General features: G+C 44.6%; 5 protein-coding genes across 9 annotated transcripts; 2 read left to right on the top strand and 3 right to left on the bottom strand.

Annotated features, from left to right (window-relative positions):
* The first annotated feature begins 26,082 nt into the window (after positions 1 to 26,082).
* ier5l (immediate early response 5-like) lies at positions 26,083 to 27,315 on the top strand. The gene is given in 1 exon segment (NM_203557.1): positions 26,083 to 27,315. A coding segment is annotated over 1 exon segment (891 nt). The 5' UTR covers positions 26,083 to 26,196; the 3' UTR covers positions 27,088 to 27,315.
* A 3,120-nt stretch (positions 27,316 to 30,435) lies between these two features.
* Positions 30,436 to 75,868, bottom strand: ptpa (protein phosphatase 2 phosphatase activator). Of its 3 annotated transcripts, none has more exons than XM_012969118.3 (11): positions 75,660 to 75,868; positions 73,022 to 73,128; positions 70,411 to 70,497; positions 67,818 to 67,925; positions 66,144 to 66,269; positions 64,969 to 65,086; positions 63,669 to 63,768; positions 63,405 to 63,529; positions 62,454 to 62,554; positions 55,189 to 55,296; positions 30,436 to 30,607 (listed from the first exon to the last, which is right to left on the bottom strand). In XM_012969118.3, exons 1-11 carry the CDS (start codon positions 75,685 to 75,687, stop codon positions 30,602 to 30,604), a joined length of 1,014 nt encoding a protein of 337 aa, XP_012824572.1. In that variant the 5' UTR covers positions 75,688 to 75,868; the 3' UTR covers positions 30,436 to 30,601. The 3 variants fall into 3 exon arrangements, with proteins under 3 accessions (XP_012824572.1, XP_004916736.1, XP_002942539.2); XM_004916679.4 differs by lacking the exon at positions 30,436 to 30,607 and adding an exon at positions 45,638 to 46,303 and having other exon boundaries at positions 75,660 to 75,866; XM_002942493.5 differs by lacking the exons at positions 30,436 to 30,607; positions 67,818 to 67,925 and adding an exon at positions 45,638 to 46,303 and having other exon boundaries at positions 75,660 to 75,866.
* Positions 75,869 to 76,022: 154 nt separating this feature from the next.
* Positions 76,023 to 89,899, top strand: crata (carnitine O-acetyltransferase a). 3 transcript variants are annotated; one of them, XM_012968519.3, is made up of 14 exons: positions 76,023 to 76,247; positions 78,834 to 79,094; positions 79,433 to 79,551; positions 80,133 to 80,186; positions 80,291 to 80,456; positions 81,113 to 81,233; positions 81,884 to 82,062; positions 82,154 to 82,254; positions 83,499 to 83,618; positions 84,171 to 84,293; positions 85,354 to 85,489; positions 86,234 to 86,296; positions 86,444 to 86,581; positions 89,246 to 89,899. In XM_012968519.3, the coding sequence occupies exons 1-14, from the start codon at positions 76,221 to 76,223 to the stop codon at positions 89,459 to 89,461; spliced, it is 1,824 nt and encodes a 607-aa protein (XP_012823973.1). In that variant the 5' UTR covers positions 76,023 to 76,220; the 3' UTR covers positions 89,462 to 89,899. The 3 variants fall into 3 exon arrangements, with proteins under 3 accessions (XP_012823973.1, XP_031746356.1, NP_001027489.1); NM_001032318.1 differs by having other exon boundaries at positions 76,176 to 76,247; positions 81,059 to 81,233; positions 89,246 to 89,746; XM_031890496.1 differs by lacking the exon at positions 80,133 to 80,186 and having other exon boundaries at positions 76,025 to 76,247; positions 81,059 to 81,233.
* Positions 89,900 to 105,102: 15,203 nt separating this feature from the next.
* Positions 105,103 to 113,632, bottom strand: dolpp1 (dolichyldiphosphatase 1). Its single transcript, NM_001017014.2, is given in 8 exon segments — positions 105,103 to 105,550; positions 106,421 to 106,510; positions 108,072 to 108,200; positions 108,285 to 108,383; positions 108,978 to 109,077; positions 110,933 to 111,017; positions 111,340 to 111,440; positions 113,548 to 113,632. Coding segments are annotated over 8 exon segments (717 nt in total). The 5' UTR covers positions 113,624 to 113,632; the 3' UTR covers positions 105,103 to 105,513.
* Positions 113,633 to 114,523: 891 nt separating this feature from the next.
* Positions 114,524 to 134,244, bottom strand: miga2 (mitoguardin 2). Its single transcript, XM_018096629.2, has 16 exons — positions 134,137 to 134,244; positions 131,183 to 131,430; positions 130,407 to 130,617; positions 127,533 to 127,645; positions 125,573 to 125,690; positions 124,559 to 124,692; positions 124,334 to 124,448; positions 123,648 to 123,748; positions 123,194 to 123,309; positions 121,611 to 121,683; positions 121,426 to 121,512; positions 120,611 to 120,709; positions 119,801 to 119,935; positions 118,893 to 118,946; positions 118,653 to 118,769; positions 114,524 to 117,957 (listed from the first exon to the last, which is right to left on the bottom strand). Exons 2-16 carry the CDS (start codon positions 131,276 to 131,278, stop codon positions 117,757 to 117,759), a joined length of 1,770 nt encoding a protein of 589 aa, XP_017952118.1. The 5' UTR covers positions 131,279 to 131,430; positions 134,137 to 134,244; the 3' UTR covers positions 114,524 to 117,756.
* Between the last annotated feature and the right edge of the window lie 9,935 nt (positions 134,245 to 144,179).

The following is a 144,179-nucleotide window of genomic DNA, read 5'->3' as shown; positions in this document are numbered from 1 at the left end:
GAGGGTGCCACTTTGTAAGCTGTCTCTGTAAGCCTAACATTTAGCACCCCCCCCCCCCCCCCCCCCCCCCCAGTGACTTTTACTTTTCCTTCTCCTTTAAGGACATTCAGTACACTAAAGGAGAGTTGTGAATGTATCCTCTTTAGAGATATGTGGAGAAAATATACATATATACAATAACATAATACTTTAGGTTTAAAAAAGACATCCATCCATCACGTTCAACCATAATGCCTATATATAACCTGCGTAACTGCTAACTGGTCCAGAGGAAGGCAAAAACCCCATCTGAAGCCTCTCTCATTTGCCGCAGAGGGGAAAAAAATCCTTCCTGACTCCAAGATGGCGATTGGGCCAGTCCCTGGATCAACTTGTACTGAGAGCTATTGCCCATAACCCTGTATTCCCTCACTTGTACTGAGAGCTATCTCCCATACCCCTGTATTCCCTCACTTGTACTGAGAGCTATCCCCCCTACCCCTGTATTCCCTCACTTGTACTGAGAGCTATCCCCCCTACCCCTGTATTCCCTCACTTGTACTGAGAGCTATCCCCCATACCCCTGTATTCCCTCACTTGTACTGAGAGCTATCCCCCTACCCCTGTATTCCCTCACTTGTACTGAGAGCTATCTCCCCTACCCCTGTATTCCCTCACTTGTACTGAGAGCTATCCCCCCTACCCCTGTATTCCCTCACTTGTACTGAGAGCTATCCCCCCTACCCCTGTATTCCCTCACTTGTACTGAGAGCTATCCCCCCTACCCCTGTATTCCCTCACTTGTACTGAGAGCTATCCCCCCTACCCCTGTATTCCCTCACTTGTACTGAGAGCTATCTCCCATAACCCTGTATTCCCTCACTTGTACTGAGAGCTATCCCCCCTACCCCTGTATTCCCTCACTTGTACTGAGAGCTATCTCCCCTACCCCTGTATTCCCTCACTTGTACTGAGAGCTATCCCCCCTACCCCTGTATTCCCTCACTTGTACTGAGAGCTATCTCAAGTAGTTTTTTACTCTTTTTAAGCAAGAAAAGGATCTTTCAGCACTGCAGTTTGTTGCCAGTGCACAGTTGCACAGCAGCTGGGCCTAGGGGAGCACAAAAGGTAAATCCGGCCCTGGATACATTCACAACTCTCCTTTAGTGTACTGAATGTCCTTAAAGGAGAAGGAAAAGTAAAAGTCACTGGGGGGGGGGGGTGCTAAATGTTAGGCTTACAGAGACAGCTTACAAAGTGGCACCCTCACAATCAGCACCCATGGTCCCACACATTTACTAACAGGCAGCTGTTTAGAACATTACAGCCACTGTCCACATATGTCTAGAAGGTTTACCATTTACTGGCATAGGATTGTGCATGTTGTTCAAGTTCAGCAACAGCTTTCTATCAGCAGAACCCCCCCCTCAATTTTTTTTTTTTAATTTGTTTAAGCATTTGTTTAAAATCTGTTTGGTTCACATAATTACATTAGCAGGCAGCTCAGTAGCATTATTATTATTTTTAAAATGAATTTAACCTACCAAGTAAACTGAGGAAAAAAGTATAGAGGATTAAACTGTATCTGTGTCCCTGCTGCTGTACAGCAACTTGTGCTTTCAAATCAAAGTGCTCCTGCAGCCAGGCAGCCAGCCAGCTTCACATGAACGGGCCGGCTCTTTCTTTGTGGTGGCGCAGCTTCTCCTTTCTGTGCGCGCTGTGCACAAAAACAAGCACTGTAGGGCGCGCCCGCGCCGCGCAGAATGACGTCATGACGCGCGCGTGACGTGATGACGTCACCAACAAGGAAGTACATGCGCACAGAGGGAGTTGGGGTGGCCGGCAAGATATTTCATTATTTTATGCGCCGCAGCCGCTGCCTGCCGCCCGCCACAAGTAAGAATAGGCGCAGCGCCCAGGTGATGTTAGGAGCGCCTATTTGCCGCCCCTACCATCTTGCCGCCCTAGGCCCGGGCCTTGGGGGCCTCTCCCAAAATCCGGGCCTGCTTTTCTTACATTGTTGGACATTGCGGAGGCACACACCCACTCTGTTAACACGCTCCGCAATGTCCTTCCACACCTTGGTTTTTCTAACTGTGGGCGTTTGCTGGCATATTTGCCAATGAGTATATGGTACACTGGCACCAGACCCTCCACAAGCGCCTCGTTCTCAAATTCGGCAAATTTGAGTTGGCGAAGCCTCCCCTCCTGCTGCCTCTTCCTTTTCCCAGATGATGAGGTGGGGGGAAGCTCCTCACTCTCTATGCTCTCTCAACTTGGCTCCTGGGGTAGGTACTCGGTGCCCTCAGATAAATCAGGGCTGCCAAGATAAAGGGGCCCCTCTGTGTCACTGCCAGAGCTGGGTGACACTGCAGGTTTTTGAAGGTGCTCCAACTTCTTGGCCACCTTTGTTTTGCTCTCCATTGACCCAAAAAAATCACTATCACTACCACTTCTGTGCTCTCCCAGGGCAAATGCGCAAAATGGCGCCAGTTTTATGCAGCCGCGTGCGTCAAGTCGCGTGGCAATTGCAGCACGTGCGCTAATTAGCGTGCGCGAGAAAAGTACCGCGCTGCGCGTGCGTTAATAAGCGCACATGCAGTCATTACCGGTATGGGTGTGCGTTAATTAGCGCACATGCGGTACTTACCGCTGTGGGCATGCATTAATTAGCGTGCATACGGTAAATACCGCGAGTGCGTTAATTAGCGCGCATGCGAAAAGTAGCACACACGTTATTTAACGTGCGTAGCGGTTTCGCGATTAAAATATCGCATGCAGTATCGCGCACAAATTAGCGCAAGTGTGCGTATAGTGAATCGTTCGTTACGTCGCGAAAATTTAGACGTGATAACATTTTTACCGCACGCTATAAATAGCGCACGTTTTAACGCACTTTAGTGAATCAGCCCTAATGCCTTAATCCTCCCTTAATAAGAGCTTGCAAGGCTGCCTGTTCTCCTAAAGCTGGCACGGAGAATGAAAGTGAAAGGCTAAAACCATTCGCATAGGTAAAAAAAAAAAACAACAAAATAGTTTCACTTTCTGTTAGCAGCAGGATGCATCACATTGGGCAGTGGACAAAAGTTCAATTACAGTGTATAGATAAAGAAGTCCAGAGCAGAAAGTGAAAGTAGGCAGGGAATGCAGGCAGTTGCACTGACGCTCGTCACTCTGAGAGTTAAGTACTCCCTGCTCTCCGGCATTTAGAGATTGGCTATCTTTAGATTTTAATAGCTGGCCCAGAGGAACAGCGCAGCGCTCTGCCATTCCCATGTGACTATTGCCGGTAGCCAACCGGCGGCTCAGGAAAGGAACCTCATTCATCACTTCAGAACTGGGAGATACAGAATTCTACACCGTTCCCTTCAGAAGGGGGACAGTGACAGGGGAAATGCTAGGCAGGGAATAGATATTGGGAATATCAAGGTCTTTTTCTTTCTAAATTAAAGGGGATCTTCACCCAAAAACTTGCCTAATAATAGAAAATTCTAAGCAATGTTCCAATAGGCACATTTATTCAGTGATTTATGAGTTATCTGTAAATGTAATTGCTATTGAAAGCTGTGGCTGTTTATATTTTTCTGCATGGCTGGTTCTGACCAGTGGCATAATTACCACACAGCAGTCCCTGTGACCATAGGGGGAGCCTGAGGAAAAGTGGGGGCCTGGACTAACTGCCAAGTGGGTATACATAAACACAGGTGAGGGGGCACTTAGTAAATGTGGGAAGTGGGGGGTTGAAATTCGTTGAAGCAGGGTCGGTCGGGGCCGACCCAACCCTTGCCGTGCCCCGGCCGAACGTTCCTCCCCTGACGTGTTAAACTTATGCGCCCTCAGGGGAGGACATCAGGTGGGGGACCCTGCGGGTTTAGGGGGCCCTGCACCCCTCCAGTCCCACCCTGCTTTGAAGGATTGTTGCACCACTGGTTGTGACTTCGGAAACAATGTAGACTGCAAGGCCCATTTATCAACATTCTGATTTTAGTGTTTTTAGTGGGTTATGTAATAAAATGCACTAAGTTTGTTCACGAGCAGTAACCCATAGTAGCCAATCAGCAGGAAGCATTTACTGGTCACCTGTTTAAAAAGCAAACATCTTATTGGTTACTATGATTTACTGCTCCTGGGCAAACTTAGTGCCTTTTATTATATGTGGGGCTTTGGAATGATGAAAAAACTAATTTCCACTAAAACCCACGAATGTCTAGTCATTTATTAAAAGATCTGAAGTGGAAAAAGCACAAACTAATTAAAATGTAGAAATGTAGAAAACTCACATTTTTCATATTCAGAAAAGTTTTTGCGCACTTGAAAAAAAGAAAAAAAAACCCTGAAAACCCCTAAACCACAAATAAAATAAAGATTGTTACAATTTGCCTAGCTCCCATTGACTTCTACATGACCTCAACAGCTTTTAGATGGTGTAGTTTTGTCTTTTTTGTGGTTTTTTTCACTTAATAAATCAAAATTTTTTGTGTTGCAAATAGAATCCATGCTGAAACCACAATTCATGAAAGCAAAAATAGGAATATTTGGAAATGGGCCTCTGAGGGTGAAAACACACAGAGCTAGTAGTAGCAGCTACTTGTGGCTACATAAAACCATCGGTCGCACGAAAGATAGTCAGATCCGCCACTAACCTTCAGGGCTGAAACAGGCAGATAAGGAGGTAGAAACAATAGGATTTCTACCTCCTTCTGCCGATTCAGCGCTGAAGGCAGATTTTGGTCAGGCGCCTTCTATGGCCCGATCGGCGAGTCGACCGATATCAGCAGCTTCCTGCAATATCGGTTGACTCGCCGAATTGCCATACACGCACCGAATATCTTACGAAACGAGGTTTCGTACGATATTATCGGTGCGTGTATGGCCAGCTTTAGAGTGGTGGTGCAGCAAAGAGCATGGTGGCAGTTATTACTTCTTCCCCCAACACAATCTTGCCTTACTATGCATTCCTTTCCCTTCATTCCATGTTGCCTTACTAGACACCTTGTCCTGCAATTGCTGCACTTACCTTGAAACTACTTTAAAGGGCCACCATCAGTAAACATTGGGCCTTAAAGTACTAAGTTAGCAGAATGGGTGGTGGGCCCTGCCAATAACTAAAATGGGGTCCAGTCATGGCCAGGCTTATGCATGGCCAGTCAACGCAATACAATATGACAAGCCCCGCCCACAATCCACCCAGACCCTACTAATTTCCTGCAAACCCCACCTAATTTACAACCAGCAATACAGGTATCGGACCCCTTATCCGGAAACCCTTTATCCAGAAATCTCTGAATTACGGAAAGCCTGTCTCCCATAGACCATTCCATTTTAATCAAATAATTCAGAATTTTAAAACTGATTTCCTTTTTCTCTGTAGTAATAAAACAGTACCTTGTAATTGATCCCAACTAAGATATAAATAATCCTTATTGGATGCACAACAATACTATTGGGGTTAATGTTTTATTGATTTTTTAGCAGACTTAAGGTATAGAGATCCAAATTACAGAAAGACCCCTTATTCGGAATACCCTTGGTCCCGAGCATTCTGGATAACGGGTCCTATACCTTTATACATATTTTATTTTTTGAGGAAAGGAAAGGATACATCACTGGGGGTAGCCTAAATGTTAGGCACCCCCCAGTGAGATTAATACCTTACCTGGAACCCCTGGCTGGAAAACTGGGGTGTATGAGGGCGAGTGTTCCTTCTCTAACATTTTGCACCCCCCCCCCCCCCCCCTCCCATGGATTTAGCCTTTCCTTCTCCTTTTCATTTGGCAACATACAAGTGGAGTTTGGCCTTCAACATGGTGAGTCAAATGGGATCAGCCAATCATTGGTCCGAGGCCAGTCTGGACCATTTGGGTTTTCCAACCTGCCCAATCAATATCTAGACAATTATCACAAAGATATTTATCACTTAGGCCCCATACAGGGGCAATAAGTGACCCACTGGTCAGGAGGGGCCTATGTACACACAGCACAATCCCTCCCTATTTCTCTATCTTGCCTTTCTATACACACTATCCCACAGTTACACTCTGTACTCTGATACCATCTTGCCTTACTATACTCACTATTGCACAGTTACACTCTGTACCCCTGATACCATCTTGCCTTACTATACTCACTATCCCACAGTTACACTCTGTACCCGATACCATCTTGCCTTACTATACTCACTATCCCACAGTTACACTCTATACCCCTGATACCATCTTGCCTTACTATACTCACTATCCCACAGTTACACTCTGTACCCCTGATACCATCTTGCCTTACTATACACACTTTTCCAAAAATCTAGATCTATCTACATTTAACAGTGAGCCTTTTCCTCTTTCAGATCATCATCTTATCTCTTTTTCTATCTCGCACATGTCTCATTCTCCTTCTACTAACGCTCAGCCTAAAACCCTGATTCACCACACGCGAATGGTTTCATATAACTGCTCTCTCTAACTCTCTTAGTTCTAGCCTCTCCTCCTTCTGTGCTTCCTCTGATCCTGAGTTACTGGTAAATACCTACAACTCTATTTTATCATCCACAATTAACACCCATGCCCCCCTGCAGCTGCAACGCAGTCGTGCCCACAATCCCCGTCCCTGGCTTAACCCTCAGACGCGATTTCTGCGCTCCTGTGCACGATCTGCTGAGCGCATTTGGAGGAAATCATGCGTGAAAGCTGGCTTCCACTATAAATTTCTTTTGGTATGCCTCAATACTGCCCTATCCCAGGCCAAGCAAGCATACTATAACACACTTGTAAATAATAATAAATCAAACCAGCAGCACTTATTCTCCATATTTAACTCGCTACTTCATCCTTCACCTAATAAATCATATCTGAACATACCTTCAGATACCGGTAATCTCAAACTTCCTAAATCTCCTCTCTCTGTATTTAGCTTCTTCAGTCTCGTAACAGAGTCTGAAGTCTCTCAGCTTTTCCGATCCTCTCCACCTGCTCACTGGATCCTATGCCCTCATCCCTACTAAAACAGTGTGCCCCTGCCCTTACTCCAGCTCTTACCCACATATTCAATTCCTCTCTGGCTTCTGGTACTTTTCCCTCTCTCTTCAAACAAGCATGTGTCAAACCCATTCTTAAAAAGGCTACACTGGACCCGTCCTGCCTTTCTAACTACCGTCCCGTCTCTCTCCTGCCCTTAGCCTCTAAACTCCTGTAACGTCTTGTCTTTTCTCATGTCACTAACTTCCTCTGCACCCATAATCTGCTGGACCCAATGCAGTCTTGTTTTCGGCCTGCGCACTCCACTGAGATGGCCTTATTTAGAGTGGCAAATGATCTCCAGACTGCCAAGGCCAAAGGACGCTACTCAGTCCTCATTCTCCTAGACCTTTCCTCTGCTTTTGATACTGTCGACCATTCTATTCTTATGCAAATTCTTTATTCTCTGGGATCAGGCTGCATCCTGGTTCTCCTCCTATCTCTCTAACCGCTCCTTCTCTTTTGCTCTTGCTAACAAATCCTCTACCCCGGTTCCGCTTAGTGTGGGGGTGTCTCAGGGCTTTGTGCTTGGTCCTTTGCTGTTGCTACCTGTACACTCTCTCTCACCTTATTTCTTCTTTTGGTCTTAAATATCACTTATATGCAGATGACTTCCAGATATATTTAGACACCCCTGCACTAACTGCTGATGTTCAAACCCAGATTGGTAACTGCCTCCTGGCTATCTCCTCCTGGATGAACCAACGCCACCTCAAACTTAACCTAGCTAAAACAGAGTTCATGGTCTACCCGCCCAAACCTGGCCCTCCTCCTCCTCTCACCATTACTATTGATGGCATGACCATCAACCCTGTAAATTCTGCACGCTGCCTTGGGGTCGTCTTTGACCCGTCCCTCTCCTTCTCTAACCATATTAATAACACTGCCAAAACCTGCCGTTTTTTCCTCCGCAATATTGCCAAGATACGCCCCTTTCTTTCACACGTAACAGCTAAAACACTAATCCATGCCCTTATCCTTTCCCGCTAAAGCTGGCCATACACGCACAGATAATATCGTACGAAACTTTGTTTCCTCCTTATTGCACGAGAGATCCCAAATCGCCACGTGTGTCGCCACCTTTAGATTACTTCTTCAATCTCCTGCTAACCGGCCTCCCAGACTCCCACCTCTTTCCCCTGCAATCAATTTTAAACTCTGCTGCCAGGATCCTCCTGCTCTCTCCGAAGAGGGAACCTGTTCAGCTTCACTTGAGCATGGTTACCTGTAAAGCAAAGGATAGCTTACAAAATCCTTCTGCTAAAATTCAAAGCCCTTCACTCCTCTGCTCCTCACTACATTTCCTCACTGGTCTCCCTGAACCCCTCCGTAGGGAACACTCACCCACTCTCTTTAAGAAAAAGCTCAGCTGTTACCTTCTGGAGCACTAAAACATTATGTTGCCCAGTCCTGCGCTTAAGGGCAAATGCCCATACCTGGTGCACTCTTACCTTCCAGTTTGTGCCTGTATGTTACCCAACCACTTAGATTGTAAGCTCTATGGGGCAGGGACCTCCTTCCTACTGTGTCTCATACCACATGGCACTTATATATATATATTTATTGTATTTATTTATTATATCACTTGTCCTCCCTGTGTGTAATTTTGTACTCTGTAAGATTGTACAGCGCTGCGTACCCTTGTGGCACTTTATAAATAAAGCTATACATACATACATACATACACACTATCCCACAGTTACACTCTGTACCCCTGATACCAGCTTGCCTTCCTATACCCACTATCCCACAGTTACACTCTGTACCCCTGATACTATCTTGCCTTACTATACTCACTATCCCACAGTTACACTCTGTACCCCTGATACCATCTTGCCTTACTATACTCACTATCCCACAGTTACACTCTGTACCCCTGATACCAGCTTGCCTTCCTATACACACTATCCCACAGTTACAGCTCCTTTTCCCGATACAATTCAATTTAACTATATACACAATCACACTGTTACAGACCCTTTCATGGATACCATACTTCTTTAAGTTTCCTCACACAGTTACTTACTGCCCCTTTATGTAAAACAGAAGAAGTTCTCGGTGGGAAAACAAGTTCTATTTTCCATTTGCCATATAGCTCACCCACCAGGTGGCCCTTGCTTGGGCCTATGCAAAGCTACAGAAGAAGTTTCACACGAAAGGCACACTGATAGCGAGCACAGCCCCACTTAATTGTATACAAAGCAGTTGGCATCCTGAGAAGGGAGCAAAGGCTTGCTTTAAAAGTGTCTGACCATTTTGCCTTACTATACACATCGTCCCACAGTTACAGCCCCTTCCCCTGATACAATCTTGCCTTACTATATATAATATGCAAGATTGTTGCCCTTTTCTGAGATAAATGCATCTATGGGGGTAACTGCAGTTCATTTTGTTGATCTGTACGTGTAAGGAAGGTATGTGCCTGACCAATGGCATCACCGCACCCTAGAGCCAGCCCTACAATTTTCTGCCTGTCTTGCAGCTCCCTGTGAATTCCAAGCAGCTCAGCAGCCTTCTCTCTAACCTCTCATCAAGTCTGATCTACGGAATCCCCTGAGGAGGGTTGAAGAAAGAAAACAGAGTGCAGGTCAGGGCCTACTTGCATACTTTGCTCCAGGGCCCAACCACCTCTAGTTACATACCTATCTGCAAAGCCTCTGAATAATGGCATTAATGCCTACAGGCTTGGTTTGAGCAATGAAGTACAATGGAAATCTCATAGCCCAACTGATGCTTAGAATAGTAAGGAAACAGATATGTCATGTGATCTAAAGTAAGCCCTGCCGAGCAAGAGAGGAGGAGGAGTTTAAAACATTTTTTGTTATTCTTAAAGAGATACACTCACAGCAAAATAATTAATGCTTATTGTTGGAGCCTCCAAGACATCAGGCATCTTGCACTTTAAAGTGGCAATCTGTGGATTTAGCCAAATGTCAGAGGGGCTGCTGTAAAATGCCATAGACAGTTAAAATTAGTCATGGATAGATCTGTTATTTCGTGAGGTAAAACTACAGTTCATCTCTCTTGCAGGTCTGCTAATATCCATGGAGGGTAATTTGGTACCCTTTGGGCCCTTCCATTGACCATTGAGGGGAGATTCGTGGGTCCTTGGGTGCAGTCTGGCAGGAGAGGAACAGGGTTACCCCCCAATAGTTTCATGGTCTACTCCCCCTATTATGATGCCACTGCTGTTCCCCTATACAGATACAAGGAACTTGCAGACTAGATTCTCAGTTCAGGCAGACTAACTACAGTCTGACAAGACCTTAAGTTAACTTTTAGTATGGATGTAAAGAGTGATATTCTGACATATTTTGCAATTGGTCTTCATGTTTTATTACTTGTAATTTTTTACTTTGTTTCAGCAACTATTTGGTTGCTAGGGTCCAAGTTACCTTAGCAATCAGGCAGAGACTGGTATATGAATAGGAGAGGGTCTGAATACAAAGATAAGTAATAAAAAAGAACAATAGCAATAAAATTGTACCATTAAAGAGTAATTGTTTTTTGGCTGCTGTGGTCAGTGACCCCTGTTTGCAAGCTGAAAAGAGGGCAGCAGATAATTAAAAAAATATAACAAATAATATGAAGACCAATTGAAAAGTTGCTTAGAATTGTCCAATCTATAACATACTAAAAGTTAACTTCAAGGTGAACCACCCCCTTTAAAACAGTCGAAACTGCCATTGCCAGACAGATAGGAGGAATACTGATCACCCAAGGCATTTGCCTCTTCTGTCTGCCCCTAGTTCCCGCCCTGACCATTCCGGTCAGTGGAGTAGTAATTCCAACCGATGTTGCCCAGTCAAAATACTAGCAATCGCCCCATGTACCATTGTCCTTGAGTATGTGTTTTAGGGCTAACTAAAAATGCCCAAAAGGGCCCCAAAGCCAATGCCAAACAATAGCACAAAGTGCTATTCTGAGGGATGTGTAAGCAGCCTGTGATATGTATCTAGAGTTCTAGACAATGGGCTGTACAGCTAAATGTCACAATGGGGGACTGCCACTAAGTGGCTAAAACTGTCTGCAGTCTCCGGAATTAGCATAGGAAAGGAAGCACTTTATCAATGCGGGATTCCAATGGTGCATCTCCCCCTGTGGCCATTCCTGATTAACACATAGATGTAGCTCAAGTGCTAATCCTGGCTCCAGCCATAGTCAGACTTAGATAAAGAAGCAGCACCATAACTATTACCAAGCTTTAGGGCTCTGGCACACGGGGAGATTAGTCGCCGGCGACAAAACTCCCTGTTTGCGGGCGACTAATCTCCCAGAGTTGCCATCAGTTGCCATCCCACCGGCGAAAACTTAAGTCGCTGGTGGGATGGCAATTCGGGGAGATTAGTCGCCCGTGAACAGGGAGATTTGTCGCGGGCGACTAATCACCCCGTGTGCCAGAGCCCTTAGGGGGACAGTTATCCACCCTGCCTCTGACTTCCTGCTGTGTCTTGCACAGAGGAGTGAATATTTCTGATCAGGAAGTGGTAGGTGCAAATAAAAGAGCTTCCCTCAGTTGACTAAATAATGGCGTCTAGGTTACATAGTTACATAGGGTTGAAAAAAGACCAGTGTCCATCAAGTTCAACCCATCCAAGTAAACCCAGCACACCTAACCCACACCTACCAATCTATACACTCACATACATAAACTATAAATACAACCACTAGTACTAACTGTAGATATTAGTATCACAATAGCCTTGGATATTCTGATTGTTCAAGAACTCATCTAGGCCCCTCTTAAAGGCATTAACAGAATCTGCCATTACCACATCACTAGGAAGGGCATTCCACAACCTCACTGCCCTCACCGTGAAAAACCACCTACGCTGCTTCAAATGGAAGCTCCGTTCCTCTAATCTAAAGGGGTGACCTCTGGTGCGTTGATTGTTTTTATGGGAAAAAAGAACATCCCCCATCTGCCTATAATCCCCTCTAATGTACTTGTACAGAGTAATCATGTCCCCTCGCAAGCGCCTCTTTTCCAGAGAAAACAACCTTATATGTATATACTGTATATACAGTATACAATATAGAATACAGTGGTTTTACTATAGAGAAAGGAGATACCCCAGTCATGATAGGGCCCGGACTATGGGGTCGCTTCCTCTACAGTTGTTAGAAATCCCCCCTCCCCAGTTGCTCTATTACCTACCTCAGGCGGGCAAGCAGGCAAAGGGAGGGCTGGATCCAAATATTTTTTATGGGGGGCTGCCCATTGTTGTTACAATGTTGATAAATACATCTGTTGATAAATATGTTGTTATATTAACATTAGGGGATTCATTTACAAAAGTAGTAACTAATGCTGCTGTAGTGATGCCATTCATTAGGTACCCTTTTCTGAACCATTGCATCCATCATCAGGGTCAGACTGGGCAGACGGGACACTGGGAAGAAACCCAGTGGGCCCCCCCGTCCCAGCTGCCCTCCCCCCCAGGGTCGGACTGGGGGGTGAAGGGCCCACCATAGGCCGCCCATATGGCCCGCGCCCATAGCCTCCCCCCCAGGGGCCCCCCTAACCCCCCTCCCGACGTCCTTCCCCGAGCATGTAAATTTAACGCGTCGGGGGGGCAGGAGTGGTCGGGCAGGGGGAGCGTCGCAAGGGTCGGGTCTGGGCCGCCAGGGCCCACCGGGATTTTTCCAGTCTGAACCTGCCTCCCCCGATCCTGTCTACTTATATGGCTCGGGGGATGGACGGGGGCCTATGCTGGGGCGGGCATGTGCAGGTAGTGGCGTTATGAGTTACTGTTCTAGGGCAAATTTAGGGTCTTTTATTACAAAAACCCCATAAAGTCAGCACCAGGCAACAGGCACATAGGGGGTATGCTGTGAGCCAAAGTGCAATAGGTCTTCATTTTTTGAGGGTTTTCAAACAATTTTACTTTTTGGCTCCAGTTTAAAATTTCAGAGGCTACCTGGTTGCTAGGGTCCAATTTACCCTAGCAACCAGGCATTGGTCTGGAAGATGAACAAGAAAGGGCCCACACACCCCCAGTCCAACCCTGCCCATCATGCCTCTTCTGCTGAATTGTGCACCAGATTGCCTGCTGACGTTGTGGGACCCTGGTGCTGATGTTCGCTGTTTCTATGGTTCTTACAGCGGGTTGGGGCCATAGGTGCAGCAGACTTGCAGCAAAAGAATCAGACGCAAACATCATTGTGACACGATTAAAGCGTTTGCAAAACTTGCATTCATAAATCCCTGCGTGGCTGCAATTTTGCTGGAATTATGGTGAGGCAAATGCTGCATTGTGGATGAAAAACACGGCGCTGTGCATTTGTGCTCATAAATAACCCCACAGAAACTTCTGAAATCATCATTATAAAGCAGAGGGGTATGGGACTACATGTCCCATAATTCTAGGCTAACTGCTGGCAGAAGATGAAAGGAATGCTAAAACATTCAGAGTGTCAGATTTCCCACCTTTATCACAGAGCATGTTAAAGAGGACCACCAGTGGAAGCAAACACAAGTTTTACCCAGCTTGACGCTTGTACAGCATTTTCCACGGCTGCTATTAAACTCAGTGTTACTGACAGTTTTCCGTGAGTACGGTCAGGGCAGTGTGAGTGGGAACAGTAGGAGCTGTCGCCCTTTCTAAAAAGGCAGGTAAATAAAAAAAGAGAAAAAAAAGTGGACAAAATTGTAGCATGACTAGATGTCGTTGGGGCAGATTTATTAAATATGGTACTGGGGAACTTTTAGGAATTTTAAAGGGGTGGTTTACCTTCAATTTAACTTTTAGTATGTTATAGAATTAACAATTCTAAGCAACATTTCAATTGGTCTTCATTATTTTTATCTTATTAAATCTATAGTTTTTGAATTATTTGCATTATTCTTCAAACTCTTTGTAGCTTTCAAATGGGGGTCACTGACCCCGGCAGCCATTAAACTATTGCGGTGAGGCTACAGTTTTATTGTTACTGTTAATTTTTATAACTTTTTTTTCTATCAGTCTCTATCCTTATTTACGTATCAGTCTCTCATTCAAACCACTCCCTGGTTGCTAAGGTAATTTGGATTCTAGCAACCAGATAGCTGGTTGCTAGGGTCCAAACTATATCTGTATGGGTCCAAACTCTCCAAACTGGAGAGCTGATGAACAATTATGAATTAATTTAAATAATTAAAAAACTACAAATGATAAAAATTAAGACCAATTGCAAATTGCCTCAGCATATCACTCTCTACTCAATACCAAAAGTTAACTTAAAGGTGAACAAACCCCTTTAACCATTTACCAATAGTCAGGAAAGTGTTTCATATACTGACACATTTGTCAATGGAGATTTTTGTAAGAATGCGTTTGGATACTTTGAACACCACTGGTGGTGTAACATGGTTCTACTGGGCCCCACTGCAAACAAATCTTCTAGGTGGCCCAGCGTGAACAGTCCCTCTTCTCCAGCCCCCTCCAGCTTCGAAAAAATGGTAAGATTGGGGTGGGGCAGGAGGGACTGAAATATAGCAGACCTCGGGGGGGGGGGGGGAGATCTACTGTATAGCTAGTTTCGCCACTGAGTACAACTCTGTTCTATGAAGTATTAGAACTCAGCACTGCCACTGTACTCATAAATATGGGACATAGGGGAGGGTATTATAAGTAATGTATCAGTGTTTGCAGATGACACAAAACTCTGCAGACCAGTCAATTCTATCCAGGATGTGGCATCTTTACAGCAGGATCTTGACCAACTGGCAATCTGGGCAGCTAAGCGGCAGATGAGATTTAATGTAGTAAGGTCATGCACCTGGGATGTAAAAATATGCAAGCCACTTATACCCTTAATGGGACTGCACTAGGCAAATCCATAATGGAGAAGGACCTTGGAGTCCTTGTAGATAATAAACTTGGCTGTAGCAAGCAATGCCAGGCAGCAGCTGCAAGGGCAAACAAGGTTTTAAGCTGTATTAAAAGGGGTATAGATTCATGGGAGGAGGGTGTTATTCTTCCCCTTTACAGAGCACTGGTAAGGCCCCATCTAGAATATGCTGTTCAGTTTTGGTCTCCAGTGCTTAAACGGGACATTATTGAATTAGAGAGGGTCCAGAGAAGGGCAACTAAGCTGGTAAAGGGTATGGAAAGTCTCAGTTATGGGGAAAGACTGGCCAAGTTGGGTCTGTTTACACTGGAGAAGAGGCGCTTAAAGGACAAGAAAAGACAAAGTCACTTGGGGGTGCCAAAATGTTAGGCACCCCTAGTGACTTTAATTGCTTACCTTGTACCCCGGGGTGGTGCCCCTGTTAGGAGAAAACAGCACCACCCCTGGGGAACCTGTAGCGAGCACTTCCTCCTTCCTGCTACGTTCTGCCGCAAATTCCCCGGACAATTGCATGCGCAATAGAGTGAAAAGCTGACTTTATAGTTTAAGTTTGTCTTTTTCACTCTACTGCGCTGCAGCTACCCCGGGCTGGTGCTTTTCTCTCCTAACAGGGGCACCAGCCCAGGGTAAAAGGTAGACGATTTAACAATTTGGCACCCCCAAGTGATGTAGCCTTTCCTTCTTTAAGAGGTGACATGATAACTATGTATAAATATATAAGGGGATCATATAATAACCTCTCTAATGCTTTATTTACCAGTAGGTCCTTCCAACAGACACGAGGGCACTCACTCCGTTTAGAAGAAGGGAGGTTCTGTTTAAATATTCGGAAAGGATTTTTTACTGTGAGAGCTGTGAAGTTGTGGAATTCCCTCCCCGAATCAGTTGTGCTGGCTGATATATTATATAGCTTTAAGAAGGGGTTGGATGGCTTTTTAGCTAGCAAGTGAGAGAATACAGGGTTATGGGAGTTGGGAGATAGCTCTTAGTACAAGTTGATCCAGGGACTGGTCCGATTGCCATCTTGGAGTCAGGAAGGAATTTTTTTCCCCCTCTGTGGCAAATTAGAGAGGCTTCAGATGGGGTTTTTTGCCTTCCTCTGGATCAACTAGAAGTTAGGCAGGTTATATATAGGCATTATGGTTGAACGTGATGGACATACGTCCTTTTTCAACCTAACTTACTATGTTACTATGTTACCCCACAAGACACCGCTTTGAAACATTAACCCCTGATTCAAAATAGGCCCTGGCATTTCAAGTACACAGAGGCCCAAACAGTCCCCCACCAGCCCAATAAATAGTGACTGTCTATGGCAGGGGTGGGCAAACTATGGCCCGCGGGCCACATCCGGCCCACTGGCCTTTTTAATCCGGCCCACCGTCACGGGCCCCTGAAAAGAAATATGGGCCCTGATTGTAGCCCTGGGCGTAACGCTGGCCTGGCCTGGCCCGGCTGTAAGTGAATGTGGCCCCTGAGCCAAAAAGTTTGCCCACCCCTGGTCTATGGCATCTTACAGCAGCCTCTCTGGCATTTGCCATAATCCACAGATTGCCAGTCCGAGCATGGTGCCAAACTCATGTATAATGCCCCCCAGAACATAGAATTACATTGTCAACTTTGTGCATAATACATGACAGGAAAATCAGTCAGGTACAGACACATAACAAGGAAAGGAAGAGAGCCATACTCCTCCAGTGTTAAAAACAATCTTTTATTGATTCATAAGAACCATGGGTGACTGCCTGACGCGTTTGTTGGAAGCACGTCAGCTTCATAGATCTCCCTCCCAGTAAAATCATGAGTGACTGCTGTTATTTAAAACGCGTTGGTTGGAAGCGTCAGGCTTTTTGAATTAGAGCAGTCACCTATGATTTCAATAAGCCAATAAAAGATTGTCACACATACAGTCTCTCACACATACAGTCAGACACATATACATACCTGTATTCTCTGACACATAAAGTCAGACACATATACATATCCATGTTTCTCTCACACATACAGTCAGACACATATACATACCCATTTTTCTCTCACATATACAGCCAGACACATATACATACCCATGTTTCTCTCACACATACAGTCAGACACATATACATACCCATGTTTCTCTCACACATACAGTCAGGCACATATACATACCCATGTTTCTCTCACACATAAAGTCAGGCACATATACATACCCATGTTTCTCTCACACATACAGTCAGGCACATATACATACCCATGTTTCTCGCACATATACAGTCAGGCACATATACACACCCATGTTTCTCTCACACAAACAGTAAGGCACATATACATACCCATGTTTCTCTCACACATACAGTCAGGCACATATACATACCCATGTTTCTCTCACACATACAGTCAGGCACATATACATACCCATGTTTCTCGCACATATACAGTCAGGCACATATACACACCCATGTTTCTCTCACACAAACAGTAAGGCACATATACATACCCATGTTTTATCTCACACATACAGTCAGACACATATATATACCCATGTTTTATCTCACACATACAGTCAGACACATATACATACCTGTATTCTCTTGCACATACAGTCAGGCACATATACATACCCATGTTTCTCTCACACATATAGTCAGACACAAATACATACCCATGTTTCCCTCACACATACAGTCAGACACATATACATACCCATGTTTTTCTCACACATAGTCAGGCACACATATACATACCCATGTTTCTCGCACATATACAGTCAGACACATATACATACCCATGTTTCTCTCACACATACAGTCAGGCACATATACACACCCATGTTTCTTTCACACATACAGTCAGGCACATATACATACCCATGTTTTCTCTCATGCATACAGTCAGGCACATATACATACCCATGTTTCTTTCACACATACAGTCAGGCACATATACATACCCATGTTTCTCTCACACATACAGTCAGGCACATATACATACCCATGTTTTCTCTCACGCATACAGTCAGGCACATATACATACCCATGTTTCTTTCACACATACAGTCAGGCACATATACATACCCATGTTTCTCTCACACATACAGTCAGGCACTGACTTTTGCCATGAAATAAATAATGCACGGCAGGCCTTCCTGTGCCAGTCTCAAATGTCTGTACTAGAAATGTGAGAGAAAGAAGGATTCACTATTGGTTGGTAGCATTCTTTTCCCTTGTGCCTGACACCCAAATCAGCTTTCAGCCAGTGCATGTTAAAGGGGACCTGTCACCCCGACATAAAAAGCTGTCTAATGAAAGTCCTTTCCCAGTTAAACATAAAACCTAATCTCTTTTTTTAATTAAAACGTTCATACCTGTTATAAATGTATTAAGCAATCCCAGCTATCAATCATATATTTCCTTCCCCGCCTCTATACCATAAGCATAAAGGTGGGGCAGGCAGTTACTTTCGCTTTACATTCAGCACTGCCTAGATTTCACTCCACTCCTCACTTTCCCCCTCTTTACCACCTATAATTGTGCAACCTGTGATTAGCAGAGGAATTACTTCTTAGGGTGACAGGTCCCCTTTTAGGACTTAAAATTAGCAAGCAAATTAGCAAGCATGAAACATAAGGTATATTTGTTTTTATTCCAGTTGTAGCCTCTATACCTCCCCCCACCCATGCACATGGCCTAGCCCAGAAATGAAAGCAGTTGTTCCAGCGGGAGCCAATCAGAAGCAAGTTACATCACACAGCATTAGAGATGGCAAATAGGGAAATAAATATACCTTATTATAAATATTTCCTTTTCAGGGATTCCTTTACCTTAGTGGGGAAATTGATCACCCCCTTTAAAAGATTAAACAAGATTCCCTTTATTCACCTAGTCTATAGGCAAAAAAAGACATGTACAGATTTTTTTAAAAATGTGACCACCCTATAAACCTTAACCCCAGCAGAGGGAGATAATCATCAGAAATAATCTGCAGTGTTACCTTGCCTGGAATATGTCACATATTTAAAAAGAATTAAAAAAATGCTTTCTCTTTCCTTTCACAAGGTGTTACAGCATCTGCGAGCCCATGCAATGCTACAAAATAAGAAGTGGTCTGGCAGCTTCCAGATATCCTTTATAAAGGCAGGAAGCTATTGTTGCATCTCTGAATGATTCCATTGAAACAGCAGATATTTGCAGCTAGGGTTGTATTCTTACCGGTAAGGATGAGACTTGGTATTAAAGGGGAAGAAAGAGAACACGTATAGGAAGGCTGATATTATTTCTACAAGGGGGGTACACCTATTGGAACTATAGAGAGTATAGAGAATAATAGGCAGAAGGGTAGGAAAGGGGCTTTTTGAGTGAAGGCTTTTTTTGCAGGGGGCCCAGTTGATCATAGTTACGGCACTGCTTGGGGTTACAGTATTGGTTCCCAAAATGTGGGAATGACACCCCCCCACACACACACCAGACTCAGAATGGCAATCTGTGGGTTCAGGCAAATGACAAAGGGGCTGCTGTAAGATGGCCTAGACAGTCAATATTGAGTTGGCTGGTGGGGGGCTGTTTGGACCTTAAATGCCTGGGCCTATTTTGAAGCCTAGTCCACACATGCCCCTCTACCCCGGGGAAGCTTACAAAAGTGGCAAGTGTTCAGACTGAATGGCAGTTAGAGAAAGATTTGACTGAATAAGAATTTGCTGTCATAGAGACCCCTGGAGCCTGATTGTGTTGGCCCAGGGTGTTAGAGTACCTAGGAGAACACTCTGCATAAAAGTACACCAGGCCTGTGCATTTTTTATATAAATAAGTGTGCTGGCCTGAGATAGAAAGCAGTGGCATAACTAGTATTAAGCAGACACCCATTGCAGAGGGACTCCACAGCCAGTAGAAAACCAGTATAGACCCATCACCGCAAGGTCATGATCTCTTTTTACTTGCCAAGTCCATTACCCCATTCTGGCCCCCAGCTGCCTGTGATCCCTGTTCTAGACTCCCCATCCACACCTTAACATTTAGCGCTGGTGCAGAGGGAAAGGGGGGCTACAGTTTTGGGTGGCAGGGGGGCCAGGGGTGTAAAGTGACATCACTGGTATAAGGTCAACAATATTAGTTAACAATGGGAGCAAAGCCTTTGGTGCCCATATAGATGAGACCATGAGAACATGGCAGGCATCACTGGATTTTTATACCTGGCATACTTTTAAAAAATCGGTACATACTGTACTGGAGCTGGCAGAAAGCAAGTAATATTTAGAATTTTAACACCGCTTTCGAAGCTTGTTAAAGATTCAGGAACCGTGTGAGTTCACCGGCCGCTACGGAATCTCTAGTGGGCCAGACCTGTCAGATGCTATTGTACTCAGCAATGCAGCACGCCATTAGCAAGAGCCTCCAGTCAGCTAACATGACAGTTCCCTGGTTATCCAAATGGTCCTGCACTGAACTTCCAAACAGTAACAGAAAACCCTGGGCTTGTATTTACATCTAAATAGGACTGTTTTTTTGCAAGTGTGAACAGCTTCTTAGATATCACAGTTTCACTTTCTCTGTAATGAGTTTAGCCTAAATCAGCATCCCCAAACAGCTCAGTCTTTAATTACATGCATTTAAAAGAATAACAGCCAAATTACTTTACATTCTATTGTATAGCTATAGGTGTGTAAAGGCTGCCATACACGGGCCTGCCCGACCAACATCTGGGAGATTGGCTCGTTGATGCGGACCCCGAACCAACCAATGCCTATACACATCATTTAAATTCCCGATATTAGCCCAATATCGCCCACCTACGGGTGGACGATATTGGGCTAATATCAGGAATATCGGGAGAAGATCCCGAGCGAGCAAATCTTAGCGTTTATGGCCACCTTAACACCGCCTTTCTGGGCCCCCCCAGAAAAGTACATTTATGGACCCCACCACAAATCTCAGAATGTACTGGGTTGCTGGGGGCCCATAGGTGCAGTTGGGCAAGGGGAAGCTGGACTCTTTTTAACAGGCCCTTACCCCACAGCAGCTCAATTTATTAGCCCACTGTCCACATAGGCCCCCAAGGCAGTGGGCCCTGCTAATTAGAATGGTTTCAACTTGACCAAGACCTCAATTATTAGAGATTACTATGTGTTTTCAAGCCACAGGGACCCTGACGGAATTCCCACCAGAGATCCCTGATACAGCCAACCACAGTTCATCTTTACCTGTGATTGGCTATCCACGTCCTACCGTGCCTTAGGGATGGACCTTTTTCAAACATGGCTACCACCGCAGAGCCTGTTTTTTTGTTTTTTTTTACTTTGAGACATATTCAAATGTAAAAGAGTTGGGGAGAAACACTAGCAGGAAAAATGTACCCCGGGATACCAAATAAGGGCTGCCATTGGATATTTGGTAGCCCCTATGTGTTTAATGGGGGGACTCCAATAAAGGTGTAATTTTATACTAATGATCATTTTTAAAAACCGTTTAATCGATCTCATTCTTCCCTGCAGTATATGTACCCTGCCAGTCCTGACCACAGAAAAAAAATAGGTCTTGATCCATCGTCTGTATGTGGCACTGATCTCCATTCTTATGGGAAGAATGGAACCAATTATCACGCTGCCATGCAAAGGAACATGCTGGAAACACATTAACAAGTGCACATGGGTAAAGGCCCCATAGGGAACCTACACAAGGCTTCATTAAATACCCATGGTATCATTTACTAACACTCGGACCAAATTGTTTCAGTGCTGTAACCTATAGCAACCAATTAGCACTTATGGGTCTAGTGCAGTTAGAATAAGAAAAGAAAATATATGGTTGCTATGGGTTACTACTCTGGAATGGGTTTACACTCTGTTCATAACCATCATAAATATAATATTTAACAACTGCTTTACTGTCTCTTTAAATATCCATCTGCCCTAGTCTTGTGTTAAGGCCTTATGGATACCGGTGTCCTTACTTCAACTGCTTGTCCCATGTTCTATGATTAACTGACATTTAAAGAAGCAGAATTACGGAAGAGATTATTACTTCTACGTTGTTTCACTGGTACATGTAGTCAGAACCAGCAGTGCAGATACAGGCTGCTTTCAGTACCAATTTATATTTACAAATTACGTTGACCATTTTTGGATATTTTCTTAGACTTTTAAGTTTGCTTTCGTGATGCAGTATATTTGAGGCTAATGCCCCCTAATGAATGGTAGAAAAAAAAGATGTTGCTCAGCACCTCTTACCTACTGTTGACCAAAAGGAATGAGCCTTTTTGGCTGGAATGAACCATGAATGAAAGGGGAGCACTGAGCAAGGATCGGATTTCAAGACATAGCAGCCATGTGACTCACGCGCAGATTTACCAAACAGTGATTCACCCAGGAGGAGAGCATGGAAAGGCTGAATTCTTGCCATTGGAAAGGCTGCACTGCTCACGTACTGTTTATGCTGAGAGGTTCCCTAGGGAAGGTGGGACTCTTCCCACGGTTATGGGGGTGACATGGGTTCCTGCCTAAAATATGCTATATTTATACAAGGGAGAGTAAGTAGAAGTCTTCCATCTTGCCCTATGTCTATACTTCTTGTGGGCTTCTACCTGTGGTACCTACAGAATCTCAACCCACTAATAACTATTTCTTTTTTTGAGGCGTGGGGCCTAGTGCAGGGGTCCCCAAACTTGCTGACCAAGGGGCAGTTCATGGCCCCTCAGACTGTTGGGGGGCCAGACCGCCACAACCACCACCACCCCCCTTTCCTTCAAACTATGGCCCACTCCTGCATTCTCTTTGAGTACCCCCCTGCATGCGCTCCATCCGTATGTCCGCCCTCCCGCTGCCTGCTGAGTCGTCCCTCTGTCCGCTGAGTCCTACCACTTTCAGCTCCCCCCAGTCTTCCATCCATCTTCCCAGAGAGAGTCCTCTCTGCCAGCGCCATCCGTCCTCCTTCTAAGCTCCGCCGTCCCACTCTCTGCTGAGTCCTCTCTCTCTCCGCTGCCAGGGGTGAGGACGCAGCAGAGGGGCAGAGTAAATTACCCTGGGCACACGGGCCATAGTTTGAACACCCCTGGCCTAGTGTAGCGTGAATATAAGACCCAATGGGCTTCATTTCAACATGCTCTTAGCAAAATCTGACTATTTAGAAGTCCAGGATTGATAAGCAACGTCTGCAGCCCAGCACTGGGGCTACAAAGCACTGGGGCATTAATTTCAGTTTATAGGCATTTAGAACTGGCAAGAGGAGGGACCAATGTCCAAACACACAGAAACACAGGGATGAGAGAATGTTGGAAACATGACAGCTTGATCTAACCTGCTTCCCATACATGGGAACCACTCCTGGTCCACTGAACTACTGAACCTCTCAGTGATCCCTTATAATACATGAGTGATACTCAGAGTTCCCTGTATAACTCAGCCTGCAGCCTTGTGCCTTTATATGGACACAGAACCCCTCCGTGACTTCTAATATCCTTATCATTTACAGTAGGGGGTACATTATACCTTATAATACATGAGTGATACTCAGAGTTCCCTCTATAACTCAGCCTGCAGCCTTGTGCCTTTATATGGTCACAGAACCCCTCGGTGACTTCTAATATCCTTATAATGTATAGTAGGGGGTACATTATGCATTACTCCCTGTAAGTGCCACAACTGGCAGTTCTCTGCCCCAAAGCAATCTAGTGCTCTGCAATGTAAATAATCTGTTAACAATGTTATTAACATTTATAAATGATAGGATGGGTTATAAAAAGATGCAAATGGGAAAAGCTAAATGGAACGTGAAAAAATTATCAGTAAAAAAAACTAAACTTATAGTGTCCCTTTAATTTCAAAGTAAACTGCCCATTTCCCTGATAAGCGTTGCGCATCACTGGCAATGGTGTGTTGCCAGGCAACTTGATTTTTCCCAAGGTGTTGAATGGAAAGGTAGAGTCTACCTTATTGGCAGCTTCCTAACCCCCTTTGCCAATAAAGTAGAATCTATGTGCTTGCCATGGGAAAGGGCTAATTGCCCTTCAGAGCCACCATACTCCCTGTCCAGTGTCACCTGGAGTTTATTTGTCCCCCTGCTGCCTTAATAACTCCCCACTAATGACAAGTAACACCCTCCTGTCTCATCATGGACAGCCTCATATAGGCAGCACTAAAGTGGGGGGCAGTTCTCTGCCAAATGAATGTTGGACACCATCATCCAAAGAGATTGACATAATAGAGTTGATTCACTAAAGTGCGATAACGCTTATCGCATGCTTTTTTGCGTTAAAAAAACACGAGATTCGCTAAAGTATTACCACATGCGTTAAGAGGCATATCGCGTGCATTAAATAGCGTGCAACCGAATGCGTTAATTTTACCGCATTGCATTAATTCTCACGTAGAAATAATACTAACGCATGATTCCCAAACACTTAGACGCATTAAATATCGCATTAGTCTATGCAAAAATTAACACCTACTTGTGGCAGGTGGTAATTATAGAAAAGTACAGTTCATGAGCTTTTGGCAACACAATATGGACTTTGCAGTGTGATTTATTCAAGTCTGTGTTGGCCCTAGAGTGATGCAGCCTCCAGTTTGCAGGGAAATGGTCATTTTCAAAAAAAGTCGTTTTACGAACGTAATCGTGTGTATGGCTAATATGGTGTGCGCGCGATAAGTAGCGCACGTGCGTTAATTAGCGTGCATTGCATAAAATACCGCACGAAAATAGTCTTTGTGACTTAAATAACGCAAACAGCATCGCGTCTAAATTAACACAAATATCCTTTTAGTGAATCATGCGTTAAGACACAAAAAATAAGACGCCATAAAATTTTTACCGCATGCTATAAATAGCATACGTTTTAACACACTTTAGTGAATCAACCCTAATGTGTTTTGTGCTACTAGAAAGAAAACTAAAGCTGGCCATACACGCACCGATAATATCGTACGAAACCTCGTTTCGTACGATATTCGGTGCGTGTATGGCAAGTTGGCGAGTCGACCGATATCGGAGGAGGCTGCTGATATCAGTCGACTCGCCGATCGGGCGGGTTAAAAGATTTTGATCAGGCGCCATAGAAGGCGCCTGAGCAAAATCTGCCTTCGGGGCTGAATCGGCAGGAGGTAGAAATCCTATTGTTTCTACCTCCTTATCTGCCGTTTCAGCCCTGAACGTTAGTGGTGGATTGAATTATCCAGAATCGCCACGTGTGTGGCCACCTTAAGGCACTTGGGGCCCCAGCAGGGCCCAAGGAGGAGCCTCCCCAGCTATGCCATAGTGACATATTTCTATACAAAAGAGAAGAAAGGGGTCTCTGTCCGGGGCCCCCAGCTTAAGTACCGCCCTGTTTGTACCCTTCTCCCAATGACCAGTCAATTGCTCAGGCGCACTGGTAACCAAATTGGCCAATACAGGCCCAGATCTCTAACAACTGGTATCGGCCCAGGCCTGGACTGGCAATCTGTGGGTTCTGGCAAATGCCAGACATAATGTGTTTTGTGCTGCTAGAAAGAAAACTAGGGCACTTGGGGCCCCAGCAGGGCTCCAGCTATGCCATAGTGACATATTTCTATACAAAATAGAAAAAAGGGGACTCTGTTGGGGCCCCCAGCTGAAGTCCCGCCTTTACCACCCTGTTTGTACCCTTCTCCCAATGACCATATATATATATATATATATTTATATATATTTAGAGATATATTTAGAGAACACTGCTGAGGGTCCCAGGATATAGATTTTTTTTTTTCATCACTGACCAATAAGCAGCTCCCATATATGATTAATATCTAGTTCTCAAGCTTTAAGAGCCCTTAATGTTTTTGCATTGGGGCCCATTCTCTCCTAGTTATGCCAATGAGGTGAGTGCTGGCCAAATGCTGGACAGCAAACGGAGAGCACCGAGCGCAAAAACAGTCCAAAAACCGAAAATAAGTAAAAGATTTCATCATGAAACTCTCAGGTGCAGAGGTCGGATAATTCAGGCGCTAAAGAACCCCTCTAATTATCCAGATGCACCGTGACCCGTTCCCCATGTGCGCTGCCGCTTTTGGATCTCCTTCTCCACTCTCCATCCCCGCAAGCAGCCGCGCACAGCAGCCTCAGATCTGTCTCCTTCCCCGGCAGCAAGGAGAAACTTTGGTATTTGAATAGCACTAAGGAACCGCCTTCCTCTCATTGGTGAATTGCTCTCCGGGTGGGCGGGGCCGAACCGTCGATCAGCGTAGTTGCGCGGAGCGGTTGGCCAAGAGCAAGAAGGGCGGGATGAGGCTTGAAATACTAATAGCTGAGCTGGCTGAGGCGCACAGGCACAAGCACTAGGCAGAGGCACAGAGCGGTAGGGACGCTACAGAGGCGCCTGAGCCTGGAGCTCCACTTCCCGGTGTAGAGCGATCACCCCCCCGGAGCAGGAGGCTGCTGGAGGCCGGTACAGCATGGAGTGCGCCCTGGACGCGCAGAGTCTGATCAGCTTATCCCTACGTAAGATCCACAGTTCCCGCACTCAGAGAGGTGGCATCAAGCTGCACAAAAACCTGCTGGTGTCCTACGTGCTGCGCAACGCCCGACAGCTCTACCTGAGTGAGCGCTACGCCGAGCTCTACCGCCGCCAGCCCTTCCCGCAGCCCATGGAAGAGTGCGGCGCCTGTGACGAGCCGGACATCCCGGAGCTGAGCCCCTTACAGATCCCGGAGGAAGGAGAGGACGAGATGCACCAACTGCCCAGGATACAGAACGGAGCCGAACTGCTGGAACCGCTAAGTTCCGAGGAACCGCTGGAGCTGCCACCCTGTGCGCACAGCCCGCACCCGGCCAAGGATCCCCACTCCGGCTTCTACTCTCCTGCCCCTTCCCGGGGCTTTTGCTCCTCCGGGGACAGCGGGGGCCTTGGGCTGCCCCAATGCAGTCACACCACCGTGTTGGACTTGGACACTCACGTTGTGACCACGGTGGAGAGTGGCTACTTGCACCAGGACTGTCCGTGCCAAGGCGCACCGCGCCCTGCGCTCCTCACCGCGCCTCCCAAGCGCAAATACGCCCCGGCGGGGTACAGCTACAGCGGCCATGGGGTGGCGGAGGAAGAGGAGGACGTGGAGCCCCACTTTGTGCCCTGCAAGCGGGGCAGATATGAGGACTTTTGCCCGCAGCCTTTGGGGGAACCCACGGACTCTAACAACATTTCCAACCTGATCTCCATCTTCGGCTCCGGCTTCTCGGGGCTCATGAGCCGGCAGAGCGAAGCGGAACAGAGCCTGAACGGACACTTGTGCGGGAAACAGGCGCTGGCGAGCCTGGGAGCCTGGACTAGAGCCATTGTGGCTTTCTAGCACCCCCTAATACCCCTCAACTGACCCTCTCCTCCGTATCAACAACACCCCCACAGGGAAAGACTTTTTTTATCAAGAAGAGGGATTGGGGGGGGGGCACTGAATTCAGGACTTGAATAGAAATCACAAAAAGACAATGTTTTATAGAGAAAAAAGTGTACAAAATTCTACAAATGTTTGGACTTTATTTTTGCAAAGAAAGAAAAAAAGCACCTATTTAATTGAAAATTATTGTTTTTTTGGTTCATTTTTTTTTTTATGTTTGACTAGTTATGCTGAAACTAATGTCACAAGGCAAATGCTGCTGAGAGAGTGCTGGGAAATAGGGGGGTAGTTTCTGTTATTTTGGGGGGTTGGTAATGTAATAGACTTAGTACAGAACCCCTTGGCTGCTGCATGGCGCTCTGTGGCTTGCTAAGGGAGTTAAAGCTGATGCTAGTGATCCAGCGAGGGATAGGTTAACCCCATGTGCACATGGAATAGTGTGTTCACTTTAGTGCATTCAGATCACTTCCTATATCCTGCCCTTTAACTGCTGCTGCACAGGTAATGCTCTGGCACAAGGGACAGGATCTGGGGGGTGTGTGTGATATATTTTCCTTTTCTCTCTCATCAGCCTTAGTCCTTTTGCTCCCCTCAAATTGTGAGACTTAAGGGGGCCAGTTAAATAATGAAGGCAGAAATAATAACATTTTAACTTTCCTTTTAATAGAGGGGGGTGGGTGGGTTAGTGTGTTGTGACTTTCACTAAATGTGAAGCTGTTAAACTAGCACTGCAGTTACAGGGGGGGCTTCATTTGTTGGGGGCTGCAATGTCACTTTTCCTTTTCACAGATCCCACCTGGCACAGCCTCCAGTCAGACCCTACCAACTAATGTAGTTCCACAGTTTGATGAAGTTCTAATAGGGTTTCAAGAACAGAAAAAAACACTACTTTTTTTAGAAACCATTTTTTAAAAGAAAAACAATGTGCAGTTTCCTTTTAAAGTTCCTATGTTCTCTTTTCAGCCTTCATGATACCAGCATCGTATGGTCATGTGATTTAAAAATCAGTCCATGTAGATTTTATTTTTTTTTATTTGGCATTTAAACCTTTTGTTGTAAAAAGGTGGTTTTTATCAGAGAACCTTCCATGCCAATACCCCCAGTACAAGCACTATGTGTAAGGAATATGTTGCCAAATTATTTTTTTTTTCATGTATTTTCTGTATATTGAACTGTATATCACCGGGTAAACTGTTCAGAAATATTTGTTTAAATTTATAATCTTAATAAAAAGTAATGCTATATGCAAAAAAAGCCCTTCAGAGTGACTTGCTCCTTAAAAAAATGTGCCTTTCATATTGTAAAGTGTAGAGTCTATTTAGATAAACTGCAATAATGGAGAATTAGTGTCCTATAAAGGGGATATACAATGTACAGGTTTTGCAAATGAACATCTACAGCTTTAAGAAAGGGAAGTTTGGGTTACAATAACTCTGGTGTCTCCTATATAAATGTAATACAATGTACAGGCATCACAAGTAGACATCTACTCTACAGCTTTAAGAAAGATGTCATTAATGAATGAAATGCAATGTACAGGCATTGCAAATGAACATCTACAGCTTTAAGAAAGGAAAGTTTGGGTAACAATAACTGGTGTCTCCTATATAAATGAAATACAATGTACAGGCATCACAAGTAGACATCTACTCTACAGCTTGAAGAAAGAGGTGTCATTAATGAATGAAATGTACAGGCATTGCAAATGCACATCTACAGCTTAAAGAAAGGGGAGTTTGGGTTACAATAACTCTGGTGTCTCCTAGATAAATGAAATACAATGTACAGGTATCACAAGTAAACATCTACTCTACAGCTTTAAGTTAGAGGTTTCGGTTAAAATAAACCTGGTATATGTCTTATTAAACATTTTTTATTATTAAATGCTTTAAGAACGGGTGGGTTCAAATAAATAAACTGTACAGGCATTGCAAGTCAATCTATAGCTTTAAGAAATAGAAGTTTGGGTTAATGTAGATCTAGTGTTTTATAAATGAACATAATACAATGTGCAGGGATTCTAAGTGCACATCTACATCTTTAATAAACTGTAGTTTGGATTAAAATAGATTTGATGGCATATAAATTGATGGAATACAATGTACAGGCATGTCAAGTCTAAATCTACAACTTTAAAAAAAGGGGAAGGTTTGGGTTAAACTAGGTCTGGTGTGCCAAATGAGTGAAATACAATGTACAGGCATTCCAAGGCTACACCTTTAAGAAAGGGAGGTTTGGGTTAATGTGATATTAATATAACAAACACAATGTACAGACAGTCATATGTGCACATCTAGAGCTTTAAGAAAGGGATATATGGGTAAAAATGACTATTTTGGAGTCCTTATGCACAATGCTTGCACTTAATACAGAAGAGCGGGGTCTATGGTGTAACTAGATATTCATGGGCCCCAAAATCTTATTAATTAAAGGGTCCCCAAAAAACTTCTATAAGCTGACCTGTTTTATATTGAATTTACTCTAAACAGTGGGTCTGTAGTGGGCACCATTGTGAGGGAGGGGTCCAATGATGAGGAGAGCAAAGTCCTTATTCACACACTTTCCATGAGTCGCACACTATCGCCTCCCCCCATTTGCTTGAATCCTACAGTCTGCTCTTCTCTAAAGTTCAGTATTTTTTTCAGTCCTGTTTGTTATCACTTCACTGGGCCACTTGGTGGTGTATGTGAATTTTTGTTTAGCCAAATGAATGAAGATAATAAGAGCCCATCTGACCATCCTATAGGATGACCTCAGAATGAGCGATTGGGAGCTGATACATTATACATCTGCAACTACAGCTCCACAGAATCAGCCTTGTAGCCTTGCAGCGCAGCACAAAGGGCTTGAGAATAACCCTAATAATTGGGGAGACAGAGAGCCCTTAAACCAGGGAGGGAGCTGGGAATCTGGAGATCTGGCAGCTGTGAATTTAAAGAACAGCTCAGTCGATTTCATTGATCCTGCACTGCAGACTATTACACCATTTTATTCTATCTATAAATTCATTCCTTGTAAAAATCGACTGCCCGCACCAGCAACTGCTTCCACAAGTTTTTTTTTTTTTTTTTAAAAAGGGTAAATTTTAGCATTAAGAAAATAAAAAGAAATCTAATCTGCCGGGCAGTTTGATGTATGTAGTTTTTATTCTGTGCAGGAGCATAAAGAAATAAGGGGGTTTAAATAGGCAGAAATTGCATGGATCAGCTATCAGCGCTTGGGCTGTAAGCAGTTGCCAGAGCTCCCCCTAGTGGCGTTCCTTAGGCATTGTAGCCCAGTTCATTGTATAGAAGGTGTGTGCTATGATCTTACCAATATTTCCAAATCTGTGTGTGTGTTTTTTTTTTTTTTTTTGCAGAACGAGCTTATCACCAGCAGTTCTCGTCCCCTGACACACCGTGGCGGGATTGCTGTGATTTTTCAAACTTCTTCAAAGCCTCCAACAAGCTAAAAGCATCAGCAGAATCACTCAGCACTGAAATAAAGGGGAAATCATTCAGCAGCCAAAAAAAAAAATATAGAGGAATATAAAAAATATGGACATGGTTTAGATTTCTTCCTTCTGAAAAGAAAAGATTAGGGCTGTCATTAAACTGGTTAATTTTGATTTCTCTAGGTAACCCTTTCCTACTAAGGGTTGCCTTGTTGTAGGAGGCATAATGGGTACTGAGTGATATTAATAGAGATTATCAGTGTTGGTTCCAGTTGATTTCTAGCCCAGAATGCTAATTCTTTAGGGTGAAGGCACGCGGAGCTACTAGTAGCAGCTACATGTCACGGCTACTAAAATAGACAATGCTGATCATTTACTTTAGCGATTTCCACAAATCGCGCCGCTGCGTATGCCATCCCACCGGCGATTTACATTTTCGCTGGTGGGATGTCATATCGGGGAGTTTAGTCGCCCGCAACAAGGGAGATTTGTCGCGGGCGACTAAACTCCCTCATGTGCCAGAGCCCTAAAAGGGAAGATGGTGTTTGTGTGTATACAGCAGCTCTGTCCCAGTACAATCAGCAAACAGTGCCAGGAACAGGGACAAGCACTCAGCCTATTCAAGGGGAGGACAGAAAACACTGGGACACACAGATGTAGGGAGATAGAGCACAAAACAAAGGAACAAGAGGGTAGTAGTTGGAAGGGGGCAGTTTAACCTAGGGGCTATGCAATGGGGCAAAATGGCTATAAAAACAGCTAGGGGTCAATGTGCAATACACATGGGGGGGAACTGGAAAGCATGGTCGATTCCCTCTAGTTAAAAGGGAGAGCTGGTGGGGGTTTATGGGAGAAGGAATGAAAGCAAAGGAGACAGGGAGAAGCATTTATTGGAGAGATTTTATGAGACACACAGAGAGAGGGAGAGGAATGGAAGGGAACGGTCGGTGCAGCAGCAGAAATGTTTTCTCATGAACTGGTTTGGCTGGCTGGGTGGCTTAAGTTTACCTAGCACTAAGGAGTGGCGCCGTGACACAGTGCTTGCAGGTCTGGCACAGACTCATTCGACACAATGATCTACGCTCTTTTGCGCTTTCACCACCGCTCTGGAAACACAAATTAAATATATATATATATATAGGGTTGTGGCTCTCGCACACATATTCCATGAAGCAGCACAACATAATGGACTACAAGTCCCACAATTCCCCACCATGCCCTTGGGCTGCTAGGAGATGCTAAAAAAAAGTGTAGTTCAGAGCTTAGCCAGTGAACCAGGGAGGAAACAATTGAAACAGCAAATCCAAAGTGCTGTTGAACTACAACTGCTGACAACATACAACCCACCCCTATATAATATATATCCTCCTAGAATGCAAAATAACCCCCTGCTAAGCAGCTTGGGGTATCTGTGCCCACCTCCACCACTCAGCCACAGACTGAGCTGGTATATAAAATCCCTACCCCAAGGACACTTCATTGCTCCTACATGATGTGTTTGCTGTACTACCCACCCACTCGGGTATGTACAGACACAAGGCATATCGCCAATGTATCATGAACAACCTGTGTACAGTTTCGCAGTGTATCAGTGCTACAGATTTCCATGCTCAGGGCCAGGTATCCTTAATCTCCCCCCTGGAAATATTCCTCTTCCAAATCTTTAATTCTGATGCCTAATATGAAATCCCAACTAAAGGCCATAGCACAATGGGAGCTTCTTTATATGTCTTCCCATCAGTAAGATCCTTTGGTACACCCCAAGATCTGCAAGTGGTACTTTCCAGGGCCCTTGTTGCTTGACAGCAGTCTTCCCATTAGCTAAATCCCTTTGCCCCTTAATCTAGGTCATATATACTTATATAGGCATATACAAATACACAGTCCAGCTGGCTGAACTCCTGTTCCAAATATATGTTAGAAGGAGAGGCAAAATAAAAGCACTTACATAATAAGGGGTGCAAATTGCCCCCTAGGTCTCCCCTACCACACATGTAACCTGCACTCCCCCCCATTTCTGCCTTCCCTCTGCACTAAATATAACCCAACACATACATACAATACTCCATGTATTGCCCATCCCCATTGCCCATTATAGAGTGGCATCACTACCATACTGCAGACTCCAGGGGGGGGCTGGGGAAGAGGGATGGGGGTAGTTATGGGGTGATCTACTAGAGGGGGGATGTCCAGTTCCACAGCCGGATATAGTCATTTTTATGGCTCTGCAGCATGCCCATTGCCCAGGGTTGGACTGTAGTGGGACTCCGGGAAAAAGTTGGCAGCTTATTGGTTCATGTATAGGGCCTGCCCAACCAATATCTGGCATAAATAGGCTGCCACACAGGTCTACATAGGGCCACAATATGATCAGATTTGTGGCCCTGGGGCCAACGTCATTTAGTCCATGCCATATATGCCCAGCTTGATGGATGTCCCCATTCTCACTAAACAGTCAGTGTGGATCCCCAATCAGATTAGAGAGCACAATGCAAGCAAACACACCAACACAATACACCCCCACACATACAAACATCCCCTCCAGGCAGAGCTCACACCACACACACAAACAATAGGCTCACAATGAAAACACCAAATGGAATAGGCTGAGCCAGTGAGCGCACACAATCCCCATATACACCACTGGGTGATCCTGTGGCCCTGCCTGTGTTCAGTGCTGAGGGATTATACTGATGGGAGCCAAATGTTGCTGCTTTCAGCAATCCTGACTGGCTCTTTAAAGAATAGCTGGGGATTTTAGAAGCAGCCTCATCTGCATATTCATAAGGCTCTGATAAATTAATCATGATGCTGGCGGTGAGGCTGGAGAGGCAAGGCTGTCAGTGCGGCTCTGCAGCGATACCAGGCCTGTCAGCTCTGCCGCCTCTAGAACTGCCTTTATATTCTCAGCGCAGCCTCCTGCTCACTGACAAACCACTCAGTCCCTGAAGGTGGATGGGAGGCTCGTATGCTCGGAATTGGAAAGGCGCTAACCTATATGGCAGTGCGGTGAAATTCCTACAGAAATGCAAGGAACAAAACCATTGTTCCTTATTTATCAAAAGGCAAAATAAGGACAGTGGGATTTATGTTAAAATCAGGCATAGATACCTGTGTGCCCAGAGCATTCCTTCTCTGTATATTTGTATTTATACATATGGGAGAGAGGTGCCATATTGTTTCCCTTAGACAGTACAGTATGAGGGTACAGCTTATAGTGTGCCCAGAACATTCCTTCTCTGTATATTTGTGTTTATACATATGGGAGGGAGGTGCCATAGTGTTTCCCTTAGACAGTACAGTATGAGGGTACAACTTATTGTGTGCCCAGAACATTCCTTCTCTGTATATTTGTTTTTATACACATAAGAGGGAGGTGCCATATTGCTTCCCTTAGATAGTACAGTATAACGGTTCTGCTTATTGTGTGCCCAGAACATTCCTTCTCTGTTCTCTGGCAGATATATTGGGGGACAATGTCTAGTGTCACAGGGGGTTGTTTACAGAAGTTTTAAACCATCAGCCACCACATCCCATTGTGATGGGAATCACTCTGCCTAGGGCACATCTTAGTGAATATCATTGAGAACACAGCAGTACAGCACTCAGTCGATGCCCACTGCAAGGCACCATAGGGAGTAGGTTTCCATTTAGTAGACTGGGAAGCAGCTGCAGGCAGTTAGGGGCATTTTGATGGCTGTATTTTTTCATAGATGCCAGGAGCCATAGAAACTGCTTGTGTGCCGTTTCCCCTTACAGACTCACAGGCACAAGAGAGTTAAATATGAATAATTCACGGTGCCTTAGGGTACATTCAGAGGGTGTTTACAGTTGTTGGTAGAAACTGCACTCATTGCATGTAGGGATGTATGTGCCTGAAAACCCACAGCATTGTATTTACTGGGGAATAAAGCAAATTCCAAAACAGCAACAAATACATAGACCAGCACATTCCCCAAATTGTCTGATAGCTGTAGTTCTGCAACAACGAAAAGCTGCAACTAAGATAACATTGAAATTAGCATTTCAGCTCAGTCTCCAGTTTGCCCTACTATACCTGCTATCCCACAGCCACAGTCCCTTCCCAGAGGCTATTATCCCCCCACTGCTACTATAGGCACCATCTCTCCCTACAATACCTGCTATCCCACAGTCACAGTCCCTTCCCAGAGGCTATTATCCCACTGCTACTATAGGCACCATCTCTCCCTACAATACCTACTATCCCACAGTCACAGTCCCTTCCCAGGGGCCATTATCGAACTGAAACTATAGACACCATCTCTCTCCCTACTATCCCACATCCCCAGTCCCTTCCCAGAGGCTATTATCCCACTGTTCCTATAGGCTCCATCTCTCCCTACTATACCTGCTATCCTACAGCCAGAGTCCCTTCCCAGAGGCTATTATACCCCCCACCACTGCTACTATAGGCACCGCCTCTCGCTACTATACCTGCTATCTCACAGCCACAGTCCCAGAGACTATTATCCCACTGTTACTAGAGGTACCATCTCTCCCTACTATACCTGCTATCCCACAGCCACAGTCCCTTCCTAGAGACTATTATCCCACTGCTACTATAGGCACCATCTCTCCCTACTATACCTGCTATCGCACAGCCACAGTCCCTTCCCAGAGGCTATTATCCCCCCACTGCTACTATTGGCACCATCTCTCCCTACAATACCTGCTATCCCACAGCCACAGTCCCTTCCCAGAGACTATTATCCCACTGCTACTACAGGCACCATCTCTCCCTACTATACCTGCTATCCCACAGCCCCAGTCCCTTCCCAGAGGCTATTATTCCCCCACTGCTACTATAGGCACTATCTCTCCCTACTATACCTGCTATCCCACAGCCCCAGTCCCTTCCCAGAGGCTATTATCCCCCCACTGCTACTATAGACACCATCTCTCCCTACAATACCTGCTATCCCACAGTCCCTTCTCAGAGGCTATTACCTCCCACTGCTACTATAGGCACCATCTCTCCCTACTATACCTGCTTTCCCACAGCCACAGTCCCTTCCCAGAGGCTATTATCCCCACTGCTACTATAGGCACATCTCTATACCTGCTATCCCACAGCCACAGTTCCTTCCCAGAGGCTATTATCCCCCCCCCCCCACTGCTACTGTAGGCACCATCTCTCCCTACTATACCTGCTATCCCACAGCCAGAGTCCCTTCCCAGAGGCTATTATACCACTGCTACTATAGGCACCGCCTCTCGCTACTATACCTGCTATCTCACAGCCACAATCCCTTCCCAGAGACTATTATCCCACTGTTACTAGAGGTACCATCTCTCCCTACTATACCTGCTATCCCACAGCCACAGTCCCTTCCTAGAGACTATTATCCCACTGCTACTATAGGCACCATCTCTCCCTACTATACCTGGTATCGCACAGCCACAGTCCCTTCCCAGAGGCTATTATCCCCCCACTGCTACTATTGGCACCATTTCTCCCTACAATACCTGCTATCCCACAGCCACAGTCCCTTCCCAGAGACTATTATCCCACTGCTACTACAGGCACCATCTCTCCCTACTATACCTGCTATCCCACAGTCCCTTCTCAGAGGCTATTACCTCCCACTGCTACTATAGGCACCATCTCTCCCTACTATACCTGCTATCCCACAGCCCCAGTCCCTTCCCAGAGGCTATTATCCCTCCACTGCTACTATAGGCACCATCTCTCCCTACTATACCTGCTATCCCACAGCCCCAGTCCCTTCCCAGAGGCTATTATCCCCCCCAGTGCTACTATAGGCACCATCTCTCCCTACTATACCTGCTATCCCACAGCCACATATATAAATGAAGCTTGGCAGTGCCAAACAAGGCAGCTCTTAGGCAGACAGTTAAGGGTAGCAAAGGGATTTCAAATATCCCAGTTTCATGGCATTTGAATAAATATTACTGGAGATAGGAATGACTTTGGAGATTCTTCTGATTCTCACTTGCCCTGCGTGATGTTGTGGGGGAAGAATGTCGGGAGTAAGAGTCGAGTTGAAGGCTAAGAAAGAGACAGGGTTCCTGGGAACAAGGCAGGCATTTAGTGCAGTGCAGTCACAGTGCTATCCCTGTCCGGAGTGTTAGTGCTTGCCGGTGACCTATGTGGAACCCTGAGGCTACAGGGCCAACGGCAGAACAGACGGGGCCTTTTTTTGTTGGGAACAAGCTCAGCCTTTCAGTAAGTGCCACTCACTAATGCCCTGTGTCATGCAGAGGGCCCTGTGCCGGAGGAATTATGAGCCTAACCCTTACAGACAAGATGAAATGCTGAGGCATAAGCCTGGCCTCAAGGATTCTTTTCCTTTTAGTGTATACTGAATATAATGCCCTCCATAGAGGAACTCACTCCTGTCTGCTCCACAGGGTGCTCTCATTGTGCTTTGCTGGCACTTTTTTTTTATAGTGAGACAACCAGGGAGTAATTCAGCAGTCCTGTCCTGCTTTATGGCTGAGATTCTAGCTCTCTCTATAACAGGATCTGTGCCACTGTGACAGAATGCTCTATTCCCCCCCCCCCCCCCCCCCCCCCCCATTGTAAGTAGCAGTCCTGCCCTGCTTTATGGCTGAGATTCTAGCTATCTGTATAACAGCATTCTGTCACAGTGGCACAGGATCCTATGTGATCCCCACCATTGTAAGCAGCAGTCCTACCCTGCTTTATGGCTGAGATTCTAGTTATCTGTATAACAGAGCATTCTGTCGCAGTGGCACAGATCCTGTATGATCCCCCTCCCCATTGTAAGCAGCAGTCCTGCCCTGCTTTATGGTTGAGATTCTAGTTATCTGTATAACATAGCATTCTGTCACAGTGGCACAGATCCTACCTGATCCCCATTGTAAGTAGCAGTCCTGCCCTGCTTTATGGCTGAGATTCTAGCTATCTGTATAACAGAGCATTCTGTCACAGTGCCACAGATCCTATCTGATCCCCCCATTGTAAGCAGCAGTCCTGCCCTGCTTTATGGCTGAGATTCTAGCTATCTGTATAACAGAGCATTCTGTCACAGTGGCACAGATCCTACCTGATCCCTATTGGAAGCAGCAATCCTGCCCTGCGTTACAGGCAAATGAAACAATTTCCCAGCTTTTCTAAAATATGTAATTTCATGAAAACTGATGGCCCTTCAACACAATCTGAAAATAATACATCTCCCAAACGTTTTTGGCCCTTTTAGTGGCCAAGGTGACATTTCCTGGCTCGCTCAAACTCCAGGCTGTGAATAGTAGCACACAGCACATTTCTGCTATGTGAGACCCAGGCACGCAGCTCTGTAATTCTCCTGATGTTACACATATACATGCAGGCCTTTGTTTATCCTCCCTGTGTCCCTATGCAAATCATACCCACACCTTCCCTCTGGCGCCCCCTTGTCCTCATTGTGTATCAGTGCCACCTTATTATCTGTTCAATATGAATCATCATTTAATGTGCAAACTCTGTTAACTTCTCCTGATTGGGTGTAATTTTTTTTTACAATATTAATGTTTATATCTAACATATATGCATTGTCATTTCACATATATGTGTGCATTTTTTTTTATTATGAATTGATGAATACTTCCAAAGCCAGATAGGCTGTATGTGTCAGCAACCCACTGATAGCGGCCTGCCTTTGAAACTGACTCACAATTTACTTTATATATAGATATATGCCCTGATACAAGGCTGATTAGTAATTAATTTAAATTCTCATTACATGGCAGCATATAAACCGGTGCAGTCTGCATCAGAATTACGTAATGATCAGCTCTACTGAAGCATCAGCTTCTATGGTAGATAAACCTGTTTTTCTGCCTGATGCTCCCTTAGCTTAGCTTCTCAGCAGCTGCCCAGAGCACACTGAGCACATGCAGTGGCACTGACACACAAATACAGCCTAACAAGATCCAAGATGGGGAGCTGCTAGGGATACATTTGAAGGCCTGGATCATTACTGTTATAAGACTGCTGAACCTCTGGGCTTGTATTCTAAGTTCAGTATATAATAAGCAGCATAATAATGTTTAGGGTTTAGCTCCCTTAAAAAAAAAACATGCATTAAAAAATATTTTCACCTAATAACTCAATAGATGCCATTTTAACAGGGAAGATGAATTATTATTATTATTAACATTTATTTATAAAGCTCCAACATATTCTGCAGCGCTGTACAATAGGTGGGTTTCAAACATTGGACATACAGGGGCCGATTCACTAAAGGTCGATAACGCTTATCGCATGCTTTTTTGCTTTAAAAAGCATGCAATAATTAATTCCCGATTCATTAGTATTTTCATAAGTAATTTTGCATGCGTTAAGACGCATGTGCAAAAAAACACACTAAAATCGCAATGCATTATTTACCTCGCATTGTGTTAATAAGTGAATAGAAATAATACTAACGCATGATTCACAGACCCATATGAAGCGTTAAACGCGCTAAATATCACATGGACTTTGCAGTGGGGTTTTTTCAAGTAAGTGATTGCCCTAGAGTGATGCATCCTCTAGTTTTCAGGGAAATGGTAATTTTTCAGAACAGTAGTTTTCCGAAAGTAATGGTTACGTGTGTAAAATCATGCACTAATATAGCACGCGCAGAAATATATCACCCGCAGCGGAAAACAGGGCACACGGCAGGAAATAAGGCAAGAAAAACGCTCATCGAGAGTTAAATAACGCAAAGAATATTGCGTCCTAATTATGACGCCTGTCCTTTTAGTGAATCGAGCGTTAAGTCGCAAAAAATAAGAAGCAATAAAATTTTTAACGCATGCTATACAAAGCGCTTGTTTTATCAACCTTTAGTGAATCGCCCCACAGAGTAACATATAAAACAATCAATAACCGATACAAGAGGTGAAGAGAGCCCTGCCCAAAAGAGCTTACAATCTACAAGGAATGGGGAGCTTGGGATAGATGTAGAGGGTCCAGCCATTATTGGGGCTATAAAATCCATACTGATAAATGAGTACTATTCATACTATCCAGCCTGACACGGGGCGCCCAAATTTTAAACCAATGTGGGTCCTTAGTAAAATAAAAATGAATAAATATAATGCAGACGGCTAAGGGTCCATGGTTCTGGGAGCCCAGTGAAACTCCACAATGTCTGCCTTGGCCAGGTCACAGAACCCTCTTGAGTCATGCATGACCATATTTAAAGGTAAGGGGGATAAAGAAAAAAAAATACTGTCTTTCCTGACGCCACTGCACCCACCTTACCAGCCGGATCTGCCACGCAGGATGTTGGGTAAGCTGAGACCTGGCCAGGAAATCATATGGCAGAGCATAAAGAAGAGTGGTTTTCCTGGGCAACGGTAAAGCCTGCCCGTAGCGTGATGCATGTAGATGATAACATACAGGCTAGGAAGTCAATGTACTCATCATGTAAACGGTTCCTGTCCCAGTCACACTAATGCAGAGCAATGACACAATGACAATTGCCTCTCAGGATGTTGTGGGTCCATCATGCTTTGGTGGTGAGGGAAAATATCATGTGTAGCAGGCAGGGTCAATTCCCCCTATAAAATCCGGCCAGATTTTGGAGAAATACCTTTTAGTGGGCCGCTAAACTGTACAACAGTATGACTGGTACTAGAGTCTAGGGTTGCCACCCAGCCGTATTTGATTGGCCTAGCTGAAAAATCGCCTTTTAGGGCCGGTATTACAAATTTACTGCATACCCACCTATAACCCCTCTCTTCCCTGACTCTTTCCATGGCAAATCACCCCCTTTTATATACGTCAAAGGGGGAGTTGCCAGGCCGGCAAGGACTTAAACAACACAGGTTGCAGGTCGGATTTTTTTTAGATGCAGATATAGATATGGGTAAGGTTGCCACCTGGCTAGTAGTTTTTGCAGGTACCCAACCCAGTGCAGAACTCTAACTGGTACCAAAAGCCTAAAGTATAAAAATAAAACAATTTATTAAACAAAAATGTCTACGCGTTTCGATCCATATAGGATCGTCATCAGGACCTGATATATAGATATATATATATATATAGGATATTTGGATACTATATATATATATATATATATATATATATATAGTATCCAAATATCGGCACTCCCCAAACCAATGCCAATATATTATATATATATATATATATATATATATATATTATATATAGATACTTGAACAGAAGGACCGCTCCACACAGGACTTATGAAGAAATGTAGTTTTATTCACGCATCAAAAATGGAGACTGACGTTTCAGCCGGACTCCCAGCCTTTCTCAAAGTAACATATTGTGTAAACTGCACACCTAAATACATTCAGTGGCGGGAAACAAGGCAATGACGTAGGAGGTGACGTGTATTCAGACGGACCGAATGTGTAAAAGTTTATTTATTATTAGTTTAATTTTTGGTGTTTGAATATTTTACACATTCGGTCCGTCTGAATACACGTCACCTCCTACGTCATTACCTTGTTTCCCGCCACTGAATGTATTTAGGTGTGCAGTTTACACAATATGTTACTTTGAGAAAGGCTGGGAGTCCGGCCGAAACGTCAGTCTCCATTTTTGATGCGTGAATAAAACTACATTTCTTCATAAGTCCTGTGTGGAGCGGTCCTTCTGTTCGAGTATCTATGCAATTTTGATTTGGACTGCACCCAGGCCACTGATCCTTTACTTTATTGTGAGTGCCCTTCCTTCTACAGCGTTAGAATATATATATATATATATATATATATATATATATATATATATATATATATATATATATAGATAGATAGATAGATATAGATATAGAGAGAGAGAGATTGGAGTGTCGGCACACACAGGATTTTCACAAAAAAGTCACTGGATCAAGAAAATTAGAAGAAATCAGAGATTTATTGAGTCCAACGTTTCAGCTCCATACTGGAGCTTTCGTCAGGGCTGAAACGTTGGACTCAATAAATCTCTGATTTCTTCTAATTTTCTTGATCCAGTGACTTTTTTGTGAAAATCCTGTGTGTGCCGTCACTCCAATCTCTATACTGCACAGGCACCGAAGTATCAGCATAATCTGATGGTGTGCAGCTTCCCTGTACCATGTATTATATATATATATATATATATATATATATATATATATATATATATATATATCAGGGGCGGGCCAAGCCGACCAGGCGCCATAGGCAGCCAACTCCACCCACCTCCGGGGGGCGGTTAGATCGGTCATTGCCTCCGCCACTAATGACAAGCAGCGGAGGCAATGACAAATTAGCCCCTAAATCGTTGAGCCCTAGGCAGCTGCCTTTTCTGCCTACCCCTAGTTCCGGCCCTGATATATATATATATATATATATATTATTTATATATATATTATTTATATATATTTTATATATATATATATATATATATATATAGACTAATAATATGATATATATATATATATATATATATATATATATATATATATATATATATAGCTCTGCGGCATATATTAGCAATATATATTATATATATATATTATATATAAAGACTAATAATATGATAGCAAAGACTAATAATATAATAGCACTAATAATATGATAGCATTGTTAGTTTATAAGGAAAAGGGGGGGGGTCACAAACTTTATCTGGGTTTGCTGGTAAATTAGGGCTGTGTTTCAGTACATACGGGGCCCTTGGGTCCCTGCATTAAAAAGCATTCATTCAGGGCTGAATACAGAGAGGAGCATTGTTAGAAGACCAAATGTGTTTGCCTTATGGCACAACGGTTTGAGCTACTCTCGGGTTGACTGGATGCAGATCACAAAAGTGGGAGCGGCACTCATACCGGCACCGGAGCAGAGCTGTGCAGGAAGGCGAGGATTCTGGTTCTTTGGCAGGAACCCAATTATTGCTCAAGCAGCCTGAAGGCACGGCTGCACTATTTAGATTTGGCTCTCGCCGGCAGAGCCCTGGTCTTCCACCTGCAGAGCAGTTTGTGAGCTGCTGTTATTGCCCCCCGTGTCATTAGTGAGATAATGATCCAGTCCTGGGTTTCAGGGACGGGCACAATAAATTTCCTTAGCCCCCATCTCAGAGGGACAAGGAAATGGTCTTTGTGTACAAATCACATTGTGCTGCCCTTTTAGCCTACAGCTGAGGCTAATGTAAGGGTTGTATTGTAATGTATTGGTTGTAATGAGAATTGTAGTTCAGCAACAAATAAAATAAGCCTATGGCCAGGGGTGTAAGGATAGAGGAAGCAGACCCCAAGACTACTAGGGTGCCCACGATAAAAATGTCTTATTACCACATTGTAGGGGCCATAAGGTAATTTTTCTATAGAGCCCAGTAACTTTTAGTTTCTTCTTTCTAATTTCTACTGGGGATTGTTAGAGCAAGATGGAATCAGAAGGGCAAGATGAGGAGGGAAGGGGAAACATGGCAACAGTAGGGCAAGGAAGGGACTGTAGGGCACGATGGAGACAGTAGCGTAAGATGACATCTGTATGGCTAAGTGGCGACTAAGACAAAATGGCAATAGTTGGGCCAGATAGAGACAGTAGTGCAAAATGAAGACAGTAGGGCAAGATGGCAATAGTTTGGCCAGGTAGCGAAAGTAGTGCAAAATGAAGACAGTAGGGCAAGATGGAGACAGTAGGGCAAGATGGCAATAGTTTGGCCAGGTAGCGAAAGTAGTGCAAAATGAAGACAGTAGGGCAAGATGGCAAAAGTTGGGCAAGATAGGGACAGTAGTGCAAAATGAAGACAGTAGGGCAAGATGGCAATATTTGGGCCAGATAGGGACAGTAGGGCAAGATAGGGACAGTTGGGCAAGATGGAGACAGTAGGGCAAGATGGAGACAGTAGGGCAAGATGGAGACAGTAGGGCAAGATGGCGACAGTTGGGCAAGATAGGGACAGTAGTGCAAGATGGATACAAGGACTGGGCCAATTGCCTTCTTGGAGTCAGGAAGGAATTTTTTCCCAGAGGCAAATTAGAGAGACTTCAGAATTTCTTTTTTTGGCTCTGGATCAACTAGCAGTTAGGCAGGTTATATATACTGTATATAGGCATATAACCCAAGTTGTAGTAGGGCAGTAGAACAAAATGCAGACAGTAGGGCAATAAGGAGACTATAGGGCAAGAATGGACAGTATGGTGTGTCTCCCAACATTTTATAATAAGAAATCGGGACAATTTAGGCTCACCCATCAGTGTTGGACTGAGACACCTTGTGTTCACTAGAGACCTTTAGTGGCCAATATATATTTACATACGCAGGGGTAGGGCTAGGGATAGAATTTGGGATAGATCTAGGCATAAGAACAATGTGCGCAGAGTGAAACTGGGTGGGGGCACTAGGGCCTTAAGGAAATGCCTCTGCTGCCTACCCATAGTTCTGGCACTGAGGACTGTGGGTAGGGGTGATAGGAGGAGCTAATTTTGGTGGCTGGTAAGTGGGTGGCTCCAGTAGACAAGCAGAGGGTCCTTGCTTGGGGCACCTGGACCTTTTGACCTGGCTTTGTGCAGTGGTCATGCATGTGCATGGAAGAGCCAACCAGGATTTTTTTTCTAGTACCCCAGAGGGCACCATGGCCATGACCATGGCTGCCATATTGATTTTCTCAAATTGGGCATATATAAACCCAGACTAACCCTGGTTCCCTGTGGATACGAGGGGCTGCAGGTTAAAGAGACACCCCTGGAGCACACGGGGAAGGAAGGAAGGCAGCTCCAGCCTGTGCCTGCGAGAGGGTTGTGCACAGCTGCTAAGTGACAGTTTGTGGGTGTCAGTCTTGGAGGGGTTGTCTGCTATCGAACATGAGGGAATGTTCCCAGGAAATAGACTTACTGGGGAGGGGGGCAATGCTGTGGCCGCATCATATTCTCTGCAGGGACTGGAGTTCGCAAGAGGCAGAAAATCCTTCCACTCAACACTCAGGGAAAAAAAAAATCTATGCAGCAAACTGGAATTTAACTCCCTCAGCCCAAGAAGCTTTGTGCAGAACCAACTTCCTGAACAGCAGCATGGGCTGGAGCTCAAGCTCAAAATTAATAGGTTTTTTTTTTTTAAAGATGATTTAGTCTTTATGTACAATTAAAAACTGAGACCCAAACAGCCCCCCCCCCCGTCAGCCCAATAAATAATGACTGTCTATGGCATCTTACAGCAGCCCCTCTGGCATTTGCCAGAATCCACAGATTATCAGACCGGGGCTGAATATTGGTCAGTGAATGGCCAGCTTTATCCATAGCAACAAATAACATTTTAACTTTCATTCCCTAACTTGTAATAGCATTAGCAGAGCGTTTAAAATGACGTGCTGGATGCTGTAGGTAACTGCACTGGTGCAATTTAGCACCTACATTAGTAAATAAGCCCTTATATGTCAGGGATCCCCAACCTTTTACACTGTGAGCCACATTTAAATGGAAAAAGTATTGGGGAGCAACACAAGCATGGAAACAGTTCCTGGGGGTGCAAATAAGAGCTATAATTCGGTACTTAATAGCCCCTATGTTGACTGGCAGCCTATAGAGGTTTGTTTGGCATTATACTTGGTATTTATGCCACAAAAAAATTGCCTCCTTACAAGAAATGCAAAAATAAGCACCTACTTTGAGACTATTGGGGTAGGGGAGCAACATGTTGCCCTTGAGCCACTGGTTGGGGGATCACTGGTCTATGTGGTCAGTGATCAGCAATAGACTGCCACTGTCTGCAACATAATAGAAAGTTAATATCTTTGCACACATATAATTATCCTATCAACCCACCCTCAAATGTTCTATGACCATATAAAGGCACAAGGCTGCAGGCTGAGTTATACAGGGATCTCTTGAGTATCACTCATGTATTTTAAGGGATAATATACCCTCTCCTATAAATTATAAGGATATCACGGAGGGGTTCTGTGACAATATAAAGGCACAAGGCTGCAGGCCTCTGAGTATCACTCATGTATTATAAGGGATAATGTACCCCCTACTGTAAATGATAAGGATATTAGAAGTCACTGAGAGGTTCTGTGACCACACAAGCCACTTGTAAGGATAGACAGTCATGAGCTGCCATTTCTAAACAAAAAATATTTATGCTTACAAAAGAGACAAAGGAAAGCAATAAGGGGTTTGGAATTTTATTAGTGCAGTCTGCCTGACATGGCCTATAGACTGCAGGAGAAACCAGAACTGTGTGTTTGGCCCTGGCCCACAGCAGAACAATATTAGAAGCTGGTTTAAAGAATTCTGTGTGCTTTTAGGAACCTGGCACAGGCAAAGTAAAAAAAAAAAACCCATGTCTGCTGGTATAGTGCAGGAGAAATGGAGCATTCTAGAACCCAAACACGATGACATAAGCAACGCAGGCTGGGCTAATAGTACAGAGAATTGGGCAAACTGGCATTGGGATGCTGCCAATCCTGCAAAGCAAAAGCAGATGTGAAGCTAAAGAAACAGACCCATTACGTACCCTCAATTCCTATAGACACATGTACTACTGCTAGAGCCGATGGATTCCTGTCCCTCACTCCTCTCCCCAAATGTGTTCCACACAGAGCCCCAAGTAGCATCCTTCCAGGCTGGAGAATATAAATACAGGGAAAGCCCCCCCCCCCCCGCTCAGCTTTGTGACTGGGGAGGAGATGAGGATGCTGGAAGATGGGGCCCGGGTGCTGGCCCTGGAGCAATGCGCTTCCCGTTTGGCGTGGATCCCTTAAGATTTGACAGGCTGGATGGGCAACAGGCTGCCGAACTTAAAGTGCTGTATCACCGGAAACTTCTCCAAACACTGCAGAGAGAAAGGGAAAGTAAAATGGCTGATTATGGCGGTACCTATTGTGGTGGGAGTGAAAGGCCTAGCAGCCCCCTAGCAACCGGGCAGTTATTAGAATAACAGACTGATGACTAAGAGAAGGCAGAAATAGTTTAAAGATCAAAGTTCAGTCAAGGACTCCGTGCTTCTGTCTGCCGTGCTTTAAACGGGTAGTTCACCTTTACATTAACTTTTTGTATGATGTAGAGTAGACCCTTATTCTGATGCAATTTGGAATTAGTTTTCAATTATTTTTATTGCTTTTTGTTCAGTACCTCTCCAGTTTGGACTTTAAATTGAAAGATCATAAAACAATAGTATTTGGCTGGACCCCAATTAGAAGACCAATTGCAACGTTGCTAGGAATAGGTAATTGTATAATATACTAAAAGTTAACTTAAAGGAGAACCACCCCTTAGAGCTAGCCATACATGGGCCAACATTGGATGGTGAGTTGGCAGTTTATTTGCCTATGTATGGAACCATAGCAACAGAATTTCTGAGCAATATCTAGTTAGGGATCAACCAGACATCGAGGGACATTGTCCTTCTGCGTTTGCTTCTGACAGTGACCAAGTCATTGTTACAATATGAAAAGGCAGGGAAGTAATCAGGCAGCTGATCCCTGCACACAGGGCTGGTCAGGCACACAATGCAGAGAAAGAGCCAGGCTAATTAGTTACTACTTTACAGACAGTAGGAAATGAAGAGCCCGTCCACTAGGGCTTTACAGTTTAGGGAGAGTTACATTTATTGCTGCTGAGCAGTCATTTGTAGCTGCCAGCCAGAGGTGCCCCCTTCAGCCAACATGGTGGCACAGAGCAAAAGAAAGGCAAATAACCAATGGGTCCCACAGCCAAATATAACATTTTGGTGGCCCCACTCACATTTCATTAGAAAGATTATTCTGTCCCCCCCCAAACCCTTATGCATCAGATGGATATAGGGGTGCTGGAAGGATGAAGGAGGTAGGGTGAAGGCGCAGGAAGGAAGAGCACAAGCAGGAGGGAAGGTGCAGATAGAACAAGCGCAGGCAGGAGGGCAGGTGCAGATAGGAGGAGGGCAGGTGCAGATAGCGGGAGGGAAGGTGCAGATAGCGGGAGGGAAGGTGCAGATAGCGGGAGGGAAGGTGCAGATAGCGGGAGGGAAGGTGCAGATAGCGGGAGGGAAGGTGCAGATAGCGGGAGGGAAGGTGCAGATAGCGGGAGGGAAGGTGCAGATAGCGGGAGGAAGGTGCAGGATAGCGGGAGGGAAGGTGCAGATAGCGGGAGGGAAGGTGCAGATAGCGGGAGGGAAGGTGCAGATAGAACAAGCTCAGGTAGGGGGGCAGGTGCAGATAGCAGGAGGGCAGGTGCAGATAGCAAGAGGGAAGGGTAGAAGGGCAGGGGCAGATAGAACAAGCACAGGCGGGGGGCAGGTGCAGATAGCAGATGGGCAGGTGCAGATAGAAGGAGGGCAGGTAGGAGGGCAGGTGCTGATAGCAGCCAGGAGGGCAGGTGCAGATAGCAAAAGGGCAGGTAGGAGGGCAGGTGCAGATAGCAGGCAGGAGGGCAGGTGCAGATAGCAAGAGGGCAGGTAGGAGGGCAGGTGCAGATAGCAAGAGGGCAGGTAGGAGGGCAGGTTCAGATAGCAGGAGGGAAGGTTGGAGGGCAGGGGCAGATAGAACAACACAGGAAGGGGGCAGGTGCAGATAGCAGGAGGGCAGGTGCAGATAGAACAAGCACAGTCAGGGGGGCAGGTAGGAGGGCAGGTGCAGATGGCAGGTAGGGCAGGTAGGAGGGCAGGTGCAGATAGCAGGAGGGTAGGTGCAGATCGAATAAGCTCAGACAGGAGGGCAGGTGCAGATAGCAGGAGGGTAGGTGCAGATCGAATAAGCTCAGGCAGGGGGGCAGGTGCAGATAGCAGGAGGGAAGGTGCAGATAGAATAAGTGCAGACAGGAGGCCAGGTACAGATAGCAGGAGGGCAGGTGCAGATAGAACAAGCTCAGGCAGGGGGGCAGGTGCAGATAGCAGGAGGGCAGGTAGGAGGGCAGGGGCAGATAGAACAAGAACAGGCAGGGGGGCAAATGCAGACAGCAGGAGGGCAAATGCAGACAGCAGGAGGGCAGGTGCAGATAGCAGGAGGGCAGGTAGGCGGGCAGGTGCAGATAGCAGGAGGGCAAGTAGGAGGGAAGGTGCAGATAGAACAAGCTCAGGCAGGGGGACAGGTGCAGATAGCAGGAGAATATAGCAGGAGGGCAGGTGCAAATAGCAGGAGGACAGGTAGGAGGGCAGGTGCAAATAGCAGGAGGGCAGGCAAGTGCAGATGGGAAGAATCTGCAGTATGTGGCAGTCAGAACTGACAAGCTGTGCTGTAGACTCTACATTGGATGGCAGGTAAGTGGTTATATGGAAAGGAGCACAGGGAGCCATGTATTTGATTGGGTAAAATGGTACAGGGCAATGAGCTCCAGCTCAGCACATTCACTACTGGGATAAACTGGGAACAGCTTGTGCCTCCTGCTCTGAGAGGAAGTGGCAGCGTATCCCCACTCCCTTGCTAGGTCTGAAAGGCAAAGTGTCACATGGATGCACCGAGCATCTCCCCACCAACAGAAATATCAGGATCAGCCAACATAACCCCAAGCGGCTGATGCATTTCTATTAACAGATCTGCTTTTCAAATGCATGGCCTGCATGGCAGAATGAGGGTATAGCTTCTTGTGTGCCCAAAATGTTCCATGTATCCACATGGGTGGGGGCCACAATATATTCTCTGTAGGCATTTGACCTATTTCTATCCAAAAGATACCACTCTGTTGAACCCCAATGCCTTATTAAAGTAGGCAATATGGCAGCACCTACTAACACTGTATACATGTATACATATATATATATATATATATATATATATATATTTATTTAGGTTTCCAGCCAGGGGACAGGACTATCTGAGCAATGAATGATCCCAGCAGCCCCAAGCAGTACCACTTAGAGGGGCACAGGATGGAGCAGGAGGGAGGAGCCTAGGGGTGGAGGCATCTGGTCCCTGCAGGAAGTTTACCACTAAGGAAGTTTCCACATGTGTTTGTTTGCTTGGGGGGGGGGGGGGGGGGGGAGACACAGGCAGAACCACAGCTGTGCTCCCAGCCACAGAGGGCAATTAGCTGTATTAACCCTCCATGGTTACAGGGCCGCTCATAATAGCTGCTTCCTGGATGTACCAAGTAGATGCCAAAGAAAAAACATCCTGTAAATAAACAATTACCCAGAGACCTTATACACAATATAACGGAACACTAATTAGTCCCTGTTAATTAATAAACACTAAAGCACCGGGTACTAATTCAGAGGCCAGCATGGTCTATCCCCACGTTGGCACAGTAAAATAAAGGGCAGATAATGAATTACATGGTACAATTGAATCAGTAAGGGCAATACATATAGAAATAAGGAACACATTATATAAACTACTTGTTCCAGGCCCCTCCCACTTACCCATCATTCTATTTGTATATGTCACATGGTGTCAGTGAAGGAAATATACACTTTAATATAAGCCCATATAGCCTACTTGTTACTCATCATTCTGTGGGATTGTGTCACATGGTATAGTTAAGCCAGTGAGGGCAAAGCACAGTTAGGTATAAGGGAACACCTCATAAAAAAACTATTAGTTACAGGCAGGGCTGCCATCAGGAAGGGTATGCAGTCAGGGGCCCTGTGGCAGGAAAGGGCCCCCGAGATAGAAAGGCTTAATTTGCGGGTCACGAAACAGGAAGGGCTTGTGGGGGTCATAGGCAGAGTTTGGGCACACTTCTTTTCCATTTCTTTGAGCCTATTTTACTTGTTGGGAGGACCTACCACCTAGGGACAAATGCGATCAATGGGCTAATAACTGATGCCACCCTGAGGGAAGGCTTTGTCAGCTTAGTAGTATGGGCCCCCATGATTACTGATGGTGGCCCTCGTCATTTTCCTCCCACTGATCCATCATTCTCTTCCTAAGTCACATGATATAGCTGAATCTAGTTATAGCTCAATGAATAACAGACTTCATGCTGCCCAGCTGTTGTAAACTACAACTCCCAGAAGGCTGTGGGGGCTGTTACAGCTGGAGGAATCTCAATAAGGTTTCTGTGCAGTTTTCTACTCAACTCTCCACCCACCAATGTCCCAGAAGTCTCAGTTGAGTCCTAAATAAACAACAGCAGGGACAAGACAATGTCTGGCCTGGGGATACAAGGCCTTATGGGAGTCACAGGGTAGCCAGCCTTGTTTTAGGCTACCCCCCCTCACATATCCTGTGGCAGGCCAGGCTTTTAGTTGGAGGCAAGCAGCTGCTGTTTCTGCTGATCTCAGGAGGGGAATGGGGGAGATTCCAGAGCGGCTGCATGGAATTCCAGTCGGGGTGAAAGTTCACACTGCTTCCCAGAGACTCTGGGCCTGGCTGAGCAAACAACAGCCCCCATATCAAACCTACAGGTCTTGTGCCGTTTTCTTGGGCTACTGGGGCCAATGTGGGCCCCAGTAGCCCAAGAAAACGGCACAAGACCTGTAGGTTTGATATGGGGGCTGTTGTTTGCTCAGCCAGGCCCAGAGTCTCTGGGAAGCAGTGTGAACTTTCACCCCGACTACAGTACATAAATTGTACAATTTAACCACATACTTCCTGCTTTGTGGAACAACTGCCCATGTGCTTTAATCGAAAATGACCTGAAAGTAGCCATGACTATGTTAAATCCGCACCCTGTCCATAAACCCAGAGAATGCTTCATGTATGTTTTTTTAGCCAAAGTGATCAAAATAGTCACTTTCTATTTAATAAAAGGGAAACGGAACATTTAAAGGAGAACTAGACGCAAATGCCATATTTTACATAATAAACTTTCTGCACTAGCCTAAAGGTTCAGCATCTCTATAGTAGTGTAGATCCAGGCCTTACAACTTGTCACAGGACCTCCCCATCTTGGATTCTGTTAGAAGTGTCAGTGGCACTGCACATATTCGGGGTCTGGGCAGCTGTTGAGAAGCTCAGCTTAGGGGGCGTCACAAATTATCAAGCAGAAAACGAGGCTGGTCTCTCATATAAGCTGATGCTACAGGGCTGATTATAAATTCTCATACTAATTTCCCTGATTCAGCTGCCATGTAATGTGAATCTGAATTACTAATCAGCCTCATATTGTGACATTTACATATAAATATATACAGTATATTGAGAGTCGGTCCCTAAGCTCAAGTGACAGCAACACAGAGCAGTACAGTGAATCAGAAGAAAAGAAGATGGGGGGCTACTGGGGGCATCTTTGAAGGCATAGATCTTCCCTGCTTTGGGCTGGTATCCAATCCAAAAACATGTGCAGCATTCCTGCCCTACTTCATTAGTTAAAGGAACAGTAACACCAAAAAATTAAATAGCTTTAAAGTAATTAAAACAAAGTATTGTTGGTCTGCACAGTTAAAGTTGTGTGTTTGCTACAGAAAGGCTACAGTCCATCTGACCTGCATATGACTAGTGCCAATACTACTTGGCTCGGCTGTGATGTCACACCTATTACATTTAGTGCTGTCTACATCTAATTCCTGTGAGATGGTTTTTCCAGCTTAAATGGCTGCCCTTATGGCTACACAGCAGCTTTGTTTATATAAACTATAGTAGTCTTTTTTTAGGCAAACACACAACTTTCACTAGTGCAGGGCAAAAATACATCGTATTCTAATTATTTTATATACTTTCATTATTTGGTGTTACTGTTGTTGAAATATAGGACATAACCTATCACATGCACAGAACATTCCTTGTATTTATACATATGGGAGGGAGGTGCCATATTGTTTCCCTTAGACAGTACAGTATAAGGGTACAGCTTATTGTGTGCCCAGAACATTCCTTCTCTGTGTATTTGTATTTATACATATGGGTAAGAGGTGCCATGTTGTGTGTGAATGTGATAGGGACCTTAGATTGTAAGCTTTACTTGGCAAAGGCTGATGGGCATGTTATAGGGACCTTAGATTGTAAGCTCCACTGGTGCAGGGGCTGAAGGGAATCTTATAGGGACCTTAGATTGTAAGGTCTATATAACCTAAGGAAAATAATGTGCAGCCCTTTTAATTATGTCGGGGGCCACATGTAAGACTGAACGCTTGCATGTTGCCTGCGCTGTATATGGATGTATTTCCCTCTCCCAGGCAGGAGAATGTTACAGCCCTGGGTATAAAAAGCTGCTCAGTCAGGCTGTGCTGTTTTCCCGGCACCTGGGCTGCGTGTGGTTACCCAGACAGAGCGCTGGGATGCAGGAAGGAGACAGAGCAGACTTCCAACAGACGCCTCCCAGATTACAGAGGTATGTGGGTGGAACCTCACACAGGATGTGTGAGGGGGGGGGGGGGAGGAAGAACTGATTCACTGGGAACTTTTAACCTCTCTCTAATCCTACTCTGTGCATGTGCTGGCTAGGCCTTGGCACTGATGGGGGTTAACACAAAGGGGGGCATTTATCCAACAGTTGCAATGGAAAAACCCTTTTTTTTTTTTTTTTGGTGTTTTTACCAAACTGACTAATTTAACTTTATGGATAATTTATTAGATTTGTGACTCCCGGGACTCCTGTTTTACAACAACTCACCTTCCTCCAACTCCTATTGGAGTCAATGGCAATGTTGGCACTAGGGGGTTTCATTACACTCTCACCCCCACAATCTGTACCAGTGTGGTTTAATCCAGAGCGAGTCAGTGCCATCTTTCCTGTTGTTGGTGGGCACATTTTGGCTGGGCACTTGCAGTACAGTAAACCCAGATTGCGACAAAGGACAGCAGGTCAGCCTGATAGATGGCGCCGACACACCTTCTGAAGCAAAGGGGTGAAAGGTTATTGACTTTGGTCACTGGGTGGCACCGCCCAACAAACTGTCACCCCCTGGTGTTTTTTGTATTTACTTGCCCTTTAAATCTGCCTGGTATGTGCTGCTTTGGTTCATGATTCTTCCTCCTTTGTCAGGAGCAAGTGATATGTAGACAACTGATGACTGACAGGGGCTGTGGGTAGGATTGTATGGAAGCACCCAATCCTGGACTTGCCCAAATTCCAACACTTTTTTTTGCAGAATTTGGATTTGGCCAAATCCTTAAAGGAACGGTTCAGTGTAAAAATGAAACTGGGTAAAATGGATAGACTGTGCAAAATAAAAAATATTTTCAATATAGTTAGTTAGGCAAAAATATAATCTATAAAGGCTGGAGTGAGCAGATGTCTAACCTCTTAGTTAGTAAGTGACTTTAGGGGGGCACATGGGACATAACTGTTCAGTTAGTTTGTGAGCACGCAGGTCACATTCAAATGCAAATACAGGATTTGGTATTTGGCCAATCCAATAAGTAAGGATTTGTTGAACCCCCTTTTTTTCAGCTGGTACCACATTTGTGCTATGCCTACTAGTAGCTAAAGTCTTGTCACTTAGGCCCCTGTGCCAGTAAACACACACAGGGTGATATATAGACACCTGCTATGCTAGTGTGGTGTTTTGTCTGATACTGCCATCCAGAGAAAACCAGCATTGGTCAAAGGTAGACAAAACTCCCTTCTTTCTCCAGGGTCGGACTGGGCCAGCAGGACATGGGAAAAAACCCAGTGGGCCTTGGGCCCTGCCGACCCAGACCTGATCCCTATTGGCGCACCCCACTGACCTTCCTTCCACGATTGCACCTAGTTAAAATTGAATAATGTGCATTCAGGGGAAGTGGCGGGGAGGGCCCCTGGGGGTGTGGGGGACCATAGGGTGGCAGCCCTGCTGAGCCCATCACACACCCCTGTCTGGCCCTGCCTCTGCCAGTCCTAACGTCATCTCAAGGAACACACTGGCAAGGATTTCCCAATGCAAAAATGCTCAAGTGAGCATTACACCGAGCAATATGGCCAATCCCTGGTACGCTGCTCTAAGATGGAAGGACTTGGCCATATAGCACCTATTGTTCCACACTGCTGCCGTGTCCTGAGATCACCCATTCCTAAGGCACCCAGGGCCGCCTTTCAAAATGCAGGTAACTGCATACCAAATGGCTCCTCCCAGGGTGGCGGATTGCCTTACATGCAAACCCCAGAAGAAGAGGAAGGACAAAGTAGCAACTGGTGAAACTGCAGCGGGGCCCCAGGTGTACAATCGGTCCCACTTCTGAAAAAAAAGTCATCTTTCTGTGGGTTTGGGGGCCCCTATAAAGATTTTGCTGTGGGGACATTATTGCTTATACAGCTGGTTTACACGCTGGTTTGTACAGCAACCCTGCATTTATTTTCTCCTTGTATGAATTGCCTTCTCGGGGCTGAAAACAATACCCAAGGTCTAAGCCATATAAAGTGGCAATATAACCTGTTCCTTTGTGCCAGCTTTGCCTCTCCCTGGCTACTTTGTTTGCTTCTCCCGCTGCCTTGCACTACCCCGTTTGCTCACTTTCAAGTCCTCTGCAATTAGGGCCCTGACATCCTTTTCCTTTCCTGTTACTGAGGCTAAATCATCATTTGCTCCCATGTCTTAAATGTTGGATTTAAAGATTTAACAGGCCCTGGCAATGCAGGGGTTATAGGGTTCTCTTGTGCCTTATGGCCCCTGGGGCTCTCGAGCATGGTGTCTGAATGATGCACAATCGAGGCAGCATTGGAGGCATTCTGGAAAGGGAGATCAGCAATAACAATACAAGATTAACCTTGCAAATCATGGGCTTTCCAGTTGCCAGGGTCACTGACAATAGCAACCAGATGTGGTTTAACATTTTAGGCTGAAATGGGGCAAATCCAAAAGACCAACTGTAAAAGTTGCTATGATTCTGTTCTGGAAATTGGTACACAGAACTTGAACCACCCCACACCCATTTGCTGCCTTACCTCTGCCTTGTACATTCGAATGAGACCTTGGTTGACTTTGGACCAGGCAGGGACAGCGCTGATGTTCCACAGCTGGTTGGAGTGTTCTGCAAAAGGTCCAGTCTTCATCTGTCAACAGAAACAAAGAGAAGGGTTATTAGCCAATACCTGTAACCTCTTAGTCTTATAATACATAAGCCAGCCATGGCTGCCAACACCCAGTCCTGGGCCATTATAATTGAGTCTATAGTAAAAAGGCATATTTCTCATACTGATTTGGCCAGGCATTATTGGTCAAGCACATTTTTGGAGCAGCACCGCTTATAAGAAACACCTCTAAGAAACAATGTGAGCAATCTTTTCTCTGGTGTCTTTTTATTGGCTCTTAGAACCTGGAAAGGTGCTGCTGTCCCCTGGTTTGAATCTACTTTACTTATCTGGTGTGTCATTAAATTATTCTTAGGACCCAACTCTTTTATCTTGATACTATGCCAATATTTATAGATCCCAAACTTCAACTACAACCACTGAAATTGACTACTTCCTTAGGTCCTTGAGGTTACCCCAGTAAACAGTAGAACAAAGAGAAAGTCTCGAAGCCAAACTCACCCTAACTGAACTCTGTGAAGCTATTGATAGGTTTCCCACAAGAAAGGCGCCTGGTCCTGATGAATTGCCAATAGAAATTTACAAGAGGTTCAGAGAGGTAATTGCCCCACATCTCCTCCAAATGTTTAAATTATGCTATAATATCTGGTTCCCTTCCGCAATCCCTTTACAAGGCCTCTATAGTTCTACTAAGTAAACCAGGTAAAGATCCCACACAGATGGATGCTTACCGTCCAGTTTCCCTCCTCACAGCAGATATTACAATTTTGGCTAAAATATTAGCACAGAGAGTTGCCAAGGCCCTTCCCATAATCATATCAGAAGACCAAACTGGCTTTATGGCAAATAAAGCAACAGCTTTAAATATTAGAAGGCTCTATTTGAACCTAGCTACCAAGCACAACAACTGGGGGCAACGGGCAGTAGCCGCTTTAGATATCACTAAAGCCTTCGACACAGTCGAATGGGGATACTTATGGCATACTTTACAACGGTTTAACTTCGGGCCTTCCCTCTGTAAGTGGATTAAACTGCTATACCATTCACCCAAAGCAGCTAGAGTGGTAAATGGCTCAAGTCACGAACAATTTTCGCTACAGAGGGGATCTAGACAGGGCTGTCCCCCCTGCTGTTCGCAATAGCTATGGAGCCATTTGCACAAGCTACTAACTTTACCAGCTGGAAAATTGGTGATAGGGAAGAATGCATACAACTCTATGCAGATGACGCACTAATCTATTTGGGTGACCTTGGACCCTCTATAATAACATTGACAAATATAACCTCCAGGTTTGCCCAAATCTTCGGCCTGGTCACCAGCTCAGCTAAATCAGTTATTTTGCCAGTAGACCTAAAACAACTGCCAGATTACCAACCAAATATACCCTTTCCTATAGTCCAGCAATTCACCTACGTAAGCATTGTAATTAAACTCCCCCTATCAGAATACTACAACCTGAATGTACTTCCAGTTAAAGACTATATACAAAAGAAAAATAAAGCCTGAGAATCCCTCCTAATTGCCCCCATGGGCAGAATACACTTGATTAAAATGATACTTCTCCCCAAACTAATGTATGCCCTCCTGCAAGCCCCATGTGTTATTAAAAAAGGTTTTTTTACCGCATTAGATACAATATTTAGGCAACTGATAAGCGATGACGAGTGCCAGCCCATAAGTCTGAATACCCTAATCAAAGGTAAATCCCAAGGGGGAGCAGCATTCCCAAATATACAGTATATCTATACTACATGGCAGCTCAACTAAGCCATATAGCACCCTGGGCTGAGGATGCAAATCATCAGTCACTGCACCATCTATACAAAACCTTTCTAGGGACCTCCTATACCCCCTTCCAGTGGTTACTTATCAAAGGACCAAAACCAATAGCCTATCCCAAACAGGTTATTATGCATATACGTCAAATCTGGCAAAAAAACGCTGCATATTATGCAAATTAAAAACATGCTACCCCAGACCCCGCTATGGGAAAATCTATATTTTGCAAACCTAGCTAAACTAGGGGGTAATCCCGTATGAGAAAGGTGCGGCATTTGCACTATAGGTGATGTTTGGCATGGAGGCTCTGTAGCTTCTTTCGATAACTCTCAAGCAGTTATTTCACTTACCTGCACATCAATGGTTGAAATATATCCAAGTTCAAAAATGTTTGAAATCACAAAACAATAAAAACACCATCCTTCTTGCCCAATACTCGTTAACTAATCGTTTACAACAAAGCTCAACTAGAGGCCTTATTTCTAATTTATATCAAGAACTTCATGCTAAATTGCACAATAAGCCCCTTGAAACCCTTAGAAATAAATGGGAACGAGATATAGGCCGCTGTGATGATGACGAATGGGATCAGTTCTTGGAATACCCTCTATTGATATCTCTGAACTATAGAGATCACATGATCCAATTATATTTTCTCTGCCAATTACACAAACTGTTTCCAGGATCCCCCTCAGAATGCCCTAGATGTGGTATACAACAAGCCTCCTTTATACATATGGTTTGGTAATGCCCAGTATTAGCAACATACTGGAAAGAGGTCCTTGATACCATAGACACAGTGCTGGGAATACAACTTTCCAGAAACCCGCGGGTATCTTTATTTGGTTATAGGATTACAAGACTCATACACACGGTATCAAAGCACCTTTATAAATGAAGCAACTATTCACAGCAAAGAAGCTTATTACAAGGAAATGGAAGCAGTCCACACCTCCCAATGGGTTTTAGAAGTTAAACATATAGCCACCCTGGAGAATCTTATCGGAAAAAGGGTAGCCCCAAAAAATACCACAAAATATGGGATAAATGGCTGGATTGGGTCACCTAAGTTGCAACTCACTGTGCTATGCTGAGGGGAAAAATTGTTTATGATTCAAATGTGTTAAACCATAATGTATTATTGTTATGCTATATAAAGCAATAAATGCAATAAATGCTTACGAGGTTATTACTGTGTAATTAATGTTGTTACTTATGCATTGTATATATTGATACTGTGAAATCAAAATTCAATAAACGCATGAAGTTAAAAAAAAATTATTCTTAGGACCATGATTGTTATGACTCAGAAGACTGCCTATAATAAACTATAATATCTGCCAGAAACTTCTCCACATTCAATCTTCTTTATAAAAGTAGGGTTTCCACTCATAGGGACCTGAGTGTATCACTCATGTATTATAAGGGATAATTGTAGCCCCTACTGTAAGTGATAAGGATATTAGAAGTCACTGAGGGGTGCTATGACTATATAAAGGCACAAGGCTGCAGGCTGAGTTATACAGGGAACTCTGAGTATCACATATATTATAAGGGATAATGTATATCCTATGAGTTCTGTGTCCTTATAAAGGAAAAGGAAGGGAGCTCTGCATCTTCTAATAACCTTTTATTTCACAGTACAATTTAATGCTAAATTTGTTTTAAAAACATCACTTTTTACAACTTTTGCTGCACTAGATGTTCCTAAGAATTCTATAAGTTACCATTCATTTTTGTGCATTTATGGTACTCTGTATATTGTACACAATCTGTAGTAGTTCTGCCATTGCTACAATTTAATAATAAATCGTATATATAGTTTCTGTCGATGGGATGGTGCAGTTAAGGCAGAATATTAGGGGCTATTGCTGGAAGACACGAGGTAGGAGAAAGGTTATAATTATCACTTTCTAACATCAGAGCGCTGCTGATCTCATAAGCTGACAGCCTTTTGTGCTCCCCACTTCCTGTATAACAGGACGCCGCTCAGCCTGCCAATTGTAGGGAACCATTGTAAATCCAGGCTTTTCATTCGATCCAAAATTCCTGGGTTCTGTGATAGGACTGGGCCACAGCTAGGCTTATTCAAAATGTATTTGGATTTAGTATTTATTTCCTATTTTTTGTAATTGATTTTTATACTAAAAGTTTAAAGGCTGGCCTTGTATGGTCAGTTTAACTGAAACGTTGCCATAGGGCAGCCGTAAGTAAATTCCCATTAAACAGAGGTGGGTTAGAAATCTATCACTGTCACTGGAGACACCGCCAGACTCTCAGTCAATGGGAGGGGTGAATATGGCCCATCTACAGAGATTCTTACCTCAATGCTAGGACCACCCTGTGTGTAGATTTCATAAAGGGGAACTGAACCCACAACCTGTTTTTTTTGCATTCTAAAGGTGTGGTTCACCTTTTAAGTAATTGTGTTATAGCATGGCAAATTTTAAGCAACTTTTCAATTAGTCTTCATTAGTCATTCATTTTTATAGATTTTGAATTATTTGCCTGCTTTTCCTAACTTTTTGGAGCTTTTAAATGGGGGTCACTGACTCCAAGCAGCCAAAAAACTCTGTTTTATTGTTATTATTACTTATTTATACCTTATGTTTCTATTGAGACCCTGTCCTATTCATATTCCAGTCTCTAATTCAAACCACTCCCTGGTTGCTAAGGTAATTTGGACCCTAGTAACCAGATAGCTGCTGAAACGCCAAACTGTAAAGCTGCTGAACAAAGGAGAAATACCTAAAAACCTACAAATAATAAAAAATGAAGACCAATTACAAATTCTCTCAGAATATTACTCTCTACATCATACTAAATGTTGACTCAAAGGTGAATAACCCCTTTAAGCAACTTCCCACTATCCATTTGTATTTTCACTGGTCTGTGCTTTCAATGACCATTATATTTACACAATGTCTGTCTGGCTGTTTATATTCTCTGCTCTGCCGGTTCTGACTCCTGAAACAACCGATTCTGTTGGGGGAAACAAAGGCAGTGTTCAATATCAATTATATTTACATCACCAGACCACTGCCTGACTCTCAGTCCTTGGAAGAGTTATGTGGCCATCTACAGAGTTTCTGACCGGTGTTCTAGGACCACACATGTGGATTTATTAAAGGGGAACTTAACCCACAACTTTTTTTGTTTTAAGCAACTTCCCAGGATCCATTCGTTACACATTTTCACTGTTCTGTGTGTAAATATAATAGTTATTGAAAGCAATGTGTATCTGGCTGTTTATATTCTCTACTCTGCCGGTTCTGACTCCTGAAACAGCCGATTCTGTGGGGGAAACAAACACAATATCAATTACATTGACAAATAACTTTACAATTATGGGAAATGTTTAATGAATGGATATTGGAAAGTTGCTTAGAATTGTGATTTCTGTCATTAGGAATTCATGTGTTTACTGTTATTTGGGGGGGGGGGGGGGTTACCTTGCTTTTTAGGGCTTAGTATCCACATGATCTGTGGATTATGAGACAGCATGTACAGATGGAGCAGCACCAAGGCTGCAAACCATTTTTTTCCTCCACTTCAGCGCTTGTGTAGGTTTAAAAATAGGTTGGAAAAAATGGTCTGCGAGTGAGAGAGAGAGAGCGAGCGAGGGGTCTGCTTAAAGACAAAGGGAGATAGGCAGAAAGAGAAACTGCAGGAGTATGGGCTATAGCGAAAGACTTATCACATGATGGAAGGAGAGGGGGAGAGAGAGAGGGGCCAATCTTTCAGTAACCTCAGGGGGATTGTATGAGTCAGAGAAGCCATATTGAGCAGGAAATTACTCACAGGCCCTGCGTTCCTGACTCTGCCCTCCCCAGAGAATGAGCCTTTTGTAAATGGTTCCTCAGTCAGTAAGAGGAGGGGAGCCAGGGAGAGGGGGGGGGGGGTGAGGGATAGATGAGAGCAGCCCCTTCCTGTCAGTTCCTTCCCTTTCAGCAGAAATATGAACCCTCCCTTCTCTAGAAAAGGAAAAAAAATTCTCCTCCAAATTTAGAAGGACAGAATGAAGCAGAGACTGTGCTGTGAAATGTGCCGGGCTAAAAGCGAGTCCACATCACGCACTGTGCCTTTTTCTTGTTCCACAGCTCGCTGAGCTCACTCTATGAGGTTGGACAGGTTTTTCTGTTAACCCCCTGGGGCCCCCGCAAAGGCATTAGCATGAGAGATGGCACGGTGGGGGGGGGGGGGGGGGGGGGACCCGATTAAAGGTTCTCTGTGAATTAATATGGGAGGTATTTATGTGAGAAGAAAAGGGGAGCCGTTTGCTTGGGGTTCAGTTGTTTCAAAGGGATTTGGAGAGAAGCCACACTGGCCTGCGTGTGTGAAAACAAATCTAGCGATTTGCCAGGGGCTGCACTGTCTGTTCCCCACCCCATGAAGTCACTAAGGAGACAAACTTGTTAGCACAAGCGAGCGCTGTCACATGGGCAGAATATTCACCAAAGAGTTTAGTTTAAAGCTCGCCTCAAATCTAAAGGGGAAGGGGGGCACCGTCCTCTTTCTCTCACAGTATAGGAACCATCAATGCTTCAGGCTGACTATGGGAAATAAGTGGGTCTCTGTTATAGCATTTACACTCAGCTCTGTGTGTAGAAATCCATAGCAATCAATGATCCCCGTATCTTCATATCTTTTGGCTTAAGGGAGAGGTTTTACCACTGGATTCTGACATTTGGTAATTCGTAACAAGGTTACAGATATATAGAAACACTGGGGTAACAGTCACCCTGCTATAGTTCCAGGGGTACCCAGGGCACAAATAGGCACTCACCCCAAATCTCCCCCTAACTGGCCTTCAGGCTGGGCCCCCTTAGCTCATAACAAGGTTACAGATATATAGAAACATTGGGGTAACAGTCACCCTGCTAAAGTTCCAGGGGTACCGAGGGCAAAAATAAGCACTAATCCCATATCTTAACCCTAATCAACATTCAGGATGCCCCCGCTGCTTTGGATTTCCCTAGAGGGGCAGCCCAACAGTTTGGTAATTTCTGCCCTTATCTGTTTGCATTGCTTCCCTGAAGTCAGTTGCACCACTAGAGAAGCAGTAATGTAAATGGACTGAGCTAAGAAGCACAGCAGAAGGAGCAGCTGCGGCTCCTGAAAGGGGCAATTGTTCCGGGGTCTCGCCATATGGGATGTTCTAGGGATCTCTCTATACAATATGTCACCCTACTCCAAATAGTAACTCCCCACCACCATTAGTACAGTTGTAATATGTAACAATCATGCCGGTTCTGGATAAAAACAAGCAGCGATACAAGCATATTCCAACATGCAGAGGTTCCTTAGGCAAAGGAGGGAAAGTACATCGGGAGCTGAGGGAGTGAAAGCTCTATGGGACACGGCTAGATAGTCCATGGTCTAAGTGATATGACCTTACCTCTGTTATAAACAGGATGCACTCTAGGAACATATAATCTTTGTGATGTTCATTCACAACCTTCTCATCCACAAAATGCCTAGGTTCCAAAATGGAATGATCTGCAGAAGAAAGGCATTTGATCACTTCAAAGACGTGACTTCTCCAAAGCCACTTGTTTTATTGTAGAGGTTACCTTTAATTTAGTATCTCTCTCTATAACAGGGCATTAGTTTGCAGTGGCACAGATCCTATCTGATCCCCCCCCCCCATTGTAAGCACCAGCCCTGCCCTGCTTTATGGCTGAGATTCTAGCAATCTGTATAACAGAACATTGTGTCACAGTGGCACAGATCCTATCTGATCCCCTCAATGGAAGCAGCAGTCATGCCCTGCTTTATGGCTGAGATACTAGCTATCTGTATAACAGAATTCTGTCACAGTGGCACAGATCCTATCTGATCCCCCATTGTAAGCAGCAGTCCTGCCCTGCTTTATGGCTGAGATTCTAGCTATCTGTATAACAGCATTCTGTCACAGTGGCACAGATCCTATCTGATCCCCCCCATTGTAAGCAGCAGTCCTGCCCTACTTTATGGCTGAGATTCTAGCTATCTGTATAACAGCATTCTGTCACAGTGGCACAGATCCTATCTGATCCCCCCCATTGTAAGCAGCAGTCCTGCCCTACTTTATGGCTGAGATTCTAGCTATCTGTATAACAGAGAATTCTGTCACAGTGGCACAGATCCTATCTGATCCCCCCCACCCCCATCTTAAGCAGCAGTCCTGCCCTGCTTTGTAGCCGAGATTCAGCTGTTTGGGCCTCTTTGTACTTGAAATGGCAGGGCCTATTCAGAGTCCCAGTCCGGGCCTGGTTCTGTGATAATGGTCTGTATAGAAGAAATCTCTAATTGAGATATATGGTTTTAGGGGGCTGGAAATTGGCAACCTTTTGCATGTTTCCATCACCTATAAGCTGAGCACTTCCCCATATAAAAGGAAGAAACTGGAAGTCGTCTAGGCCCCAGACCCCTTGGCTGCCCGCCGGTTCCATCCGGTAGGTCTTCTGCAGCTTCCTCATGACTTCTAGATACCTTTAGAGATAAAGAGAGATCGGTATGAAAGGTGGATCATCGCACCACTTCTCATGTATATATTGTATTATAGGGGAGCTAGGAGTCTGATATCCCTTCTCTCCAATTCTATTCTCTGCCCCTCATTAGCACCACTTACCGATTAAATACTCTGAAGACTATGGCTAGTTGGTCGTCCACCTTGAGAATGCCAATCTTACACAGGCAGCACAGGAAAGCGGCAAAGGCAGCCTCGTGACCTACATAATAAGAGAAGAGGCTGTGAGACAAGGATACAGAGGATCGTTACAGAGTCCCGTGCCTATTATTATAACGAGCCTAGCATCTACTATAGTAACTATTAAAGGCATCTCCAAGGTACAGCCTTACATGTGCCTAATCTAATTCTTTGTATCATACAGACATCTTGCTATGGTGGAGGCCTTATTTTTAAAGGGTTTTTTAAACCCCCAAAAATTAATTGATGCAAATATACTTTTGAGTACTTTCAATGTTCTACTTGCAGCTGACTTACAAAGGTAATTACTGATTGGTTGCTATGGGTTACTGCCCAGGTGCAAATCTGCCCAGTGTTGGTAAATGAGCCTAGGGGGCTGATTTACTAATCCACGAATCCGAATGGGAAAAATTCGGATTGGAAAACGAACATTTTGCGACTTTTTCGTATTTTTTGCGACTTTTTCATAGCCGTTACGACTTGCGCGAATTGTCGCAACTTTTCCATAGCCATTACAAATTTCGTGAATTGTCGCGACTTTTTCATAGCCATTATGACTTTCGTGAATTGTCGCGACTTTTTCATAGCCAGTACGACTTTCGCGAATTGTCGCGACTTTCGTATTGAGCGCTCGAAAAAAACGCAAAATACCGATCATTACGAAAAAAACGCATTCGGAAAAGATAAAAAGATATTAGATAGATAGATAGATAGAAAGATAGGATGGTGTTAGCCTGGTGATAGTATGACTGTAGGCACACACTTGCTGCATCCTGTATGGAGTGTAGAGACAGAAGGTGCCTTATTATAGAGTGTTGTGCGGCACATTGCGTGTTTCCTTGCAGCCTGTAAAACATTTGTAGCTGCTACTGTCAACCCATGAGGCGAGGGGACACAAACCATTTGAGAGTGACTAACGGAGTACAAGAAATGATGTCAGGCAGAGGAAAAAGGCACAGAACACAGAATGCAGTGGGCTAACAATGACTACTGCAGGCACAGCACACATCTGTAGCAACAGGGCCCCCTAGTGGGCAAATACAGAAATAGCAAGCTTCTCCCCCTGCATTCAAATAAATTGTTAGTGACCTTTACATAATGCCGCTGTTAATTAGCACTGGGTCTTCTGTCAGTGGAAGCTTCTCCTTAGCCCCCTATAGGTGCCACTATGGGGTTGAAAATCTTACCGTCCCAAGATCCTGTAATCTTTGCAGAGAGTTACCTGTGCCATAGTCAATGCGGGTAGAGTTTCCAACAGATTCTTTTAGGTATACAGCCACTTCGGGCACCGCTGCACTCAGATGCACCGGGATCACCGTGGAAACAAGATTCTCTGCTTCCTAAGTGAACAAAACTCAAGCAATAACCTGACATTTTAGCCCATTATCTGCTCTTCTCTGCCTTGTTCTGATGGCAAAAGTGGCATTAAACTTCATACCAAAAAACAGTCCTGCTGGTCTGCACTCCCTTAGACAGTACAGTATAAGGGTACAGCTTATTGTGTGCCCAAAACATTCCTTCTCTGTATATTTGTATTTATACATATGGGAGGGAGGTGCCATAGTGTTTCACTTAGAACAGGGGTCCCCAACCTTTCTTACTCGTGAGCCACAGTCAAATGTAAAAAGACTCAGAGAGAAACACAAGCACCATAAAAGTTAATGGAGGTGCCAAATAAGGGCTAAGATTGGCTATTAGGCAGCCTCTATGCACACTATCAGCTTACAGGGGGCTTTATTTGGTAGGCAATCTTGTTTTTATTCAACCAAAACTTGCCCCCAAGTCAGGAATTCAAAAATAACTACCTGGTTTGGGGACACAGAGTATTCAAGGGATTGGTGAGTAACGTGTTGCCCCCGAGCCACTGGTTGGGGATGACTGCCTTAGATATTACAGGGAATATTTAACTGGCACAAAAAACACTGTGGTCGCTTCCTCATCTTCTGTTCCACAGACAAACAAGGAAAACCACACTACCAATGCAGAACCACTAGGGGCTGTGATTGTTGTCTATGGTGAATCTACCAAGGCAAGCTACACAAGCAAATTCTATGGGCGTATTTATAACATTGGAGACAAACATCACTGGTGAAGTTGCCCATATCAACAAATAAGATCTTTGCATTTGTTCTCTAACTTGAATTCAAATCTAATTGCCGATTGGTTGCTATGGGCAACTTCACCGGTGATGGTGATATTTGTCTTCAATCTGTTATTCTGACCACTAGGGGCACTGTTTCCATGGCATTTCATGTTATCTTAGCTGGATTTGATTTATGAAAAATTAGTTACAAACGGGGTACAGTTCTCCTTTAAACCAAGGCCAGTAGGACCTGTGCCATGCCACTGATGAAACACAGCCATTGCCAGGGTGTGCAGCTTTCCGGTTGTGCCCACCTTATCGAGCTTGGCGTACCAGGTGCGAAAGGCCTTGTTGCCGAATCGGGAAGGTTGGTCTACCGGGGGCATCTCATCGATCCAGCGATTCAAGGTATCGAGCAGAGACATCAGTTTGTGGATCACCTGTACCCAAGGGATATAAACAGTTAGGTTAGCAAGCACCATGGCAGATGGAGCACATATGGTTATGCTTTCTAACAAAAAGGGCACCCCATTCTTTAAGAGCAGGCTGGCCCCTTTCCCATAGGCTGTTACTTGGACTTTCTGGCCTCAAAGGCAGCAAGTCGCCTGGGGTGCAAGATGTGGCCCTACTCCTTGCCAGCATATCCTGTACAGATGATTTCACTTTCGGTTACCTTTTGTATGGCAGTCAGTTGTGACAATAGCCTCCCTATAGCACAGTGCTCACGATGGACAGATCTATTTTTCAGGTACAGAGCCAACAGCATGAATCATGCCAAGACAACCTAAGAGTTGAACTGGTCATCAAGGATGCCAGGGGATCTCTGGACTGTACACAAAAAACAGGCACTAGACAGCATGACTAAAATTTGAAGTGCCTCCCCAAAAGTCCTAAATCTGGCATTATTGCAAGGGAGTACCCTGCAGTCAAACAAAATGACTCCTACTGTACTGTCCTGGAGCAACAATATAGCACCTCCCTCGCATATGTATAAATACAAATATACAAAGAAGAAATGTTCTGGGCACACAATAAGATATACCCTCATACTGTACTGTCCTGGAGCAACAATATGGCACCTCCCTCCCATATGTATAAATACAAATATACAGGAATGTTCTGGGAACACAATAAGCTGTAACGCCCATACTGTACAGTCTAAGGGAAACAATATGGCAGCTCCCAGTCCTGTGTATAATAGGAGGACTGTTCTGAACACATACAAACTACACCTTGATATTTTATGGTGTGTTTCAGGGAGCACAAGTGGAAGATAAACGCTACATGTAAACCTATTTATCCTCGAGAAGCAGAAAGGGCTGAGGCACACAATTCAGAGGACAGGCGGTTGGCATTTATTTCATATACACAGACTCTCTCCAGGCCATGCTAAAGGATCCAGCTGCGGGCAGGCAGGATTCTCGCTGTAATTAAGACCCAGGCGGAGAGGCCTTTGTTAAATAGTGCCGATGATTTACGTGGCCACCAGCCTCCCAGCCATAGGCAGCTCATTACGGGCAACCAGGTTTTTTTCTCTCTCTCTAGTTCCTTTCCAAAGGCTACAGGCTGAGTAATAGCAAAGGGGCTGCTGTACCTCTAGGCTTCAGAGCTGGGGAGGAGGGGGAGGAGGGTGGGGGGGGGAAGGGACAGTCACGCATCCATTGCTTTTTAAAGGGATTAAAAGCAGCAGAGTTGTTTGCATGGAGAAGGCTCCAGCTGCCAGCACAGGCAGCCTAATACATAATTAAAGAGACACAAGTGTCTGGGTCCCTTCTGAAAGGCAGTGTGCAAGTGCAGGCGGCTCTCTATTGTCCGGCTAAATTAATATTGCAAGGAAAAGCAATAGGGTGCATGTCCTGCGTCGCCAGGGTCAGCGGCAGGAAAACGGCGGCTAAGAGCCGCTCCGCCAGCTGAATAATATTCTGCCCCGACGATGCGCAAGTCCCAAATAAAATGTATAAAAAAAGAAAAAGTGCACTGTTACTAACAACACGCCAACCTATCTGCTGCCCTTCTCCTGAACTCGCCGAGCCACCACAAAAAAATCCATTTCCAGCCCCTGCTCTGCGGTCACCTGTTCCCTCCTGGAAGAGCCGCTGCGAATAAAGATGACAGATTATTGTATGAAGCGTTTCATTTCGGATAAATCACACCGTATCAACACCCCCCCCCTTCCACTATATCCCCAAGTTCTGCAAGGACAGGCAAAGCCAAATTCTTTATGATGCCAAACTTGATCTTTCTCTAGAGACGGGAAAATAACGGCCCGATTTATGTTGTACCGGTTCCTCTGCCCCTATAAGCACAATTCAGCAGGAACAGCCCCCTTTGCTCACAGCCTGTACAGAGAGATACCATAAAACTATGGCAGCATAGGGTTTCCCCTTGTACTAAGCACAATTCAGCAGGAACAGCCCCCTAAGTTTGCTCATAGCCTGTACAGAGAGATACCATAAAACTATGGCAGCATAGGGATTCCCCTGTACTAAGCACAATTCAGCAGGAACAGCCCCCTAAGTTTGCACATAGCCTGTACAGAGAGATACTATGGTAGGAAGAAAATAATAAGGTCCAGCACTGCTAAGCACTATATTAGAGATAGGCAGCATCTTGGGCGCCCACGATCCTCCAGTAAACTCAGCTGACAGAGGGATGCTGGGAGTTTATAGTTCCCTAACGGCTGAAGTATTTTGGTTCCTGCTCTACAAGGAAGGAATTTGGCTGTAATTGCTTTCAGACCAGGACACCACTACCGTTATAATGATTACCAGGCCTGACTGGGTGGCCAACGATCAGTACAGATTGTCCTTCCACCAAAAATACACGTATAGTCAATAAAATGACACACGCAGCATCCCAGTACTAACTACAGACTGTATGTAGGGACAGCACCCTAACATCTTGTCACACATCCCCAAGTCAAAGAGCTTGCAGTCTAATTACTGGCCATAATATGTATGGCCACTTGTGCAGTTACTGTCTGTTAAGCCCAAAGCCCAGCCAGTCAGATACCTATGCAGTACTGGCCTCCTTACGCCAGAAAATAGAAAGCAATTAAAAAGTCTTTCTTTGGGTTTTGTTATGTATATTGATAAGTTTCATGAAGATGAATGGCATTTTAGGACTTGCTTGTGTCTTGTCCCAATTATTTCACTAGAGGGAGTACCATATATTATATAATATTATATATATATCGGCACTCACCAATATCGGGGCAACGGCTGGGTGCTGACAAAAGTAATGCATCAAACTCAACAGTAGAAAGCACTCACAGCTGCGAGTGCTTTCTACTGTTGAGTTTGATATAGATATATATATATATATATAGATATATATAGATATAGATATATATAGATATATATATATATATATATATATATATATATATATATATACATACATACATACAGTGAGGAACATAAGTATTTGAACACCCTGCGATTTTGCAAGTCCTCCCACTTAGAAATCATGGAGGGGTCTGAAATTCACATTGTAGGTGCATTCCCACTGTGAGAGACAGTATTTAAAAAAAAAAATTCAGGAAATTACATTGTATGGTTTTTAAAGAATGTATTTGTATTGCACTGCTGCACATAAGTATTTGAACACCTAGCAATCAGCAAGAATTCTGATTCTCAAAGACCTGTTGGGTTAATGCCTGACGAGGCGCAGGGCGGATATTTTCGGCAAGCGGAAAATCACTTGCTGAAAATACCGCCCTATGCCTCCTATATGTGCCTGCACTTGAATGAATGGAATACGCTCGGGTGCTGGCACATGTAGCCGAAATACACATAAAAACGCGAGATAATGCAAAGTCTCACGTTTTTATGCGTATATTGGCTACATGTGCCTGCACCCAAGTGTACCTCATTTATTGGGGTGCAGGCACATGTAGGAGGCGTAGGGCGTAATTTTTAGCAAGCGATTTTCCGCTTGCCGAAAATATCCGCCCTACGCCTCGTCTGACATTAGCGTAACTCTGCCTTTAAAAAGTCCACCTCTACTCCACTAATTAATCTAAATTAGTAGCACCTGTCTGAGCTCTTTAAAGACACATGTCCACCCCAGACACCAGAGAAAAAATTGTGGACCTCCACAAGGCTGGAAGGAAAGCACCCCATGCAGGAAAGCCTCCAGAATAGGACTTAACCCCCGAGCTGCCAGGCAATCCTTGCAGTAACATTCAAGAAAAGTTCTGCAACATAAAACCCCCCCAGCGGGGGCAGCAGGATCCCTTACAAGTGGTTACACACAGGGCTTCCCAGAATGCACACACCCACACAAGCAGGGATCTTCCTTAGGATTCCATTAGCTCCCTGGGATAAAGTCAGGATTAATGTCCGGGAAACAGGTAATGATGATTCCATTGTTCTGCTCTTAGTGGCGCATCTGTGTTTCCCTGGCTCCATCATGTGACCTCATGCCAGGCTTGGGTCAGTCTTGTGACCACCACGTGTATAGCAGAATGGCCACATAATAGCCGCCTCACTCAGTACAGAAGTCAGTAAAAAGAATAAAAAAAGAGGGGGGGGGGGGTCTAAAAGAATATTCTGTAGAGCCCAGTAATTTTGTACCTACCTCTGAGACTTTATAATCATCGGTCAGTTTCTTCCCCTTGACTCCCTCATTCAGCGCGAGTACGAATCCCATGTAATCTGTGTAGGCCTGAGGGAAGATGCACAGGTTCAGAAAAAAACTGTGAGCAACTTTTAAAGGAAAAGTAAAGCCTCAAAAAGTAATATTGAATTGATTGCTCCTCTTTTTGCACTTTTGCAATTTACATTTTTTCAGTAGTTTTTGCTCTGCTAATATAATGAATTTGAAACAACAGTGCCACCTGCTTGTCATTAAAGCAAACAATTTAGAAGAGGAATATTTGCCCTACTTAGAAGTGACTAGAGAAGCACGCCCCTTCTCTTCTCACTTACTGATTTTTCTCAGCAGGAACAGCCCCCTAAGTTTGCTCATAGCCTGTACAGAGAGATACCATAAAACTATGGCAGCATATGGATTCCACTGTACTAAGCACAATTCAGCAGGAACAGCCCCCTAAGTTTGCTCATAGCCTGTACAGAGAGATACCATAAAACTATCGGATTCTAGCCAGATGTATAGTCACTGGGAAAGCAGGGGATTCAACTGCACCATGGCCCACCCCTTCCGTGTGCCCACCAAGAAATCTGCTTGATGTGCCCCAAAATTCCACCATGCCCCATGAGTCCTAAAGCACAGCGAGGGCTATTGCTCAGGGTCCTACTTCAGGTTTGCCACTGGTTCTAGCTATTTAGCTCAACAGCAGGTGTAGCAGGTTAGATAAGATAATAAAGCAAGGGCAGAGGAATATTCACCATATTCTATACAGATTCCTAGGGGCTGTCGGTCAGGCATGTATCATATAAAGTAATGATGGCAACAAATGTGAGTGTTACAGCTCCCCTCCCCTTACTGAACTGGGAGGTGGCCTAATCCAAGGACCCACTTACTGTAACCTGCTTAAGATATCCAATGCAAGCGCTGGATAATTATATAGTGAGGGGCAGTGCGGTTCTCAATCTTGCCTTAAGAGGGAGCTCTGAATATTAAAGGCTGCAGGGACTGGCAGGTTTTTATATTATGTGAGAGGCTGCCACAGTATCATAATGAATTTGTATGGCACCAACATATTCCCCAGCACTGTACTAAAATGATACATCATTCCTATCTGCCCCAGTGGAGCTTACAATCTAAGGTCCCTATCACATTCTCATCAGTCACTGCCCCAGTGGAGCTTACAATCTAAGGTCCGTATCACATTCCCATCAGTCCCTGCCCCAGTGGAGCTTACAATCTATGGTCCCTATCGCATTCCCATCAGCCCCTGCCCCAGTGGAGCTTACAGTCTAAGGTCCCTATCACATTCCCATCGGTCCCTGCCCCTGTGAAGCTTACAATCTAAGGTCCCTATGACATTCCCATCAGTCCCTGCCTCCACGGAGCTTACAATCTATGGTCCCTATCACATTCCTATTAGTCCCTGCCTCAGCAGAGCTTACAATCTAAGGTCCCTATCACATTCCTATTAGTCCCTGCCCCAGTTGAGCTTACAATCTAAGGTCCCTATCACATTCCCATCAGTCCCTGCCCCAGTTGAGCTTACAATCTAAGGTCCCTATCACATTCCCATCAGTCCCTGCCCCACTGAAGCTTACTATCTAAGGTCCCTATCACATTTCTATCAGCCCCTGCCCCAGTGGAGCTTACAGTCTAAGGTTTCTATTGGCCCCTCTCCTACTTGTTCTGCATTCTGACATTCTAACCAGTACCTGGTTACTAGTGGTCAGTCTCCTTAGCAATGAGTTTGCTTGGTAAGTAGCACAGGAAACCTTTAAAAGCCACAAAAATACAAATAAAAAACAATAACCCCCCCCACACACATACACCCATCAAAGGGGAACCTTTGAGGGATAACTAAGTACTTTTTGAACACCAAAGTTGTAATAAAGTTAAATTCTCATTTCAAGTCAGTGTATCTTATTCATGGGTGTTAGTGCAGCAATAAGGCACAATAATGTTTATATTAAGAAGGCAGAATTAATTTCCAACACATTATACACATAATAAGCCAGGGGTCCTGTGGCAGGGGGTGCCCCAAGATTAAAAAAAAAATGTGATTTGCAGGTCATGTGGTGTCATGAGTGCTTGGCTTGCGAGAGTGGGTGGAGTTTTGGCATAACAAGTGGTGTGGCCAGCCAGATTAGCCATGTGGCCACACCTGCATTTTTTCCCTAGTGGGGTTTTTACTTGTTGGTAGGGCCCCCCCAACCAGGGTTCCATGTGTGCTAATAACTGGGGGTCTCAGCAGTATGCAGCCCCATGAGTACTGATGATGGCCTTGCATACTGCTCATAATTTTGGGGAACATTCCTAGCCTACCCTCACCCAGCCTACACCTTAGCCAGCATTAGATTTAGAATTTATTTAATACTTGCACTTAACCCACCACCTCCTATGACATCATCAAAAGGGCGGGATGTCGCTGGTAAAATTACCAAAGGGGGTGGATATCTGCAGTGGGTGGGAAAAGATAGGCCCACCTGCACCTATGGGTGCTGTGGGTTTGGGCCGACCCCTGCAGCACTAGCACTTAATTATCATGGGGCAGGGACATGTATAAACCCAGATGACAGCAAAGAGGAGCCTTGGTCAATACCTGTGATCGCTTCCACTTCATCATGTCTGGAACCATGTTAATCTCCTTCTTTGGCACAATGAACGTGTGTCCGACGAGGGACGGAGGGATCTCATCCTCAACATGACCTGCCCAACAGGAAACACCCAGCAGTTAGCGGCGCTGATTTACAAAGATGGTTGCCAAACTGCACCAGCGCCAATGCCCACAGCAACCAATCAGATGCTTGCTTACATTTTCTAAGAAATATGGGTTTAGGGGTGCAGACCTAAATTATACAGTTACTGCAAAAGCTTCCAGAATGCCAGCCAGATACAAACGGAATGAAAGCAGACTGCCGGGAGGTTCTGCAGCAGCTAAGGAATATATTCTATGAAGAGCCTGGGAGAGGGGGCAGGGATTACTAACGTGCCAATATACCTTCCTTTAAGGTAACAGCTCAAAAAAAAAGCCTTTTCTAGGGCCCCACATTCTTCAAGTGTTGGGGAACAGATCAGGCTGCTCGTATACACAGGCCCCCCCATATGGTTGCCACCTGGCTGGTACAACCTGACCAGTAAATATGATCTGTGTACCATTATTATTATAGGGATTGGTTCAGCTTTAACTTTTAGTATGTTATAATGGCCACTTCTTAACAACTTTTCAATTGGTCTTCATTTTGTATTTTTATAGTTTGCTTTTCTTTATATAGAGGGTCACTGAAAAAATTGAAAAAAACTATCGCTCTCTAAGCCTACAATTTTATAATTTTTGTTACTTTTTATTCCTTATCTTTCAGTTCAGGTCCTCTCATATTACATTTTACATTACATTAACATTTATTTATAAAGCGCCAACATATTCCGCAGCGCTGTACAATAAGTGGGTTACATACATGGACATACAGAGTAACATATAAAGCAATCAATAACCGATACAAGAGGTGAAGAGGGCCCTGCCCAAAAGAGCTTACAATCTACAAGGAGAAAGGGTTGAGACACAAGGTGTGGGAATGGGCATGACCAGAGTTGTAAGAGGTGGGGCACAGGGTATTGCTAAACTAGATTAGGGTAAGCTTCTCTGAATAAATGTGTTTTTAGAGATCTCTTGAAGGCAGAGAGATTGGGAGAAAGTCTGATAGTTTGTGGGAGCGAATTCCAGAGAAGGGGGGCAGCCCTTGCAAAGTCTTGAATGCGAGCGTGTGAGGAGGGAATGAGAGAGGAGTTGAGGAGCAGGTCAGTAGAGGAGCGTAACAAGCGGGTTGGATGGTACCTAGAGATGAGTTCAGAGATATAGGGTGGGGCAGAGTTATGAACTGCTTTAAATGTGAGGGTCATTAGTTTGAATTTTATCCTGGATGGTAGGGGAAGCCAGTGCAGGGATTGGCAGAGTGGCATGGCAGAGGAGGAGCGGTTGGAGAGGTGTATGAGCCTGGCAGCAGTATTCATTATGGACTGGAGAGGGGACAGTCTTTGGAGGGGAAGGCCAATTAATAGGGAGTTACAGTAGTCCAGGCGAGATATTATAAGAGAGTTAATAAGAATTTTGGCAGCATCTTGGGTGATAAATGATCGGATTTTGGAGATATTTCTTAGGTGAAAGTGACATGATTTGATGAGTGATTGGATATGAGGAGTGAAGGACAGGGCAGAATCAAGGATAACCCCAAGGCACCGGGCCTGGGAAGATGGGGTGATGGTAGAATTGTTAACCATTATAGATACCTCAGGAACAATGTGGGCGTTGGATGGGGGAAAGAGAACCAGTTCAGTTTTAGAGAGGTTTAATTTAATTCATATTCATCTTATTGCCTCTTATTCAAACAACAAAGCCTGGTTGCTAGGGGAAACTGGACCCTAGTAGCCAGATTGCTAATTAAATTCCAAATTGGAGAGCAGCTGAACAGAAAGCTAAATAATTCATAGACCACAAATACTATGAAGACCAATTGCAAATTGCTGCATAATAGCACTCTCCACTTTACACTAAAAGTTAATTGAAAGGTGAAAAACCTTATTAATAGGGTAACGCACACACACATATATATATATATATATATATATATACAGGTATAGGACCCGTTATCCAGAATGCTCGGGACCAAGGGTATTCCAGATAAGGGGTCTTTCCGTAATTTGGAACTCCATACCTTAAGTCTACTAAAAAATCAACAAAACATTAGTTAAACCCAATAGGATTGTTTTGCATCCAATAAGGATTATTTATATCTTAGTTGGGATCAATTACAAGTTACTGTTTAATTTCTACAGAGAAAAAGGAAACCAGTTTTAAAATTCTAAATGATTTGATTAAAATGGAGTCTATGGGAGACGGGCTTTCCGTAATTCGGAGCTTTCTGGATAATGGGTTTCCGGATAAGGGATCCCATACCTGTATATATATATATAAAACTCCCAGGAATACACAACTCCCTGCATAACAATACCACGATCCCCAGCAAACTCTAGACCCGCCAGGAGGATGCTGGGAGCTGCAGTTCAGCTAAGGATGGACACAGAGACAGACAGTTTGTGAGCAGCCATTCCCAGATTCCCACATGGACAGGTTACCATAGGAACCAGCCTGGAAACGTCACGTGACAGCAGAGTAAGTTCCCTATTAGGGGGTGGGGGGGCACTACTAATACTGGGGTGCTTGGGGTCCTCCTGTAACAGACCTGTCTGCTGCTGCTGCTTCTCAGCCATCTTCCTGCAGCCGGGTTTTTGTCACCTTTCACTTGTCACCTTTCACCTCGCTCGGCCACGCCCCCAACACGTAATCCAAAATAAACGCGGAATAAGTGTGTGGGCAGCCGAACGCACTGGAGGGGTCCCAGTGAATAGTACGATCCCACCATACACAAGTCACTTTGCCTTTTCCGCTACCAATGATATAAACCTTTGCCAGTCACAATCATGGCGGCCCTGGAATTGCGTCTGGGCCATCTTTAAGAAGGGCGGGTGTCTGAATTTGTTTTATTTCCGCTTGGATCGTGTTATTATTCATATGGACTTTGTTTACTGCAGTGATTCTATGGAAATGTTTGACTTCTGCCTCCTACGCTGGCCTTATTTTGCCCACAGTAAAAATGGCCGCCGAGCCCCGCCTCTCTCCCAGTTGTGTTGACAGATCAGAAATGAAGTTCCACTTTTGCCCTTGTGACTGACAGTTCCGTACGCAGATCCGAGATCAAGTCACATCGGGACTTTGGACTTGGCATTTCCCAGCCGGGCAGATAATGTTGGCTTTCATAGCAAAGAGCATGGTAAGTGCCGGAGGGTGCCCCAACTTGGGCTTCTTCAGTGGGAATTTTATGTGGGGCTGCTGTATGGGGGTGTTGTAGTGGGGGTTTGGGGGTAGGGCTGGGCGTTTTACATTGATAAAAGCCAGTGACTTAACTACAAGATACAGGGAAAGCAAAATCATTTTAGGCCCCCCTAAACTTTGTGAACAAGGATTTTTTAATGAAACTAAATTCTTATCTGTCAGTTCCCCACTTGTCTCCCTATACATAATGGAACCCAAACAGCCACAGGGTCTGCCCTATAAATCTTCTCTGTGGTTTTGCCTCTGGCTGGCAGCTAAATGTATGTGTTTATGGGGGTGGTTCTTTCTTGGCTGGGAGGCCTTTTATTCACTGCAGACTATAGAGCCCAAATAGCACAGCTGCTGCTGCAGCCCACCTGCTTTTGGCAACAGAGTTAACCGCTCGTTAGCCAACTTGGTTGTAACTTTCTCTTGCGTGCCCTCCAGCCCAACGAACATAATTTCCAGGGGCAGCCCCTGATTTTGACTTTCTATTTCCCTGCACACAGAGCTGCTTTTCCTTTGGATAGTGTGTATAGTAAGGTAGATGGCAGCAGGGAAAGGAGCTGTAACTGTGGGATAGTGAGTATAGTAAGGCAAGATGGTCTCAGGGGTACAGAGTGTAACTGTTTGATAGTGAGTATAGTAAGGCAAGATGGTATCAGGGGTACAGAGTATAACTGTGGGATAGTGAGTATACTAAGGCAAGATGGTATCAGGGGTACAGAGTGTAACTGTAGGATAGTGAGTATAGTAAGGCAAGATGGTATCAGGGGTACAGAGTATAACTGTGGGATAGTGAGTATAGTAAGGCAAGATGGTATCACGGGTACAGAGTATAACTGGTATAGTGAGTACAGTAAGGCAAGATGGTATCAGGGGTACAGAGTATAACTGGGATAGTGAGTATAGTAAGGCAAGATGGTATCGGGTACAGAGTATAACTGTGGGATAGTAAGTATAGTAAGGTAAGGTGGCGGCATGGAAAGGGGCTGTAACTGTGGGATAGTGAGTATAGTAAGGCATGATGGTATCAGGGGTACAAAGTGTAACTGTGGGATAGTGAGTAGGCAAGATGGTATCAGGGTTACAGAGTGTAACTGTGGGATAGCAAGTATAGTAAGGCAAGATGGTATCAGGGGTACAGAGTGTAACTGTGGGATAGTGAGTATAGTAAGGCATGATGGTATCAGGGGTACAAAGTGTAACTGTGGGATAGTGAGTAGGCAAGATGGTATCAGGGTTACAGAGTGTAACTGTGGGATAGCAAGTATAGCAAGGTTCTTAACTTTGTGTCAGAGCAATATACATGATAAGCCTTTAGCTGACTATATCTCCCAGCATCCATCCCTATGCATAGCACACATGGCAGGGAACGCATATTATAGCCCTTTTAGCTCAGTTCTCATATGGCACAGAGTGACTAAAATATGCCCTGGACACTATTTTTAAATACTGGTAATTGCTAAGCAGGGTATCCCGTGGGACCTAAAGCCCCAGCTGCAACAGAACCTCTTTGGATCCAAAACGGTAAGGACTCTAAAACCAGAAATGAATTCACCCACACAGCATCCTTACACCTGCCCCAGGTGTTCAGCATAACATACTAACCCTCTGATTGGGTCTGGTTGCACTAAAACACACTTTTCTACATTCCTACTGTGTGCAATTTGTAGCAACATCGGCACAATTGGTCCTGTAACCCATAGCAACCTAGTCCTGATAAAAGCCAAGACCTAGAAGATCATCTATGAAATTGGAATAACTATACCCATAACAACCAATCAGCAATTACCTCTGTTGAGATACTTTGCATAGGGATAATGAAAGCAAAGGTTTGATTGGTTGCTAGGGCTCACTTCTCCATAAAATTTCCACTGTAGTCATGTCAGCTATAATAACCAATCAGATGATTGCTTTCATTATTCTAACTGCATGAGATCTGTAACAGCAAACTGCTGAATGGCTGCTGGTGCTTTCATGGACTGGGGCAAACAGCATAATCCTTTGGGGGGGCTATAATAGGCACAATGTTTCCAGTTGTTAAGCCTGGTAGTGGTTGCTATGGATTACATTACCCATTTAATGTCCTTGTAGGAGGACCTACTTATATTTTTTGACCATTTCTATGGCTGTTTCGGGGTGTGCAGTCCAGCTGGGAAATGTACCAGCTATCACTTTGCATGGGTCAACTGAACCCCAAGAGCAACAGTAAAGCAAATTGTCATAATGAAATGTTTGGGGGGGTAAAAGTTAAGCAAAGGGGAAATATAACCTGAAAGCATCAGGGTATCGGCTATGCTATCTGTGCATGTTTGGATTTATTAAGGTTATACAGGTTAATCTTAGAGAGGGGTAAAGAGGGGCCCTATTTGTGACCCTTCCCCAGCAATGGAAGGAAAGTCCATCCCCATTAAGGTATATACTTGCATTTTATTCTCCAGTTGGGCTTGGTTCTGGTCTGTACACTTTTTAACCATGCAACATGGGGCTTTTATATGTGTCTGGTTATAAGCTGTTATCCAATGACTGTCTTTTTATACAGGCTAAGCCGGTGCGTTTGGTGAAGCCCGTGTCACTGGCGAAGTTACCGGGGAGGTACCTGGCACACCAGGAGGGCCTGCCCTGCCTGCCAGTGCCCCCGCTGCAGCAGACCTTGGACAAATATTTGCTTGCGCTGAAGCCACTTGTCAGCCTGGAGGAATGGAGTCTCACCAGGGTGCTAGTGGAGGACTTTCGAACGTCTGGAGTGGGCGAGCGCCTGCAGAAAGGACTGGAGAGGAGAGCCAGGAAAACAGAAAACTGGGTAATGGCATTAGCACAGCAGCCAATCATCAGTTAGGTTACAGCTTTCTTCTGCTGACTGGCTGCTCTGGGTTATTGTTCTGGGGGGTAGTGGGGTAGGATATATTCTGTATAGTATGGCTGGCAGCAAGCCCACACTGGGAGTCAAAATAGGCCCTGGCATTCCATGTACACAGAGTCCCAAACAGTCCTCCACAGGCCCAATAAATAGTGACTGTCTATGGCATCTTACAGCAGCCCCTCAGATTGCCTGTCTGTAAGAACAGGTTGGGGGGTTACTTATTGCTGATGATTTGTAATAATATTACTTTCCCTTTCTTCTGCACGGTTCCATCTCAGCTGTCCGAATGGTGGCTACAGACAGCCTATCTGGAATACCGTATGCCAGTGGTGGTCCATTCCAACCCTGGGGTAGTATTACCCAAACAAGACTTTGAGGATCGTCAAGGCCAACTAAGGTAAAAACCCAACAAAAAGCTTATTTCAACCTTGGAGTCACCTATCTCTGCCGGCAATGAGAGGGGATTTCTGTACGGTGTGAAACTCTGAACCCTGTGCAGAGTAACCTTTCTCTCACTCCCCATGGCGCTCTGCCCTCTGCTTGGTCTCAGTAATAAATACCATCTGACTATAGCAATCACACTGAGCTGGGAAAGGTGCCTGACTCTTATAACTCAGAGTTGCACTGATTCCATTGCTTGGCAGCCACTTAGTTAATTTACCTGCAACTACTTCCTTCCGTCTAAATTTTACTTATATTTATTAGTCATATTGTGTTATTATCTACCAGTATGTATAGGGTGGGAGTTGCATCATGAGGGTATAGCTTATTGTGTGCCCAGAACATTCCTTCTCTGTATATTTGTATTTATACATATTGGAGGGAGGTGCCATATTGTTTCCATTAGACAGTACTGTATGAGGGTACAGCTTATTTAGTGCCCAGAACATTCCTTCTCAGTTTATTTATTCATATTGTTCCTCCTTACACTTGCTGTCTGTATTTCCTTTATGTAATATGCCTCTTGTTGCCACTAAGGTTTGCTGCCAAGCTGATTGAAGGTGTCTTGGACTTCAAGACTATGGTAGACAAGTGAGTTGAGTGGTACCTCCCCCAGATCATTATAATAATGAGTCTCTTTATCCTATTCCTGCTTTAGCCTTAATGCATCTCTCGTTTTTTTTCCCCTGACCCAGTGAGACCCTCCCTGTAGAATATCTAGGAGGCAAACCGCTCTGTATGAATCAGTATTACCAGATGCTATCATCTTGCCGCATTCCGGGTCCTAAGCGAGACACTGTTGCCAATTACAGTCAAGCCAGCAAGCCACCTACCCATATTACTGTGGTGCACAACTTCCAGGTAATGTTAATGATATAGCGAGTAATGTACCTTCTTTCACAACATAAAGGAATGTGAGGAGTCATTAAGGAATTCCTAAACTATATAATGAAATAAGGCTGTAGGCTGAGTTACACAAAGAACTGTATCACTTATGTATTATAAGGCATAATGTACCCCCTACTGTAAATGATAAGGATATTAGAAGTCACTGAGGGGTTCTGTGACCATATAAAGGCACAAGGCTGCAGGCTGAGATATACAGGAAACTCTGAGTATCACTTAGTATTATAAGGGATAATGTACCACCTACTGTAAATTATAAGGATAATCAATTATTTTAGAGGTTATTCGTGGTTGGAAACCAGCTCTCTCACATTTAAAGGGGAAATATGACATTTTTGTCAGGTAATTATAAATGGCATTCCAAGTTATGCAGTTTGTGCCTTATTTTTGAACAAAAGGAGAATTCAGAACTTATCTGATATATACCATATATACCATATCAGAGGGCCAATAGCAGTGGGTCCTTGGCTAGATATATTTATATTCCAAACACCTTTTCAACACAATGGCAGTTATTGCCACCAGCCCTGCTAAATAAACTTGCTGCCTCTTTTAAGTTTTTCGAGCTGGATGTGTACAACAGTGACGGAACACCACTTACCTCCGATCAGATTTTCACCCAGCTGGAGAAGATTTGGGGAACGTCCCTGCAAACAAACAAGGAACCAATCGGGATCCTGACGACCAATCACAGGAACAGCTGGGCAAAAGCCTACAATAATCTCATCAAAGGTGAGTGTTAAGGCCCATAGTAACCCAACTCCCTCTAATAGGGAATAATCAATGGGCTCTATGAGATTCACTATAGGCCCTGGCGTTTCAAGTACACAGAGGCCCAATAAGTAGTGACTATTTGCCAGGATCTACAGATTTCCAGTCCCAGCCAACCTTAGACTGTAAGCTCCTCTGGTGCAGGAGTTGATCTGAATCTTATATAATGCTTGTAAAGTGCTGTGGAATATATTGGTGCTATGTACAGTATAACAATACTAGATAAATAGTAGACAGCCACTCATTTATAAACACTGGGCAAATTTGCACCTGGACAGTAACCCATGGTAACCAATCAGATATTCTCTTTCTTTGTTCTACCTGATTCTGGCTGAAAGAAATCTAACCACTGGTTGGTTGCTATGGGTTTGCTCAGTGTTGCTCAGTGTTTATAAATGAGCCCCACTCTGTAGGCAGCTGGAAGCACATTATCCATCTGTTCTTTCTACCTTATTAGTTTGTTCCTGGGGGTAGATCAGGAGGCCCCTAATAGTGCTATGGGTTTAAACAACTCCCTTCTGCCTGCTTCTACTACTTTGAGATCTGAGGGTAGAGCTAAAAGGTGGGGATAGTTTTCTGCTGCTAATGACACTAACACTTCTGCCTCCCAGATAAAACCAATAAGGAGTCAGTACGCACAATCCAGAAGAGCATCTTCACTGTTTGCCTGGATGCCCCTATACCAAGGGTCTCTGACGATCTGTACCAGAGCCAGGTGGCTGCCCAGATGCTGCATGGGGGTGGGAGCCGTTGGAACAGTGGCAACAGGTGGTTCGATAAAACCCTTCAGGTAAGAGGGGGTGAAAGTGCTTATAACTACAGTGATCTCTATGCTGCCCCCCCCCTTAGATCCATCCCAATGTGGTTGTTTTTGTCCCCAGTTTATAGTGGCTGAAGATGGGTCATGTGGACTGGTGTATGAACATGCTCCTGCCGAGGGGCCGCCAATCGTTGCCTTGATCGATCATGTTGTGGAGTACACGTAAGGTTTCATCACTAAGAACTGACATTTACCCCAGTCCAACCCAACGACATCCCTTTACATAGAGCACTGTGGTCACCACTAGAGGACACTGGACTTCTAGTAAGGATCTCACCACCCCTGATCCAGGGTTGGAATGGCCTAGGTCTCCCAATGGGCCCAGCCTAGGACAATACCCATCAGCACATACAAAAACCTATACAGTTTGGCACTATCTATATTTTATTGTGGCTGGGAGTGTCATTTGCAATTCCTCTGTCCTCACCACAAAGTTTTGGTGCCTACGCTGCCACCATATTGGTTTGCCCCAGAGAGAACTTGAATTTAAAGGGACTACTAGATCCAGATCTATATTTTTTTACATGAAAAGTGCCATCCCCTATTGTGCAGAAAGCTTAGCCCTTGGGGGCAAAGGTAAGCTTGTATCTCAAGTATTAAGGTTGTTCACCTTTGCGTTAACTTCCAGTATATTGTAGAGATTAATATTCTGAGACAATTTGCAATTGGTCTTCATTTTTTATTATTTGTAGTTTTTTAGTTATTTCATTTTCAGTTCAGGAGCTCTTCAGTGGGGAGTTTTAGCAGCTATTTTGTTACTAGGGTCCAAGTTACCTTAGCAACCAGGGAATGGTTTGGATGAGAGACTGATATATGAATAGGAGGGGGACTGAATAAAAAAGAAAGTTACAAAAAGTAACAATAACAATATAACTATAGCCTCACAGAGCAATAGTTTTTTCGCTGGGACCCCCATTTAAAAATTGCAAGGAGCTGGAAAAAGAAGGCAAATAATTAAAAAACTATAACAAATAGATAATGAAGACCAATTGAAAAGTTTTTTAGAATTGGAATTTCTATTATATACTAAAAGTTAACTTAAAGTGAACTTCCCCTTTAAAGGGTAAATGTGTATGTGCACACCCTGAGTTGGGAAACATTACAAGCCAAGTGGTCCATATTAGAGACCTGCAGCAGGTTGGGTACCCGCAGAATAAGCGCAAAGTGGTTGGGTTTTGGGTAGAAAGTAACTGGGTGGGTGGTCCGCAGGTATCCCACCTGGGTATCTGGTTCACTTCAGGTCCATGGTGACGTCACTTTTACTCTTGCGGGTCCTCTGGTAGGGTAGCGGGTCTGGGTGGGGTCACTAGTGGTATTGCCGGTGCGGGTCAGTGAGTCTGGTTTGGGCACGGTCTGCCTAAATGAACCCATGCAGGAGTCTCATCCATGTATCTGTGTCCGTGCAGAAAAAGACCTGAGCTGATTCGCTCCCCAATGATGCCGCTGCCAATGCCCAAGAAACTGCGCTTTAACATCACTCCGGAGATCAAGAACGACATAGAGAAAGCCAAGCAGAACCTCAACATGTGAGTGCAAGGGCGCCTCCACAAAGATGGCGCCTGATAGAGAATCTAAGGTTTGTTCCAGGCTACTGGGATCTGTAGCAAGTTGGGTTTGTGCTGCTTGCTGGCTACACTGTTATGGGCCCTTTCCTTACTGCCTGCCATAGGCGGCCTGCAATCTCCCCCACTTCCTATTTGTGCCTGTTAATAATGAGCAAGGTAGGGGCAGAATAGGGGTCACCAACCAGGCCTGGACTGGCATTCAAAATAGGCCCTGGCATTCCAAGTACACAGAGGCCCAAACAGTCCCCCCAGCCCAATAAATAGTGACTGTCTGTGGCATCTTACAGCAGGCCCTCTGGCATTTGCCAGAACCCACAGATTGCCAGTCTGGGTCTGAAACCAACCCAAGTTTTTTGCACTTTGCACACTGCCTTCCCGTAGGTAAATGACCCCTAAGGTGTAGCATTTCTAGCAAAAATCTTTGTTGAGCCTTTGTTCTCCTTTAAGAGAGAGACTGGAGTGGCTATTAACCTCATAAATGATTGTTTTTGATCTGTTGCTTCCCTCCTGCAGAATGGTTCATGATCTGGACGTTAAAGTCTTCGTATTTAGTGTATTTGGCAAAAATTTCCCCAAGTCGGAGAAGCTAAGCCCGGACGCCTTTATACAATTGGCCCTTCAGCTTTCCTACTACCGGTAAGAAATCACTGTGTATTAAGGGGGTTATGTAATAAAAGGCTGATTGATTGCTATGCATTACTGCTCGCCCGGGAGCAGTAATGCATAGCAATCAATCAGCAGGTAGAAATGTCTGATCACCTTTTGATTAAAAAGGCAACATATAGTTACATAGTTACATAGGGTTGAAAAAAGACCAGTGTCCATCAAGTTCAACCCATCCAAGTAAACCCAGCACACCTAACCCACACCTACCAATCTATACACTCACATACATACACTATATATACAACCACTAGTACTAACTGTAGATATTAGTATCACAATAGCCTTGGATATTCTGATTGATCAAGAACTCATCCAGGCCCCTCTTAAAGGCATTAACAGAATCTGCCATTACCACATCACTAGGAAGGGCATTCCATAACCTCACTGCCCTCACCGTGAAAAACCACCTACGCTGCTTCAAATGGAAGCTCCTTTCCTCTAATCTAAAGGGGTGACCTCTGGTGCGCTGATTGTTTTTATGGGAAAAAAGAACATAAAAACAATCTTATTGGTTGCAATGGGTTACTGCTCTTGGGCAAACTTAGTGCCTTAGTGTCCATTTCTTCTTGTTCTGAATGATGCCCCACTGTAAAGCTTATTTATAATGAGATCCTTTTGGTTTGGGTTGTTAAAAATGGAGTGACTTTTTCATTGGGTCAACACGAAATGCCCCCCGTGTCATGCCACTGACTATGCCCTTGTACTTGAAGGGTGGCTCAATTTTAAATTTAGTATGATGCAGACGGGGAAATTACGAGACAGTTTGCAATTGGTCTTCATTTTTAATCATTTGTGGTTTTTCAATTACATAGCTTTTTGTTCAGCAGCTCTCCAGTTTGGATTCAGCAACTAAACCTGGTTGCTAAAGTCCAGTTTACCCTAGCAACCAGGTAAAAGTTTAGAGAGACCAGAAGGAAGAAAACAACCCCTAACAAATGTTTTAACATGGTCCTGGGCCCACTCATAGCAAGCAAAGCCCCCTCATTGGTCTCTGCCTTCATTGTACTTGATGCTGATTATTGGTTTTAAGGATGTACAAGCAGGTATGTGCCACCTATGAGAGCGCCTCCCTCAGGATGTTCCGTCTGGGAAGAACTGACACCATCCGCTCAGCCTCGATTGATTCTGAGAACTTTGTGCAGGCGATGGACGATCCCAGCAAACAGGTGAATGGCAGGGAGAATCCAGTAACAGTGTTAAATTTGCATTGCCCAGTACATTAATTAAAGGAACAATAGTTCTTTTCTAGCTATCTCTATAAGAGCATTCTGTCACAGTGGCACAGATCCTATCTGATCCCCCCTCCCCATTGTAAGCAGCAGTCCTGTCCTGCTTTATGCCTGAGATTCTAGCTATCTGTATAACAGAAGCATTCTGTCACAGTGGCACAGATCCTATCTGATCCCCATTGTAAAGGTGCCCATACACTTTAAGATCCGCTTGCTTGGCGATGTCGCCAAGTGAGCAGATCTTCTCCCAATATCCACCACCTACGGGTGGGCGATATTGGGAGAATCCAGGCTATAATGAAGGGCATAGGCAAAGTTGGTCCGGGGACCGCATCAACGAGCCGGTGCGGTCCCCGATCCGACTACATTTTCGAACCTGCCCAACCGGGAACTGCCCGATTTCAGGCCAGATATCAGTCGGGCAGGCCCGTCTGTAGTCCCCATACATGTGCCGATTAGCTGCCGAATCGGTCTAAGGGACCGATATCGGCAGCTAGAATCGGCCCTTAAGCAGCAGTCCTGCCCTGCTTTATGGCTGAGATTCTAGCTATCTGTATAACAGAGCGTTATGGTTGAGACATCACTTGGGAGGCACCGCTTAGGGCCCTACCACCTCTGGACACAATAATATTGAATTTTCTAAACCTAAGTTTGTTTTCTTAAAAATTGTTTGTGTTCTAGAACCAGGAGAAAGTGGATCTACTTCGAAAGGCTGTACAAGCTCATCGTGCTTACACTGACATGGTACGATACAAAGGAACAGGAAATCGCAGACTTTGCAAATAGGCATCTGCTTCTGTAGAGGCCTGGGGGCCAGCCATTTATATTGCAAGCTGGGCAGAAATGGGTGACTCCTACATCTCAGATAATGTATTCTCTGTTATCCCATAGGCTATAAATGGCAACGCTATAGACAGGCACCTCTTGGGACTGAAACTACAAGCCATTGAGGATCTCGTCAGCATGCCAGAACTCTTTATGGACACATCATATGCAGTGGCGATGCACTTTAACCTCTCGACCAGCCAGGTACTGCTCTGCTTCTGAATAGAGTTCCCTGGCACAGAGAAACTGGAATAGCATTTATATTGCCCAAAAGCCTTTTAGAAATGAACCCAATAACCCAACCCTCAAAGTTATAAAAATCAACCCATAATGAATAGTAAGTAAACGACAATCGTCGAATCACATGGTAATAATACCTAAGCAGTAAAATGGCCTGGGTGTATAGACCCCGGGCCTGCCACTTGTGTATCCACAGCCCAAGAGTAATATAAAGCAGTAAATTCTCACCAAAGTCGATAGGTGGTCCGGGTGCACAGAGCCCCGAACCCGTAGCCTAAAGGAGCAAATCCAATATAAACGAAAAACGGCTTCAATCAGCACACTGGACAGCCATGGAACATCTAAAACTTCAGCTTTTAATCATTTCCTTTAAAACCAACACGCCTGACGCGTTTCGTGCGCATGGGCACTTAATCATAGGCATCATGCCAATGATTAAGTGCCCATACGCACGAAAAGCCTTTTAGGACACAAAAACCATGAACCAGTATTCTTATAAACATAGTTTGTGTCACCAGGAATAATTGGCATTTCTTTCTTTGGTCTTTTTTTGAATATAAACACAAAGAATGCATAAAAAACCTGGTGCTTTCATGTCAGAGCTTTAGATTCTCCATTGCTTGGCACATAAAGGGTTGAAGATGTCACATCACAACTCATTGTGGCCTTTATATGGTCACAGGACCCCTCAGTGACTGCTAATATCCTTATCATTTACAATAGGGGGTACATTATCCCTTATAATACATGAGTGATACACAGAGTTCCCTGTATAACTCAGCCTGCAGCCTTGTGCCTTTATATTGTCACAGAACCCCTCCGTGATATCCTTATAATTTATAGGAGGGGGTATATTATCCCTTATAATACATGAGTGATACACAGAGTTCCTTGTATAACTCAGCCTGCAGCCTTGTTCCTTTGTATGGTCACAGAACCCCTCAGTGGGCTAAATGTACTGTACGTGACCACCAGGGGCCACTGGACTTAATGTTTGCTGCAGGGACCTAATTGAAGGCTCGTTGGGAAACAGGTAGGCAGGAGTTAACAAAAGTAGCTTTTATTCTGCAGAAGAAACATAACCGAATCAGGGGGAGGGCACATTATTAGCTACATAAATAGGGAAGCAAAAATTGTGTTTATGCGCAGTTGCATTTGTGACACATGACTCTTCTTTCTTTGACATGCCCTCTTCTTTAAAGTAAAAGTCACCTTGGAGCCTTGTGTCTTCATATGGTGCCTTAGTGACTAAATTATCATACGATAGTGCAGGGATCCCCAACCTTTTATACTCGTGAGCCACATTCAAATGGAAAAGGTGTTGGGGAGCAAAACAAGCATGGAGAAAATTCCTGGGGGTGCAAATAAGAGCTATAATTGGCTATTTGGTGGCCCCTATGTGGACTGGGAGCCTATAGAAGGCTCTGTTTGGCTTTACACTGGGTTTTATGCAATCAAAACTTGCCCCAAAGTCAGATATTCAAAAACGAGCACCTGCTCACTGGGAGCAACATCCAAGGGGCTGGAGAGCAACATGTTGCTCACGAACCACTGGTTGGGGATCACTGCAATAGTGGGTACATTATTCCATATACAGATAGATATAGTGAATTAAGTAACCACTATTGTAAAATATAAGGATATTATAAGTCACTGAGGAGTGCCATGACCATATAAAGGGGCTTAGTGCTTTTATACAGGTCAAGGAACTCCGAGGTGACTTCTAATGTCCTAATATTTTACAACGGGGGTACTTTATTTATTATACAGTAGAACCCCCATTTTATTTTTTTCAGGGGACCATGGAAGAAAAATGTAAAATCAGGGAAAATGTTAAATCAGGGAAATGTGTTAAAGACACATAAATGTAAGCTATTTAAAGGAAATAACTACAGGAACCATTTTTTATTTGCAACTGACACCCCATTGCTACATGACACTGACATAGAGGCACCCTTTCCTCCCTTCTACCCAAAGAGCATTCAGCACTGACACCCCATTGCTACATAACACGGACACAGAGACACCACATAACATTGACTTCAAAATGTACATCCATACCTCAGCACTGTATTGTTCCTAAAACAAAAATCTGTACCAATTTAAAGAAAATCCGCACCTTGTAACTTGTACCTTTAATGAAGGACTGGTGTTTCTGTTGCTCAGTCACAAATTCCCCCGTGCTTTTGCAAATCTTGCAATATTTTTTAAGCTCCCGGATAGGTGCGCATGCGCAGTGTGTATTATGAGGCAATAGTGGTGACGCTGAACTTTGCTTCCTAAAGTAAGCACCTTTTTCAGATAAAAAAGAAGCGATTTGCTAGGGCGAGGCATGTTAAAAACAGTGTGAAATGCGGGAAATATAAATGTAAAATCCGGGAAGACAGCCCATAGGAATGCATACAAATTGGTAGGACCACAACAAAATGGTGTAAATGGCGGGAAAACGTTAAATCCGGGGACGTAAATTCGGGGTTCTACTGTAATATACAAGTTTCAGTCAGTCATGTGACAGAAATTACATCACTAAGGATATAATTTACAGTTTGGTCCCATAGGGAAATGAGCAAACCCGTATTTTATGGATTTATAATGACAGCTCGCTAATGCTGGCATCTTTATGTGTAGGTACCGGCTAAAACAGACTGCGTCATGTGCTTTGGCCCCGTGGTTCCCGACGGTTACGGCGTCTGCTACAACCCCATGGAAGATCACATAAACTTTGCCGTCTCAGCGTTCAACAGCTGTGCCGAGACAAATGCCGCCAGGCTTGCCCATTACCTGGAACGGGCGCTCTGCGACATGCAGCAGTTAGTGCAGCGCACCCCCAAATCCAAACTGTAACGCCGTGGCTGGCAGAGCGTCACTATTGTCCATGCCATTGGGAGGAAAGCAGCAGTTTGCTAAGGGGGAAGCTACTCTATGGAGGGAATCATTTGCCAACAAATTACAGCGTTGAAATGAAGCAAGGAAGCGATGTGCGTTTTTTCTATGAATTCAAGGCAACTGAGGCAGAAACATGGCCGCTTTCCTATTTACGTTTGAATGGAAAATTCACTATCACGCTGTAGATTTGTGTTTCCTGTAATCAAAGCTTTCCAACATGCAACATTTTAAAGGGAATATAAACCCCTTTGTGCAGGTTGAAGCACCTTCCATTCATTTATTATGCCCTAGGGCCGTGATTTGTCCAACAGACTCAGATTGTTTTTCACAACCATTTGCACTTTGTGTGGTTTGCCCTATAGGAAACAATACAAATGATTCCTTTGTGCACTGCAAGTTGCCCGTTTTCCACCATCAAAAATAATACAGTGTGGAGACATTAGTCTGGAATATTCCTGCCATGGAGCTGCCATGGCTGAGCAACTCGACCCCCACACTTTAATGCCACAGCCAGCACTGTATGTAGGTCCAGTGCTACTCTAGGGCTGGTCCTCAGCCCCCACCTTTTCCATTAGCCCATCCCAAATTGAGGGAGCACGCCTGGACTGGCAATCTGTGGGTTCTGGCAACTGACAGAAGGGCTGTAAGATGCCATAGACAGTCACTATTTATTGGGCTGGGGGGGGGGGGCTGTTTGGGCCTCTGTGTACTTGGAATGCCGGGGCCTATTTTGGGTCTCAGTCCAGGCCTTAGAGGGATACACCCTGTCTATGCCGGCAGTAAATTAGGCACTTTTTTCTATGTAGGCACAAGAGGGCCACCTCCCTATACAGCCATAAGCCCACAGGTGCCTACAAATAAAAAATTGTCTCTGGCCTTGGCAACATTGCAGTGAAAAGAGATGTGAATGTATAGATTTATAGAGAAAGCTTCAGTCAGAGCCAGCTACATGGCAGCTCCCTCTTTACAGAGCAGAAATATTCTGTAAACAGTTATGTGCTTTTTTTATTGGTTCTTTTCAGCAAAATAGAGCTGATCCTGACTTATAAACAAGGATTAAAGGACAACTAAAGCCTAAAGAAAAGGAGATTTTGTGATTACTCACCGTTAAATCCTTTTCTCTTAGGACGTCTGTGGGACACAGGGACCATGGGGTATAGTATCTACCAGCAGGAGGCAGGACACTAGAGAGGAAGAAGCCCCTCCTCCCTGGTACTATACCCCCTTTCACTTCCTTAGTGAGCCAGTTTTTGTCAACCATATAACAGAATAACGGAAACTTAATTGTAACATAAGCAGAAATAACCTTTCCAGAAGGACCGCTTCCGGGGGGGGAAGCCCTGTGTCCCACAGACGTCCTAAGAGAAAAGGATTTAACGGTGAGTAATCACAAAATCTCCTTTTCTCTTACAGGTGTCTGTGGGACACAGGGACCATGGGGACATACCAAAGCTGTCCCATTAAAGAAGGGTGGGAGAAGCGAATTCAGGCAACTGCGGCTTGCAGTACCTTCCTCCCGAAGTGGACGTCAGATGCCGCAAAGACCTCAAATCTGTAAAATTTGGTAAAGGAATGGATGGATGACCATGTAGCGGCCTTACAGACTTGTTCGGCTGAGACCCTGTTCCTAAAGGCCCAGGAGGTGCTGATTCCCCGAGTAGAGTGAGCTCTGATGTGGAGGGGAGGCGATCTGCCCTTGGCAATGTATGCTCTGCGGATGGCCTCTCTAATCCAACGGGACAATGTGGCCTTAGAGGCCGGGGAACCCTTCTGGGGGCCTGAGGGCAGGATAAAGAGGGACGAAGACTGACAGATAGAATTTTAGCGCCCGGACTGGGTCTAACGCATGCAAGGCCACTTCCTTGGGGGAAGATGGCTGAGGGCAAAAGGACGGAATGGTGATGTCCTGGTTGATGTGAAAAGAGGTACCAACCTTAGGTACAAAGGAAGGCACAGTTCTGAGCACCGCTCGATCAGAGTGGAAAACGAGGTAGGTCTGAAGGTGTGATAGGGCCGAGATCTCGGACACTCTCCGTGCCGAGGAGATGGCCATCAGAAAGACCGTCTTCCAGGTGAGCCACATTAGGGGAATAGTGGCCAGGGGCTCGAAAGGCGGGCCCTGCAGGACAGTGAGGACAAGGTTGAGGTCCCAGGGGGGAATGGGGTCACGAAAGGGAGGGTGAAGCCTCAAGACCCCCTGCAGGAAGGTGGCTATGTCTGGTATGTGTAACGTTCAAGTTAGAAGGGAACCAGTGTGCGACCGCTGTATGCAAAATCTGACTCCTACAGTATAACAGGAACTCCCAGCTCTTTCCGGTCTTCACCGACGCCCTTTTGGGGCCCCGGACTTTCTGCTGCGGTCCAAGTTGGGGTCCTGCAAACTTTCAGAGTTCAGACGAGATACGAGGTACAGGCAAGGCAAAGGCAGAACGTAGTCGGGGTACAGGTACAAGTCGGGGCTGGCAGCAATATTCGTAATCGGGGTACAGGCAAAAGGTCGAGGCAGGTAGCAAGTATCGTGGTCAGGGTACAGGCAAAGGTCAAATCCGGAAATAACAAACAAAATGCAAGAGCAGGTACTGAAGATAACAGAAGCCAGCTTGGGCAATGAAAACACTGAAGGAAGGGGTTTAAATAGCCGAATTTGGCGCCAAAACCAAAGGAACCGGAAACCTAGAAAACCTGCACAAACATGGCGCCTAATGCTTCAAGGCGCGCGACTGCGCATGCGCAGTAACGCCTCGCCGTCCCTTCCGAACCCGGAAGTGCGGGCCCCTACTAGAGCGCGTCTGCCGGCCGGCGCGACCTAAGGTAGGAGAACGCGCCGGTCCGGCAGAGCGCCTCACAGTACCCCCCCTTTCAGGAGCACCCACCGGGGGCTCCCAAGATTTCTCAGGAAATTTTCTATGAAAAGATGTAATCAATCGGGGAGCATGAACATCCTTAGCATTGACCCAAGACCTTTCTTCAGGACCAAAACCCTTCCAATGTAAAAGATATTGAACCTTACCTCTAGATTTTCGTGAATCAATAATCTCTTGTACCTCAAATTCCTGTTGATCATCTAGAAGCACTGGTGCAGGAGGAGAATGAGCAGCACAAAATTCATTGTAAACCACAGGCTTGAGTAGGGAGACATGAAAAGAATCCGAAATAGTCATACTGGGGGGAAGATCTAATCTGACAGAAACTGGATTGATAATGTCCTTGATAGTGAAGGGGCCAATAAAACGTGGGCCCAACTTGTGAGAAGGTTGATGCAGTTTGATATTTCTTGTAGAGAGCCAGACGGAATCCCCAACATGGAAGGAAGGACCAGGACGGCGTTGCTTATCGGCAGCGGTCTTCTGAAGGGAGGAAGACTTTTGCAGCGCTTGATGGGCAAGTAGCCATACATTGTTAAAGTCCCGGACCATTACTTCCGCAGCAGGAACATCGGATTTAATTAGCTCAGATGGAAGGGCCCTCGGTTGGAAACCATAAACACAGAAAAAAGGAGAGAATCCTAAGGACTCATGTCTGAGGTTATTGTGAGCAAATTCAGCCCATGGGAGTAATTCAGACCAATTATCCTGGTTAGATGAAATAAAACAACGAAGAAATTGTTCAAGGGATTGATTAGTCCTTTCAGTCTGTCCGTTACTTTGCGGATGGTAAGCTGAGGAGAAATTTAATTTGACCTTTAACAACTTACAAAAGGCTCGCCAAAATCTGGAAACAAATTGTACCCCACGATCAGAGACAATACTGGACGGAAAACCATGGAGACGAAAAATTTCTTTGACATAAATCTTGGCTAGAGCAGAGGCAGATGGCAACTTCTTTAAAGGCATAAAATGAGCCATTTTAGAAAAACGGTCTACCACCACCAGAATAGTAGACATTTCGGATGACTTGGGTAACTCAACAATAAAGTCCATTGCAATATCAGTCCAGGGTTGATTAGGCACAGGTAAAGGTGTCAGTAAGCCACAAGGTAATGAACGAGGAGTCTTCTGCTGTGCACAAACTGCGAGACATCATGCACTAATGAAGGCCACCAAAAATATCTGCGGACAAGATCCAGAGTCTTCTTAGTACCAGGGTGTCCAGCCAACAATGAAGAATGGGCCCACTGCAGTACTTGGGGAACCATTGTCGGAGAGACAAAGTTCTTATCCAAAGGGCAGGCAGAGGCAGAGTCATCAGAAAGCATCACAGGAGCAATAATACGCTCTGGAGCGATTATGGGGGTAGGAGGATTATCAGGGCTTTCTTTGCATCAGAAATGTACTCTAGATTCTTGTAATCAGTCAAAATTGTAACAGGCTCGGAAGATCCCTCCAAAAGATGTCTCCATTCCTCAAGAGCGAGTTTGATTGCCAATAATTCTCGGTTGCCAACATCATAATTTCTTTCAGCAGCGGAGAACTTACGGGAGAAATAGGCACAGGGATGCAAGGAATCTTGGAAAGAAGGCCGCTGGGATAAAATTGCTCCAACACCGACATCAGAAGCATCTACTTCTAGAATGAAAGGACAAGTAGGAACCAGTTGAATGAGGACTGGAGCAGAACAAAACACGGCTTTAAGTTTTTCAAAGGCAGCTTGGGCTTCAGAAGACCAGACATCTTTGACCCCCTTTTTGGTGAGAGCAGTAATGGGTGCGACAATTTGAGAAAAACCTTTGATGAATCTTCTATAAAAATTTGCAAAACCCAAAAATCATTGGATGGCTTTTAAGCCAGCAGGAGGAGGCCACTCAAGGACAGCAGAAACTTTGACAGGATCCATCCTAAAGCCTGAGGAGGAAATGACATAACCAAGGAAGGAAACTTCAGACTTGTGAAAGTCACATTTTTCAATCTTAGCAAAAAGGTGGTTTACTCTCAAGCGATGCAGTACTTGTTTGACATGATCAATGTGTTCAGGTAAAGATGAGGAAAAAACCAGTATGTCGTCTAGATATACCACCACATAGGAAAAAAGAATATCTCGAAAAATGTCATTAATAAAGTCTTGAAAGACAGCAGGTGCGTTGCATAAGCCAAAAGGCATAACTAGATATTCATAATGACCGTCACGAGTGTTGAAAGCCGTCTTCCACTCGTCACCGTGACGAATATGGATAAGGTTGTAGGCCCCCCGCAGGTCTAATTTAGTGAAAATCTTAGCCCCGTTGAGGCGATCAAAAAGCTCAGGTATCAAAGGAAGGGGATATCGGTTTTTAATGGTAATCTTATTCAGACCCCGGTAATCAATGCATGGTCTTAACCCTCCATCCTTCTTCTGGACAAAAAAAAATCCAGCCCCAGCGGGTGAATTGGATTTTCTAATGAACCCCTTAGACAAATTCTCTTGAATATAGTCTTTCATTGCTTGAGTCTCAGGGATCGAGAGAGGGTAGGTCCTTCCTCTGGGGGGAACAGAACCAGGGATCAGGTCCACAGGGCAATCATAAGGACGGTGGGGGGGAAGGGTCTCTGCATTTTTCTTCTCAAAAACATCGGCAAAGTCTGAATAACATGAGGGTAGATGTTTTACAGAAACAGAGACCGTAGAGAGGGACACAGCAAAGTTATCGAGGCAATTTGTACGACAAAATGAACTCCAAACCGTGGTATCTCCCCTAGACCAGTCAATGATGGGATTGTGTTACATAATAACATAGTAACATAGTAAGTTGGGTTGAAAAAAGACATACGTCCATCAAGTTCAACCATAATGCCTATATATAACCTGCCTAACTACTAGTTGATCCAGAGGAAGGCAAAAAACCCCATCTGAAGCCACTCTAATTTGCCGCAGAGGGGAAAAAATTCCTTCCTGACTCCAAGATGGCAATCGGACTAGTCCCTGGATCAACTAGTACTAAGAGCTATCTGTAACCACGGGAGACCTAGGATGATAGGTGTGGCGGGACACTGAATGGCCAAAAAGGTGATTACCTCAGAGTGTAGTGATCCCACTCTTAAGCGGAGAGGAGGAGTGGAACAGGTCACGAGGCCAAGAGTTATAGGTCTACCATCGACAGCCTGAGCTGACAGCGGAACCTTGAGAGGCATCAAAGGAATTCGAAAGGACTTGGCAAAAGACAGGTCAATAAAGTTTCCGGCAGCTCCTGAGTCGAGGAAGGCCTGGCAGGAAAAATACTTGGAATTGGATGAAATGGAGACAGGAACCAACACTCGGGTGCGAAAATTGTGGGGGAAAAAATTAGCTTTGCCTAGGGAAGTTTTCCCCAACAGACCTAGGCGCTGGAGTTTCCCTGTTGAGGAAATTGCTTAGGCTTGTTGGGACACATCTTGACAAAATGACCGGTGCTCCCACAATACATACAAAGACCAGCAGACCTTCTACGACTACGTTCCTCAACGGAAAGCCTGGTAGCTCCAAGTTGCATTGGTTCGTCCACGGAGGCTGGTACAGAAGCTGGTACGGAGGCTGTAGAGGGCGCTGAAGCGGAGAATTCTGGAGTAAATCTCCGAGGGCGGTTCCTTTGAAGCTGTCTTTCCCTCAAGCGGGTATCAATATTGATGACGAGAGACACCAAGTCTTCGAAGAGGGATGGTAAGTCACGAGCAGCTAGTTCGTCTTTAAGAGAATCATTGAGACCGTGCCAAAAAGCTGCTATCAAAGCCTCATTATTCCAGGAAGTCTCAGCGGCTAGTGTACGGAAGTCTATGGCATAGTCAGAGGCAGCACGAGAACCTTGGGTGATTCTCATAAGGCGAGCTGAGGCATTTACCTTTCGACCAGGGGCATCAAAAATTTGTTGAAAAGTGGAAAGGAAAGTAGCAGCATTGTTGACGAGAGGGTCATCCCGTTCCCAAAGAGGAGAAGCCCAAGCAAGGGCCTTACCAAAAAGTAGAGCAATAATAAAGGCAACCTTGGATTTTTCATTTGGGTAACGATGAGGAAACAGTTCAAAATGAATCTTACATTGGTTCAGAAATCCCCGACAGGTCTCAGGATCACCTCCATAGCGCAAGGGAGAAGGAATCTTGGGTTCAGAGAGAAGAACAGATGCCGAAGGGGCCGGAGGTGGAGAGGGCGGCAAATCAGGAAACACTTGAGGCAGTTGTTGTGGTACCTGTAATGCATCTAGGCGGGTGGTTATGTGCTGTAAAGTCTGCGCGAGGTGCACCTGCTGAGTCTCCTGCTGCTCCAGACGTTTCATAAAGGCCTCCAAAATGGATTCCAGAGAGGAAGCAGACGCAGCGGCCTGAGATGGCTCCATGTCTGGCCCAAGCTAACTGTAACGTTCAAGTTAGAAGGGAACCAGTGTGCGACCGCTGTATGCAAAATCTGACTCCTACAGTATAACAGGAACTCCCAGCTCTTTCCGGTCTTCACAGACACCCTTTTGGGGCCCCGGACTTTCTGCTGCGGTCCAAGCTGGGGTCCTGCGAACTTTCAGAGTTCAGACGAGATACGAGGTACAGGCAAGGCAAAGGCAGAATGTAGTCGGGGTACAGGCACAAGTCGGGTCTGGCAGCAATATTCGTAATCAGGGTACAGGCAAAAGGTCGAGGCAGGTAGCAAGTATCGTGGTCAGGGTACAGGCAAAGGTCAAATCCGGAAATAACAAACAAAATGCAAGAGCAGGTACTGAAGATAACAGAAGCCAGCTTGGGCAATGAAAACACTGAAGGAAGGGGTTTAAATAGCCGAATTTGGCGCCAAAACCAAAGGAACCGGAAACCTAGAAAACCTGCACAAACATGGCGCCTAATGCTTCAAGGCGCGCGACTGCGCATGTCCGCCGCGCCGTCCCTGCCGAACCCGGAAGTGCGGGCCCCTACTAGAGCGCGTCTGCCGGCCGGCGCGACCTAAGGTAGGAGAACGCGCTGGTCCGGCAGAGCGCCTCACAGTATGGTAGCCAGACGACGCTGGAAAAGGACTTAAAGGGCCGATATCTGGGACTTAAGGGATCCCAGTGAGAGACCCTTGGAGAGCCCCGACTGAAGGAAGGACAAAAGTCAAGGAAGGGAGAAGACCTGAAATGGGTGACCCCCAACGTCACACCAGGCCTTGAATGTCCTCCAAACACGATGGTAGGTCTTGGAGGAGATAGGCCTTCGGGCAGCCATCATGGTGCGAATGACGTCTGGAGAGAACCCCTTGCGCTGGAGTACTAGGGTCTCAATAGCCAGGCCGTCAAACTCAGGAAGGTTGGGTCTGGGTGGCGGATTGGGCCCTGAGTCAGGAGATCGGGGTCCTGGGGAAGACGCCAAGGATCTGCCCTGCTGAGCTGGACCAGATCGGAGAACCAGGCTCTTTTTGGCCAGAAGGGGGCCACTAGAATCACTGGCCCGGTCCCGGCCTTGATCTTCCTGATGACTCTGGGTAGGAGAGGGAGAGGTTGAAAGACATACGCGAGAGGGAAATCCCAGTTGGCCGTTAGGGCGTCCGCTGCTATCGCTAGGGGATCTCTGCACCTGGCCATGAATTGGGGAACCTGTCTGTTCAGGCGGGAGGCCATGAGGTCCACGGTTGGGAGACCCCATCGTGCGACGATGCCCTGGAAGATCTCTGGGCTTAGGGCCCATTCTCCCGGGTCGAGCTGTTGACGGCTGAGGTAGTCGGCCTGCCAGTTATCGAGGCCGGGAATGTAGACAGCTGTCAAACGGGACTCCTGGGTCTCTGCCCAGGTCAGGATAAGACTGACTTCCCTGAGAGCCTGACGACTTTGGGTTCCGCCCTGGTGATTCAGATAGGCGACGGTGGTTGCGTTGTCGGATTGCACCTTGATGGCCTGGCCCTTTAGGAGATGCTGCCAATGTAGCAGTGCTAGGCGGACTGCCCTGATCTCCAGAATGTTGATGGGGAGAAGAGCTTCGGTGCTCGACCAGGTCCCCTGGGCTGACAGGCGGTCCAGAACTGCTCCCCAGCCCGTGAGACTGGCGTCCGTGGTCAAGAGGCACCAGTGTGGTTCCTGAAGAGAACATCCCTTGGCCAGGTGGGATGAGTTGAGCCACCATGTCAAGGAGACCTGTGTGTTGGGAAGAATCCGGAACCATTGGGACAGGCTGGTGCGGGTCCACTGATCTAGGATGTTCCACTGAAGGTCGCGCAGGTGAAACTGCGCGAAGGGCACGGCCTCTATGGAGGACACCATGGATCCTAACGCCTGCATCGCAAATCGGATGGACGGGGATGGAGATTGGATCAGACGGCGCGTCAGGTCCTGGATTCTGGAGATCTTCTCCGGAGGGAGGAACACTCGCTGTTGTGCTGTGTCGAAGATCATGCCCAGGAAGGGCATCCGACGGGAAGGAGTGAGTCGCGACTTTTCCAGGTTGATCTTCCAGCCCAGAGAGGTTAGGGTTGAAGTGACCAGGTTCAGCTGAGATGTCGCTGTAGAGGGGGATGGTGCCTTGAGGAGAAGGTCGTCCAGGTAAGGGGTGATGGAGACCCCCTGTGACCTGAGGGAGGCCGCCGCCGCCGCCATGATCTTGGTGAATATGCGTGGGGCTGACGTGAGCCCGAATGGGAGGGCTGTGAACTGAAAATGGAGGTTCCTGACGGCAAATCTTAAGTATCTCCAATGGGGAGGGAAAATGGGGACATGAAGGTAGGCGTCCTTTATGTCCAAGGCGATTCCATCTTGAAACGAGAGAAACGAAGGTGGGTGTTGAGTTGCTTGAGGTCTAATATCGGCCGAAAGGAACCGTCTCGCTTTGGAACGAGAAAGAGGTTGGAGTAAAAACCCCGGAACCTCTCTCCCGGAGGGACTGGCGTGATCACTTTTTCGTCCAAAAGGCCTTGGACAATGGAGAGGAAGGCGGACTGTCTGAGAGGATCCTGGGACAGTCGGGACATGAAAAACCTGCTGGGCGGGTTCGAGAGAAACTCGAGGCGATAGCCTGAAGACACTCCCCTGTGCACCCATGGGTCGGAGGTGAGCCGGAGCCAGGCCTCGTGGAAGAAATGAAGTCTGCCTCCTACGGGAGAAAGACTTCCCGCTTGGGAGTAGTCATGCGGAGGGTTTGTCGGCCGGCTTGGTTTGAAGGTGCCTGCCCTGCCAGGAGTACCTGGAACGAGACGGAAACTTCGGTTTTCCTGAGGGATTCTGGAACCTCTCTCCTGAGGCTGTAGGATCCCTGGAGGAGGAGAACTTGGAGCCCCTGGAACGAAAAAAGCGGCCCCTACGAAAGGAAGGGCGGTTTTTGGGCTGTGGGAGGAAGGTGCTCTTCCCTCCTGTAGCCTGGCTGATTATTTTGTCGAGCTCTGGCCCGAAAAGAAGTTTACCCTTAAAGAGTGGTGAGCGATTTCTTGGAGGACATGTCGGCGGACCAAAGCTTGAGCCAGAGCGAGCGGCGAGCCGCTACCGCAAGAGCCGAGGTACGACTAATGGCCTGAACAGAGTCTAGGGAGGCTTCACAGAGGAATTCGTTAGCATCGCGAATCTTAGATGCTAGGAGAGAGAGTTCCTGTCTGGAGGCACCGGAGGAGATGCCTTCAATAAGAGAATCGGACCAGGTCTGAATTGCCTGGGAAACCCAGGCGGAGGCCAGGACCGGACGGAGGCTCTCCCCTGCGGAAGAGAACGTGGCCCTGAGGAAACCCTCCATCTTCTTATCCATCGGATCCTTAAAGGAGGAGGAGTCCGGAACGGGGAGGGCCGTGTTTTTGGACAGACGGGATACCGGAGCGTCCACCGATGGAGGAGTCGACCATTTCTTCCAGGGATTCCTGTGGGAATGGATTAGAGCGTTGAAAACGCCGAGAAGTCTGAAAACGCCTTTCAGGGTGGTCCCACTCTGACTGGATGAGGGAATCCAGTTGGTCGTTGGAAGGAAAAACGGAAGAGGTCTTCTTCTGGCGCTTGAAGAGAGAGGAAGAAGCCTCTAGAGTGGATTCTGAAGTCTTGAGGTCAAGACAAGATATAACTGAAGAAATAAGGGAATCAATAGCCTCCGTCGAGGATTTAGCTGTATCGTCCGGATCGTCCGGGCCGTCAGAGGAGATCTCTCCCTCACTTAAGGAATGATCCTCCCAAGTGGCTGAGGCGTGCAGGGACTCGGAGTCACTGTAGTCTTCCAGGCGGAGTAATGCTTGTCGCTTGAGAGATCTGGCGGGCTGCGGATCCTCCCTATCCAGTCTGTCTAGTAGTTTGTCAAGACAGGCCGCTAGCTTGGGGATGCCTGAGGAAAGCTGAGCCGCCCAGGGAGGTGGGTCCTGGTTGGAAGAGGAGGCCTGCGCCTGAGCATCCAGTACCGGAGCTGGAGTAGGGTCCCCCCCTGCTATCTCTGTGGAGAGGGGAGGAGGCACGACTGGAGCCTGGGATGGAGTCTCAGCCGGAAGCTTGGAGCATGAGGAACAAAGAGGTTCCTTTCTGCCAGACGGGAGACGTTTGCAGCATCTGGCGCATGCTAGATATTTTACTTTTGAAGAACTAGAAGCCCCCCTGGAAAAGGGGCCCTCTGGAATGCCCTCTGCCATGACAGAAAGAACAACAGAAAAAGCAACAGTGCAGTTCTTAACAAACAGTCAGCAGGTATTAAGCAAAAAAGACAGAACAGGCTTTAATGCAATAGGCAATGCAATGAAGGAAGGATTCTCACTTCCTTACTACCCTTTAATAATCCCCCTTTTTTTTTTTTTTTGGGAAAAATAAAGAGGTGTCTTATATATATATATATATATATATATATAATCAATCCAAATGGTGTCCGCACTCCAAGGCTCAATATTCTGCGGGGTGCTTAGCCAAAATTATGTATGCATAGAAAATAATCATCTGTGGCCAGCACACCCTTCAATGTTTCATCAAAAAATTTTTTATTGCAGATATATTGTTAAAACCAACGTTTCGGTCCTTGTTAGGACCTTTCTCAAGGATGACGATCCTATTGGGATCGAAACGCGTTGATGCGATGAGCTAATAAAACAAAAAACTTTTGTTTTATCTCTACATGCCGTGAGTGCTTTCTATTAATCCATTGTCTACATTTTTCTTGGTTAGCACCCGGCTAGTGCTCGTGTAATGGTGAGTGACGATTTCCTTTGGATTATATATACATATATATATAAAACTGGCTCACTAAGGAAGTGAAAGGGGGTATAGTACCAGGGAGGAGGGGCTTCTTCCTCTCTAGTGTCCTGCCTCCTGCTGGTTGATACTATACCCCATGGTCCCTGTGTCCCACAGACACCTGTAAGAGAAAATATGGCTGACAATGCTGAGTTTTATATAGTGAACTTACTGTACCAGCCCTATCCAGGCCTTTAAATGTATCCCTAGCAGCTCCCCATCTTGGATCTTGTTAGGCAGTGTTTTGTGTGTCAGCGGCACTGCACATGCTCAGTGTGCCCTGGGGAGTGGTTGAGAAGCTAAACTTAGGGGGCGCGGGAAATCATCAAGCAGAAAATGAGGTTCATCTGTCATAGAACTGATGCCACAGGGCTGATTACATTCTGATGGGGATGCACTGGTTTCTGAGTTGCCATGTAATGTGAATCAGAATTCATTACTAATCAGCCTTATATTGTGACATTTATATTGTATATATACAGTATATTGTGAGTTGGCCCCTAAGCTCAGGTAAGTGACAGCAGCACAGAGCATGTACTGGGAATCTGCAGAAAAGAAGATGGGAGGCTACTGGGGCATTTTAGGGGGACAGATCTTCCCTGCTTAAGGGCTGTGGTGGCCTCACCCTTTAACTAAGTGCTTAATATCCACCATACATGTACAGATAGTAACTGACCGACCACAGCTGCAGTCAGTTTCTAGCCCTCTTTAAGTAGCCCATCTTCCATATATTAAGTCGATACATAATAGTCCATTGTAATTAAAAAAAAAAAAAAATCTATATGGGCGGAGCCTTGAATGTAAAGCCTTTCCATCGCAATTACTGTTTTATAAATGCATCTATTTGTCTGAACAGGAAATGGTACCTTTGCAGCCCTGTCATCTGCGTTGTCAATCGTTTCTAATAAATATATAGATTTCAATCAGATTGTTGGATCTATACATCATGTATCTATAGGTCTGGCCAGGGCGGCCATTGCTATCTGTTTAAGGCAGTTGTCCTTAGAACACTGAGATTTAAAGGGGAAGCAATGGTAAAAAAATCACTCGGTGCCACTTTGTTACATACCCCAGTGACCATCTCAGTTCTTCCAGGTCCCAGATACATACTGCTAATGCCCCTCTAGGGTGGCACAGGGGGTAAAAGTGACAGTGAGAGTACGCCAGCTGAGTGCTGGGTTGGACTATGATTATGGCCACTGGGGAGGGCCCAAGAATCAGTCACCAGAGTGAATTTTTACCTTTTCTTCTCCTTTGACCATCAATGCTCATGGATTCCATAATGTGTGGACAAGTGGGGGAATGACGGTCATGAAACAGGGGTCCAGGGTATATGGGGTGCTTCACCTTTATGTTAACTTTTAATTTGTTACAGAACACCCTATTCCTAGCAACTTTGCAATTGGTTTTCATTAATGTTATAGTTTTCAATTATCTGCCTCCTTCTTCCAACTCTTTGCAGCTTTCAAATGGGGGTCACCGACCCAGACAGCCAAAAACTATTGCTCTGAGGCTACAATGTTATTGTTACTTTTTATTCCTTATCTTTCTGTGCAGGCCATCCTATATTCATAATCCCATCTCTTGTTTAAACCAAAGACTGGTTACTACAGTAAAAAACCCTAGCAACCAGATACCTGGTAAAATAACAAATGGAGAGCTGTGAACAAAAAGCTAAATAACTACAAAAAAAAACCCATCAAGAATAAAAAATGAAGACCAATTGCAAATTGTCTCAGAATAGCAATGTCTACGACATAGTAAAAGTTAATTTAAAGGTGAACTACTCCTTTAATGATGGACTAGTGCTGTCCTGTGATTAGCTGTTCTATAAGCCTGATATAACCACAAGCATCTGTGGCCGTATCCTATTTAGGGAATACTAGGCTAGTGGGTAACTACATGAACCCTTCTGCCCTTTAAGGGGCTCAGCAGGAGGCCCAGATCACTTGGCACAATCCCCTATGCTAATATATAGTTACTCTCTTACAAGTACCCATAGCAAATAGTCAAACATGTTCTAAATTCAGCCTTAGCCATTAAAGCCAGTTTGAACTGGTCCCCAGTAGCATTTCCCTCCGCAAATCCTGCGTCAGTCAGGATATCCGCATAGAAGCACTGCTGGGTCCCAACGTGAATGGGAAATTGTGGACATTGTGTTCTGGAAGGATATCCTGGCACAGCCCCCACCTCACCTCACTCCTTTGAAGCGATGGCTCAATTATTCCCACATCCCTTGTTCAGCTACAAGTCTATCATTTTCCTGTACTTAAAGACACACATTGTACTACTGAGTACTACTGCCTCCCAACTCCCACAGCTACGGGAACCATGGTTAGTAGCAGCCAAATGTTCTACTGAAATGCAAGTCAGTGACTTCTAATATCCCTTATGAGTAATACTCACAACTCAGCCAGCAGCCTTGTGCCTTTATATAGTCACAAAACCCCTCAGTGACTTCTAATATCCTTATCATTTACAGTAGGGGGGTACATTATCCATTATAATACATGAGTGATACTTGGAGTTCCCTGTATAACTCAGCCTGCAGCCTTGTTCCTTTATATGGTCAAAGAACCCCTCAGTGACTTACAAAATCCTTATTTACAGTAGGGGGTACATGATATGAAAGTTACCTGTATAAATGCTATTACTTTAGTTCTTAAAGCTGTCAGAATACCAAATTAACCCCTGACTTGCTAAAGGAGCCCCTGCTCCCCATCGGCAGTGTATTCCTGTAACGTCAGCTCAACGATCTGAAAAGATTTTATTGTGTTTTACAATAAAAATAATGCAGCTGCAATAACATTGGACTTGGTCGGTGAGAAAAAAAAAAAAAAAAAAGACAATTAAATGCAGGTCTGCTTTACATTAACTCATGCTCTACAGTAAGGGATTTTTCCAATCCACAAAATGCCAGAACTACAGCTCCCAGCATCCTCAGGCAACAGCCACAGACTGGAAGATGGAGTTGAAAGGGTGTTGGGAGTTTCTTGCACTAAGGAATAGATGTGGGCCGACTGGACTGTATGAGGGGGGCAGCACCAGAGATGGGTAGAGAAACATCACCATTCATTCCTAGGCAAGACTTGAGTATGATTGGTTAACTAACTGCAGCAGACGTTATATCCATGACGCTGCTATGAAGTGATGAAACAGAAGACCTGACGTTTTACTTTGTTTCCCCTTTTTTCGCACAAAAAAAATCAAAAACTAAAAAAAAAAAAAAAATCACTAGTGTTAAAAGGGTAAGTTATAGTCCTCTCTCTCTCGTAAACCCTTCCACAAAGTGCAACGGCTTTTCAGCCGGAAATTCCTCAACCGGTCAGCAATAGGCAACTCAGAGAGCATAGCGAATGCCCCTAGGGGGCAGTGTTATTTGGCGGCTACTATGCTAGGCCCTGTCACATGAGCTCTGCAGTGTCGGTCACAACAAAGGGCGCTGTCTTCTATCACGCGTGGGGGAGGGGTTGGGTCCGATGCAGCAGAAATCATCCAAACGGTGCAGAGAATAACGGTGCATAATTATTCCCAATTCTAACCCCCTCCACCCCCGACCCATTTCAGTTTTTTTTTTTTGTTTTTTTTTTTACTTAAAAAAAGTAAAATTAAATAAAAAGTGGAAATCCATGCATTAAAAAAAAAACGGTCTCGGGGGAGGGATATGCACTTTTTCTTAAGAAAAATGGGAAAAAAAAAAAACAAAAAACAAAGAAAAAGGATGACAGCCGCCTCTCTCCTGAGTTGAGTATTTGGAGAAGGTTCATTGGATAGCATGCACGTGAGCGCCGCAGCCCCCCCGCGGCCATGCAGAAGTGCGGAAATCACCACAAAAAGGTCTCGCTTTAAACTATTTGGTCGGTCAGTTTAAAAGGTTCCCTGGCTGCAGCATGAGTGCGGCGCTGGCTACAGTCCCCTTCAGAGGCGGCCATGGTTTAGTGGATCCTAACTGCCGACGCCCCTCCCAGTGGTCTCGTCTCTCTGAATCAGCTCACTGGAGTTTGGTGCCCAGTTTGCGCTGTCTGTTCCTGGAAGCAACAGAGGAAATAAGAGAATTCAATAGAGAGGACTGGCATTTTTGGGTGAAAGTTCAATGCTAAAAAAGGTATAGTTCACCTTTATGTTAACGGTTAGTATGATGTAGAGAGTGCTTTCCTTTGCAATTGGTCTTTTTTTTCCCCCCAATACTTGCAATTTTTGAATTATTTCATTGTTTTTTTTGTTTAGCAGTTCTCCAGTTTGGAATTTCAGGAGTTATCTGGTTGCCAGGGTTGAATGTAACCTAGCAGCCAGGCAGTGGTTTGAAAGAGAGACAGGAATATGAATAGGAGAGGTCCTAAATAGACAGATAAGTTATATGAATTAACAAATACAATAACAATAAAACTATAGCCTCACAGAACAATCGCCTTTTTTTGGCTGCCAGGGTCAGTGACCCCCATTTGAAAGCTGGAAAGAGGCAGAAAAGGCAAATAATTCAAGAACTTTAACAAATGCAGACCAATTGAAAGTTGCTAAGAATAGGCCATTATATAACATAGAAAAAGTTGTTGTAGAACATACTATTCTTAGCAGCACTTCCTGAATTATTTGCCTCCCTCTTCTGCCTCTTTCCAGGTTTTAAATGGACCAAAGCAACCAAAAAAAAAACCAAAATATTTCTGGAAGGTTACAATTTCTGTGTTTCTTTTTTATTTGTTATTTGTTATTTTTCTTATTCAACTGGTTCATCTTCTAGCCTCTCATAAAAAAACTGCCTGGTTGCTAGGGTACGCAACCATAGCAATCAGAGAGCTGCTGAACAAAAAATAATAGAATATGTAGACCAACTGTAATGTCACTGTCATAAAGACCATTAACTCAAAACACTGCACAAAATAACACTGATTTCCCATTACCTGGCTTCTGCTCGAGTGACTGTGTATTCAAACCATAAGATGTTGGGGATGAGACTGGTGTCTCGGATTAGGAAGAATTCAGAGATTGGCCTGTGGGGAAAGGAAATGACAGTTAGTTACTGTGATCCAGGGGTGTAACTAGAGAGGAGCCTGGGATACAAGCTGCTATGTATGGCGATGTTAATGCTGCTTCCTGGACTTTAGTTCCCCTTTAAAAATCAAACTGCCACAGTGGTTATTTCATCAGTGCTACAACACTCAGTAAGTAACTTGCAGCAGGGGCAAAGCTGCATTTTCCACCTCACTCTGGATTAAAAAAAATATCTGATGGAAGGTACAAAATGCAGCCACGTCTACTGTTGCATTGCTGAATGACAGAAGCAGAGGAGCCTCCACCATCTGCCCCTCCAAATAGAAGCACAGAAACCTGCAAGAAATTAACTAGAGTGGATAGAAAAAAAAAATGGCAGACTGTGCCTGTTTACATAGTTACATATTAAGATGGGTTGGGACCAGAGTCCATCAAGTTTAACCCTTCCAAGTAAAGCCAGCAGTCACAGGCCAATACTGACCTATCTATGCACTTACATACAGACCCATACTGACCTATCTATCCACTCACATACATATACATATACATACATATTATGCTGTGTAAAAAAAAAAAAAAAAGAGTAAAACATTACTGCGGATGTTGCTCATAGTAGCCAATCAGATGCTTCGCTTTGGTTTTCTAACTGTTGAAATCTAATTGCGGATTGGTTGCCATGGGCAATATCACCGGTAGTGCTTCACTCCACTTTTTAACACAGCATGACAAATATACCCCTAACTGTAGATTTTAGTATCACAACAGCCTTGGATACTATGCTTGTTTAAAAACTCATCCAGGCCCCTCTTATAGGCATTAACAGAATCTGCCATTACCACATCACTAGGAAGGGCATCCCCCAACCTCACTGCCCTCACTGTGAAACCCCACCCCCCCCCCTACGCTGCTTCAAATGGAAGCTCTGTTCCTCTAATCTAAAGGGGGGGGGGGCTCTGGTGTGCCAATCGGGAAAAAAAGAACCCCCCCATCTGCCTAATCCCCTCTAATGTACTTGTATAGAGTAATCATGTCCCCTCGCAATCGCTGTTTTTCCAGAGAAACACCCCCCAAACCTGACAGTCTAACCTCATAGTTTAACTCTTCCATCTCCTCTACCAGTTTAGTTGCAGTCTCTGCACTCTCTCCAGCTTATTAATATCCTTAAAGGACTGGAGACCAAAACTGACCCCCATACTCAAGGTGAGGCCTTACCAGAGACCTACAAAGAGGCAAAATTATGTTTTCATCCTTTGAGTCAATGCCCTTTTTATACAAGACACCACTTTATTTGCTTTAGTAGCCACATGATGACACTGCCTGGAATTAGACACCATGTTTTGTTTGTACTTTGCCTCCTACCTTTCACTTTGTGCATCTCTAAAGGCTGAAAAATGCCTGACTCTGCCCATGCCAACCCTCCGTGGCTATTTTGGAGAATGCATTTTTTGAACCACAAACAGCCAGCCCTAAGCAGAGACACTGGCAAAGAATATGCCCCAGTGAAGCCCAGGAATTAACTGTACTTGCAGGAATTGCTAGGTATTGCTAGGCCGGACTCACCATGCTGCAATCCTCGGGAAAAGGGGTGTCAGAACTTCTTGTGTGATAACAAACCAAGCAATGGCCAAGACACTCCCTGTCACGCCACCATAGACCACCTGACTCCAGCTGTGGTACACAAGATACACTCTAAGGGGCAAAAAATGGAAACCAGTTAAAAACACACCAGTCTCAGAGATCCATGCTGTAAGCAACATGCAGATCTGTGCATACCTACTGTACGAGACAAGGAATGCCACTGTCAGAAGGCACAGTGACAGCACGTGCCGCCAGAGGAGGTCCAGGAAACGGGCATTGTTTGTTTGATGCATCCTGGGGGAGAAATTACAGGTTTAGAGATTCTATGTCTCATATCATCACTGAAAAAAGAGGCAGCAGAAGGAACGGTGCAGTATCAAAATGCCCCGCATGTAGCCACCGTGATCAGAAAGTGCCCTCAGGTGCCACAATAAGACTTGACAGACTGGCAGTTATATAACTAGATATTACCAGGCATAGTAGATAATCAAGAAAATATTCCACTTAATGAAATATCCTATGTCTAGCTGATCCAGAAAATAGTTAACAATTCCCTCTGCGATAGTGGGGCAGGAGGTGGCCTGAAACCAACGTGGGTTAGGCAGGTTTGGCTTGATCGACCCTGCCGGGTTCTGCATGGGTGGCAGGACTAACTTTCCCAATAGTGTCGCCCATCTCAGCCCCTACAGTGACTGTTCCCCTGAACCATGCCCCCCGGTGATGTGACTGCAGTTCTCTGCCCATATATGACAACACCAGAGGGGTCTATAACTGACAGATCAACACTGCACTGTTAGTCATTGGGTCCCCCATGCTCCCAAACCTTGGGTGAGATAAAGATCTGTTTCCTACAAATACTACTGGTCCCTCTGCTACACTGGCACTCACCTTAAGTACAGAAAGAGGAATGAATACACTGAGAAGAACCACATGAACTGGGAATGGCTGGAAGGGAGACCATATTCTGTAGTCACTGTTGCATGGGTCCCTATGGATGCAATAACGGTATTAGTACAAGTGGAAACCAAAGAACTGAGTGATCTGAAAGGGAAACTCTACCCAAATTACATGGATTATATATACAGGTTGCAGTACATAAAGAAGGGCAGCTTTTGAGATCTAAAGGCAAACAAATACAGACAACCCACTTGGAGCCGTGCCAAGACTGTTAGTGGTCACTTTAATGCCCAATAATGAGAATTCAGGCGTGAAATATTCTAGCTTTTCTGCGGTTTTGATTTTGTATACATTGGTAATAACTGTGCACATCAAGTCTCCTTCTGGACCCCCAAGCAGCCTTTTTTCCTGTTATCCCTAAGGCTTTTTTTCCCTGGAAGCAGGCAAAGACAAAGCAAAGGTTGCACCAGTGCAGACACCCACAACCACCAGCTGTGATTAATCACTCCAATCTGTATTGTAATCTGTACTGCAGTAATTATTGCCTTCAAGTTTATTAATTTGCAGATTTTTACTGAGGCTTAAGGTTTTATTTTCCCACCGGATGAAGGACCAGACCTGTGTGTGATGCAGTCCTTGATCAGACAGCCTCCAAATTGGCAATTATGGTCTGATTGTTTGGCCCTCGGGCCAAACAATCGGACCATAATTGCCAATTTGGAGGCTGTCTGATCAAGGACTGCATCACACACAGGTCTGGTCCTTCATCCCCCTCAAGGTGAGCACATAGGGAAAAGATCTGCTCAATGTATGGCCACCTTAAAGAAACAGTAACTCCAAAAAACAAAAGTTTATAAATTGAATTACAATATAATATACTGATGCCCTGCACTGGTAAAAGCTGTGTGTTTGCCTCAGAAAGACTACTATAGTTTATATAAATAAGCTGCTGTGTAGCCACGGGGGCAGCCATTCAAAGGAGAAAAGGCACAGGTTACACAGCAGATAACAGATAAACTCTGTAGCATAAAGTGGTGCTTTATCTGTTATCTGCTATGTAACCTGTGCCTTTTCTCCTTTTTTTCAGCTTGAATGGCTGCCCCCATGGCTTCACAGCAGCTTATTCATATAAACTATAGTAATCCTTCTGTAGCAAACACACAACCTTTACCAGTGCAGGGCAACGGTGCATTATATTTTAATTACTTCAAAGCTCTTATATTTTTTGGTGTTATTGTTCCTTTAAGGCTAATGTCCCACAGAGCATGTTAGTTGCCACGATAAATTGTGGGCACCTAACCACTCCGAAATGCCTTTCCACCGGCACAAATAGAAATCGCTGGTGGAAAGGCCTTCACATTGCTTTAGTTTTCCCGAAGTCGCACAAAGTTTTCTCCTGCAGGCAACTTTGCGTGACTTCAGAAAACTCAAGCAACGCGAAGGCCTTCGCACCAGCGACTTCTATTGTTGCTGGTGGAAAGGCATTTCAAAGCAGTTTGTCGTTGGCGTTAGCAGAGATCTATCGCGGGGAAGTAACACACTCCGTGAGACATCAGCCTAAAGGTGGCTATAGACGGTAAGCCTTTTCCCAATGTCCCCACCTACGGGTGGCTGATATTAGGGTAATTTGGCTCGATGCAGTGCCCGATCAGACGGAAAAAATCAAACCTGCCTGATTTTAGACCAGATGTCGGTCAGGCAGGCCCGTTGTCACACGGGAAGATAAGGCGCCGAATCGGTCTAAAGGACTGATATAACCTTAAGAGTGGTTGGCTTATCTCTCACAAAGAGATAGGAGAATCTATGGTTTCATTAAGCAAGAGAGGCCATACACCTCATCTGTATTAGGCCCCCTAATGACTGTATGGTGCACTGCACTTCCCATTAGCAGTAAGTTTCTTCCAAACTTGCAATATTCCTTTAAACACAGCCTCTCTCTTACATACCTTCACATGGCCGCGGCTCTCTGACAATATTCTTTATTGACCAGTTAACACCTTCATTAACCACCAAGCCCAGCAGAAAGGAAATCTGGGAACAGATAGATCAAATGTTAAAGGGTAACTGCACTAACAAACTAATTCCATGCCACTTCCTAACATACATCTCAGTGGCGCTGCCGCCATAAGACAAGTTATGTGCCTTGCCCAGGTGGCAGCACCCAGTGGATTTTTAGGGGCCACAAAAAGCAGATAACTTTAAGAGCCAAAACACGATTTTTAAATCAGATTTTTGGCTCTTCTAGTGCAAAGAACGCTATTTTCTTTCATTATGCAGATAGACAGGTTTTGGGAAAGGATTCAACATATTACCCAGACATATGTGAAAAAGAGGGTGGGATGGGGGGCCTTACCGTGTGAAGTTCCCTCTTGAATATAATCAGCGTCAGAAAACTGATGAGGAGGAAAACTGGCCCTAAGCTGAGGTAGGCTAACAGCTGCCCGTAAATATCTCCTGAAAAGAGAAGCAGGACAGTTACAAACCCTAAATGTGCAATTACAAAGGTAAAACGGAGACAGATCTGCAGCAGGGACAGAGCACAATGATTAATAATGTATCTGGGGAAACTGGCAGGCACTTCAAATCTACATGAAATATGCAAACAAAAGCACAACTCAGATAAGCGGCACCAAACTGCACTCTGGGGGAATGGCAACCATTATCCAGCAGATGGAGGCACTCTCATGTCTAGACAGACATCCAAAAAGAAAGGTCTCCCACCTTTGAGTATGATGTAGCGAGTAATATTCTGAGACAATATGCAATTGGGCTTCATTTTCTATTATTTGTAGTTTTTTTTTTTTTATTATTATTTCAGTGTTTGCTTGGCAGCTCTCCAGCTTGGAGTTTCAGCAGCTGTTTGGTTGCTAGGATGCAAATTACCTTAGCAACAATGGTGTGGTTTAAATGAGAGACTGATATGACTAGGAGAGGACCTGAATAGAAAAATTAGTAATATAAAGTACCAATAACAATTAAACTATATCCTCACAGAGCAATTTTTTTTTTGGTTCAGGGGTCGGTGACCCCAATTTGAAAGCTGCAAAGAGTTAAAAAAAGAAGGCAAATAATTCACAAACTATAAAAACAAATAATGAAGACTAATGGAAAAGTTGCTTAGAACTAGGCTCTTTCTATAACACACTAAAAGTTAACTTAAAGGCTCGACTGATGTTTCTTATGTCCACTGGGGCCAAAAAAATGTCTCTACCAGTGGCTGTTACTGGTTTCTCACTTAAGTGAATGGCACGACAAATGTGGCCCCAGAATATTCCATACAAGCAGCACAGAATTACCCTCTGGTAGACTGTGGTGAGGTTTAGTCTCACCCTTTGATAAATCTACCCCAAAAGATAAAGGAGGCGGGAGATATCGGTGGGGAAGGCAGAAAGTAAATGGAAGGAATTTGCGGACTGAAAAATGTTTAAATAAATTAAAAGTAAACTGTAACTCACACACCAGTTCACAACCAAGTAGCAATTTCAAGAGCAAGTCAAGTCTAATACACTGGGGGGTGCCTGTGAACTCAGTCCCCTTTTCCCTTCTTGAGCCTGTAGAGCCCATACCCATTTACACCCAGCCAGGGGAAGTTCTTTCTGCGAGTGGAGCCAATGGCAGCGAGTGGAACACAAAGAGGTCCTGGCAAGATGGCATGTTGTGGCTCAGCATAAAGCAACGTGGTCCAAATAGTTTTTAAAGGAAACGCTCAAGGAAGAGACATGTGGGTCCATCACAAGCAGACCTGGACAGGCTTGCCCCCTGGCAAGTCACTTTTTATTGGGCCTGTTTGGGCCTCAGTGTACTTGAAACTCCAGGGCCTATTTTGAATCCCAGTCAAGACCTGCGTATGCACCTGGAAAGGTTTTACAACTGGTTTGCCCTTTAATGTGAAAACACTCATTCTAAAGAAACTCGTGCCAGAAAGTACTGTGCGATAAAGCAGGGCAGTAGCTATCTATAGTGCCCCACAACGCTATAGAAAACAGACACCCGCAAGATACGTGGCTGCTCGTTAACCAGTATATCCTGCAGCTTGAAACAACTTGTATTGCCAAAGCCCCCATTACAGATGTGGATTTAACAATGGGCCGAGCGGGAATCCTAAATGTGGTACTTATATGTACCTGCTAGGGCAGTTTCATCCGATTTGCCCCTTTCCACCCCAAAAACACAAACAGCTGTGGTCTTAGCGCTGCACAGTTCTGAGTGAAATTAGCAGCACTGTGAAATAAAGCAATAATAAGTCTGACATTCCTTGTCTTTATGGGGGGGGGGGGGGCTGTGCAACTATGAGGTGTATGAGGTACTGCAATGATAATCTACGCTTCATACCAGGAAGCATAGGTATTCCCACTACACCAGTGACACAGAGCGCATGCGCAAACGGGTACCTCGCTGTCTGGCAGCAAGTCTCGCCGGTAATACACATGCGCAGTACTTGGAAGGCTCCCCGTCTGTGAGAGATTCACTGCCTCACAACCCCTACTGTTGTCATTAATTCTCGTTTCGACAAGCCCGGCGCCTTGAACAAGGCAGGGGCGAGGGCTAGGCGCGTCCTTACCTGCAGGGTATTCTACGTGTGTCAAGGAAACCGGACGCCACTGAGCAGACAGCAAGCACTGTTCTGCCGCCGCCATCTTACCCGGATACCGGGCGTTTGGAAACAACCAATAGGGAGGAAGAGAGGAGGCGGCGCCAACCAATGGGAGGGAATAGAAATAACATCCGTTAGGGTTGGCCAATGAATAGGGGAGGCATGGAGGGCGAGTAACCAATGAAAGGCGAGGTGTGGGGGCGAGGCGAGGGCTGCGCGACGTTTAGCGTGCGACGTAGCCAATCAAAGAGCGATATCTTCCACCATATAAGCCAATCCGATACTCGGTCAAGGCCGTAAAGTGTTTATTAACTGCCGTTCTAAGTTTGAGTATATTGGAATCATGGAGAGCTGAGTGGATGTGTGGCATATTGTGACGCGTTCCTTATGCTTTCTAGTGTTGCAGCCTTAGCTGGATGGAGGGTGGTATTTGGGCTAAATAAATACCTTCTTGGGATTATGGCCACTGATATCCACAGCCTTCTACTTGTCACCCATACTAAGAACCGAGTCTTCCACCAAAGCTAAGATACATAGGAGGTTATATCTCTTACCCGCTGTTCTGGGGGCTCCTTGGCTGCATAATCTAATGTTATGGGTTCCCAGGGGATAGGGGATGCAATTCCTGTGTAATGAGATGGTAAAAAGCTAGTAAATGGTACACATACACCCGCCATCAAATATGTGCATTGCAGGCGCCACTCATAAACCACATCTTCTGACACTCTGCTAGTGGGCTGCACCTAGGTCCTGTAACCCATAGCAACAAACCAGATCTGTATTTACCAGGAGCCTGGTAAATACTACCTGCTGACTGGTTGCTATGGCTTACCCGAACCAGAGCAAATGGAATAACCCTATTATTTTCTGTTGCACCAGGTGCAAAGTTTCCACGCTTGAAAGCAAACACCAAACAGGCCTAATAAAAAGACATAAAAGAATATTCTGATTCAAATGGGAGCTCAAATGTTTATTATCTTATAGGAGAAATAAATAAATGCTGGTTGAATTTACAATGCAGGGGTTAATATAACTGAGTGCAAATTATGGAGAGCATAACCATGGCAACGCCATAGTTTCCTGTTCCCCCAGGTGTCCCTTGTGGCGGTGTGAGCTGGGTACAGTACTGTGCAGTCACCAAGCTTAATCCACAAGTCACCTGGGTGCATAGTAAATATGGCGGTGCTGTACCCTGCAACAAGAGAGGCGAATGAATAGAGAGAAGGAAAAATGGTCCTGGTATTTATTAACATAACCCAATACAGCCAAATGGAGACTGTACTGATACCTAGTAGTGTGTCCTAAGGGAAGGGTCACTGACCTACTGAAAAGTAAATCCTCTATAAGCAATGTCAAAAGACTCAATTCTCTGGCTAAAGGCATATAGTATTTTCACTTTGTCAGTATGAGAAAGGGTTACTGCAACTTAAATTGTTATGGTATTGTGTATGAATGTACAACTACTTTCCCCCAGCCTCTATAAAATGTTCCTGATGTATAGGTACCAGCATAGGGATTCCCCTGCTCCAAGCAAAATTCAGCAGGAACAGCCCCCTAAATTTGCTCATATTCTGTACAGAGAGTTACCATAAAACTATGGCAGCATAGGGATTCCCCTGTACTAAGCACAATTCAGCAGGAACAGCAATGGGTCGGTATCACTTTAAGCAATCACAATTAATACTGTAAGGTAAACAAACAAAGGCATGGAAACACCATCTTTTACACCTCTGAATTTGTCACATTCTCTGTTTAATTAAGAATTTCTTTCGAAGTGCTGCAAGTTTGTTTTAAATATAAGTTTCGTAGGAAGGGCTGGAACATTCTGCTAATACACAACTCTATGATCCAACAGTAAACTAGTACGACATGATGTTACTCCTGCTTGGTGACAACAGTAATGTTCCCTACACATTGCTGGAAAGCCCTTCAGTATTCTTTCCCAGGGCCATTAAAGGGGTGGTTCACCTTTAAGTTAATTTTTGTATGTTATAGAATGTCCTATTTATAACAACTTTGCATTTGGTTTTCATTATTTATTTTTCATAGTTTTAATTATTTGCCTTCTCCTAATGATTCTTTCAAGCTTATAGAAGCTGATCACTGACCCCAGTAGCCAAAAAGCTTTTGCTCTGTGACACTACAATTTTATTTTTATTCTTAATTTTCTTACTTATCTTCCTATTAAGTCTATCTTCTATTCATATTCCAGTCTTGCATTTAAACCACTGATAGTTTGTAAGCTCTACGTGGCAGGGACCTCCATCCTCTTGTGTCTTTGACTCTTAATTTATTGCAACTGTATCTTGTATTTATTTGTATTTATTGTTATACTTTGTATTTATCTATTATCTTATTAACCCCCTGTTTGTATTAATGTATTCTACTGTACAGCGCTGTGTACATAAGTAGCGTTTTATAAATAAAAATATACATACATACATAGTTGCTGAAATTCCAAACTGGAGAGCTGCTGCACAGAACGCTAAATAACTCCAAACCAGAAAAAAATAAAAAATGAAGACCAATTGCAAATTGTCTCAGAATATCAATGTCTACATTTAAAGTTAAACAACTGCTTTAAATATTGAACCCTAAAAGGTTCTAAAAAATTCAGTGCATTATCCATGAAAAAAAATATTTAAAAAATTAGCCTTTTAACAATTATAGACTGCTATAAACACATATAAAAGCATCACAGTATTTGATTGGCTTATGCCAGGGATGCCAAAATCTAAATTGTGAACTCCATCTTCCAGCATTCCCCAAGCAGAGATCTGGGAGATGTAGTTCATCGTAGCAGGTTGTACACGGATTGTTACACAGATGTATAGAATATTTTTGTTGTTGTTTTTTTTACATACACAAACTTCCAACGTACAGTTACACATCCACCTTAGCTTATCTTTTTCTCCCTAATATTTGACATTAATTGATTAGTACTTCCTGAGTAAAACCAGCTATGAAAGGGTTAATTTGCTTTCTCTGCCCGGGTCAATGACCTAGTGCAACTATGATTTGGCTATGTGTGTCGTTGGTTGGCTCTCATAAGGCGCTACAGTCTCTACTCCTAAATACCCCAGCAGTATGTCTCTCCTCCTGCGAGAAGGTGAAGGTTATTGTCTGCCAAATCGATTTAAAGGACTCAGCAGCTTATATCTGTCCAAGCATGGCCACCCTAAGTTGATGCAGCCAGGCCCCCCCCCCCCCTTTTCTTATCCTCCTTATTGCTCACCCCCTTGGCCACCAGTGCATTAGCATGCTTGCATCATGTGCAGCACAGTGGGCATGGAAGAAGGATGCAGTCCCATAGGAAAGATGCATGATGGGTAAACACAGGTCCAGGCCTCCCCATTCCTTAAGGCACCCCTGGGGTTGCAGGGTCTGCTGCATACAAGTTACACCACTAAGGGGTGTCTGTGCAAAGCTTGCTTTTAAAGCCTAATGAGTCCATGGCTTAAAGTATTTTACAGCCTTGCCTACCCAGTATCTGAATAATCCACCATCAGATAATAATCTGGACCGATAGAAAGGCGAAAAGGCCGCAGGCTCAAAAGCCAAGTCGGAAGCCTATGTCTGCTCCTGTGCATCCAGCTTTAAATCTACCTTAATAACATGAAACGGACGTCTGCTGTACTTAGTGCAATTCCTAACTTAAGTCCACCCATGACACAGTATTGTTTCACATTATAGGTGCATTGCTAGACAGGAGAGTGTTAAATTACATTTTTGTGGCAGTCAAGAGGCTGCAAAAAAAAAAAAATAAATCTGAATTTAAAACACTTAAAAATGCAGTGCTGTTTGTTTTTCCTCCTTCAGCGACACTATTAATTTTTTTTTTTTTAAACAATTGATAAAAATTCAACTGAGGAAAGATTCTTCCAGTGGAATGGAATGACCAGTGGCAACCGTTGAGGGTCCCAGAGTTTGTTGCAAGGATAGAAAGCACCATAGTAGGACATGGGTTGTTGTAGTTCAACATCCGCTGAAGGTGTACCACATTCTATATTAGTAGTTACAGTGTAATTATGTCAATTGTGCTGCCGCCAAGGACAAGGGGTAGATCTGCACTAAAACAGACCTAGAAGTGCAGGCAGTCTCTTGGCCTAGAAACGGGATAAATGATGTGACTGGTCACGTGGTGTTATCAGGGGGGGGGAAAATAGAATTCTATTGTTACAGGTCCAGTTCTGCCTGTCCGGTTTCAACAGGTACAGCCCCATTCATTTCCTGTACAGTCTCTACTCCTAAATACCCCAACAGTATGTCGCTCCTCCTGCGAGAAAGGTGAAGGATATCATCTGCCAGCGACTGGATTGTGGTGTAGCTCACTTTATCCAGGTCAAACATGTCCGTCAAGTACTGCACAATCTGGTGCTGAAAAGAATGAGGAAAAAAAACACAAGTGCAAAAATATTTACCATTTACAAGAGGTATTGACAAACCCAAACGTGCCTGGCCACAACCCAACATCACACTCAACCTGCACTTGTAAACCCACCATTGCAAGTGGGTGATACAAAGTCATTGTGTCCATTGAGGGGCTCTGTGTTATAGTGACCAGCAGGCCCAGACTGGGATGCAAAATAGGCCCAAGTACACAGAGGCCCAAACAGCCCCCACCAGCCCAATATATAGTGACTGTCTATGGCATCTTACAGCAGCCCCTCTGGCATTTGTCAGAACCCACAGATTATCAGTCTGAGCCTGGTGACCAATGGAGAAGGCCTTTGATCTGCTACAGGGGCGGCAAATTTGCCAGCCCAAACCTCACTAACCCGTGGGTCTCAGGCAGGCCCTCTTTATGGTCAAGCAAAGAGAGAAATTCCCAAACTACATGATAGTACCATTTCCTCCAGGCAGTCCCAATACAAGTATGGTTACCTGCACCTAATAAGGCGGACCCTCGTTTGCGTGTTCTGCGTAAAAATGAAATTAGACTATAAGCTGCAATCTATGTAAAATACTGTGTCTGCACTATACTCCTAATAACTACAAAACTTTGATCATCCCAGAAGTGAAAAACCCAATTAAAGATTTATTGAACTGACTTTATATATAAAACAAGTTACCTTAAAGAAATTACAAATTTCTGCCAAATGCTCTTTGGGCCCAAGGAATCCAAATGCCAAAACAGGGCTGACATGTTCCGATACGGAGTAAAAATGTGATATGAATCCATCAGGAACCTGTTTAAAAAATGGTAAAGATTAAGATAAAAATAATCCATTGTGTTGAGCCCTTAACATTATTGAGCTAAAAGCTCTAAAACTACATTAAAAAAAATATAAACGGGTGGTTTAAGTATTTACCATTAAAAGCCTCCTTTTTGCTTTTAAGACGGACCAGCAAGCAGTAGCCAGTGCCTAGAAACAAATATAACATTTATAAGAAAACAAGTGAAAACTGACATAGCCAACATAAAGTAAAACCACAACACTACAGGTATGGGCTCAGTTATCATAACCTGTAATAATAAAACAGTACCTTGTTCTTGATCCCAACTAAGATATAATTACCCATTATTGGGGTCCTATTGGGTTTATTTCATGTTTAAATGATTACCTTTTCTCTGTAATAAAAAAACAGTACCTGTACTTGATCCCAACTAAGGTATAATTACCCCTTATGGAGGGCAAACCAATCCTATTGGTTTTATTTCATGTTTAAACCATTCCCTTTTCTCTGTAATAATAAAACAGTACCTGTACTTGATCCAAACTAAGATATAATTACACCTTATTGGGGGCAAAACAATCCTATTGGGTTTAATTAGTATTTATTTTTTAATAGAATTTAGGTATGAAGATCCAAATTACGGAAAAATCTAGGTCCCATTCTGTATAACAGGTCCCATACCTGCCCCTGAAGGCAATTAAAAAAAAAAAAAGTCTCTGCAAAGTGGTTGCTTTAGATGCTGTGCAGTGCTTGAGTATATGCCTAGTAGGCAGAGCCACTCATAGTAAATAGGGGCAGCTGTCCTGGGCCCTCAACTTGAAGAGGACAGTGGGGGCTCACATTGATTAAAGAAAAGTCTGCACACTGACTGCTTCATCAATATGGGAGCTCGCCATTGGATAGCTTGCACAGTCCCCTCAACCTTCTAGGACAGCCCCTGCCAGCAAGGTCCAATTTTGCAAAAGCATAACCACGTGCAATACAAAAACAAAATCTTCAGGAAAGGAAAGAGGATAAGAGCAGTCGTTGTGACAATGCTTACAGTCTCTTTGAAGCTGTCTGAAAGCCACCGATTGCGCAGAACGGCAATAACAGACGAGGGTGGGCTTTCAAGGTCCTCAAAGGCATCCATCAGAATGAAATCCAGTGCAATGTCAAAGAAATTCATGCAGACTACCTGAAAACAGCAAAATGAGCATATAATACTTTTTTATAACATATAAATTTTAAAAATAAAATTCCGGGTTAATTTGTCAGCAATAATTTTATAGCTGTGACATTAAAATGCTTCAGTGCAGCCCTATGGGTGCAGATGCGCCTCCATGTATATGGATAATCCTCTTATAAGGTGCACTAGCAGGAAAGTTTCTGGGATCAAACAAATCTTTTGGAGAGATTCTTTAACAGGTCACTTAACATAATATAAACTGTTGGTTAAGTTTTAATTCTAGGGGTATAGTTTTCCTTTAAAAGAAGGGAACAATGGGTGCGCAGTCCATATTTCTCCATTTGCATTTTCTAGGCAGGCAGAGAGAAACAGATCTGCTCCTCGACACTTCTGTGTCCTGCAATTACAGGCACAATGTCAGTGTAGCTGCACTCAGGCCTCAGGATAAGTTAGCCTTTATGCTTTTTTTCACTGTTGTTTAATCTCCTATTAGGGAGAAGACACGTGGGGCGATTAGTCGCAACGACTTCTATTCTACCCTATGGCAGAAAAGTCGTTGCGATTAGTCACCGCGACAGACTTAATTTAAAGTTGCAGCGACTAATCGCCCCACGTGTCTTCACTCTTAAAAGTGAAACCATGCAACGAGAGCCAGTAAAGAAGTGAAGTGCACCTTTTTCTTACCCCACGTCCTTTTAATTCCTTTTGCGTTGTAGTCCATGTGTCCTCCTTCAGCGCATATCGCAGCATTTCCTCATAGTTTTCGAGAAAGCCTTTAGGATTCTGTGCGAGAGGCAAACAGGTAATTTAGCAAATATTTATGAAAATCTATGTGAATGGCAACCTATACAGTAAAGCCACAAGTCACACTGCAAGCAATGGCGATGAATCGCTCATTGAGCAACCAATAACTATAAGCCTGCAAACTAACTAATGCCACTGCAAGAGCCTGACCAACTCAACCTACTTGCCCTTGGCATAACCAACCCTGACATTTGATTTAGGAATGCTCTAAATCCAGGATTTGGTTTGGGGTTCAGACACACCCCAGAAATGTTTTGTCAAGATATAAATTCTTCAAACTTACAACTGACCTAAAAAAAAAAAAGTGCCATCTTGTTACTTCTCAGTGAACCATGGCATTGCACCACTGGTTTGGGACAGCCACAAGGGATGATAGGAAATGATGGTGGTGTGAAAAATGTACCCCAGAGGGGCTGCTTTAAGTTGCCACAGACAGTTACTATTTATTGGGCTGGTGGGGGGCTGTTTGGGTCTCTGTGTACTTGAAATGCCAGGGCCTATTTTCCTTGCCCTTTAAAGCGATGACAAGAAACAACGACACTATTATTTACAGATGATATAGTTTTACTAAATTTGCAGACATCTAAAAAATTATTGTTCCAAGAAATTGGTAGTGAATTTGTTATTTGCCTGAATCAAAAAACTGCATTTAGTGCGTATTCTGTATCCGCTGAAAGCCCAACGCCATCTTTTACCTTCTCCGCTTTCTGCATCAGCCCAGACACCATCTGTTTGCCAACTTCACCAAAAAACAGCCGGTTCCTTTCATCAAGAAGCAATACCTACAGATGTGGGAAAAAGACAAATAATTAAACAAAATTGTTTTTGGCAGTTCTCCAAAGCAGATTTTAAATACAGTTAAATACAGCAGTAAATTTACCTCGAATGCCTGCCGAACACAGTGCAGTTTTGCCAGGAAATCTTGATCATTATAGCAACCCAATAACTCTGTTCTAAACCATGAAAAACATAGATGATTAAAAGGAATATTTTCTCCAGATTTATACAGATAGCTAGAATCTCAGCCATAAAGCAGGACAGGACTGCTGCTTAAAATGGGGGGGGGGGGGGGTCAGATAGGATCTGTGCCACTGTGACAGAATGCTCTGTTATATAGATAGTTAGCATTTATACCACTAAGCAAGAACAAGAAAACAAAAATAGTAATTTAAAAACTAGTGCAGAACATATGCCACAGTAAATGCATTTCTGTATGTGGGCAAATTGCAGCCTTTGCCCAGTCCTTTTTATTTTTTCATGATATATATGCAGGTTTCCAAGTCTATATCAGGAGCCATTCACTATAGCCTTCATATCAGGTTGCTAGCCCACCAGGAAAAGACATTTTTTTGAGGCATGAAGAGAATCATTTAAGCCAGGGACATCTAAACTACTACCAGCAACTGAAAGCAGTTAAAAGAAATACTATATAATAGTTTACTTTGTGGTTACAACAGAAGCAAGGATTCTATCATAGTTCAGGTGGTTGTTACTCATTTGTAGTGTATTTGGGTGACATCACTGAAAACACAAAGTTTACCCAGGTCTGGTAAACCATAGAAACCAATCAGATGTTTGCATTCCAACAGCTGACCAGTAAGGGTGAAGACACACATCGCTACTAGTATCGGCTACTTGTCACGCTACTAAGTGCCAGAAAATCCCGCCATAGACAATACCGAGAATTACCTCTGCGTAAACACACAGAGACAATTACCAGTAAATGATAAGCATTGTCTATTTTAGTAGCCACGTCAAGTAGCTGCTACTAGTAGCTCTGTGTGTCTTCACGCTAAATCATACATCCTGATTAGATTAAAAATATATTGATAAAGAAATATGCAGACATATAAAGCTTTGAAGACTAATGCTTGTTCAAATGGTTTAGCTTACGGAAAGGGTGAAGCCCCACGTGGCATATTGTCACCCTGTGTATAAGCACCCTACTTAATACTTCCTTCCGGGTGCAGGCACAATAAGTATTTTTAAGCATATGGGCAGATTGTCAGCCTGTGCTTATACACATACTCTCTGGTTTCAACAGTTTAGCAGCAGCAGTGCTGGGGCAGTAGTATTGGCATCCAAGGCCAGTGGTATTATAACACCATTGTGCGGCATTACACGCCGGGCCCCTCCATGCACAAAAAAGAAAAAAAAATTCAGCCTCTATATGGACCCGCACTCCACATGCTTGTGCCCCCAGCTCCCAGGCTGCTGATGCCAGGGTAGGTAAGTAAATGTCTGGGAAGGGGGGGGGGGGGGGGGTTTCTAAAACTATAGAGGAAGCTGACTCCACAGTCTGTGCCCCCACTCGCCCCCCAATTACATTCACAAATAACCTAAAAACAGCTAAAAACTTGTAGTAAATTCATATGGGAAAGTTTCTTAGAATTGCATTTTCATTTTGCAAAAAATATATATATTTTTTTTTGTTTAAAAATGATCACTTGGTTGAAAGATTACCTGAGGGTCCTACAGGCTACTTCTCCAGTGTGTACTAGCATTAGTGCTTCCTCATAAGCTGCTGCTGGCTTGGGTGGCCGAAAGGGAACCTCGTTTAACTGCAAAGTGTCAAAGAGCTGAGGAAAGCATATAAGGATAATCTTATTAGAGGAACACTTTACACTGGAATAAAGAGAGGATTCTTACACCTAAAACCACAGGGCTGCGTGAAATAGAAGTTTCATGCCAGTGATTCTAGATATACCCTTACGATGATGAGACATGCAGCAGGATCTATTATGATTTTACAGCACTGCTGCCTAGAGTCAGAAAAAACCAACCCATTTGAAATTTTAATGTGACAGAAAACCCAGGGGTATTTTATTGTTATCATAAAAATGTGAGGGTTCTGGGGCAGAGTTTGTCCGCTACACCGCCCCCTTGGGCTTTTCATAAAATACCAGTAGCACTGTACCTCTGCTGCCGAGAAAAAGGAGTCTTCAGAGGTTGTACTGCCTTCCTCGTATGTCAGCAGGGCCCTTCTACTCTCTGCAAGGGGGAACATCAGAGATCCTTCTGCCAAAGAAACAGAAGAGCAAATGTACCTTTAACCTGCCATATACCATAAAATCAGGGACCTAACTGTTGGTGCTGTAGATTTTATGTTACCGACCTTCTTTTTTTATTTATGTCACGGGTGCCCAAGAGTTAAACGCCCACTAAACGCCAAATGAATGTGTTATTGTTCACCCTTTTTATTAAATCTCCCATGATTTTATGTAGGTATTACTGACCCAAATGTATCTTTGTCACAATGCCACCATCTTTCATACTAGGAGGACACAAGCTACTTTATAATGTCCTATAGCTATAGTGTTATAATGTGTGACATTTACAAACATGGCTAACCTAATAGGGCTGTAACGAAGTACATAGCCGCTGAATAGGTATAGGTATTCCAGGTCCCATCTACTAATCTAGAAGTAAATCAGAGGCAGAACCCACCTAAATACACATAATACCCCATTATTTCAAGCCCCACCCACTCACCCATCATTATACTAAATATGTCACATGGTACTACTGATTGAAGGCAAAACAACACAGATAAAACATTTTTGTTGATGCATGTTTTTTTTCCCACAGAAATCAGACACTTACCCAGATCCATCAGCAAACTATCAGGTGGAATACTGGTCCCAAATTCTTCCTGCAAATTGTAGGCACGATGAAGGAGAGCTTCCAGCCTTCCTGCAAACTGCCTGCTCTGCGAGTCCTGTACCCAGAAACAGTCCAATTCCATGACTTCATGATAGAAAAGCAGTTTTACATAGAATATATCCAGTGATGTCTCCCTGGAAGATAAAATGCGTGGCGTATACTCACCTCACTTAGGCCCTCGCTGTAACTCTTGTTCAGTGGCTCATTAACTTGCGACAATGGTGTATTGGATCTGCTTCTCTGCCCAAGGTTCAGTGCTTGCTCCCACTTATGCAAAGCCTCCTCGAAGAGCTCCATGCCTATCCAGCACAATAAATGCAATCAATAACCAGCAATTAAAGAGTTTTAAGCCAACCATACATGGTCCAGTTTTAGCTATATTCAGTCCCTCTCAACCGAGCAGCTTATTGGGTTGTGTATGGGGCCAAACCAATAATCTCTGACTGAGAACCAGCCAGATATCCATCAGGAGTGGACCTATTTATGTAGTCTTCATAAGCTCCTATTATAGTCTAAACCAGGGGTGGGCAAACTTTTTGGCTCACGGGCCACATTTACTTACCCCCAGGCCAGACCGGGCCAGGGCGGGCAGGGCCAGGCCAGCGTTACGCCCCCTTAGTCTGTTTAATTCCGGCCCGCCAATGACACCAAGTCTCGCGTGATGAGACTTGGCGTCGGCGGCGGGCCGGATTAAAAAGGCCAAGGGGCCGGATGTGGCCCGCGGGCCGTAGTTTGCCCACCCCTGGAACACTGACCAGAATGTCACATCCTCACCAATCAGGTGCTTTTTTTTTTTTTTTGTCTATGCCCAGCTTTACTCTAAATAATTTTTTTGCCTAATAAAGGAAAACATCTTTCCAAGCAACTTTCCAATGTAAATTTAATGAAAATGTTTAGTGCTTTAAAAAGTTATGTGTAAATGTAATTGTTATTGCAAAGGTCAGTCTCCTCCAGCGAGTCAGGTCTGTCATGCTTCTGCCTTGTGTTACATTGTTTCAAATGCCAGAGCCCCCAGGGCAGGGAATAGAAAAGGACAAATAATTGCAATATTATATATATATATATATATATATATATATAAATAATATTAATTAATAGCAATTATATATAAAAGTCAAAAGATAAACTAACTCTGACCAAAGCAAATGTAACATAATAAAATCATGGGAGTGGATGTACCTTGAATATAAAGGTTTTCAGCATTAGAATCTTCCTCTTCTAACGTTTCATCCATTTCTGGGGACTCCCAAGGTCCTGCGGAGGCAACATTTACACTTGAAGAATTTACTGCCACTACCTGCCAGACAAGGAGGAAAAACAGAAACAGATTTAGCACTTTATATGGTATCAAATGGATTTGTAGTGCATGTAACTATGGCTGCCGTAACTCACTAAATAAGGCAGAGGGAGAGGCAGTAACTTATGGTCCAAACAGGAGTCCTGCAATCAAGGGCAAGATCATACACTCATTTCAAATATTAGCCCATGTATGGCCAGCTTTAAAGTTCACATTGGTCACTCAAAAAATCTCAGAAAACAGATATTCAAAAGGGGGAGGAAGGAGTTGTACTAGAAATGCAGATGTTTTTGTAGCAATAAATATTGATTGGTCCAAAGCAATGCAGAAAGGGAAAGCCAAGGTCTAGAATAGGCGATTGCAGCGAATACACTTACCTTTATTCCCCCCAAATGTTGCACGAGCCAAATGACATGTTGACATCAGTCCTAAATTTTCTGCTATTTAATGGTTTTATAACACTGATCCTCCCACTGGCAGTTGTCTATATATAAAGATTGGCAAGATGCCCTAAAACGGCTATTGGCTCTGCAATATATACTCCTTATCTCATGACATAGCAGGCAATCAGTCCACTACATGGAGACAAGGCCATATTTATTACACAGGTGTAAGAGGGCCCATGGGGGCTGGATATAAAGGCAATTGTCCAACAGCAGGGTATTCTATTTCCATACAGACAGCCACAGACCAGAGACCCCTATGGGCTCTCTGACACCTAAAAGGGGGGTGCCCCTTGCTTCCAATCCCTTCTCTATCTGCATAGGTTGTGTATGCACCAATCCAAAAAGGGAAGAGGTCTGCCAGCAATGCCTAGGACAGCACTGGCTGCTAATACAGCCCAAAATGGAGAAAACTAAACAGCACTAATTTACACTTTAAAAGTTTGTAGTCATCTTAAAATAAGGCAATATGATTTATAGACAATAGACTTACCTGGTGTTTTCTCTTTCTTTCAATTTATTTCTTATGTTATTAACCCCTTTTCCTACCCAACTAAAATCTATCTATCAATAAAGGCAAACCATACCTAAACCTCTAACCTACTCCTATATATCCTTCCTTATTAAACAGTGTATAAATCAAAGACAGCAACAATACATGTTCTTGATTTTAACTATGTAAATTGCCATTACTGATCATGCACAATAAAAAGAAGTTTAAAAAAAAAGTTTGTAGTAACAGTATTAGGAGGACAAAATGTTTGCAACCTTCAACAATTCTGGGAAAGACTTAAAGGACAATGAGCAGTGTGAAGACTACAGTGACATCACTGAAATCTCTCTGTCCTTCCTGTAGGCTGCCAGCGGCAGCCTTCCTATTCTCTGAGCATGTGTGTAACTTGATCCTGTCTCCTGTTCTGAGCTACATATGCCCACCAGCCAATCAGAAGCGGATCTGGCAGAGGGGAGGGGGGGGGGAGGGAATGAAACACATGTGCAGTATGAAGCAAGGAGGGAAAGGAAGGGAGAATACCTTTTTAGAGATGGCTGCCTGTTCTAGAAAATGTGAAGTAAGTGTGACTGAGTAAATATTTGATTAGGTGAGCCAAAAGTGTGGCGTTTTTACTAAACAATAGGAGGACTATTGGGCAGTATGCTTTTTAAATTTTAACTTGCATTCTCCTTTAAAGGCATTCTGGGCAATATCAGGAGACATATTTAATCCCATGGAATTTTGGAAGCGTATAATGCCTGGACAAGTTGTCCTGCTATTTCAAAGAAGTAGATAAAAGTCCATGTGTGACTTGGTGTGACTTGTGGTGCTCGCTGCCAACTTCTAGCAAATATTTGCACAAGTCACATGGTGTTAGCTTAGCTACTGTGCAAAACTTTGCCCTACCGAAGTCAAGCTGTGGGAGGAGCTGGAATGCTTGCTGGGTTCCAGGGAAGAGATGCCACTTAGCGTATCATTGCTCTTACTGCTGGGGCTCTGCACTCTGCTACGGGAGTATCCTGGAGATAAAGGGGAAGAAAAAAAAAAGGGATCAAAGTAGAATATAATGGAAGATGAAGAAGGATAGCTCTTATAGAGCTGCGACAATCATATCCACAGCCTAACCCAAACATGGGGTCAAGTACTGGTCCCAAGAACTCGCAACCTGCAGGGATATTTATATAAGCTTCATTCAAATGCAGCGGGTTGTATCATCCAGTCAGGCAAGGGTAGGCATTGGTTATTCATAGTTTCACAGTCTAAAGCATTTGATTAACAATACAAGAATAGCACAAAGAAATACAACATAGATAATATAATTGCCGCACTGCATAGCCAACAAACAGCTTTCACATGTGATCCTTAGACATGTTCTGAGTAGCTCTACCCAAGCTGAACATGAAATACAGGTATGGGCACGGTTATCCGGACACCCGTTATCCAGAATGCTCTGAATAAAGGAAGGGTCAACTCCCACAGACTCCATTTTAATCAAATAATTGAACATTTTTTAATTGATTCTCTTTTCTCTGTAATAATAAAACAGTACCTGTACTGAATCCAAACTAAGATATAATTACCCTTTATTGGGGGCAGAACAGTCCTATTGGGTTTATTAAATGGTTAAATTATTCCCTTTTCTCTGTAATAATAAAACAGTACCTGTACTTGATCCCAACTAAGATATAATGAATCCTTATTGAAGGCAAAACAATCTTATTGGGTTTAATTCATGTTTTAATGATTTTTTTAGTAGACAAAGTACAGAGATCCAAAGTACTGAAAGATCCTTTACCCGGAAAACCCCAGGTCCGAGCATTCTGTATAAAGTGCCCAATTGTATTTAACGCTATTTGTACCTATTTGCGTCACTAGGTATCACTCAAAGGGGTTGTTCACCTTTATATTAACTTTTAGTATGAGTATTTAGTATAGAGTGCTATTTTGAGACAATTTGCAATTGGTCTTCTTTTTGTATTATGTGCAATTTTGGAATTATTTAGCTTTTAGTTCAGCATCTCTCCAGTTTGGAATTTAGGGAGCTATTTGGTTGTTAGGGTCCAATTTAACCTAGCAACCAGGTAGTGGTTTAAAAGATATACTGGAATATGAATAGTGGAGGGCCTTAATAGAAAGATAAGTGATTAAATGTAACAATAACATTAAAATTGTGGCCCTGCAGAGCAATCGTTTTTTAGCTGCTGGGGTCAGTGACTCCCATTTGAAAGCTGGAAAGAGTCAGAAGGCAGCAGCTAATAATTTAAAACCTGTAACAAATAAAAAATGAAGACCAATTGAAAAGTTGCTAAGAATAAGTCATTCTATACTAAAAGTTAAACTAGTTGAACAACCCCAAGTATCTATAAAAATAAAACACACATATATGAGGGACACCTAGTCTTCTTAACCAAAGCAAAACTAGCCTAGATATGAGAAACACGAATGTAAAATTATTGCTGTCTTTTATTATGATATAATAGAACCACAGGAGGTAAAACATGCCTAGGTATGAGGAACATCTCATAAAATATTTGTTACAGGCTCCCATCATTCTATGTCAATGTGTAACTGAATCAGTAAAGGCAAAATAGGAGATTTTTAAAGACAGTGTTGAATCAATAAAATGCATCCTACAAATCAGATGTAGTTGTGTGGGATAAAAGGTAATGGAACGGATACAAAAAACGGATGTGTAAACTACATGAGAGTATTGCCATCTGATCCGCCTGTCGGAAGGGAGCGCTGCATCTTCATCTGACGAGATAAAATCTCTGCTTCTTCCATACAAATCGCACTATCCTGTGTTGCATTATTCTTTGTGTGACCCATTTCCCAAGTATCCCCTGCAACACCATTCAGAATTGGGTCAAAAAAGATGGTGCAACACCCTAAAGAAAGTGAGCGGTCAGTTTTGTAAAATGGAAATTCAGCTCTGCTCCAGAAAAACCACTACTTTTCAAATGTCCCATCTCTGATCGGGGTACACACACTATTGAATGTGTCAGTTATATCTCCACCTCTGTTTTACATTTGCAGCAAGTAGCAAGACCTGAGCCCTTTCTCCCAAGGCTATACAGAGTTCCTATACAGAAAATACTAGGGATGCACCAAATCTTTTTTGGATTCTCCCTTCGTAAGGGATTCGGCCAAATACCGAACCGAATCCTAATTAGCAAAAGCTAATTGGGGCTTGGAATCTCAAAACATTTTCAGCTTTCGTGGTAACATGTTAAAAAGTCACATGATTTTAAGGATTCGAATTTGGTCCGGCCAGAAACGTGGATTCGGCTGAATCCAAATCCTGCCAAAAAAGGCAGAATCTTGGTCAAATACCAAACTGAATCCTAGATTAGGAGCATTCCTAGAAAATACTGCCCTGATTGGTAGGTGCCCAACACATGGGCATCATCTAGTATTTTAACTTTTTTGTGTTCTTTAAGACATTCTATTCTAAACATTTAATAGATGTATGTGGGCAGCAGAAAGAGTTCAGGAAGAGTTAGCACTGAATGAGCCTTCCAAATATTATTTAGGGATATAAAATCTGAGCTGTAATTAGCATTGTTGTATGCCCATTAAACTGGTCCCAGATGTCTCTTTCTTGAAAATAATCCTTTGCCTAAATGGTTTACATGATCAACACCTCCCCCACTGATTAGATAATCCTGGTGCTGGATTTTGTTCCCAAATCTCTACAGATTTCTGTGCTATAGGACACGGTCATATGATTTGTCAGTAATCTATATTTGCCCAGGCAGCAAACACAGCAATGTCTCTCACCTTTTTTAGCTGAGGAAGAACGCCTAACAGGCAAAACAGAGCTAGGCACCCCGCCGAGCTTTAGGCCTCCTTTGTCTGCTGTAATCTGCTTCTTCTTGTGCTTGCGCCGTTTTAGCTGGTGTGCAGCCAGGGCTAGGGCAACTGTGCCAAGAGCCGTGGCAAAAAGGACCTTTCGAAGACCAGGAGACAGTCTGAGTTGCGAGAATGTGGACTGCAAACACAAGCAACATATAGAATCATTGTAATAACCAGCTATGGATTGTGGCAAGCAAGATAAGGGTACTTCAAGGTCAAAGGACCTAATGCTATCCCACCCCAAGCATTTAGAAAGCAAAAGCCTGAAATTATTATAATTTTAAGTGTCTGTAAACTGGGTGACATAAATGTACACAGACGAATACAAAACCGTACATAATCAGGGACATGTGGCTTGTGTGTCCAAAATGATGTGCCAAATAGCGTAGTGCTAGGGGACACCCATGTCCTGCCTCTCCTATATGTAGTTCTGCCTTTGGGAACTGCTTGCAAATTCACCTGATTTTTTGCAGTTGGTAACTTTACTTGCATGTTAGCCCCTATGTTGGTGTTTTGTGCCAAAATTAGAATTATTATTATCGATAGTGTTCCCAAATGTCCAGCTTTCAAATCCAGATCTTGCCTTGTTATTCGCATGAGGGATACGAGTGCCATTTATCATTTCGCTTTCTGTACATCAGCAAACACAATGCTTTATCAAATCCAGGAATTGAATGCGTGCCAAAAAAATGCAGACTTACCTGTCCAAAGGTCGTGTACAAAAACACTGGTATCTCTGCTACCGTCATGGCAAGGGCCTGAATGATTGACATCCCCTCTGCTCTCTGAAATGCCATAGCTATTGATTATACATATATATATATTGAAAAAAAAAATCCAAGGAAGCCAACTTAAAAAAAAAAATTCTTTTTATTTCAGAGTAGTAGTGTTATCCTTTTGGTCTCGCCAAGGTAAAGAACATGGCACTGTTACGTGTCCCATCTTCCACCTGGAAACAAAACAAAAAAAAAAAACATTTCTGATTATATATTGCATGCATGAAATAAATGTGTGCGGTGTGTGTGTGTGTGTGTGTATATATATATATATATATATATATACACACACACACACAGTGACTTGCAAAAGTATTCGGCCCCCTTGAACTTTTCCACATTTTGTCACATTACAGCCACAAACATGAATCAATTTTATTGGAATTCCACGTGAAAGACCAATACAAAGTGGTGTACACGTGAGAAGTGGAATGAAAATCATACATGATTCCAAACATTTTTTACAAATAAATAACTGCAAAGTGGGGTGTGCGTAATTATTCTTTGGTCTGAGTGCAGACCCTTTGAGATCCTGAGACCCTTTGGTCTGAGTGCAGTCAGTTGCCCATAGACATTGCCTGATGAGTGCTAATGACTAAATAGAGTGCACCTGTGTGTAATCTAATGTCAGTACAAATACAGCTGCTCTGTGACGGCCTCAGAGGTTGTCTAAGAGAATTTTGGGAGCAACAACACCATGAAGTCCAAAGAACACACCAGACGGGTCAGGGATAAAGTTATTGAGAAATTTAAAAAAAGGCTTAGGCTACAAAAAGATTTCCAAAGCCTTGAACATCCCACAGAGCACTGTTCAAGCGATCATTCAGAAATGGAAGGAGTATGGCACAACTGTAAACCTACCAAGACAAGGTTGTCCACCTAAATTCACAGGCCGAACAAGGAGAGCGCTGATCAGAAATGCAGCCAAGAGGCCCATGGTGACTCTGGACGAGCTGCAGAGATCTACAGCTCAGGTGGGGGAATCTGTCCATAGGACAACTATTAGTCGTGCACTGCACAAAGTTGGCCTTTATGGAAGAGTGGGCAAGAAGAAAGCCATTGTTAACAGAAAACCATAAGAAGTCCAGTTTGCAGTTTGCCACAAGCCCTGTGGAGGACACAGCAAACATGTGGAAGAAGGTGCTCTGGTCAGATGAGACCAAAATGAAACTTTTGGGCCAAAATGCAAAACGCTATGTGTGGCGGAAAACTAACACTGCACATCACTCTGAACACACCATCCCCACTGTCAAATATGGTGGTGGCAGCATCATGCTCTGGGGGTGCTTCTCTTCAGCAGGGACAGGGAAGCTGGTCAGAGTTGATGGGAAGATGGATGGAGCCAAATACAGGGCAATCTTGGAAGAAAACCTCTTGGAGTCTGCAAAAGACTTGAGACTGGGGCGGAGGTTCACCTTCCAGCAGGACAACGACCCTAAACATAAAGCCAGGGCAACAATGGAATGGTTTAAAACAAAACATATCCATGTGTTACAATGGCCCAGTCAAAGATCTGAAAACTGCTGTTCACAAACGCTGTCCATCTAATCTGACTGAGCTGGAGCTGTTTTGCAAAGAAGAATGGGCAAGGATTTCAGTCTCTAGATGTGCAAGGCTGGTAGAGACATACCCTAAAAAACTGGCAGCTGTAATTGCAGCAAAAGGTGGTTCTACAAAGTATTGACTCAGGGGGCTGAATAATTACGCACACCCCACTTTGCAGTTATTTATTTATAAAAAATGTTTGGAATCATGTATGATTTTCGTTCCACTTCTCACGTGTACACCACTTTGTATTGGTCTTTCACGTGGAATTCCAATAAAATTGATTCATGTTTGTGGCTGTAATGTGACAAAATGTGGAAAAGTTCAAGGGGCCGAATACTTTTGCAAGCCACTGTATATATATATATATATATTCATATAAATGCAGCCACATGCTTTGACCTCTGCAGTTTCCAGGAGATGAGGTGCAGTGACAGTTAGTATGTTGCCTTGTAGTGCTGGGGGTTTGATTTTAGCCAGGGCAATAGCTGCAAGAAATTGTATGATCTCTCTTCAGGCCTGGACTGGCAATCTGGAGAATATGGCAAATGCCAGAGGGGCTGCTGTAAGATGCCATAGACAGTTGCTATTTATTGGGCCTGTGGGGGTCAGGGCCTATTTTGAGTCCCAATCCAGACCTGTCTCTGTGTGTTTCCTCAGGGCACTCTGCTTTCCTCCCACACCCCAAAAATATACTGGGTGGTTAAATGGCCCCTGATAAAACTGAGCCTAATATAAGGACTTTATCACTAGGGTATTTTTAAGACATGAGCGGCAGCACAAGGGTTATGGCACACAAGAGAGGATGAAGGAATTCTCCGGCCGCTGTTGAGAGGCTTCAGGGAGAAATCTACTCATCACCACTGGTCACAGGGGGGTGACATAATAAGTAATGACAGGCTCAGCTGATGAGTTTGGCACAAAAATGGCATCATGGTGTGGCAGTCGCCTGACTGGTGTGTCCCACTGATACACAATAACCAATTCCTCCCCACTAGTGGCCCTACACATATCTGCCTGCGGGGCAAAGTAAAGTTAAGACACATCACTGCTTGTGTTTGGTTACTATGGGCAACTGCACTGAGCTTCCTGTCAATCCGGGGCCCATTGGGAGAACTAACTAGTGATCAAGTGGCTGGAGCCCATAGAGGCTCAGCTGCCAGTCACTAGGTTCCAGAACACTGCAGCTCTGTGAGTTCGCACAGGCGAAACCCAGACATATGTATCGAAACGGTGATGTATATTCTAACGCAGCAAGATCAGCGCGGTACCAGTGCCCGGCCCTAAGCATAAACAGTTCCAGAGCTGTTATTCAGGGACCGGCAGTCACTCACCCTCTCACTCCTCAGAAGGACAAGCTTCTCCTCCGCTCTCTAGCGTCTCCGCGCAGCTGCCAGTTCCTAGTTGCAAATGGTCGCGAGTGACATCACAAAACGTGAGTACGTGGTGACGTCTCCACACTTAACATTCAGCGCTTTTTTCAAACGGCTGTAGATAGAGTGTAGGTGAGTGCGGGCTCAATGGTTTACTCGGAAGCCGCGGAGAGAGCGGCTCGATACAGGCAGTGTTTCCATTGGGGGGGTTTGTGTACTTTTTTGTTTTGACGGCAGATTGGGTTAGTTCTATGGGGGGTGGTGGGATGAGCTGCGCTAGGTTTGTCTGTGGGGGGTATTTGACTCTAGGGCAGTGTGTGTGGAAACTAAAGCTATCTATCGAATGTGAGTGGGCTGTGGCAGCAGGAAAGGTCTCTGGTTATGGATGGGGGGGGGTTGTAGGTGTGTAAGTAAGGCATTAGACAGACATGGGTGCCCATTTTGAATTCACCCGAATGTGTACTTTCCAAAAATATATGGGTTTGGGGGGGATCAACGTATTGTAGGGGATCAAGAGAACTCTTTCCCCTGTTTCTGAGTCTGTGACATTATCCCGCCTGGCTACAGACTGGGGAGGAACCCGATTGGCTGGGTGCCCCAGTGCAGGGCCGCCCTTACCAACTGTGGGGCCCAATTGGAGCCATTTTTACGGGGCCCCCTTAGTACATGGCACTATCCGGGACAGCGGGATGCGCTATTAAAACTGATTCCGGGGTGCGGGGCCCAATTGCAGGTAATAGGTCCAATCGGCCTAAGGCCGGCCCTGCCCCAGTGCGCTGATGGGAGAGAACGGTGTGCCTAGGTTTGGAGCCAAAAATCAGGGGGGGCCCAGCAGCTTATAAAGGGAGCCCCTGTTGTTTTGCCAGAGTTGAGACAGAGAGATCCAGTAAGCAGTGACAGTGTGAAGGATTTGAGTGCCTGTAAAGAGAGATCTGCTACACTGCTGTTGGATGCCTTTACCCCCTGCAGATCCCAGTGAGTGATCCATCTGAGGGAAAGGTATTGGAAGTCTCCTGTGTGTGTCCCCTGTGTGAGGACAGGTGTTTCTCAGGGCCTGCTATGTGGGAGCAACTGCCTATTCCAAAGGGAGAGGTACTTTGGGGCGGGTAGCACTACCTGGGAAACTAAAAGAGCTCTGGGGAAGGGACTTTGCCAGGACTGAACTGGGAAAGGGTATTTCCTCCAGGAGTGGAGTGTGGAACTGAATCCTCAGAGAGACTGAGCCAGTAGTGGCTAAACCAGAGGTGGGCAAACTACGGCCCGCGGGCCACATCCGGCCCGTTGGCCTTTTTAATCCGGCCCGCCGACTCCGGGTCCCTTTAAATAATTTCTGGGCCCTGATTGGTTGCGCTTCGTGCGTGCTCGTGCGCAGGGGGCGCAACCATAAAAAGGATGCAGCGGGGAGACGGGGAACAGACGCAGCGGAACGATGGAGGGAGCTGCAGGTCGGAGAGATGGAGGATGCTGGTGGGGGGGGGAGCTGGTGGGAGGACGTTGGCCCGGCCTGGCCCACCTGTGAGTAAATGTGGCCCCCGAGCCAAAAACTTTGCCCACCCCTGGGCTAAACCCACATAGGTTTCCCAAAGCAGGGTTTATTACAGTTTGGAGGTGTAGGGACCCATAGGGTTAAACTCCCCTATGGCTTTAAAGCCTACCTCTTCACATATCCACTGTTACTGGGCAAAGCCTTTTGTATCAGTTTTCAGTTATGTCACTATACCCTATTGGTTTAGTCTGGTTGTTCACACCCCTTGCAGCCTCATATAGTGTCTAGCAAGGAGGTGTGACTTCGTCTTTGGCTAACTCTGTCTCTCACCATCCGATCTGGAGAAGTTGGGTACAGGGCCCCGTGAACGAGGAATAGTGAGATCAGCAGAATCTGTAATAGCACTCTCTAGGAGAAGTGAGATAGTGAGCCTTAGCAAGCAAGGGCAGTTTAATAGCCCCACCAAGGAGATAGCTCTGGAAGTACCCTTTCACCGGGCAATGTTGCCTCAGCGTACGGCCAGGGAGTAGACATAGGAGACAGGCCAGAACAAACCCTGATCCCTAGTCACCCGGAGGACTCTTTAGCTAGGGGTTATTAACCTGAGGACTGAGGTATCTATCCAGACTGTGTCCAAAGGGATATCAAGCTGACAGGTCCATTTACTCTGCCCAGTCTCTACCAAGAGGTAGGATAAAATGGTGTGTATCCTCCTTTGTTTGTCCTTAGAGAGCACAATCAGTTAACATCTACATCTGCCTGTATTGTGAGTATAACCATGCATTTCAATTGTCTTGGACAATAAACTGTACTATAGTTCAACTACAAGAACCTTCTGGCGCCCATCTTTACTAAATCTGCACTACACCGCTGCAGTGAGTTGTAGGTCCACTACACCCTTGCTCCGCCTGGTATCTCTGTAACCTGAACATCTGTTCCTCCCTGTGCAGCTGGATCCTGGACTTCCTGACAAACAGACCTCAGGTGGTTTGGATCGGCAACATTACCTCATCCACACTGACACTTAGCACCGGTGCTCCCCAGGGATGTGTGCTCAGACCCCTGCTGTACACCCTGTTCACCCACAACTGTACAGCAACACACTGCTCCAATACTATCATCAAATTTGCAGACAACGCCACCATCATTGGCTGCATTTCTGATGGAGATGAGTCAGCATACAGGGCAGAGGTGAGAGCCCTGACATCATGGTGCCATGACAACAACCTGCTGCTCAACGTCAACAAAACTGAGGAGCTCATTGTGGACTACAGGAGACTGCAGGGAGGAGGCCATACCCCCATTCACATTGAGGGAGCAGAGGTGGAGAGAGTCAGCTGCTTCAGATTCCTGGGCATCAATATCAGTGAGGATCTGAGTTGGTCTCACCACGTTGGTGTGATCATAAAAGCTGCAAGACAGCAGCTCTTCTTTCTGCGGCGCCTGAGGAGGTTCGGCATGGACTCCAGAATACTCTCGATGGTGCATCGACAGAAGTTTGTGTCTGGCTGTATCACCACCTGGTATGGCAGCTGTAATGTTTTGGACCGCAAAGCTCTGCAGAGGGTGGTGAGATCAGCACAGCGCATCACCAGAACTGAACTGCCAGCCATGCAGGACCTCTACAGACAGCACTGTAAGAGGAAGATGCAGCGGATCTTCTCTGACCCCAGCCACAGACTTTTCACGCTCCTACCATCAGGCAGGTGGTACAGGAGCATCCAGACCCGCACCAGCAGATACAGAGACAGTTTCTACCCACAAGCCATCAGGCTTCTGAACTACTGACATTCTGCACACACCAACACACATCACAACTACTTTAAATTCATTCTTTAAATCCTCACTGCGCAATCTCAAATACTTCATAGTATTTTTTGTTGCAAATACTTGTACCTTTATTGCACACTTTTATTATATTTAATTTTTTTTTTTCGTATATGTAAAATTGGGGCGAACACGGGCCAGAAGAATTTCATTACGGTAATGATGCTTCATTGTTATTTGTATATGACAATAAAACTTCGGCGAAGGCCCATCCTGTTTAAGTAAGTCGAATGTAACCCATGCTCTAAACCTAACACTAGTCTGGGTTTTGTCTAAATATATTGAGAGCGAACAGGAAATAACTGACAGGGTTAGGGCTGCCACCTGGCCTGTGTTTCATCAGCCTAGGCCATTGCCAGTATCACAAACTTACCATTAATGTACTTGGATATATATTTGTAATAATTAGTCCATCTGACCAAGCACACCGCTCCCACAGACACCAGTCATACTACCAATATCTCTTCCAGATTTGACCCTTGATAACTCCACCTTTTTGTATAATGAGTCCACCCTTTTATGTCACAGCCAGTCTCTATCCTGACCTGCTCCACACCTCAGCTGGTATTATCTGTGCAAAAAGATGGGAAATGTACATGTGGTTAGCTGACATGTTTGGTTAAAACTAACGACTAACGCTTTTGCGTTGGCCCTTGCTGAAGTGAGGATTTGATCATACCTGTGCGCCTGTTACCAGCGCTTACATGTGCACCCTAGTATCCCTAGCGTTTTTTACTATATCTGGTCCCATTTGGGAATAGGGTTTACAGTATATAAGCACTGTATATTACTATTCTTTATGCCCCTGAGGTAGTCAGGGTACTGACGAAACACGCTTGGCTTTGTTGCACATTGAATTGTACTTCAGTGTTTGTAAGTGCCACTTTTTATTATTAATAAATGCTTTACTTTGATTTTATACTATGGGAGCAGATTTGTGGTGAGGCGTGGGCCTAGGACGGCACAACTTTAGGGGTGGCATGCCGCACATACACATTGCTCGCATACGGAGCAATGGGAATAGGACACGCATCGTAGGTCAACATGCATGCATTATCCGGAAGGGGCGGGTAATGAGGGCATGGCCTCTGGGCACCTTCATTTCAAATCCGGCGCTGGAAGTTTGCCCTCTGTTCTTATATACAAGTGTTACTCCAAGACTGCATGTAACGATTTTTGGTTTAACATGCAAATTTGTGTGTGTACATGAACTGCCCCTGCTGCAAGTCCAGGTCTAGAACCCTGCTGAAAATCAAGATTAAATGAGCACTAAGTGTTAAAAGTTTAACAAGCTTTATTTGTAACAGGGGTGGTCCCGCTCTACATCTCGTGCCAGACTAAAGGTGCCCTACCGGTGGGCGATATCGGGAGAATCCAGGCTAATCCCTGGGGCCAAACGATTGAATTATTACGGCGGGTATAGGCAAAGTTGTTGATGCGGTCCCCGATCCGACTAGATTTTTTAGCTTGCCCGATCGAGATCTGACCGATTTCAGGCCAGATATCGGTCGGGCAGGCCCGTCTGTAGTGCCCATACACGAGCCGATTAGCTGCCAAATCAGTCTAAGGGACCGATATCTGCAGGTAGAATCGGCCCATGTATGGGGATCTTAAAAACCTTGCATTACGCACTCAACACTCCCCCCTTGCATTGCGCACTCAACACTCCCCCCTTGCATTACGCACTCAACACTCCCCCCTTGCGTTAAACACTCAACACTAGCCCCCTTTCGCTAAACACCCAACACTCCCCCCTTGCGCTAAACACCCAACACTCCCCCTTGCGCTAAACGCCCAACAATCCCCCCTTGCGTCACGCACTTAACGCTCCCCCTTGCGTTACGCACTCAACACTCCCCCCTTGCGTTAAACACTTAACACTAGCCCCCTTGCGTTACGCACCCATCACTCCCCCCTTGCGTTACGCACCCATCACTCCCCCTTTGCTAAACACCCAACACTCCCCCTTTGCGTTACGCACTCAACTATCCCCCCTTGCGTCACGCACTCAACGCTCCCCCCCTTGCGTCAGGCACTCAACTCTCCCACCTTGCGTCACGCACTCAACGCTCCCCCATTGCGCTAAACACTGAACACTCCCCCCTTGCATTACGCACTCAACAGTCCCCCTTGCGTTACGCACTCAACACTCCCCCCTTGCGTTACGCACTCAACACTCCCGCTTGCGTTACGTACTCAACACTCCCCCTTGCGTTACGCACTCAACACTCCCCCTTGTGTTACGCAATCAACATTCCCCCCTTGCGTTACGCACTCCACTCCCCCCCTTGCGCTAAACACTCAACGCTCCCCCCTTGAGCTAAACACTCATCCCCATATTGCGAGAATGAAGCTCTCAGTAGAGCAGCAAGCCTGACTTTACCCCTTAATAAAGCAGTGATACCCCTTAACCTTCATGCTCCAAGTGATCAGGTGCTGCTGTCTGTCCTCCATGAAGCGGGATGCCCTCTTCCACCCAATACAGTCAAACTGGGCACACAGATGGGACAGCAGGGAAGAGCTTAGCCTCTGGCTTGTGGGTGTTAAACAGTAATGATAGAAGGAGCATAGAATTACACAGTGGGGCAGAGAAGGAGCATAGAATTACACAGTGGGGCAGAGAAGGAGCATAGATTTACACAGTGGGGCAGAGAAGGAGCATAGATTTACACAGTGGGGAGGAGAAAAAGCATAAAATTAGAAAGTGATGGAGACAACTATTAAATTGGAAGAGCACCGGGGGGCGGAGCTAGCCTGCATCCAGAATGGACGCGTGAGTCCGGAGCTCTCTGAGCTATAGCCCAAAAAGCCGTGGGTACAACGCCAATAAATAAGCAAAACGAGCCTTGACGGTCCACTGAACCATCGCTAAACATTATGGGCCTGATTCGCTAAAGTGCGATAAAAATTATCGCACGCTTTTTTTGCGGTAAAAAAGACGCGATAATTTGCGCGCAATTCACCATAGAATTATCGCGTGCGATAACTCGCCATTTTCGCATGGGTTATTTCTCGCGCTAGTTTTACCGCATGCGTTAATTTCCGCGCTGAAAAGAATACGATCGCATGATTCACTATAACTTTTGCGCGCTAAATATCGCATTCGGCTATGCGAAAATTAACACCTACTACAGGCAGGCGAAAAATAATACAAAAGTACAGTAAATGATTTTTTGCAATAAAATATGGACTTACAGTGTTATTTATTCAAGTATGTGTTTCCCCTAGAGTAACGCAGCCGCCAGTTTGCAGCGAAATGTTCATTTTTAATACAGTAATTTTCTGCAAGTATTGGCGTGTATGGCTAACATGGCGGGGTTCATTTGCGCGACTATTTATATTTGGCTACAAGTGATGAAATGTTTCGCCAGGCATGGATTCGCAGCGAATTTTATGACGTGCGTTGAATTTTTTCGCGGCGGATTTTTTCATGCGTTTCGCAAAACAATCCGCCAATGGCAAAACGCATGAAAAAATTTGCCACGCAAAAATTCACCGCACATCCAAAAATTGATACAAGCGTCAAAAAATAATAGTCACGGGCAACAATTTTTTTGCCCCCACAAAATTTTTGCCGTTTTGTGGATCTTTCAAAAGATTTGCTAATTTTTCACTAAAGATAACCAGAACACATTTGCTCATCACTAGTGGCTACTATTTATAAGCATCTACAATTTATATGATACCATTTATATGCTACCATTTATATGTGGCTAATATTTATATACACCATTTATATGCGGCGACAATTTTTATACACTATTTCTATGCTACTATTCATATGCAGCGACTATTCGCGTGCGTAATTTAGCGCATGTACCGGCAAATACTGCATTGAAATAGTCTTTGCGAGTTAAATAACGCATGCAATATCGCGCAAGTATGCTTATAGTGAATCGTGCGAAAAATCGCGAAAATTAAGACGCGATAAAATTTTTAGCGCATGCTATAAATAGTGCACGTTTTATCGCACTTTAGTGAATCAGGCCCTATGCCTCCAAAGCAGCAGAATAAAAAATCTCCGCAACAGGTTACAGCTTACTTCGCGCTGCAGACTGGTTCGCAACAGCATTCGGACGCCATCTTGGATCCACACACGGAACTCCATGAAGGTAATGCTGCGCAGCCCCCAGCACATCCCTGTAGATAACCTAAAACATATGATACTGGACTTAAAAAAACACATTGCAGGCAGACATAAAACAGCTAGCCATTGATATACGGAAAGAGGTGCAAGAGATAGGAGACCGCACAGCGCATATCGAAACCAAAATGGCAGAATACGCAGTGGCCCATAATGATATAGCAGACTCTCACACGCGGCTTGAATCCGAAGTGGATAAACTGAGAGATAAAGTGGAAGATCGCTCCAGACGGAACAACCTTAAACTAAGGGGCATTCCGGAAGCGATCCCACCGCACGAATTAGAGACTTACCTAAAAGGCCTACTAGAAGCCGTACTACCAGAAGCATCTCAGACAGTACTAACGATCGATAGGATACATCGTATCCCAAAGCTCAGAGCAGCGCCAGAATCGGCACCAAGGGATGTGCTGACCAAAATACACTTTTTTAAAACCAAAGAAAAACTCTTACAGGCAGAAAGAAAAAGAGATAGCTGGCCAGCAAAATACGCAGAGTTACAAATATAACACAGACCTGTCGCAAGCTACACTCTCCAGGAGACGAGCGTTCATGGATGTCACGACGAAACTTAGAGAACAAAAAATCCCATACCGCTGGGGTTACCCAGTGAAACTACTAGTCTTCAGAAACGGAAACATAACAACATTGCTCACTCCAGAAGAGGCTCAAAAACACTCAGAATACTCCGGGGGACTAACCATCAGTCCACCCCCCACCAGTCCACAAGCTTATTGCCAATGGACACTTTAAGGCACAGATCCGCTAACACATCACTGCGCCACAAGACAGTATACACAGAACATCATTCAAGAAAAGTGATGTATTTAAGAGACTGTCTTGTCTACACCAAAAAAAAGATCATTATGATAGCAAAGTTACTCAAGTTATGTTTTATTGTTTGTTACCTATTTATTTCTGACTAATAGACACCAGGTCACTGTCCTAAGCAAATGTTGGTATCTGATATGTTTAGCTAAGCAAAACAATGTACACAACTATGGTAAGGTTTTATTCATTAAACGTTAGGGGGCTTAATACCCCCCAAAAAAGAAATTTAGCACTTCACGAGGCCTACAAAGCGAAGGCAGATGTATTATTCTATCAGGAAACCCATTTTAAGAGGTCAAACCACCCTAATTTCCTGAATAAACACTACCCGCATAATTTTCACGCATACTCTAAGACAAAATCAAAAGAGGTATCAATTTTGATCAGCGCCAAATTAGCATTTCAACAGCACCAGGTTATAGCGGATCCTCAGGGCAGGTACCTAATGGTAAACGCAACAATAGAAAACCAACACTATTCACTGATAAACTTGTACGCACCAAATGATAACCAACTGCAATTTATATCCAGAACCCTACCAAGTTTACTAGAACACAAAAAGGGTAGTTGTATAGTAGCAGGAGATTTTAACTGCATACTAGACCCCCGCCTGGATATACATAGAACCACTAGGACCACCACCACTAAACAACAGGAAAGAATTACTAAAAAAGCAAGAGATCTTTTTCATAAACTGGCATTGATAGACGTGTGGAGAGCTACCCACGAAATAGGGAATTTACTTTCCACTCCTCTAGACATGACATGTACTCTAGGATTGATTACATATTAACAGATAGACAGACAACAGCCACCACTACAGAAGCATGGATAGGAGTACAAACTTGGTCGGACCATGCCCCGGTGGGAATAGAAACCGACCCATCTAATATAAAGAGATATTTAGCCCCATGGCGATTAAATGATTCATTAATAGCAAACATAGAAGTGCAAACCCAGATCAAAACATCAATACAGGAATACTTCAAACACAACACAACCCAGAACATGGACCCACAAACAATATGGCTGGCCCATAAAGCAACGCTGAGAGGGGAATAAATAACGATAGCTAAGGGAATCCGCACACAGAATGAGAAAAGACAAAGAAGCCTAGAACGGAGAATAAAACATAGAATAGAAACGGGCTTTATTGACGATTTAACGCTGCCAAACTTGCTGTGGTTACCACCAAAACTTAGACCCAAGAACTTAACAATACTGCCAACAACCAGACTAATCCTACAGAACTGGGACAAAACTAATAAAGAAGGGACACAAAGGTATATACAATACCCAAATCCTCAGCGCTCAAAATAAAGTTCCAGTGAAGTGCTGTAATGGCTGGGATGTTGCTGCTCCTCTTACAAAAATAACCCCTTTGACTGGGTCTCAAACGTGTCCAGAAAAGTGTGAAGGGAGCGCATATATAAAATGAAACAAAACAACTGATAGTGTAATAACGTTTTAAACCTTTGTTCAGCTAACAAAGCCAATCACCTTATTGTGAATAATAAATATTAATATATCCACCAGTGTGCAATAACTCTAAAGGCTCACCGGAAGGCGATGAAATCAAGCTCTACAGCGGGAGATCAAGGTTAGATGTAGGCGAATCCACAGTTCAAACAGAAAGAGGAAAAAACGCCAAATAGTGTAACATCGTTTAATATAAAATTTCTGCTAAAGAAGGGAAACTGGGAAAGTTCCTATCAC

The sequence above is a fragment of the Xenopus tropicalis genome, chromosome 8 (genome assembly GCF_000004195.4).
Source record: "Xenopus tropicalis strain Nigerian chromosome 8, UCB_Xtro_10.0, whole genome shotgun sequence".
Classification (NCBI taxonomy): Eukaryota; Metazoa; Chordata; class Amphibia; order Anura; family Pipidae; genus Xenopus; species Xenopus tropicalis.
Note: the sequence above shows the minus strand (reverse complement) of the source record. Positions and strands in the feature narration are given on the sequence as shown.

Excerpts from the sequence above, each read along its gene's own strand:
- crata (NM_001032318.1), top strand. The coding sequence starts at position 76,221 with ATGTTGGCTTTCATAGCAAAGAGCATG. Across the intron at positions 79,552-80,132 it reads GATCGTCAAGGCCAACTAAG|GTTTGCTGCCAAGCTGATTG; the intron begins GTAAAAACCCAA and ends GTTGCCACTAAG. Across the intron at positions 86,582-89,245 it reads TTAACCTCTCGACCAGCCAG|GTACCGGCTAAAACAGACTG; the intron begins GTACTGCTCTGC and ends CTTTATGTGTAG.
- miga2 (XM_018096629.2), bottom strand. The coding sequence starts at position 131,278 with ATGGCATTTCAGAGAGCAGAGGGGATGTCAATCATTCAGGCCCTTGCC. Across the intron at positions 121,513-121,610 it reads GTGTTCGGCAGGCATTCGAG|GTATTGCTTCTTGATGAAAG; the intron begins GTAAATTTACTG and ends CCACATCTGTAG. Across the intron at positions 118,770-118,892 it reads CAAAAAGGAGGCTTTTAATG|GTTCCTGATGGATTCATATC; the intron begins GTAAATACTTAA and ends TTTTTTAAACAG.
- ptpa (XM_004916679.4), bottom strand. The coding sequence starts at position 75,687 with ATGGCTGAGAAGCAGCAGCAGCAGACAG. Across the intron at positions 66,270-67,817 it reads AGCAGATAGGTTGGCGTGTT|GTGATCCACAAACTGATGTC; the intron begins GTTAGTAACAGT and ends CCTTGGGTACAG. Across the intron at positions 55,297-62,453 it reads GCATCCTGTTTATAACAGAG|ATGAAGACTGGACCTTTTGC; the intron begins GTAAGGTCATAT and ends TTCTGTTGACAG.